Source organism: Salmo trutta, chromosome 37 (genome assembly GCF_901001165.1).
Source record: "Salmo trutta chromosome 37, fSalTru1.1, whole genome shotgun sequence".
NCBI classification, from domain to species: domain Eukaryota; kingdom Metazoa; phylum Chordata; class Actinopteri; order Salmoniformes; family Salmonidae; genus Salmo; species Salmo trutta.
The window spans coordinates 19978202-20122380 of record NC_042993.1 but is presented as its reverse complement, the minus strand read 5'-3'; the positions used below and the strand labels follow the sequence as shown (position 1 = coordinate 20122380).

Below are 144179 nucleotides of genomic sequence, written 5' to 3'. Positions count from 1 at the left end.
AAAAGGCATTTAGCTCGTTTGGTAGGCTCGTGTCACTGGGCAGCTCGTGTCTGGGTTTCCCTTTGTAGTCCAGAATAGTTTTCAAGCCCTGCCACATTCGACGAGCTTCAGAGCCGGTGTAGTAGGATTCAATCTTAATCCTGTATTGACTCTGTATTGACTCTGAGGACATAGCGGGATTTCTTATAGGCGTCCGGATTAGTGTCCCGCTCCTTGAAAGCGGCAGCTCTAGCCTTTAGCTCGATGAGGATGTTGCCTGTAATCCATGGCTTCTGGTTGGGATATGTACGTACGGTCACTGTGGGGACGACGTCGTCGATGCACTTACTGATGAAGCCGATGACTGAGGTGGTATACTCCTCAACGCCATTGGATGAATCCCGGAACATATTCCAGTCTGTGCTAGCAAAACAGTCCTGTAGCGTAGCATCCGCGTCATCTGACCACTTCTGTATTGAGCGAGTCACCGGTACTTCCTGCTTTAGTTTTTGCTTGTAAGCCGGAATCAGGAGGATAGAATTATTGTCAGATTTGCCAAATGGAGGGCGGGGGAGAGCTCTGTATGCATCTCTGTGTGTGGAGTTTTTTTCCCTCTGGTTGCACATGTGACATGCTGGTAAAAATTTGGTAAAACTGATTTAAGATGGCCTGCATTAAAGTCCCCGGCCACTATGAGTGCTGCTTCTGGGTGAGCATTTTCTTGTTTGCTTATGGTCTTATAGAGCTGGTTGAGTGCGGTCTTAGTGCCAGCATCGGTCTGTGGTGGTAAATAGACTGCTACGAATAATATAGATGAGAACTCTCTTGGTAGATAGTGTGGTCTACAGCTTATCAAAAGGTACTCTACCTTAGGCGAGCAATACCTCGAGACTTCTTTAATATTAGACGCGTACCAGCTGTTATTGACAAAAAGACACACACCCCCACCCCTCGTTTTACCAGACGTAGCTTCTCTGTTCTGCCGGTGCATTGAAAATCCCTCCAGCTCTATATTATCAGTGTCGTCGTTCAGCCACGACTCGGTGAAACATAAGATATTTCAGTTCTTAAATATCCAGTTGGTAGGATAATCGTAGATCATCAATTTTATTTTCCAATGATAGCATGTTGGCAAGTAGAATTGATGGCAGTGGGAGTTTAGTCGCTCGCCCTTAGGCACAGATCTAGGATCAGATCCCTCCCTCCAAACTCTGACAACCATTAGATGGGATAACTCAAAACTGTACTTCAATCAGTGTCTAGGGGCAACTTCCTCCATACACTCCCTCGCCGACCCTGGTCTCATAACTCCCACAAAGGTTGACATCCTTGTCACTTGTCACTGATATTTCCGCAACAATGGCACTCATTCCGTTAAAGGCCTGACCTTCGCCTTTGGCAATCAGCAGAGGATGGTGTTTGTCAGTGTGTATGTGAGAGAGTGTGATCAGAAAAGTATGGCTCCAGCCTCCTAACAGATTACCTACCATAAGGGTTTTATGAAGGCATAACTCTACTCCATACTGGACTGGCTGCGTCAGAGCTGGGTGGACGAGGGTCAGCAGGAGTCTGTGTTTGGGTGGGTGTGTGTGTGGGTGGGTGTGTGTGTGTGTGTGTGTGACGTCATTTCTGGTCACAACTTGTAGACTTGTTTATGTGCTGCTGTGCATTTTGTTGCTAACCTTACTCTGCTACCTGCCAACTTTACGGTTTTTACTTTTTAATTACAGTTTATATTTTTAGTTTTTCCCTCGCAATACTTTTTTTATTCAACAGTTTCACTCCGGACACTTTATCTGGACGTGGTTCGTCAGGACCTCCACCAGCCGAAGCTAAGTAGTAACATTAACATGATGCCTTCTAATTGCAGTCGCTGTACTTATAATATACAGGAGAACGATCGCCTTACGGCGAGGATAGCTGTGCTGCAAGCCCAGCTTCAGACGCAATCGTTAGGCAAGGGTAATTTAAGTGTAGGAAAGGATGAAACAGCGTCTGTGCCACCAGTAAGTACAGATAGTAGTATAAATCCCCTCGCACAGTCCCCGCAGCCGGACAATTTTCTCATGGCTTCTGGAAGGAAATGCTGTAGGAATGCTCAACCGGTGTCGCTCATTCAGCCGACTGAAACTTTCAACCGGTACTCCCCATTAAGCAGTGAGTCGGAGTCAGAGGCCGAGCCTTCTCTGGTCTCTACTCCTCCCATTACGGTGTCTCAGATGCCTAAGCCTCCCACCATTAGCTTTGACAAATTGAAAACCCTAGTCATTGACGACTCCATTATCCGCAGTATTAGACTTAAAACGAATCATCCAGCGATCATACACTGTTTACCGGGGGCAGGGCTACCGATGTTAAGGCTAATCTGAAGATGGTGCTGGCTAAAGCTAAAACTGGCGAGTGTAGAGAGTATAGGGATATTGTTATCCACGCCGGCACCAACAATGTTAGGATGAAACAGTCAGAGGTTACCAAGCGCAACATAGCTTCAGCGTGTAAATCAGCTAGAAAGATGTGTCGGCATCGAGTAATTGTCTCTGGTCCCCTCCCAGTTAGGGGGTTTGATGAGCTCTACAGCAGAGTCTCACAACTCAATCGCTGGTTGAAAACTGTTTTCTGCCCCTCCCAAAAGATAGAATTTGTAGATAATTGGCCCTCTTTCTGGGACTCACCCACAAACAGGACCAAGCCTGGCCTGTTGAGGAGTGACGGACTCCATCCTAGCTGGAGGGGTGCTCTCATCTTATCTATGAACATAGACAGGGCTCTAACTCCCCTAGCTCCACAATGAGATAGGGTGCTGGCCAGGCAGCAGGCTGTTAGCCAGCCTGCCAGCTTAGTGGAGTCTGCAACTAGCACAGTCAGTGTAGTCAGCTCAGCTATCCCCATTGAGACCGTGTTTGTGCCTCGACCTAGGTTGGGCAAAACTAAACATGGCGGTGTTCGCCTCAGCAATCTCACTGGAATAAAGACCTCCTCCATTCCTGCCATTATTGAAAGAGATCGTGATACCTCACATCTCAAAATAGGGCTACTTAAGACTGCGAGGGGATTTATACTACTATCTGTACTTACTGGTGGCACAGACGCTGTTTCATCCTTTCCTACACTTAAATTACCCTTGCCTAACGATTGGGTCTGAAGCTGGGCTTGCAGCACAGCTATCCTCGCCGTAAGGCGATCGTTCTCCTGTATGTTAGATCCCTCACTTCCAAGGCAGTTATAGTAGATGAACTAATCACTGATCATAATCTTGATGTGATTGGCCTGACTGAAACATGGCTTAAGCCTGATGAATTTACTGTTTTAAATGAGGCCTCACCTCCTGGTTACACTAGTGACCATATCCCCCGCGCATCCCGCAAAGGTGGAGGTGTTGCTAACATTTACGATAGCCTATATCAATTTACAAAAAAAACTTTTTGTCTTTTGAGCTTCTAGTCATGAAATCTATGCAGCCTACTCAATCACTTTTATAGCTACTGTTTACAGGCCTCCTGGGCCATATACAGCGTTCCTCACTGAGTTCCCTGAATTCCTATCGGACCTTGTAGTCATGGCAGATAATATTCGAATTCTTGGTGACTTTAATATTCACATGGAAAAGTCCACAGACCCACTCCAAAAGGCTTTCGGAGCCATCATCGACTCAGTGGGTTTTGTCCAACATGTCTCCGGACCTACTCACTGCCATAGTCATACTCTTGACCTAGTTTTGTCCCGTGGAATAAATGTTGTGGATCTGAATGTTTTTCCTCATAATCCTGGACTATCGGACCACCATTTTATTACGTTTGCAATCGCAACAAATAATCTGCTCAGACCCCAACCAAGTATCATCAAAAGTCATGCTATAAATTCTCAGACAACCCAAAGATTCCTAGATGCCCTTCCAGACTTCCTCCGCCTACCCAAGGACGTCAGAGTACACAAATCCGTTAACCACCTAACTGAGGCACTAAATTTAACTTCACTAGGGTAGGGGGCACTATTTTCACCTCCAGATGAAAAGCATTCCCAAAGTAAACTGCCTGCTACTCAGGCCCAGAAGCTAGGATAAGCATATAATTGGTAGATTTGGATACAAAACACGCTAAAGTTTCCAAAACTGTTAAAATAATGTCTGTGAGTATAACAGAACTGATATGGCAGGCGAAAACCTGAGAGAAATCCATCCAGAAGTGGGATTCTTTTTATTTTGTAGTTTTCTATTGAATGCCATTACAGTATCCATTGACTTAGGACTCAAATTATTGTTTCAGGCTTGTATTCTGAAAAATGAGGGAGTAAGACCACTTTGAATGAGTGGACCATTCAGTGTCCCAGAGGTTTTTTCATGCTCACGACCGAGAGCACGCCTTTCTTGTTTTCCTTTTATATTGATGAAGCTTTTGTCCAGTTGAAATGTTATTGATTATTATGACTAAAAACAACCTGAGGATTGATTATAAACATCGTTTGACATGTTTCTACGAACTTTACTGATACTTTTCGGATTTTTCGTCTGTCTGTTGTGACTGCCTTTGAGCCTGTGGATTACTGAACAAAACGCGCAAACAAAACGGAGGTTTTTGGATATAAAGAGGGACTTTATCGAACAAAACAAACATTTATTGAGTAAATGGGAGTCTTGTGAGTGTAAACATATGAAGATCATCAAAGGTAAGTGATTCGTTTTATCACTATTTCTGACTTGTGTAACTTGGCTGGTAACTGTTTGTAATGATTTGTCTGCTGGGCGCTGTTCTCAGATAATTGCATGGGATGCTTTCGCCATAAAGCCTTTTTGAAATCTGACACCGTGGTTGGATTAACAAGAAGTTAATCTTTAAACCGATGTATAACACTTGTATGTTTTATGAATTTTTATGAGTATTTCTGTTTTTGAATTTGGCGCTCTGCAATTTCACTGGATGTTGGCCAGGTGGGACGGTAGCGTCCCAACACCCCCTTGAGAGGTTAACCTTGCTCAATACCCTAGATGCAGTCCTACCCCTAAAAACAAAAAACATTTGTCATAAGAAACTAGCTCCCTGGTATACAGAAAATACCCGAGCTCTGAAGCAAGCTTCCAGAAAATTGGAACGGAAATGGCGACTAGCTTGGAAAGACAGTACCGTGCAGTATCGAAGAGCCCTCACTGCTGCTCGATCATCCTATTTTTCCAACTTAATTGAGGAAAATAAGAACAATCCAAAATGACCTTTTGATACTGTTGCAAAGCTAACTAAAAAGCAGCATTCCCCAAGAGAGGATGGCTTTCACTTCAGCCGTGATAAATTCATGAACTTCTTTGAGGAAAAGATCATGATCATTAGAAAGCAAATTACGGACTCCTCTTTAAATCTGCGTATTCCTCCAAAACTCAGTTGTCCTGAGTCTGCACAACTCTGCCAGGACCTAGGATCAAGGGAGACACTCAAGTTTTTTAGTACTATATCTCTTGACACATTAATGAAAAGAATCATGGCCTCTAAACCTTCAAGCTGCATACTGGACCCTATTCCAACTAAACTACTGAAAGAGCTGCTTCCTGTGCTTGGCCCTCCTATGTTGAACATAATAAACAGCTCTCTATCCACCGGATGTGTACCAAACTCACTAAAAGTGGTAGTAATAAAGCCTCTCTTGAAAAAGCCAAACCTTGACCTAGAAAATGTAAAGAACTAACGGCCTCTACCGAATCTCCCATTCCTCTCAAAAAAATGTAAAAAGCTGTTGCACAGCAACTCACTGCCTTCCTGAAGACAAACAATGTATACGAAATACTTCAGTCTGGTTTTAGACCCCATCATAGCACTGAGACTGCACTTGTGTAGGTGGTAAATTACTTTTTAATGGCGTCGGACCGAGGCTCTGCATCTGTCCTCGTGCTCCTAGACCTTAGTGCTGCTTTTGATACCTGTAATGGTTGTCTTCATAAATGGACCAAGGCGCAGCAGGTATGTGAATACTCATGGTTTTTTATTACCAAAAAAGAGTAAAGCATCCACTTGAAAAAACAATAAAGGGGACACCAGTAACAGTTTTACAGGCTATAAACGTAGTGCAAAAACAACCACCCACAAACCCCAGTGACAAACATACTCCTACATATATGACTCCCAATCAGGAACAACGATCCCCAGCTGTTCCTGATCAGGAGTCACAAGACACACAGAACGTTCAAACACACCCACAAGACTGCCACGTCCTGACCCCCAAACTACTACAACAGCTCCATCTGCTGGTCAGGACGTGACAATACCATCGATCACCACATTCTTTTTTTCAGAGATTGGAAACCCAAATTGGTCTACATGGACAAGTTCTGGCCTGGTTTAGATCTTATCTGTCGGAAATATATCAGTTTGTCTCTGTGGATGGTTTGTCCTCTGACAAATCAACTGTAAATTTCGGTGTTCCTCAAGGCTCCGTTTTAGGACCACTATTGTTTTCACCATATATTTTACCTCTTGGTGATGTCATTCGGAAACATAATGTTAACATTCACTGCTATGCGGATGACACACAGCTGTACATTTCGATGAAACATGGTGAAGCCCAAAAATGTCCCTCCCTGGAAGCCTGTGTTTCAGACATAAGGAAGTAGATGGCGGCAAACTTTCTACTTTTAAACTTGGACAAAACAGAGATGCTTGTTCTAGGTCCCAAGGAGCAAAAACTTTGTCAAAAAATGATGCAGAAAATGTATCCATGCTTTTGTCACTTCTAGGTTAGACTACTGCAATGCTCTACTTTCCGGCTACCCGGATAAAGCACTAAATAAACTTCAGTTAGTGCTAAACACGGCTGATAGAATCTTGACTAGAACCCCAAAATTTGATCATATTACTCCAGTGCTAGCCTCTCTACACTGGCTGCCTGTTAAGGCAAGGGCTGATTTCAAGGTTTTACTGCTAACCTACAAAGCATTACATGGGCTTGCTCCTACCTATCTTTCCGATTTGGTCCTGCCATACATATCTACACATACACTACAGTCACAAGACGTAGGCCTCCTTACAGTCCCTAGAATATCGAAGCAAACAGCTGGAGGCAGGGCTTTCTCCTATAGAGCTCCATTTTTATGGAATGGTCTGCCTACCCATGTGAGAGAAGCAGACTCGTTCTCAACCTTTAAGTCTTTATTGAAGACTCATCTCTTCAGTAGGTAATATTATTGAGTGTAGTCTGGCCCAGGAGTGTGAAGGTGAACGGAAAGGCACTGGAGCAACGAACCGCCCTTGCTGTCTCTGCCTGGCCAGCTCCCTCTCTCCACTGGGATTCTCTGCCTCTAACCCTATTGCAGGGGCTGAGTCACTGGCTTACTGGTGCTATTCCATGCCGTCCCAAGGAGGGGTGCGTCACTTGAGTGGGTTGAGTCACTGACGTGATCTTCCTGTCCAGGTTGCCCCCCCCCCGGGTTGTGCCGTGGTGGAGATCTTCGTGGGCTATTCTCGGCCTTGTCTCAGGGTGGTAAGTTGGTGGTTGAAGATATCCCTCTAGTGGTGTGGGGGCTGTGCTTTGGTAAAGTGGGTGGGGTTATATCCTGCCTGTTTGGCCCTGTCCGTGGGTATTGTAGATTGTGTCGGGGGGCTAGGGTCAGTCTGTTATATCTGGAGTATTTCTCCTGTCTTATCTGATGTCCTATGTGAATTTAAGTATGCTCTCTCTAATTCTCTCTCTTTTTCTCTCTCTCTTTCTTTCTTTCTTTCTTTCTTTCCTTCTTTCTTTCTTTCTTTCTTTCTCTCTCTTTCTCTCTCTCTTTCTCTCTCTCTTTCACTCTCTCTTTCTCTCTTTCTCTCTCTCTATCTTTCTCTTTCTCTCTCTTTCTCTCTTTCTCTTTCTCTCTTTCTCTCTCTCTCTCTCTCTCTCTCTCTCTCAGAGGACCTGAGCCCTAGGACCATGCCTCAGGACTACCTGGCCTGATGACTCCTTGCTGATGACTTCCAGTCCACCTGGCCTTGCTGCTGCTCCAGTTTCAACTGTTCTGCCTGCGGCTATGGAACCCTGACCTATTCACCGGACGTGCTACCTGTCCCAGACCTGCTGTTTTCAACTCTCTAGAGTCAGCAGGAGCGGTAGAGATACTCTGAATGATCGGCTATGAAAAGCCAACTGACATTTACTCCTGAGGTGCTGACCTGTTGCATCCTTGACAACCACTGTGATTATTATTATTTGACCCTGCTGGTCATCTATGAACATTTGAACATCTTGGCCATGTTCTGTTATAATCTCCACCCGGCACAGCCAGAAGAGGACTGGCCACCCCTCATAGCCTGGTTCCTCTCTAGGTTTCTTTCTAGGTTCTGGCCTTTCTAGGGAGTTTTTCCTAGCCACCGTGCTTCTACACATGCATTGCTTGCTGTTTGGGGTTTTAGGCTGGGTTTCTGTACAGCACTTTGTGACATCAGCTGATGTAGGAAGGGCTTTCTAAATAAATTTGATTGATTGATTGATTGTTCCACATCTGTGTCTTGAGAGTTTGTCTTTTCATTGATGTATGGAAGTCTGCTTTTACAAATGATGTGGTATGGGGGTATAGAAGTATGAATGTTCTGATATGAAGGTATATCACCAGACTGATTTCCCCATGTAGTCTCCCATCCAGGTTCTGACCATGCCCAGATGGAAGCCAGCAGAGGGATATATATAGGGTGCTATGGATGCTGACTGTGACTGATGCTGGCCATAACTGATGTGGGCTATAACTTACGCAGTCTGCCTACTCAAGCATGTTCCCCAACAGATACAGAACTTGTCATACCAGTACACACTAATGTTTTTAACTGAAAAAGGAAAGAGAGAATGCATGTATGGAGAAGGGAGGAAAGAGTGAGAGAGAAACATCGAACAGAGAGAGAACTAATGGGGTGAGGAAAGGATAGAGCAGGACGAAAAGGAGGGAGGCTACTCTTGATGGGCTGGCCCCTCAGGCTTTACCTGCAGGCACAGAGACTACCCCTAGAGACACAGAGGTGTAGAGAGAGGGGGAGAAAGAGACATAGTTGGGAGAGTGAGCGAGAGAAAGGTAGACAAATTAAGGGGGGAGAGATTGAATGAAAGAAAATGGCAAGGAAGAGAGAAGGTGAGAGAAACTGTATGCGCGCATGTGTGTAGGTGTAAATTCTCCAGAGAGACCTTAATGGGTTTGGAGAAGCCCTACAACAGGGAGGTCATAAGAGATTGCTCCCGGCTTCTGTGCCAATGTTTTTGGTTTCTACCTCATTTCTGGTGTGTGTGTAGTGGAACACCTTGGGGTGACCGTGGCCTATAGAAGCATGAGAGCTGACAAAACCTCCCCAGTAGAATTTTATTCCAGGGGGTTGCCTGTCATTGTACAGTGGAGCCAGTGTGGCACACATTAGGAGGATAATTTGAGCTCTAAAGAAAAATATAGACTGAGAGACCGAGACAGACACAAAGAAAGACAAAGAGAGAAGAAAATAGATGATAGAGAGGGAGAGACAGCAAATGTGTGGTAGAGAGAGGGGTGAGAGGTACAAGGGATCATATCTGTGCTCACTGACTTCCTCCTGGGTCTTCCCATGCAAACAGAACAGATATGGATGGTTGCCGTGTGACACATTGAGGGAAACAAAGGGGAAAGCAGGCAGAATTTGTCACATGAAGCGTAAAGCAACATGACCCTCTGTCATACAAATCCTCATGATTCATCAGCCGGCACGCCCAATTGTGTTGTGTTCGCTTTCCCAACCTATCAGTATCATACGCCAGGGCGATCAATTCTTACACACTCGAGCGGCGCGACCCTGTTAAAGCGCTCTCTGAAGATGATGATGTGATTCTAAACGGAGATTCCCCAGAAAATCCTGATTCCTGTGTTATTTTGCTGGGTGGTGTGGATTAAAAATACAACCGGCCAGTACATTATGCACAAACTGTGAATATAGTAGATATATGAAGAAGAAAAAAAGAGAGGAGAACACTTCCACTATTGTTCTCCAAAGTAAGAAAGAGACTATTACTGAAGCATTTTTACAAAGGGTCTATAAAGACTCAGCACATACACATTGTTACTGGACCCCTAGTTTCTCTCATTCTGAAGGGGAAAAATAAATAACCCTTTGCAAACTATTCAGTCTTAAAACAGATACACTGCTACATAACACAGCAGTCCATAGAGCTTTGAGTACCTGATGGTGTGTGTGTGTGTGTGTGTGTGTGTGTGTGTGTGTGTGTGTGTGTGTGTGTGTGTGTGTGTGTGTGTGTGTGTGTGTGTGTGTGTGTGTGTGTGTGTGTGTGTGTGTGTGTGTGTGAAGAGAGGTCATCTGACGTGAGACGGATGTCATGGATGCTACTGGTTATTTATGTAGTTAATATTTAGACGAGGCTGCCTCCAGCTAAGCAGACGATCAGGGACACACCCGTAAACCACAGCAGACACATTACAAGGCCTCCGCTCAAACACACTCATTCACTCAGACAAACACACACAGTCACACACACGGACAAGCGCACAAACAATAGAGCACGAGACAGACCCTCTAACATAAACCAACACATAGGCACACACCACACCAGCAGTGACATAAAGACCTGGGGGTAAACTGAAACACACCACACCAGCAGTGACATAAAGACCTGGGGGTAAACTGAAACACACCACACCAGCAGTGACATAAAGACCTGGGGGTAAACTGAAACACACCACACCAGCAGTGACATAAAGACCTGGGGGTAAACTGAAACACACCACACCAGCAGTGACATAAAGACCTGGGGGTAAACTCAAACACACCACACCAGCAGTGACATAAAGACCTGGGGGTAAACTCAAACACACCACACCAGCAGTGACATAAAGACCTGGGGGTAAACTGAAACACACCACACCAGCAGTGACATAAAGACCTGGGGGTAAACTCAAACACACCACACCAGCAGTGACATAAAGACCTGGGGGTAAACTCAAACACACCACACCAGCAGTGACATAAAGACCTGGGGGTAAACTCAAACACACCACACCAGCAGTGACATAAAGACCTGGGGGTAAACTCAAACACACCACACCAGCAGTGACATAAAGACCTGGGGGTAAACTGAAACACACCACACCAGCAGTGACATAAAGACCTGGGGGTAAACTCAAACACACCACACCAGCAGTGACATAAAGACCTGGGGGTAAACTGAAACACACCACACCAGCAGTGACATAAAGACCTGGGGGTAAACTGAAACACACCACACCAGCAGTGACATAAAGACCTGGGGGTAAACTCAAACACACCACACCAGCAGTGACATAAAGGCCTGGGGGTAAACTCAAACACACCACACCAGCAGTGACATAAAGACCTGGGGGTAAACTCAAACACACCACACCAGCAGTGACATAAAGACCTGGGGGTAAACTCAAACACACCACACCAGCAGTGACATAAAGACCTGGGGGTAAACTCAAACACACCACACCAGCAGTGACATATTTGTTCTTAATTTAACTGACTTGCCTAGTTAAATAAAGGTTAAATAGAGGTAGATATGTATAGTGTCTGTGTGTAGAGAGAGTATAAATGTGTGTGTGTGAGCACATTAATTGAGTGTGTAGAGTCCTGTGAGTGTGCATAAAGTGATAGTCTGTGCAGCCATTTTGTTAGCTACAGTTGAAGTCGGAAGTTTACATACACCTTAGCCAAATACATTTAAACTCAGTTTTTCACAATTCCTCACATTTAATCCTAGTAAAAGTTCCCTGTCTTAGGTCAGTTAGGATCACCACTTTATTTTAAGAATGTGAAATGTCAGAATAATAGTAGAGAGAATGATTTACTTTAGCCTTTATTTCTTTCATCACATTCCCAGTGGGTCAGAAGTTTACATACACTCAATTAGTATTTGTTAGCATTGCCTTTACATTTTTTAACTTGGGTCAAACGTTTTTCGGGTAGCCTTCCATAAGCTTCCCACAATAAGTTGGGTGAATTTTGACCCATTCCTCCTGAGAGCTGGTGTAACTAAGTCAGGTTTGTAGGCCTCCTTGCTCGCACATGCTTTTTAGGTTATGCCCACAAATTGTCTATAGGATTGAGATCAGGGCTTTGTGATGGCCACTCCAATACCTTGACTTTGTTGTCCTTAAGCCATTTTGCCACAACTTTGGAAGTATGCTTGTCATTGTGCATTTGGAAGACCCATTTGCGACCAAGCTTTAACTTCCTGACTGATGTCTTAAAATGTTGCTTGAATATATCCACATAATTTTCCTTCTCATGATGCCATGTAATTTGTGAAGTGCACCAGCCCTCCTGCAGCAAAGCACCCCCACAACATGATGCTGCCACCCCCATGCTTCACGGTTGGGATGGTGTTCTTTGGCTTGCAAGCCTACCCCTTTTTCCATTATTTCCAAACAGTTCTATTTTTGTTTCATCAGACCAGAGGACATTTCTCCAAAAAGTACGATCTTTGTCCTGATGTGCAGATGCAAACTGTAGTCTGGCTGTTTTATGGTGGTTTTGGAGCAGTGGCTTCTTCCTTGCTGAGCGGCACTTCAGGTTATGTCGACATAGGACTCGTTTTACTGTGGATATAGATACTTTTGTACCTGTTTTCTCCAGAATCTTAACAAGGTCCTTTGCTGTTGTTCTGGGATTGATTTGCACTTTCGCACCAAGGTACTTTCATCTCTAGGAGACATAACGCGTCTCCTTCTTGAGCGGTATGACGGCTGCGTGGTCCCATGGTGTTTGTACTTGCGTACTATTGTTTGTACAGATGAACGTGGTATCTTCAGGCATGTGGAAATTGCTCCCAAGGACGAATCAGACTTGTGGAGGTCTACAATTTATTTTCTGAGGTCTTGGCTGCTTTCTTTTGATTTTCCCATGATGTCAAGCAAAGAGGCACCGAGTTTGAAGGTAGGCCTTGAAATACATCCACAGGTACACCTCCAATTGACTCAAATTATGTCAATTAGCCTACCAGAAGCTTCTAAAGTGATAATATAATTTTCTGGAATTTTCCAAGCTGTTGAAAGGCACAGTCAACTTAGTGTATGTAAACTTCTGACCCACTGGAATTGTGATACAGTGAATTATAAGTGAAATAATCTGTCTGTAAACAATTGTTGGAAAAATGACTTTTGTCATGCACAAAGTAGATGTCCTAACATTTTTGGAGTGGTTGAAAAACGAGTTTTAATGATTCCAACATAAGTGTTTGTAAACTTCCGACTTCAACTGTATTTAGCAGTCTTATGGCTTGGGAATAGAAGTTGTTCAGGAGTTTATTAGTGTCAGACTTGATGCACCGGTACTGCTTGCCATGCGGAAGCAGAGAGAACAGTCTATGGCTTGGGTGGCTGGAATCTTTAACATTCATCCACTCACACACAACAAGTGAGCTAGACTCAATCATGGACACTCTTACTGACAGTTACTGCTTTGTGTGATGCGTTGTTGTCTCTACCTTCTTGTCCTTTGTGCTGTTGACTGTGCCCCAATAATGTTTGTACCATGTTTTGTGCTGCTACCATGTTGTGTTGCTACCATGTTGTTGTTATGTTGTGTTGCTACCATGCTGTGTGTCATGTGTTACTGCCTTGCTATGTTGTTGTCTTAGGTCTCTCTTTATGTAGTGTTGTACTGTCTCTCTTGTTGTGATGTGTGTTTTGATCTATATTTATATTGTATTTATTTTAATTTTCTTTTTTATCCCAGGCCCCCGTCCCCGCAGGAGGCCTTTTGCTTTTGGTAGGCCGGCATTGTAAATAAGAATTTGTTCTTAACTGACTTGCCTAGTTAAATAAAGTTTAAATAAAACTAAATAAAAAAGGTAGAGAGCCATGGCGTGCTGAACAACACATACTATCCATACTCTCTCCCACTAAGAGGAGCTTGCTGAACAACACATACTATCCATACTCTCTCCCACTAAGAGGAGCTTGCTGAACAACACATACTATCCATACTCTCTCCCACTAAGAGGAGCTTGCTGAACAACACATACTATCCATACTCTCTCCCACTAAGAGGAGCTTGCTGAACAACACATACTATCCATACTCTCTCCCACTAAGAGGAGGTTGCTGAACAACACATACTATCCATACTCTCTCCCACTAAGAGGAGGTTGCTGAACAACACATACTATCCATACTCTCTCCCACTAAGAGGAGCTTGCTGAACAACACATACTATCCATACTCTCTCCCACTAAGAGGAGCTTGCTGAACAACACATACTATCCATACTCTCTCCCACTAAGAGGAGCTTGCTGAACAACACATACTATCCATACTCTCTCCCACTAAGAGGAGGTTGCTGAACAACACATACTATCCATACTCTCTCCCACTAAGAGGGGGGATCTGGGACCAGTGTCCCACACTGCTACTGTGTTATATAATAAGTCATGGCCCTAACCCAACCCTCTCCTGCCTGGGGTCATAGGTGTGATTCTAGGAAAACCACAGTAGCAAATACTTCACACAGAACATGGGTGGAGATCACAGGGGGCTGCTAAGGGGAGGATAGCTCATAATAATGGCTGGAACAGAGCGAATGGACGGCATCAAACAACTGGAGATCATGTGTTTGATGTATTTGATACCATTACACGGATTCTGCTCCAGCCACTACCACGAGCCCGTCCTTCCCAATTAAGGCGCCACCAACCTCCTGTGGTAGAGATGGGGCCTACACGTGGACATTCCCAGAGTCTGTATTGATGACCCAACATTCCTGCACGGGCCATACAGAATGCTGAATGGCTGAATATGTTCATCACAACATCACCCGGTCAATATGTTTATCAGTCTGTTAATATGTTTGTCTGGCTGTGATAACTGATAACACTGCTGTTGTCAATAACTGTTCACACAGGTGAAAGACGATTATTCACAAAGGACTGTTATGTTTGCAATTCAAATTCTAATCAGATCCATGGAAATGTTGACACATTATTAAAGAGATGGGATTAGTGAGAAGACATTTTATCTTATGAAAATAGCAGGTGAATCAATATCTCAAGATACACATGCACTACTACAACTGTGTTGAGTCCATTCAATAAATAGGCACTGCCCTCCAGTGGTTCAAAACAGGTGTCAGTTATGTTCATTTCTTGTAGATGTACTATGGTACCATAACTATTGATATTGCGATGACTCATTATATTTGCATTGAGGCACATTATGACAGTAATAATGTTAGACACATTATGACTGAATGACGGGTTATACAGAAAATTATATAATTTCAGTGTTGATTTCATTGACTGAGATCCACAAATAGTTTCTGATGCAAGACTTGTGCAAGCAGAAAGTATATCGAATCTGACCTTTACGTTTGACCCTTGTGGTATGCGAGAGAAAATGTTATTGTGTGTGTCTTTCTGTTGGTGTGACATACCCTGACAGTATATTACCAGTCTGGTCAGCTTTCAACACAACTGGGTTGAATTGAAGTGATCTTATGTCACTTCACACACATAGACACATGTGCGCGGACACACACACACACACACACAAACAGCTGTGACTTGCAGTTCAGAGAAAAGGGTTGGTGTTCTCCTAAAGGTTTGGTATGACCACAGCACATGCAGCATGCACCCATAGACAATGATAGAGGACTCTAGTGGGCAAAAGGCTATTTTAGCATGGGGTGCACCATTGATTGCTTCCACCATGCTTCCTCCATTTTAAAGTGGTCAACTGGGTGGGGATTCCTATGGATTGTAGCCTCAATTGCACTGCCCATGCTGTCACAGACGCTTCAACGCCACAGATATAAAGATGAGTCCTCTATCTATCTCTATGTGTGAAGACATCTCTATGAGTGTACCCTGCAGTTGTTGAGAGAGCAACTAAAATCTAAACCAACTAAATCACAGGTAAGAAAACTAGCCAATCACAAGGAAACAGTATCTCTTCGGGTAGATTTCCTTATGGTGAGGGTGGAGCCAAAAAACGTGTCAATATTTACTACAACTCTTCAGAGATTTCTCTCTGTGTGTGCCTACACAAATCCATCAGTGAACCTGATACCCTCCGGACAATCGCTATGAAAAACAATGGAGACCGGGAAGAGCAGGGAAGGGGAGGAGGAGGTTGTTTGTTGTAGCTTTCCTCTTCTAACCGCTGGTCTCAAGATATATTCATCTGATTACCGGTGGTGCCTTTTGGCAGTGTGTAAACATAGTATCATACGAGCAAAACATAGACTGGGTCTATGATTACAGAGATAGATTACACATATTATTGACTATAGGGTGGGGTGGGTCAGATTGGTAGATTTAGGATACCATGTGTAACATGTCAACATGTTCACTTTAATATATGATTGTTTTTTGTTTTCTGTTCCCCACGTCACATAATAGCAGATGATTAGATATGAATATGTTGTGTAACACTTTATTATTGGGGCCACTGCATAGGGGCTGTGTACAGTTCTGTCCATTACATTTTTTTTATCTTGAATGTTCTACTGTTGTTAAGGAGACCAGCAGAGTGTCATGTGGCAACAAGCAGAGAGAAAAAGAAGGGGGAGGTGTAAGTGGGAGAGTTTCTAGAAAAACAGAAAATATCTGCCATCGTCCCGACACGTCCTACACAATAAAGCTTTCGCTGTTTGTGCTCTGTTTCAGAGTCTGTTTGGACTCAGTTCCATAACCTTTAGTCAGACAACATGGTGGACATCATTCACCAGGCACTTTACAATCTGTGCTAAAGGTGCTCTTCAGCAGAATACAGTGGCCATGATAGATGTATGTACCAACAAGCTCTGTCATAACTCACAGCCTTGTGGGTCTAAAACTGGGTGACGCTTGATCATCCCACCGGCCGCAAGGCCATATTGTTGAAAATGTCTCACTCGAGCCAGCTGTGTACCAATGGCTATACTTAGAAAAAAAGAGCCCAGACGGTCAAACGACTGAAATAGCATCGAACCAGGGTCCCCTATTTCAAAACAGATGGCTCTATTCACTCTGAAGTTCAATGCCACTTCTCTCCTTGTTGGGCCTGTTTGTTTGTTTGGGTGATGGGTCATGTTTGCCTGATGTGTTTTCCTACAGAGACAACATGGAGGTTTGGACCAGTGTATTCCAGGAACAAACTGTTTCCTCTGGCAATGGTGAGCATGATATTACTGAGTGTGGGCCCCAATCCAACTTCAATGCTAGGTGTAGACAGAAGGCTCATCGATAACAACAGCCATTCCTAAGGTAGCATTCTCCTCTCACTGCTACGGTCACTGCTGCCCTTTGTACTGGGGTGAGGCCAGAGAGAGAGAGAGAAACTGTGACAGTTAGATAATATGATATGGTGATGAAGCAGGACAGAGTGAAAGCAGGAGCAGGACTGGAGGGCAGAGACTCTCCGCAGAGTAAACAGCCAATTGGCAGTGGGCTAGCATCAGAGGGTAATCAGTGCATTCACTGGAACACGTGCTCCTGTCGACCAACAACACAAACCTGGCCTTCACTACGACACGGGGGCCTGGGAAAGGGTGGGAGGGGAGGGGGCAAAGGGGGGATTCTTAGAAATAGTAAATGAGTGTGACATGTGTGGCCCGCCAAAAACAAATGTGCAAAACAAAGCAATGGCCATAGCAGGAATTTGCATCAGTCCCATATCAGAGATGGCGCCGAAGAAGGATGACGTTTTACGTGTTCCTATCCAATTGTGTTTTTTTATTTGTTTATTTGCGTTGTTTGTAACTTATTTTTTTACTTATTTTGTGCATTATGTTGCTGCTACCGTCTCTTATGACCTAAAATAACTTCTGGACATCAGAACTGCGATTACTCACCACGAACTGGCAGAATCCTTTTTTTCCTTTAACGAGTCGGACGAGATCGACGTGAATGACATACTGCTTTCCCGGGAACAGGCCCAGATCCCCATCATTTGCGTGAAGAGAAGGTGGATAAAAAGGGGCTGGAGGGCAGGCTGTCTTCTGAGAATTCGTAGGCGATCGAATAAATCCCCCGCAAACGTGCGATCATTGGAAAATAAAATCGATGACCTACGCGGAAGACTAAACTACCAACGGGACATTCAAAACTGTAATATCTTATGCTTCATGGAGTCATGGCTGAACGACGACATTATCAATATACAGCTGGCTGGTTATACGCTGTATCGGCAGGATAGAACAGCGGCGTCTGGTAAGACAACAGCTGTTGCACGATATCTAAGGAAGTCTAGAGATTTTGCACGCTCGAGGTAGAGTATCTCATGATAAGCTGTAGACCACACTATCTGCCTAGAGAGTTTTCATCTGTATTTTTCATAGCTGTCTACATACCACCACAGACTAGCTGTCTGCATACCACCTATATCCATCCTGCCCTTCCTTTCTAAAATCTTTGAAAGCCAAGTTAATAAACAGATCACCGACCATTTCAAATCCCACCGTACCTTCTCCACTATGTAATCTGTTTTTTCAGATGGTCATGGGTGCACCTCAGCCAAGCTCAAGGTCCTAAACGATATCATAACTGCCATCGATAAAAGACAGTACTGTACAGCCGTCTTCATCAACCTGGCCAAGGCTTTCGACTCTGCCAATCACTGCATTCTTATCGGCAGACTCAATAGCCTTGGCTTCTCAAATGACTGCCTCGCCTGGTTCACCAACTACTTCCCAGACAGAGTTCAGTGTGTCAAATTGGAGGGCCTGTTGTCCGGACCTCTGGCAGTCTCTATGGAGGTGCCACATGGTTCAATTCTTGGGCCGACTCTTTTCTCTGTATACATCAATGATGTCGCTCTTGCTGCTGGTGATTCTCTGATCCACCTCTACGCAGATGACACCATTCTGTATACATCTGGCCCTTCTTTGGACACTGTGCTAACAAACCTCCAAACTTCAACGCCATAGAACACTCCTTCCAGTGCCTCCAACTGCTTTTAAATGCTAGTATAACTAAGTGCATGTTCTTCAATCGATTGCTGCCCGCACCCTCCCGCCCGACTAGCATCACTACTCTGGACGGTTATGACCTAGAATATGTGAACAACTACAAATACCTAGGTGTCTGGTTAGACTGTAAACTCTCCTTCCAGACTAACATTAAGCATCTCCAAACCAAAATTAAATCTAGAATTGGCTTCCTATTTCGCAACAAAGCCTCCTTCACTCATGCCGCCAAACATACCCTCGTAAAACTGACTATCCTACCAATCCCTGACTTCAGTGATGTCATTTACAAAATAGCCCCCAACACTCTACTCAGCAAACTGGATGTAGTCTATCACAGTGCCATCCGTTTTATCACCAAAGCCCCATATACTACCCACCACTGAGACCTCTATGCTCTCGTTGGCTGGCCCTCACTACATATCCGTCGCCAAACCCACTGGCTCCAGGTCATCTATAAGTCTTTGATGGGTAAAGCCCCGCCTTATCTCAGCTCACTGGTCACCATAGCAACACCCACCCGTAGCGCTCGCTCCAACAGGTATATTGCACTGGTCATCCCCAAAGCCAACACTCCCTTTGGCCACCTTTCCTTCAAGTTCTCTGCTGCCAATGACTGGAACGAATTGCAAAAATCTCTGAAGCTGGAGTCTTATATCCCCTCTCTAACTTTAAGCATCAGCTGTCAGAGCAGCTTACCGATCACTGTACCTGTACACAGACAATCTGTAAATAGCACACCCGACTACCTCATCCCCTCTCCTTTGTTATTTGCCTCGAAGCGAGCATAGAAGTTATTTAGCTCGTCTGGTAGGCTCGTGTCACTGGGCAGCTCTCGGCTGTGCTTCCCTTTGTAGTCTGTAATAGTTTGCAAGCCCTGCCACATCCGATGAGCGTCGGAGCCGGTGTAGTACGATTCGATCTTAGTCCTGTATTGAAGCTTTGCTTGTTTGATGGTTCGTCAGAGGGCATAGCGGGATTTCTTATAAGCTTCCGGGTTAAAGTCCCGCTCCTTGAAAGCGGCAGCTCTACCCTTTAGCTCAGTGTGAATGTTGCCTGTAATCCGTGGCTTCTGGTTGGGGTATGTACACTACCGTTCAAAAGTTTGGGGTCACTTAGAAATGTCCTTGTTTTCCATGAAAACATACATGAAATTAGTTGCAAAATGAATAGGAAATATAGTCAAGACGTTGACAAGGTTATAAATAATGATTTTTAATTGACATAATAATTGTGTCCTTCAAACTTTGCTTTTATCAAAGAATCCTCCATTTGCAGCAGTTACAGCCTTGCAGACAATTGGCATTCTAGTTGCCAATTTGTTGAGGTAATCTGAAGAGATTTCACCCCATGCTTCCTGAAGAACCTCCCACAAGTTGGATTGGCTTGATGGACAATTCTTACGTACCATTCGGTCAAGCTGCTCCCACAACAGCTCAATAGGGTTGAGATCCGGTGACTGTGCTGGCCACTCCATTATAGACAGAATACCAACCTGCTGCTTCTTCCCTAAAGAAATCTTGCATAGTTTGGAGCTGTGCTTTGGGTCATTGTCCTGTTGATGAAGGAAATTGGCTCCAATTAAGGGCCATCCACAGGGTATGTAATAGCGTTGCAAAATTGATGATAGCCTTGCTTCTTCAAGATCCCTTTTATCCTGTCCAAATCACTCACTTTACCACCACCAAAGCACCCCCAGGCCATCACATTGCCTCCACCATGCTTGACAGATGGCGTCAAGCAATCCTCCAGCATCTTTTCATTTTTTCTGCGTCTCACAAATGTTCTTCTTTGTGATCCGAACACCTCAAACTTAGATCCGTCTGTACATAACACTTTTTTCCCAATCTTCCTCTGTCCAGTGTCTGTGTTCTTTTGCTCATCTTAATCTTTTATTTTTATTGGCCAGTCTGAGATATAGCTTTTTCTTTGCAACTCTGCCTAGAAGGCCAGCATCCCGGAGTGGTGTTTTGCGGGTACTATTTAATGAAGCTGCCAGTTGAGGACTTGTGAGGCGTCTGTTTCTCAAACTAGACAATCTAATGTACTTGTCCTCTTGCTCAGTTGTGCACTGGGGCCTCCCACTCCTCTTTCTATTCTGGTTAGGGACAGTTTGCGTTGTTCTGTGAAGCATTGTACGAGATCTTCAGTTTCTTGGCAATTTCTCGCATGGAATAGTCTACATTTCTCAGAACAAGAATAGACTGACGAGTTTCAGGAGAAAGGTCTTTGTTTTTGGCCATTTTGAGCCTGTAATCGAACCCACAAATGCTGATGCTCCAGATACTCAACTAGTCTAAAGAAGGCCAGTTTTATTGCTTCTTTAATTAACACAACAGTTTTCAGCTGTGCTAACATAATTGCAAAAGGGTTTTCTAATGATCAGTTAGCCTTTTAAAATGATAAACTTGGATTAGCTAACACAACGTGCCTTTGGAACACAGGAGTGATGATTGCTGATAATGGGCCTCTGTATGCCTATGTAGATATTTCATAAAAAATCTGCCGTTTCCAGCTACAATAGACATTTACAACATTGGGGCGGCAGGCAGCCTAGTAGTTAGAGCTTTGGACTAGTAACCGGAAGGTTGCAAGATCAAATCCCTGAGCTGACATGGTAAAATTCTGTCGTTCTTCCCCTGAACAAGGCAGTTTATCCACTGTTCCTAGGCCGTCATTGAAAATAAGAATTTGTTCTTAACTGACTTGCCTTGTTAAATATATAAAAAAATTAACAATGTCTAGACAGTATTTCTGATCAATTTGATGTTATTTTAATGGTCCAAAAAATTTGCTTTTCTTTCAAAAACAAGGAAATTTCTAAGTGATCCCAAACATTTGAATGGTAGTGTACGTACAGTCACTATGGAGACGACGTCCTCGATGCACTTATTGATAAAGCCAGTGACTGATGTGGTGTACCAGTGACTGATGTGGTGTGCCATCGGAAGAATCCCGGAACATATTCCACTCTGTGCTAGCAAAACAGTCCTGCATCTGCTTCATCTGACCACTTTTTTATAGACCTAGTCACTGGTGCTTCCTGCTTTAATTTTTGCTTGTAAGCAGGAATCAGGAGGATAGAATTATGCTCAGATTTGCCAAATGGATGGTGAATGAGAGCTTTGTATGCGTCTCTGTGTGTGGAGTAAAGGTGGTCTAGAATTTTTTTCTCTCTGGTTACACATTTAACATGCTGATAGAAATGAGGTAAAGCTAACTTAAGTTTCCCTGCATTAAAGTCCCCGGCCACTAGGAGCGCCGCCTCTGGATGAGCATTTTCCTGTTTGCTTATAGCGGTATACAGCTCATTGAGTGCGGTTTTAGTGCCAGCATCAGTCTGTGGTGGTAGACAGTTATGAAAAATACAGATGAAAACCCTCTAGGTAGATAGTGTGGTCTACAGCTTATCATGAGATACTCTACCTCAGGTGAGCAAAACCCTGAGACTTCCTTAGGTATCGTGCACCAGCTGTTGTTTACATATATGCATAGGCCCCCGCCCTGTGTCTTACCAGAGGCTGTTATTCTATAATGCCGATAGTGTATAACCCGCCAGCTGTATGTTTTTAATGTCGTTGTTCAGCCACGACTCGGTGAAACATAAGAAATTACAGTTATTCATGTCTCGTTGGTAGGATATACATGTTTTCAGTTCGTCCCATTTATTTTTCCAGCGATTTAACGTTAGCTAGCAGAATGGAAGGCAAAGTCAGATTAGCCACTCGTCGCTTGATCCTCACAAGGCATCCTGATCTTTTTCCGTAAGATCTCTGTTTCCTTCTCTAGTGAATGACGGGGATCTGGGCCTGGTCGGGTGTCTGTAGTATATCCCTTCCGTCTGACTCATTGAAGAAAACTCTTCATCTAATCTGAGGTGAGTAATCCCAGTTCTGATGTCCAGAAGCTCTTTCGGTCATAAGAGACGGTAGCGGCAACATTATGTACAAAACAAGTTATGAACAATGCAAAAAAATAATAATTTGCATGGCTGGTTAAGAGTCGATAAGACGGCAGCCATCCCCTCCGGCGCCATCATACTTTTCAATCACTTTTTGACAGCATCGCTTTTGATTTCAACAAAACTTTCAATACATGCTTGCCCATGGAAGAAGGGACTTTTTGGACATGAATCCCAAAACATTCAGGAGATAAAGGTGCTCAAACTTAATATACTTTAAAATGACTAAAACCAAATCGAAATTGTGTAGAAATGATAATGTCCTACATTCATACAGTTTATTGACCGTGTTCAGCTCACACATTTACTGAAGTGAAAGCTAGACAGTCAGGAAGCACAGAAAATAAAAAATAACATGGATAGAGGACTATTTTTATCATATTTTGACAGCGAGGAAATAACACATTTTCAGTGCAGCCCTCCGGATTGGGCTTCAGTGCAGCCCTCCTCATTGAAGACCGAATTGCTGCTCCAGGGAAAAATAGTTTGACACCCCTGACTTAAATGGTCAAGGCTATTATCTATATTTCTATGATTTCAATAGGTTTTCTCTGGAGGATTAACAGTATAATTTAAAACAGATATTCCCATTCAAGTCAACATTATCTGATTATATGATATGTGGACCTCCAACCATTTTTGTGGTACCATTTGAAAGTTGGCATTGCTATTTTCTTCACATTTTAGTACATGTATTAGCCAAAACATGATACCCGCCCTGTATTCAAGAGCATGTTGTGTCTCAACTGATGGCGGGCACAACACAAACACCTCAGATTATTTTTTTCAATAAATTATAAAACAGTTTGACAACCCTGTTTGTAAGCTTTTAAATGATATAAATCTCAACCATTTATATTTTCCAGTGATTAAGACATGGATGTCTCATGATATGATGGGGTAGGCAAAAGGGGTCAACTTCGAGCACTTTTATCTCTTGAATGTTTTGGTATTCAGGTCCAAAAAGTAACTTCCTGAGCAAATATGTATGGAAGATTTCATTCAAATTAAAAGGGGTGATGTCAAAAACAGATTGAATTCAAATGGATTTACCCTATGACACACAAACAGCCGCTCTCACAAACAGCCCTGGAATCGATACTAAATTAATCTCCTAATGTGTTGTTGTTTCATAGCCACTAGAAACCCCTCCTGTGACCCTGATCCACTGATCTGAGAGCATGATTAAACACACTGTAACGTGGGTCGTCTAAAGGGGACCAAGGCGCAGCGTGTAGAGTGCTCATATTTACTTTTAATGAAGACTTTTGAACAAAACAACAAAACGACCGACAACAGTTCCGTCAGGTGAACATACACTAAACAGAAAACAACTACCCACAAAACCCAGGAAGAAAAACCCCTACTTAATTATGATCTCCAATCAGAGGCAATGAGGATCAGCTGCCTCCAATTGGAGATCAACCCCAACATAGAAATAGAAAACATAGAACAACCCAAAACACCCCCTGACCTACTCTACTATAGAAAATGACATCTTACTAGGGTCAGGACGTGACACACACAAACATACAAACACCCCCACCCCCCCACACACGCACTGTTGATGCACAAACACCCTGCATAAAAACAAAATGAACACAAATACACAGGGATTCTGCTTGCTCAATGTGAAGCATTGGGAGGTAAATAAAACAGTAAACGCTATGCAGGCATTTAAATAGCAAACCCATGTGGTTGGTTCACTATCTACATATCCCCCATGTTGGCCAGAGTAGGCAGAGTTACATCCTTGAATAGGCTTGTTCTAACAAGATGTCTTCTTGATCGCTGTGCTCAAGGTTTTCCAACCCCCTGGCTGCATCTAAATTGGCTTAAAGAGCATCGTTTCCTTATCTGCTTTCCTTCATGATGACCACTTCTCTAAAGCAGCAGGAGGCAATAGGTGAAAACAATAATGGAAACATATCCAACTAATCCATCAATCAATGGGACAAAAGGAAAGGAGAGAAATAGATTAATTCAATCACAGTATTAGAGCACAGCCCCTGTTATCCAAGCAGGTCTGTTGACCTTGGGAGTTGGGAAGAGCAGATTGGGCCATTTTTTTAGATAATCTTTTGAGGAAGAGTTTTTAGAATCAGTTTAAGTTTTCAATTCTCTACTTTCAAATCCTTAATCCATATACATATACATTCTATGGAATACCCCTATGTGCAGTTCCTGTAAAATTGAAATAATTACATACGCAGAATTAAGTAGAGGTCACAAAATGAAGCTTTGTTAAAGTTGTTTGAACAACTCAAGGCTCTTTCATGCCTTTATCACTTTGTTCAGTGTTTGGTTGTGCACCAAGGACACGCCACACTAGCATTAGCAGGAAGTGGGAAAATGTCTAGCTAATCTCAGCTAGCCCACCGCAAAGAGGATAGGACTACGAATCTACACTCACAGGAACTCTCACACACTCTCCCTATGTTTAGAAGTTTACTGTGAAGCACAAGGATTATCGCCTAGGTTACTTGGCAGTAGCATGCTTTGTGCTTTGACAACAATGAAAGAAAAAGAGGTATTGATAAAGTATTATAAATGAAAGGGAAAGGGGGATACCTAGTCAGTTGTACAACTGAATGCCTTCAACTGAAATGTATGGTAATGGTGGCTCTTAACCTTTATACAATAACACTTCTCAAATCCTTATCTCACACTTATCTCACACGTTCTGGAATATGACCCTCAAGTCCTTTATTTCTATGTTTAGTCTATGTATTTTATATATGTTCTATAAATACAGCATGTTCTAGTATGTTCTAATCTAATTAATGTTCTAATCTACCATTCTCCTCTTTCTCTGTTTATAGAATGCTTGAGTGGCATGTATGAACTTTGTTTTATACTTCAGTTTTACTTCTGCTATTATTACTAACATTAGTAGTTGTAGTAGTAGCAGTAGTAGTAATAGTATTAGTGCTATAGTGCTTGTGTTGACCTCTTGCTCCTTTGTAGCATTTCAAAATAAACCTGTCCATGCCCATTATTGTCCTCATTGCAGAGGACAGCATTTCAGAGCAGGCACCTCCCAAATGTCTCTTACTGTACTTTCACCTTACATGACTTTGAGAGGCAGAAATCCAAAGGCAGATGGGTTACACAACTCAGTGGTACAGGATGTACAGTACAAACCTGTATGGGATCATTTGGTGGTGCTGTGTATTGAATATTACGCAAAGGGAAGAAATGCTAAGGTCCAACAATGCTCTCTGTTTACTTTAATACAGATCTTTACACCAATAGCAGTAGAGCAAGGTCTGACATAAAACAAAAACATATGTATTAGATGTCATACCCACAGTATATCATTAGAATTGTTTAATGCAAAATAATGAAAGAAGCAGGAGCTCTGTAAGAATGCTTCAAATAGTATGCCTAAATTAAATCAAAGTAACTTCAAACCAAGTTTTATGGCAACACAATATTGTGCTAATTACCCATAATATTAGGTAGCCTACATTTGTCAGTTGGTTGAACTATCCTTTTAAAGGTAGGCCCATATGGTCGCTTAAATGTCAATGTTCTTAAATAGTTTTCTGACATTGAAAGTTGGCTGTAGTTCCGTTCCTACAATAGCTAACTTTAGTCTAAATTACTAAGAGTACATGAACCTGGAATTAGCTACTACTATTAGCATGCTATTTCAGTGTCAGCCATTTAAGATCCACATAGTTTTCCCCAATCATTCTGTGGACATCTTTCAGGTTAAGAAACTGTTTAAAGTATTTTAAAATATTGTTAATTACAACACTTTGTAATTAAGTAGTGACTCATTGTTAATCCCTTCCTTCAATCACATCTCATTTCAATCACCACCTATCTAGTACAAGCATCATCCATCCCAATTACTGCCACACATCTATATGCATTACTGAGTCATCAACTGATGAAGTTATGTTAGCACACAGGATCTCAGATTTTGTCCAACACTCTGTCTGTTTCTCCATGGAGCGGGTTCCTAGAACTGACTCTCTACGGGGACCCAGTTGATGGTTGCACCATGGAGCAACAGCACGCCAAGCAAACTATCCACCGCCTCTGAGCAGGATCCTTAATCACTGACACAGCGCATGCATTCTCCCTAACCAAATTAGATATGACATTTTCAGGACCTAAATTAAGGGTGGAAAACAAGCTACGCTTTTTATAGGCAAAAGTGGGACTTAGTGTTTGGCTGTCTTTTGGGCAAACTGGGAGTTCAGGTTGAGGTGATGGTACTCACAGCACTGACAAATTAATGTGAAATTGACTCTGACACTCCCTCCTTCTCATCAGAGTTAGAATACCCACTGATAGCCGTTTGAGATAAAACATGAATAGTACTTCAGAACTTGGGTGTGTATTATGATACATTTTTGAATGGCCTTCAATATTAAGGGCGTGTCATTATTTCTAATCAGACAAAAGGGTGTGGTAAATTAAAGGTACCTGGACTACAACTGTGAACAGAAGTTGTGCAGCACTGAAATTTACAGCCAGGAATCTATTTCCACAACCCCTTAGTATTATAAGGCTGTTATGTGACTCTTGACACTGATGTAACTCTTGACAGATTAATAGCCTGTATATTACAGGAACATCAGGTGAATTAAGGTCACTATGCTCCTGAAAAGTGTATGGGCTAACAGCATGTAATCTTTGTTGATCAATCTCCTATGGTGAGAGAGCTTTATGATTGGCTGGCAGTTGCAGAGCGTTGCTTTCTCTCAAGTAACAGCATGCACTGCAGCTCTGCCAAGTGAGTCCAACAGCCAATGTCATTCACTGCATCACGTTCACCATGCAAACATTGCCATGTGATAGGGAGCTGGATAGCGAATTGCACTTTAGATGAAGTCGTAGATGAAGTTCAGTTCATGGTAAACACACCCGAGGGCCAAATTATTCCTTGGAAAAGTGATATATTAGTTAACAGTAGAGGATGCCCTCTTCTCTTTTACTGAATCAAAGATATATATGATAAAGGTCAATTATTCCAATACAAGATCTCTGGGAGCATCACATTACATATCCATCAAGTTCAACTCTACCAAATATTTTGTGAAGTCAACTACATATTTTTGCTGAGTTTCAGCCCAAATGAGACACACTACAAAGGGCTCTGTCTGTCATGTAATCTCTGAACTGTATGTCCCATAGGACAGGATCTCATTGTCAAACTCGGATGAGTAACTTGACTGTTAGCTCAGGGTTTATTTATGTTGAACAATGTCATAATTCTTCTATTGTTTTTCAGTGGATGCAACACTAGGAAGAGCCTTATATGGTGTCAGCACATACTCAATGGAAGGAAGAAACCCAATGACCCCCAGTTTTGGCAGAGCTCCAAGTCCTATCAAAGTCAAATGAATAGACACGGTACACTCAATACACTGTTTCCCCAGTTCCCCTCCCCTCTCCGACAAGGACAGAGTCATACTAGTAAAATGGGAACATCCCTGCAACAGGAATACAACCAGCTGCTAGTGCAGACCACATACAAACAGGAATTGTTGTTGATCAGCCAGCTGTTTACTGTATGTCTCAGTCATAGCGGAAGAGAATGAGTAAATCGGTATTGTACTCTGAACCTAGTAAACATCTTTCACATATAAATGAAATCCATTCCCCATAACGACTTTATTTTAAGCCTTGCGAAGTGTGAAGGAAATACACCACATACCCGAATGACTTGCAATTGCAACGCAGCAGCAGGTCTAGGGACAGGCTGTAGTACAGACATGCACCACGTGAACACGATAGTCGTCCCTTATATGGTCATGAGTGCGCTCTTTGACTGGAGCGTTTGAGTTCAGTACGATTTAGAGAAATCAGAAATGTACTCCGTGTTCTAACCTGTTTTGCGCATAATAGATCGTGCATTCTGATGCATTGACATGTACATCTGCACATATAATGCTTAAAACAAACATCATCGTTTATTACCATAATGTAATAATTGTTATTTATATAATCCGAACATTAATCAATTATGGTTATTTTAAATATCTAGCAAATCGTCGTCAAACAATTGAAATAAGCAGCATTTTAGAGTGGAGGGATGATATTGAAAATAATATTGCACGAAAACAATTGAATGATAGCTAATTGAGATAAAATACTTCGCAGTCAAAGGTTTTTGATTTCATGGGTTGTGGAATATAGCAATTTGCAACAAGAAATAAGTCAGAGGTGTATGACAATTTGGTGTTATTGTAAAAACATACGTTTATTTGACCCACATAACATAGCTAGACAGTTACGAGTTATGTATTATGGCCAGTTGGCTAGATGTGCCAAGACTGAATAAAATCAGGGGAATCGTGCAGGTTTGTCTTTAAATAAGATATGAATAGTCAGAGTTGTGTTCAGAAAATATGTCATACATAATAAGGAATTCTATAATTAAATAAATAAATTAATACTTTGTACGGAAAATAATAGAAATTATGATTCCCACTATTTGAAATCATTTCAATGATGATCGCACCCACATTGGAAATGGTACATTCCGGATCATACGTCATCCATTGTTTACAAAATATCGAGGGTCGCTTGCTTACTTGCTTTTCTGCCGAGCAACGTGGTGAGAGGAAGGAACTGAGCTACACTCCCATTCATTTCGAAACTACAGCCAAGAAACACACAAAATACAACAAAATGCCTTGTCGAAAGGAGAACTACATCCTCTTGGAGCAGTCTGTTACCGTCGATTCAAAAGAAGTGGACGCGTTGGTCACGAAAATCGGCGAGGCGCTGCAGCTTCACAACAATAGTGCTAATCAAAAGACGATGTGTCTCCACGGTCTCACCAGCAACTGCAGCAGTAGCAACATCACCAAACAAGCCAACAACAACAACAATGGCGTGGCCCTGCAAAAACGTACCGGGTGCTGCATACGGCTTCGAAACCGGAGGCAACGTAGTAACAGAACTAGTCCATACAGCTTCCCTGGCTCAAGTAACCAGGAGTGGGACAATTTCAAACGTTGGGACCGAAAGGGGATCAACGCAGCTGTCGAGAAGGACGACCCACATCAGTTACTTCAGGAATTAATATTGTCTGGGAATCTAATCAAAGAAGCAGTCAGGCGGCTGCAGTTCTCTACGACGGAGTGTGTGGATATTTCGGACAATCTGCAATGCTGATGATGCGGACAATGTATTAATGATATTTTACGGACAAAACTTAAAAATGTTGCTGACATAGCTAGGTATAACGTTAGACTATACATGTTGAGAACGATTAAATATGTCATGGTGGTAACGTCGTTAGCATGTCTAATTTGTGACCGCTAATTTAGGTTTTTCATTTAGCCAATGAGTTAGCTAGCTAGTTAACGTTAACCATGTTTGCAACTCACTTCATCTCGATGGTTCGTTAGATTTTTGTTTATGGGTGGGAACTGTCCTTTTCACACTTCGTTGGCTTAGTTAGTAACTAGTTATGTAAACCAAGTGAATGCTATGTCAACCAAGTGAACGCTTTGCGTTGACATTGTTTACAAATCTAATCTCAGGCCGCCATCATTGCCTGTTTTGGTCCGTTTGAATCGGGTCGTTTCAAATCTAAGGTTTTACGTTACTAGTTAGCATGCTAGGCTAGCGCCACACTCATACCAGGGTGGATTCCAAACGTCTCCAGCAACGCAACACTGACGGCAGCTTTGTATCTCCTTTACGCAGAAGGAACGGGATCAACAACCAGCTACCAATTCGTGTAAGAGACGGAGGCAGGCGACATTTCAAATGGTTTTGACTAAATGTCTCTTCGAACTGGCTGGGGGCGGTGTATTATTTTTTTGCTTTCATAATGGGATGCGGATGTGTTTCATTTTCCCATTGTCTGTGTCAAGTGATTTACCATGACTACTTCGCAACGAAGTATTTTATAATGTTCCTGAGTATTCAGGCCTTTGTCTTAAAATAAACACGGTGTTTTTTTTTCAATTTTGTGTATGTGTATGCTTTTCGCCATCAGATAAAGGTTCCAATAAAATATAGCTAGTAACTACAGTATTTGGGAAGCCTGTCGACATACTATACAAAACGCTGCCGTATGTACAATGAATAAAAAAATATAGACATGCAACAACTTCACATATTTTACTGAGTTCATGAGGTAATCAGTACATTTGAAAAGTCATTAGTGCCCCAATCTATGGTTTTCACATATGCGTTTGTTAGTCACATATACCTTAAAATAATTAGGGAAGTGGATCAGAATAACAGTATCTGGTGTGATCATTTGACTCATGGAACGCGACATCTCCTCTCGCATTGAGTTGATTGTGGCCTGTGGAATTGTTGTCCCGCTCCTCTTCAATGGCTGTGCGAAGTTGGTGGATATTGGCGGGAACTGGAACCCGCGGTTGTACACGTCAAATCAGAGCATCCCAAATTATCAATGGGTGACATGTCTGGTGAGTATGCAGGCCATGAAAGAACTGGGACATTTTCAGCTTCCAGGAAACACGTACAGATCCTTGCGACAAGGAACCACGCATTGTCATGCTGAAACATGAGGCGATGGCGGCGGATGAATGGCATGACAATGTGCCTCTGGATTTCGTCACCGTATCTCAGTGCATTCAAATTGTCATCGATAAAATGCAATTGTGTTCGTTGTCGATAGTTTATGCCTGCCCATACCATAACCCCACTGCCACCATGGGGCACTCTGTTCACAACGTTGACATCAGCAAACCGATCGCATACACTACGCCATCCATACACGCTGATATCTGCTCCGTGCAGTTGAAACCGGGATTCATCCGTGAAGAGCACACTTCTCCAGCGTGTCAGTGGCCATCGAAGGTGAGCATTTGCCCACTGAAGTCGGTTACGACTCGAAACTATACCCAGGTGAAAACCCTTGTGAGGACAAAGAGCACACAGGAGAGCTTCCCTGAGATGGTTTCCGACAGTTTGCAGAAATTATTCGGTTGCGCAAACCCACAGCTTCGTCAGGGTGGCTGGTCTCAGACAATCCTGGATGTGAAGGTCCTGGGCTGGCATGGTTATACATGGTCTGCAGTTGTGAGGCTGGTTGGATGTACTGCCAAATTCTCTAAACAACGTTGGAGGTGGCTTACAGTACATAAATTAACATTACATTCGCTGGCAACAGCTCTGGTGGACATTCCTGCAGTCAGCATGCCAATTGCCCGTTCCCTCAAAACTTGAGACATCTGTGACATTGTGTTGTGTAACAAAAATGCACATTTTAGTGGCCTTTTATTGTCCCCAGCATATGTAATGATCATGCTGTTTAATCAGCTTCTTTATATGCCTCACCTGTCAGGTGGATGGATTATCTTGGCAAAAGGAGAAATTCTCACTAACAGGGATGTAAACATGTGTGCAATATGTTGGGGAGAAATAAACTTTTCATGAGTGTGGAATATTTCCTCAATCTTTTATTTCAGCTCAAACAACATGGGACCAACACTTTACATGTTGTGTTTATATTTTTGTTCAGTGTAGTTTCATAGCTGATTACACTTTCCCCATTTTAAATGAACTGCTTTATTTATTCCATCAATTAATGCTCAAATACATTTAACTGTTCAATATGTTTTTCGGGGAAAATGTTGGGCCTTGCCTGTGTGTGTGGTCACTGTTGGAAAGGACAGATGTCCATTTTCTACAGTGTTATGTTCCTGGGTTTGCCCCCAGTGGCCTACACTACACTGGTTGACGATAGTTTGTCAAACTTGTTCTGCTCTTCCCTTTACTATATAGCCAGTGTGAGGGTCAAAAAATTGTTGAAGCATCTCCTCCCCCATTAATTTTATACTGGATGTTCAGCTACACCTCATTATCATTTATGGTCACAAATACAGATGTTCTAGCAAATAAAGAATAGATGGTATCATGTTTTGGTTGTATTTTACTGTCATATATGACTGGGGAACATTCTCATAACTGATTATCCAGAAATCACACCCTGTTAAGTCAAAGTATACCCAAGTGAATTTCCATAGAGGTCTAGGGATCAAAAGATGCCAACATATGAAATGAAGAAGAGAACCACCACTGTTGACCCAAATCCTTATTACTTTCTATATGACACAATATAATTTGTTCTGCAGTAGGCTACATTATGAAAATGTTGCAATATTCCCTCTTTCTAGACTATGGTGTGACACAAAATCAGATCCATGTCCACACCTACAGTTGAAGTCGGAAGTTTACATACACTTATGTTGGAGTCATTAAAACTCGTTTTTCAACCATTTCACAAATTTCTTGTTAAAACTATAGTTTTGGCAAGTCTGCTAGGATGTCTACTTTGTGCATGACACAAGTAATTTTTCCAACAATTGTTTACAGACAGATTATTTCACTTATAATTCACTATCAATTCCAGTAGGTCAGAAGTTTACATACACTAAGTTGACTGTGCCTTTAAACAGCTTGGAAAATTCCAGAAAATGATGTCATGGCTTTAGAAGCTTCTGATAGGCTAATTGACATAATTTGAGTCAATTGGAGGTGTACCTGTGGATGTTTTTCAAGGCCTACCTTCAAACTCAGTGCCTCTTTGCTTGACATCATGGGAAAATCAAAAGAAATCAGTTAAGACCTCAGAAAAATATTGTAGACCTCCACAAGTCTGGTTCATCCTTGGGAGCAATTTCCAAAAGCCTGAAGGTATCACGTTCATCTGTACAAACAATAGTACGCAAGTATAAACACTATGGGACCACGCAGCCATCCTACCGCTCAGGAAGGAGACGCGTTCTGTCTCCTAGAGATGAACGTACTTTGGTGCGAAAAGTGCAAATCAATCCCTGAACAACAGCAAAGGACCTTGTGAATGTAACCGATGTGAAATGGCTAGTTAGTTAGCGGTGGTGCGTGCTAATAGTGTTTCAATCAGTGACGTCACTCGCTCTGAGACTTGAAGTAGGGTTTCCCCTTGCGTTGCAAGGGCCGCGGCTTTTGTGGCGCGATGGGTAACGATGCTTCGGTGGGGTGTCAGTTGTTGATGTGTGCAAGGGTCCCTGGTTCGAGCCCAGCTTGGGGCGAAGAGAGGGACGGAACCTACACTGTTACATGAACCATCAGATCCTCCTCTCCACCCTCTCCGAGCTGGGCATCTCCGGCACGGCCCACGCTTGGATTGCGTCCTACCTGACAGGTCGCTCCTACCAGGTGGCGTGGCGAGAATCTGTCTCCGCACCACGTGCTCTCACCACGTGCTCTCACCACACGTGCTCTCACCACTGTGCTTCCTCAGAGGTAGGGAGGCGAGCAGGCCAGAGGTGGATGAACGCAGTGCCCTTGTTTGGGTGTAGGGCCTGATCAGAGCCTGAAGGTACGGAGGTGCCGTTCCCCTCAGGCCTACAAGACTGAGGTCTTGTAGGCCTGTTGTAAGGCAGGTCCTCTGAAAAAGCGTGTGTGCGCAAGGAGGCCTACAAGCCTGAATCAGTTACACCAGCTCTGTCAGGAGGAATGAGCCAAAATTCACCCAACTTATTGTGGGAAGCTTGTGGAAGGCTACCCAAAATATTTGACCCAAATTAAACAATTTAGAGGCAATGCTGCCAAATACAAATTGAGTGTATGTAAACTTCTGACCCACTGGGAATGTGATGAAAGAAATAAAAGCTAAAATAAATCATTCTCTCTACTATTATTCTGGCATTTCATATTCTTAAAATAAAGTGGTGAACCTAACTGACCTAAGACAGGGAATGTTTTACTGGGATTAAATGTCAGAAATTGTGAAAAACTGAGTTTAAATGTATTTGGCTAAGGTGTATGTAAACATCCGACTTCAACTGTACTTGTGTTTATTCTACAAAAAATGCTCCTCCATATAAACCTGTTTGGTGAGCACATGTTGAGAAGTAGGCATAGCCATATAAACTCAGCAAAAAAAGAAACGTCCCTTTTTCAGGACCGTCTTTCAAAGATAATTAGTAAAAATCCAAATAACTTCACAGATCTTCATTGTAAAGGGTTTAAACACTGTTTCCCATGCTTCTTCAATGAATCATAAACAATAAATGAACATGCACCTGTGGAACGTTCGTTAAGACATTAACAGCTTACAGACGGTAGGCAATTAAGGTCACAGTTATGAAAACTTAGGACACTAAAGAGGCCTTTCTACTGACTCTGAAAAACCCCAAAAGAAAGATGCCCAGGGTCCCTGCTCATCTGTGTGAACGTGCCTTAGGAATGCTGCAAGGAGGCATGAGGACTGCAGATGTGGCCAGGGCAATAAATTGCAATGTACGTACTGTGAGACGCCTAAGACTGCGCTACAGGGAGACAGGACGGACAGCTGATAGTCCTTGCAGTGGCAGACCACATGTAACAACACCTGCACAGGATCGGTACATCCGAACATCACAGGTACAGGATGGCAACAACAACTGCCTGAGTACACCAGGAACGCACAATCCCTCCGTCAGTGCTCAGATTGTCCGCAATAGGCTGAGAGAGGCTGGACTGAGGGCTTGTAAGCCTGGTGTAAGGCAGGTCCAACGTTGCCTATGTGCACAAACCCACCGTCGCTGGACCAGACAAGACTGGCAAAAAGTGCTCTTCACTGACGAGTCGTGGTTTTGTCTCACCAGGGGTGATGGTCGGATTCGCGTTTATTGTCGAAGGAATGAGCGTTACACCGAGGCCTGTACTCTGGAGTGGGATCGATTTGGAGGTGGAGGGTCTGTCATGGTCTTGGGCGGTGTGTTACAGCATCACAGACATCTTCCTCCCTCATGTGGTACCCTTCCTGCAAGCTCATCCTGTCATGACCCTCCAGCATGACAATGCCACCAGTCATACTGCTTGTTCTGTGTGTGATTTCCTGCAAGACAGGAATGTCAGTGTTCTGCCATGGCCAGCGAAGAGCCCGGATCTCAATCCCATTGAGCACGTCTGGGACCTGTTGGATCGGAGGATGAGGGCTAGGACCATTCCCCCCACAAATGTCCGGGAATTTGCAAGTGCTTTGGTGGAAGAGTGGGGTAACATCTCACAGCAAGAACTGGTAAATCTGGTGCAGTCCATGAAGAGGAGATGCACTGCAGTACTTAATGCAGCTGATGGCCACACCAGATACTGACTTTTGTTCAGGGACAAATTATTTCATTTCTGTTAGTCACATGTCTGTGGAACTTGTTCAGTTTATGTCTCAGTTGTTGAACCTTGTTATGTTCATAAAAATATTTACACATGTTAAGTTTGCTGAAAATAAACGCAGTTGACAGTGAGAGGACATTTCTTTTTTTGCTGAGTTTACTAACTTCATGTTGAAACAGAAATCGACCTTGTGTTCATTCTGTTGGTTTGAATCCGTTGATGACCACATGTGGATAAAACTATGATAGCAACCACTTTAATTTTCAGTACACAAAGTGTGCTACTGAGGAAAACACACCAGATGGCAGTATACGACAAGGACGTGGAAAACATCAAATTACTTTTTTTTGCCTGTGAATATTTGAGTCCTTTGGCTTCCAAATAAATCAACAACCTCAAAGAATAAGATTATGTAAACTAATGGACTTCCGTATATACATATGGGAATTCACAGCTAGTGTAAACGGCTATGAAGTTGAAATCTCCACCAATTTCAACCACAAACAATACTATAAATAATTTGTCTTATAGAAAAGTTTAATTTCAAACCTTCGTAGAGCCTTAACATTTCAAAAGATGTGTATAAAGAGAAAACCAAGTGTGCCAGTGCCACTCCCTCAGGATATGCCAGATACTGGAAACCTTGCTGCTGCTTTTGCTTTCAATGTCACAAACATTGAATCCTAGATAATTTTATACATGAGGACAAGCTCTTTGTCCTAAATTATTCCCTACAATTACCAAATAAAATCAGAGAGGGTTAGAAGAGTGGGGCTGAAGTCATTTAAATGGCATCCAATCTCTTTTAAGACAATCGTAGGTTACACTTTTACCTATTTAACCTTAACCCTTATTTGGAAGGTGCTTTCAGGACAGAAATACCCACACCTAATCAGGTGCCATTGTGATGTGCCACCCATCTCTCCTCTCGCCTTGATCAGATACCAGCTTGGCACATGGAAGGAAAAAGTTAGAACACACCTGCATGTGTTACTGGAACAAGCAGCAACAAAACGTTGGTTTAACGTACTGATAACAGACAGGGTTCATTAACCTCATTACCATGTCTCACCTGGAGAAGTGCCCCAGCAAAACAAGGGGGGTAGTCTACCAAATTCCACTTCATAGCAGCTGGGAGAGAAAAGGCTTCATAGGAAGTCTATTAATATTTGATTGGTATGATTGTTGTATACTGACATTGTTCTAGACACAGACAGGTGCCAAACCAATGGCACATCAGCCATTGGTTTGTTATGCAGCCCTGTCTGAGCCTTACTGTATGACACGTGTCAAACTCATTCCATGGAGGGCCGCGTGTCTGAGGGTTTTTGTTCTGCCCTTGTACTTGATTGATGAATTAAGGTCACTAATTAGTAAGGAACTCCCTTCATCTGGTTGTCTAGGTCTTAATTGAAAGGAAAAACCAAAAACCTGCAGACACTTGTCTCTCTCTCTCTTTCTCTCTCTTTCTCTCTCTTTCTCTCTCTCTCTCTCTACCTTTCTTTCTTTCTCCCTTTCTCTCCATCTCCACTCACTCAGAATGAAGAGTGGAGTGACGTCTGTGTATCTTTGTCTAGCCTCGCACGACCATCCTGATTTGAGAGCTTAGAACAGAATGTACGCTGGCTAGATATGGATGGTCGTACAAGGCTAGTCCTTACCAGTCAATGATGAAATTTGACCAGAAAACCAGTTAGATCCATAGGCGTACAAAGTTAACAAAAGCTGACTTGTAGCCCCTAGAAATCTTTTTGGTGTCGGATGAAATATATATTTAGCATTTAAGCTAGCTATTTGGCTTTCAATATCCTTGCAACATCGCTTAAGCATGGAAAGATATTCATGCCATCTCTTTGACGTGCGTATGTTTAGCCCTTGAGCTAACTCTGGCACTGGATAAATATGAACATTTAGCTTCTGTACAAGACTGAGTTGGCAATTCATATGATGTTGGATTAAAATCAGAGTGTGAGTCATTCCTTCAGACTACAATGTGTCGTAGTAATTTTGCTATACTCTCTTTCTCTCTCTCTCTCCCTCTCTCTCTCTCTCTCTCTCTCTCTCTCTCTCTCTTTAGTCTTTTTAGCATGGGACTGCTTCACCAAGTGTGCAAATCCCTTCCCAAAATGTGTGGGCCCTAGAGGCTCACAGCAAAATATTTTGGATGATATTTAAAATCCAGTTGTCACTTTGAAGAAAATGTTTCACACGATAACTAATTAGTGTTACTTACGTTATAAGTTGGTTTTTGAAAGACAGAAAAATCCTCCTCACTTAATTCACACTTTAAAAAAGCTGTTCCAATTAAAGCAGAGTGCATTCAGAAGTTTTCAGACCCCTTGACCTTGTTACACCGTCATTCTAAAATGTATCAAATAGTTTCTACACACAATACCCCATAATTACAAAGGAAAAATACGCTTTTAGAAATGATCGCAAATTTAAACAAAATAAAAATCAGATATATCACATTTACGTAAGTATTCAGACACTTTACTCAGTATTTTGTTGAAGCACTTTTGGCAGCGATTACAGCCTCTAATCTTTTTGGGTATGACGCTACAAGCTTGGCACATCTGTATTTGGAGAGTTTCTCTCATTCTTCTCTGCAGATCCTCTCAAACTCTGTCAGGTTGGATGGAGAGTGTCGCTGCACAGCTATTTTCAGGTCTCTTCAGAGATGTTCGATCGGGTTCAAGTCTGGGCTCTGGCTGGGCCACTCAAGGACATTCAGAGACTTTGTCTTGGCTGTGTGCTTAGGGTCATTGTCCTGTTGGAAGGTGAACCTTCGCCCCAGTCTGAGGTCCTGAGTGATCTGAAGCAGATACTTTGCTACGTTCCTCTTTCCCTCAATCCTGACTAGTCTCCCAGTCCCTGCCGCTGAAAAACATCCCCACAGCATGATGCTGCCACCACCATGCTTCACCGTAGGGATGGTGCCAGGTTTCCTCCAGATGTGACGCTTGGCATTCAGGTCAAAGAGTTCAATCTTACTTTCATCAGACCAGAGAATCTTGTTTCTCATGGTCTGAGAGTCCTTTTGGTGCCTTTTGGCAAACTAGAAGCAGGCTGTCATGTGCCTTTTACTGAGGAGTGGCTTCCATCTGGCCACTACCATAAAGGCCTGATTGGTGGTGTGCTGCAGAGATGGTTGTCCTTCTGGAAGGTTCTCCCATTTCCACAGAGTAACTCTGGAGCTCTGTCAGAGTGACCATCGGGTTCTTTGTCACCTCCCTGACCAAGGCCCTTCTCCCCCGATTTCTCAGTTTGGCCGGGTGGCCAGCTCTAGGAAGTGTGTTGGTGGTTCCAAACTTCTTCAATTTAAGAATGATGGAGGCCACTGTGTTCTTGGGGACCTTCAATGCTGCAGACATCTTTTTGTAACATTCTCCAGATCTGTGCCTTGTCGCAATCCTGTCTCAGAGCTCTATGGACAATTCCTTCAACCTCATGGCTTGGTTTTGCTCTGACATGCACTGTGAACTGTGGGACCTTATATAGACAGATATGTGCCTTTCCAAATCATGTCCAATCAATTGAATTTACCACAGGTGGACTCCAATCAAGTTGTATAAACATCTCAACGATGATCAATGGAAACAGGATGCACCTGAGCTCAATTTCGAGTCTCATAGCAAAGGGTCTGAATAATATATATATATATTTTTTTTGGAATAAGTTTGCAAAAATTTATAAAAGCGTGTTTTTTCTTTGTCATTATGGTGTATTGTGTGTAGATTGATGACAAACCTTTTTTTTTAAATCCATTTTAGAATAAGGCTGTAACAAAATGTGGAAAAGGTGAAAGGGTCTGAATACTTTCCGAATGCACTGTATATCAATATCAAAAGGCAACCTAATCCAAAGCGCTCTATCAAATAAACAGTGTTTTTAATCTCCTCTCATTTTAAATATCAACTGGCAGTCTATCCAGCCCACTTGTGTTTTAGAGATTTCCACTGACATGATCATAGATGGATTACATATTCCACCCACTGACACAGAAAGGAGAAATTGTATGCTGAGCGCTCAATCAAGCTCCAAGTGGCACTCTCATGCCTTTTCCTCCACCACACTTTAGTTCAACGGAAAGTGCTGCTCTAGTTTTGAGCCATAAAGTAACATAAGAGCCCTTAATATGTGTGTTTTAATCGCTCACATCTTGACTTGTTTTAGTTTTTAGTCCTCCCAACTGGACTGAATACATCGCCTCCGCGCTTGTAAATGAAAGCATTAAAAGTAGTCTTACTCAACCCAATGTATTCTGAACAAAAATATAAACGCAATAAGTAAAGTGTTGGTCCCATGTTTCATGAGGTGAAATAAAAGATCCCAGAATTTTTATATATGCACAAAAAGCTTATTTCTCTCCAATTTTGTGCATCCATTTGTTTACATCCCTGTTAGTGAGCATTTCTCCTTTGCCAAGATAATCCATCCACCTGATTTGTGTGGCATATCAAGAAGCTGATTAAACAGCATGATCCTTACACAGGTGCACCTTGTGCTGGGGACAATAAAAGGCCACTCTAAAATATGCAGTTTTGTCACACAACACAATGCCCAAAAAGTTTTGAGGGAGCGTGCAGTTGGTATGCTGACTACAGGCATGTCCACCAGAGCTGTTGCTTGAGAATTGAATATTAATTTCTCTACCATAAGCCACCTCCAATGTCGTTTTAGAGAATTGAGAGAAAACCAACCAGCCTCACAACCACAGACCACGTGTAACCATGTCAGCCCAGGACCCCCACATCCGGCTTCTTCACCTGCGGGATCATCTGAGACCAGTCACCTGGAAAGTTGATGAAACTGAGGATTATTTCTATCTGTAATAAATCCCTTTTGTGGGGAAAGACTAATTCTGATTGGCTGGGCCTGGCTCTGCAGTGGGTGGGCCTGGCTCCCAATCGTTGAAATTGTTGCATGTGGCGTTTAGATTTTTGTTCCGTATAATTACGTATTTTGTCTTTCTGTGTACAGTTGAAGTCGGAGGTTTACATAAATCTTAGCCAAATACATTTAAACTCAGTTTTTCACAATTTCTGACATTTAATCCTAGTAAAAATTCCCTGTCTTAGGTCAGTTAGGATCACCACTATATTTTATGAATGTGAAATGTCAGAATAATAGCAGAGAGAATGATTTATTTCAGATTACATTTTTTTCATCACATTCCCAGTGGGTCAGAAGTTTACATACACTCAATTAGTATTTGGTAGCATTGCCTTTAAATTGTTTAACTTGGGTCAAATGTTTCGGGTTGCCTTCCACAAGCTTCCCACAATAAGTTGGGTGAATTTTGGCCCATTCCTCCTGACAGAGCTGCTGTAACTGAGTCAGGTTTGTAAGCCTCCTTGCTCGCACACACTTTTTCAGTTCTGCCCACAAATTTTATATTGGATTGAGGTCAGGGCTTTGTGATGGCCACTCCAATACCTTTACTTTGTTGTCCTTAAGCCATTTTGCCACAACTTTGGAAGTATGCTTGGGGTCATTGTCCATTTGGAAGACTCATTTGCGACCAAGCTTTAACTTCCTGACTGATGTCTTGAGATGTTGCTTCAATATATCCACATAATTTTCCTACCTCATGGTGCCATCTATTTTGTGAAGTGCACCAGTCTCTCCTGCAGCAAAGCACCCCCACAACATGATACTGCCACCCCCGTGCTTCACGGTTGGGATGGTGTTCTTCGGCTTGCAAGCCTGCTCCTTTTTCTTCCAAATATAACAATGGTCATTATGGCCGAACAGTTCTATTTTTGTTTCATCAGACCAGAAGACATTTCTCCAAAAAGTACAATCTTTGTCCCTATGTGCAGCTTTTTTTATGGCGGTTTTGGAGCAGTGGCTTCTTCCTTGCTGAGCAGCCTTTCAGGTTATGTCGATATAGGACTCGTTTTACTGTGGATATAGATCCTTTCATACCTGTTTCCTCCAACATCTTCACAAGGTCCTTTGCTGTTGTTCAGGGATTGATCTGCACTTTTCGCACCAAAGTACGTTCATCTCTAGGAGACAGAACGCGTCTCCTTCCTGAGCGGTATGACGGCTGCGTGGTCCCATGGTGTTTGTACTTGCGTACTATTTTTTGTACAGATGAACGTAGTACCTTCAGGCGTTTGGAAATTGCTCCCAAGGATGAAGCAGACTTGTGGAGGTCTACATATTTTTCTGAGGTCTTGGCTGATTTCTTTTGATTTTCCCATGATGTCAAGCAAAGAGGCAATGACTTTATTTTACCTTCATTTATACAGGTTTTTCTCATTGAGATAACATCTCTTTTCCAAGAGAGACCTTGTCCAATAACAGCAGGGGGAACAACGTTTTAGACAAAACAACTTACATACACTAACACAACATTAAACAAAACTATAAACACACATACAGTACAACAAAAACATTTTACGTACAAAAACACGAAAGTCTTGACTAAAAACATCTGTCCTAAGGACAATTACACTCTTCTGTGATATATACATCGATTAAGTGTTTAAACTCCACCACCGAAACTAGATCATCAAATTTTTAAATGTTCAGGAGAGAATTCCAGAACCACGGAGCTAAGTAATTTAAACTATTTCTACCATGACCTGTTCTAATTTCTGGTACTGTTAGAAGCAAATGAGAATGGGACCGTAATTGATATTTATTTACCGACCTGACTAAAAAAGAACAGAGATAAAATGGCATTTTACCCAATATGGCCTTATAATTCAGTGTATACCAGTGTTTAAGCCTACGGAAGGTCAATGACGACCAGCCAACAGAGCTGTAGAGATCACAATGATGTGTTAGATGTTTCTGATTTGTAATGAACCTGAGGGCTGCATGATACACTGAATCAAGTGCTCTCAGGGTAGTGGCTGAGGCCTGCATATATATATATATATATAACATCACTAAACAGCCAGTTATGTACATCGTACCAGCTCCTTCCTGGCCTCAAAAGAAAAACAAGCCTTATGCCGGTAATAAAAACCAAACCAATCAAGTTCTCTACATCAACCCACACACCCAAATATTTTTACACTTTACCTTGCTCTATAGTGTGTCCAGCCAATGTAGCAATGACATGATTAGTAACATGCCTGGCATTTGAAAATACCATGCATTTTGTTTTACACGAATTTAAACCCAGCTTTAATTCATACAGATTCTGTTGTATGAAGTTAAATGCTCTTTGGGCATTTTCAAAAGCTAAAGATAAACTACTACCACTTGAATAAAGAACAGTATCATCTGCATAAAAATGAACATCCGCTGTTTCAATAAGATCCCCACTGTTGTTGATATATAAAATGAACAACAGTGGGCCCAAAATAGAACCTTGTGGAACACCTGAGCACACCTCTATCGACTCAGATTTACAACCATCCACCATTATACATTGTATACGATTTGATAGGTAATTTATAAACCAATCTAGAGCATGACCAGTAATTCCACAACATTTTAACCTTTGCACTAACACAGCATGGTCCACAGTGTCAAAAGCCTTCGACAAATCAATAAAGACACACACACAATGTAACTTCTTATCAAGAGCACAGTGGATGTCATTTAAAACCTTCAATGTTGATGAAACAGTGCTGTGTCCAGACCTAAAACCTGATTGTATTCCATTTAAGATGTTGTTTTCTTGGAAGTAGGCCGTTAGCTGCCTACTAACTAAGGACTGCAGTATATTAGACTGTACAGATAATTTTGCTATGGGTCGATAGATGTCAAGTAGCGAAGGATCTCCACCTTTCAGGAGAGGCAGTATAAAAGCAGATTTCCATAACTTGGGGATTTCCTTAACATCAAGCGTGAGGTTAAAAATACATGTCAAGGGGATATACATCCACAGGTCACCTCCAATTGACTTATGTCAATTAGCCTATCAGAAGCTTCTAAAGCCATGACATAATTTTCTGGAATTTTCCAAGCTGTTTAAAGGCACAGTCAACTTAGTGTATGTAAACTTCTGACCCACTGGAATTGTGATACAGTGAATTAATAGTGAAATAATCTGTCTGTAAACAATTGTTGGAAAAATGACTTGTGTCACGCACAAAGTAGATGTCCTAACCGACTTGCCAAAACTATAGTTTATTAACAAAACATTTGTGGAGTGGTTGAAAAACGAGTTTTAATGACTCCAACCTAAGTGTATGTAAACTTCCGACTTCAACTGTAGGTGGTCACTACATCTACATTGGAACCAGGAAATATGAAAGAAGTGAACCAAACAGAAACATTGCAAATGAACAATAACAACGCCATGAATAATAGACCAGAGGTCTAAAGCAAACACTGCACTAGTGATATCACACCAATTTAGTCTAATTTGAGAGTTATTGTAGGCTTTGTTAGGGGAAATGGGGGATGTAAATAATTCCAGGTGCTAGTGTTCCCAGCTCATTAATCCAGTTGCATTAGACAGGAAGGGTGTTTTCTTCCAAGGACGAAGCGAAGGATATTCCCTGTTGGGTTCAGAGGTCAGACAGGTGGGTGAAGCTGGAGGAGAATACACTAATGCTGCATGCCTTTCTCTCCGTGCACCACGTCAATGTAGACCACTACTTATAACCTCAGTACTGAATAGCAGCTAACTCATTCTAAGAATACTTATAATTGACTGTTGTAATAGCACCCCTCCCCCCAAAAAAATTACATGCAGCTTTAGTTAGACAACTTCCAAATGGTTAAACACTGATTAGAACAGTCAGAGGCCATCATCTTAACAAGCCTTTTGCTGATCATTTATAGAGCATGGCACTGGAACTTTACTACTAAAGATTTACCATGAGAGTTAACTGCCGATCCTAATGAACTATGGGACCCTGGAAAGCAAGGGAGATCGATTCTCTAATCTGCTTCCAAAATGGGCACTGTGCTTCCTTACGGACTGTGTGACGTAAGGGTTTAATGAGACTACGTTTGAAGTTTGGGATGAAAGGCTTGTGCTCAGGGCCTCAGCGATGGGGGAGGACCAGATATCTACACACACGAGACACTTGAAATACCCCCAGCAACAAGCAACATGCTTGGTATTGGGGCGGCAGGTAGCCTAGTGGTTAGAGTGTTGGACTAGTAACTGAAAGGTTGCGAGATTGAATCCCCGTGCTGACAAAGTAAACATCTGTCGTTCTGCCCCTGAACAAGGCATTTAACCCACTGTTCCTAGGCCATCATTGAAAATAAGAATTTGTTGTTAACTGACTTGCCTAGTTAAATAAAGGTTAAAATAAAGAGCTGGGTTCTACAAGTCCATTATTTTATAACCATACTATTAGAACGTGAGGATAGTTTTGAAGCTATATCAGGACGTTTCTCCATAACTTTCAGTGATCTTGGCCCGGTGTTCTCTCCCTGAGTGTCCCAGCAGTGTTTTTGCCTCATGGCGTGTTTTGTTCTCTCTCTGCCCTGGGAATGCCTGGCCCTCATTTTAACTTCTGCACCATCCTGCTTCAGATTGAGGCTCTGTACTAGCCATGAAGTTGCAATCCCGATTCGCTTCAAATGACATTGATGAAACAGTTGGTTGCCAATGTCAACAATGTTCATAAACCACAACACAGGTCATAAACAATGGTGTAACAAAGCCCTTTTGCTTTAACATTGTTACTTTACTCACCTACAGTAGATTGGGTGTCCTATTTCCGACAGGGCTTTAGTACAGCAAAATGAGAGATGAATGGGAGGGAGGAAATGGGGGAACATGTGGTAAAACATAAATATCCTATTGAGCTCACACACACTGAATACTCACATATGTCCTCTGCTACTCTGACCTATTTGTGAAATACTACCAGAAATTACAGGTCAATCTCTTCTCATGTCTCTTTCACCCTATACCCCTAAAAGAAGATGTACTGCATAGCCCAGCCCATGTTCTTCTGCCAGTCCAAGCAACAATATCCCTCCTTGAACCACTCTACGGTCATCTTAAAATAGTAAGAACGAGTGAGAGAGAAGATGCCAGAGATATACAGGGAAAGTAAAAGCAGAGAAGGCAGGGTTGTTTATCAAATGGAATCTTTTTTTAATAGAAACTAAAACATCTTGACATACATCTCACATACATTTTAACAAGAAAGTATGATATTGTGATCAGTAATGTAAACTATATTCACTATCAGTGTTTCCTGACTAAACCTGCTGTATGTTAAACAGCTGCAAGGCTGCAGATGTCTAACCGTTTCTCTCAGGCAGATAGATTTACCCCAGGGAAAGAACTGTTAGCAAAGTGAATCTGCTTCCAGAGCCATGAAATAGGAATTGAGTTTGGGGTCCAAGTACTTAGACACAACTAGCATTCAAACTAAAACAGTTTATATTCTCCTCTCTATTACCATCTTGTATGAGAAACAAAACAGTGGCTATTGGCTATGTTCGATAGTTACTCTTTTAAAAGGTAACATCAGTTGAGTGTTGTATGTCCGTTTAGTGTAAGTAACTTGTACTGGGCCTCTTGTAAAACCCAAGAGATTTGTCCTCTAAAAATTATCCAGGAAAAGGATGCAGTAAAGCACCTGAAGGAAAAACTGTTATGACACACCTGGTCTGGATGGTGTCTGATCACTGTCAGCACACACTCTCTCTTTCTCACACACACGCGCACGCGCACACAAGCACACACACACACACCCACAGTTTTGTTTTGCTATCCTTGTGGGGACCAAATAATTGACTCTAATCCCAAATCTTATTTTCCCTAAACTTAACCCTTAACCTAACCATAACACTAACCTTAAACCTAAGACTAACCTTAACCCCAAACCCCTAACCATAAACTAACCTTAATTCTGACCCTAACCCTAATTGTAACACTATCTCTAAACCTAACTCCTAGGCCTAAAATAGCATTTTTCTTCATGGGGCCCACAAGGACAGTTCAACAAAAACACACACACACACACACACACACACACACACACACACACACACACACACACACACACACACACACACACACACACACACACACACACACACACACACACACACACACACACACACACACACACACACACACACACACACACACACACTACTAATTAGCTTGTCTGACTGTGTGTGTGTGTGTTTTTTTCCAGAGGTTTGGAAGTACTTGTCCAGCTGGGACATGGATAGTGCTCTCATCCCTGTAGATCAAACACATGCAAATTAATTATATTCCAATAGCCTCACCAGAGAGCATGCTGATTGGTGCGCTTTGTCTGATTGACTCCCTTATTATTTGAGTTTCATGTGTGTTTTATAAAAACTCACAGGGCCTGTTCAAACGGGACTCATCTGATGCAGCATCAAAAGGACTATTATCTCTCTCATGTTGATTACTGTCCTGCCAACACAAAACGTTTTCCTGGGGTTGATGCCAGTTCTATTTGTCATTTATTCGCCAAATACAAATACAGAGGATAGAACATCGTATAAATGATACAATCCTTCCAATAATATTGAATGAGTGTACTTGAGATACACTCCGGAGATGGATGTGGATTATTGTCCTTGATTCTCTTGTCTAGACAGGTGGTTCTCAACCGGTGTACCACGGCACACTGGTGTGCCTCCAGGAACTCTCAGATGTGCCTTGAAACTTTTCCTAATATTGAAAAAAATGTAACAGTCAATTATAGGCTAAACATGACATGTGGAATGCACATGGAATTTAGACTTAGGAGCACTAGTGCCAGTCAGATAATACATTAAATGGGATCTGTATCCTAACTTGTTTCTCAGGCTGTTTGAGGGGTGCGCATCACGAGCAAAGTCATTTGTATAATTTTGCTTCATCTGGGAAAAACATTAGCACAGGCAAGTCTGATATTTATTATGGCTCTGTGCTTAGCTATACCATAGCCTCTGCCATGAAAATAAACAGAGCATGGCTTTATGTTCGTGGTTGCACATTTGCCATGCAGAAAACCGCTCGTCTGTAGCCCAAACCATTCTAAACTAAATTAACCAACATAAGCAAGGAACTATCAAAACTACAAAAATATTTAAAATAAACCTTATTTAACCTATATATATATATATTTTTTTTTTTAAATGTCACAGAAAATAGATGATTTGCAGTATGGCTCAGATGAGATGCAGGTCATTACCACTAAATAAATTAATAGGGAAATTTTAGGTGTGCCAAATGATTTTTTACATCCCATCAATGTGTGCTAAGGTTGGGAACCACTGGTCTAGACAAATAAGTAGGTCAGAGGTCCCTTGTGGTAAAACAAGGTGTCATGAAAATATTAAACATGTGTTCTGCCAAGTGAGAACTACTGCTGTGAATTACTACTATTTTGTTTGTTTGGCCAGAAATGGTAGGGAAAGGGTTCACTGTACATCAATTTTCTTCTGCATCTTATCTCAAAATGGCTGCCATACCATGTAGATTTACAATATGCATGCAATCCACTCTGTTCCATTTAATGAAATCATTCATCACTACTTCAGTGCTGTATGCCCAATGTCTCAGACTGCTAATTAATATTTAGAATGTCCTCATATGTTGACCGGCCCATAATGCATTGACATCTGTGCAGGTTGGCCATAATATCAGGCACTCCTACGTGTCCAAGAGATAAGGGGCTGGCCCTGTGGCCCAATAGCCATGCAAGGAAATCTAAGTGGCCAAATGATTTTCTGTGACTGTCAGGAGTAAAAACAATACGTTCTTGAGAATGTTTGGGAAAAACATTGAAGGTGAGGTTTGGAATAGGCTAAAAAGCCTATGGTCTGGAAATATTTTCCCTACATGCTTAAATACAGTATAATCCCTATGTATCTACAGTATATCATTTACAGTATTTATAGGTGACAGCAGGGGATAAATGTGAGAAAAACATTTTGTTTTAGTGCTACATAGAGAAAATATTCTACTCTGAAGGCAGGTTGTATTGTGTTATGGAGATGGAACAGTCTCTTCCCACTGGGCACGGTCTCTTCCCACTGGACACGGTCTCTTCCCACTGGGCCCGGTCTCTTCCCACTGGGCACGGTCTCTTCCCACAGGGCACGGTCTCTTCCCACTGGGCACGGTCTCTTCCCACTGGGCACGGTCTCTTCCCACTGGGCACGGTCTCTTCCCACTGGGCACGGTCTCTTCCCACTGGGCACACCACTTCATTTCAAAGTGGAGAATTGCGTAATATTTGGTTGATACGTTGATCAATGAGAGGGTAGGGTAGATATTTTATTAATTTATACAACAACTTAATGTGTTATCACTGTGCTTCATTTACTAGCACAACCAAATGACCTGGATTGCAATTGAGATTATTTAAGTGCAAGTGGTCAGAGCTGTTTGAGATTCTGAACAGATTATTATAGCAATTGTGAAGATCTCCACAGACCTGAATCCAATATATATTATTATTATCAAAATTCCATTTGAAATCAACCACGGCTTGAAACACTAGGCCTGTATGTATTGTCTATTTTTAGTTTAAACAATAGCGGTTGATGACTTCCCAAATGCTATACAGGCCTCAATAGTTTCACTGATGTTATATGATTGATAAAGTATAGTCAAATTTAATTTCCTCTGTTAAACCTACCCTTTGGAATGACTTTGACAGCAACAGTGAATCTTTTAAGTGGAGATTTCTCAAGGTACAAATTCAACATCTTTTTTTACAAGGTTTGTCTATGTTGAAAATTGGTTACCATGATAACATAATCCTGTTGTGGAAATTTCGCAAACCTTTTACCCTCAAAACAACTTATTTTTGATTACTTTTTTCAAATCCAATGTATTTTCCACATAGATTCTACGTCACAATACGTTGACAAATTATGTTGAAACAGCGTTGATTTAACCAGTTTGTGCCCTGTGGATTGTCAGTCACGACCTCTCTTCTTACCAACAAAATCAATTACACTGGCACACCATTTTCCTGACATCACACTTTAAGTGCCATTTGGGAGTACATCGGCTGTGTCAAAGCACAACTCCACATCTCAAGTGAAATTATCATGACTGTAAATGAGCTGGATGATCTCTCCGCATTTGACACAAATAGAAAGGCTAAAGGGAGGGAAGGAGATAGAGCGAGTACTTGGACTCTTGTGGTGATCGAAGCAGAAGTACCTGACTGTTCTCTCCACAGGTGGGCTAGACTTGGAAAAGTCTCTCCACTGAACTTGGAGCTCTGCTGGGAGTTTACATCATATTTGGCTTTTGAATTCTGTTTTGCCACTAAAATCATAAAACACTGACAACAAAAATCTTGTTTTATTGTTATGCTGATTAATAATAATAATGGGTGGTAAGCCTAAAAGGTTATTTGAGGAACCATTAAAATGGGTTTCTTTGAAGAAGCCTTTTAAAGGGTTATTTTAAGAACTAATAGGTTCCCCCAGAGTTTCAATTTGAAGAACACCTAAAAGATCTTCCAGGAACCTTTTCTTTTTAGAGCGTGATTATATTTTCTAGAACTGCCAAGGTTAGGGTCTGCTGCAGCAGTGCATGCCATTGCTAATCTACCACTGCTGGGGTTGTTGGGTGGAAATAATGTTTTAACCAGTTCAGGATATTCATGTGTGTGTGCTCTTGCATACAGGCTGTCATGACTTGACTCGGAGACTCCTCCTCCCAGTGCCCTTTTGGTATTTTATTTTCATCTTTATTTAAACAGGTAGGCAGGTTGAGAAAAAGTTCTCATTTCCAATTGCGACCTGGCCAAGATAAAGCAAGCAGTTTGACACATACAACAACACAGAGTTACACATGGAGTAAAACAAACATACAGTCAATAATATAGTAGAAAAATAAGTCTATATACAAAGTGAGCAAATGAGGTGAGATAAGGGAGGTAAAGGGAAAAAAGGCCATGGTGGCAGAGTAAATACAATATAGCAAGTAAAACACTGGAATGGTAGATTTGTAGTGGAAGAAAGTGCAAAGTAGAAATAGAAATAATGAGGTGCAAAGGAGCTAAATAAATAAATAAATACAGTAGGGGAAGAGGTAGTTGTTTGGGCTAAATTATAGATGGGCTATGTACAGGCGCAGTAATCTGTGAGCTGCTCTGACAGCTGGTGCTTAAAGATAGTGAGGGAGATAAGTGTTTCCAGTTTTAGAGATTTTTGTAGTTCGTTCCAATCATTGGCGGCAGAGAACTGGAAGGAGAGGCGGCCGAAGGAGGAATTGGCTTTGGGGGTGACCAGAGAGATATACCTGCTGGAGCGCGTGCTACAGGTGGGTGCTGCTATGGTGACCAGCGAGCTGAGATAAGGGGGAACTTTACCTAGCAGGGTCTTGTAGATGACCTGGAGCCAGTGGGTTTGGCGCCGAGTATGAAGCGAGGACCAGCCAATGAGAGCGTACAGGTCGCAGTGGTGGGTAGTATATGGAGCTTTGGTGACAAAACGGATGGCACTGTGATAGACTGCATCCAATTTATTGAGTAGGGTATTGGAGGCTATTTTGTAAATGACATCGCCGAAGTCGAGGATCGGTAGGATGGTCAGTTTTACGAGGGTATGTTTGGCAGCATGAGTGAAAGATGCTTTGTTGAGAAATAGGAAGCCAATTCTAGATTTAACTTTGGATTGGAGATGTTTGATGTGAGTCTGGAAGGAGAGTTTACAGTCTAACCAGACACCTAGGTATTTGTAGTTGTCCACATATTCTAAGTCAGAACCGTCCAGAGTAGTGATGCTGGACGGGCGGGCAGGTGCAGGCAGCGATCGATTGAAGAGCATGCATTTAGTTTTACTTGTATTTAAGAGCAGTTGGAGGCCACGGAAGGAGAGTTGTATGGCATTGAAGCGGTAGGTAGTTAACACAGTTTCCAAAGAAGGGCCAGAAGTATACAGAATGGTGTCATATGCGTAGAGGTGGATCAGAGACTCACCAGCAGCAAGAGCGACATCATTGATGGATACAGAGAAAAGAGTCGGCCCAAGAATTGAGGCCCTCCGATTTGACACACTGAACTCTATCGGAGAAGTAGTTGGTGAACCAGGCGAGGCAATCATTTGAGAAACCAAGGCTGTTGAGTCTGCCGATGAGGATGTGGTGATTGACAGAGTCGAAAGCCTTGGCCAGGTCAATGAATACGGCAGCACAGTATTGTTTCTTATCGATGGCGGTTGAGATTAGGACCTTGAGCGTGGCTGAGGTGCACCCATGACCAGCTCTGAAACCAGATTGCATAGCGGAGAAGGTGCGGTGGGATTCGAAATGGTCAGTAATGTTTGTTGACTTGGCTTTGAAAGACTTTAGAAAGGCAGGGTAGGATAGATATAGGTCTGTAGCAGTTTGGGTCAAGAGTGTCCCCCCCTTTGAAGAGGGGGATGACCGCAGCTGCTTTCCAATCTTTGGGAATCTCAGAGGACACGAAAGAGAGGTTGAACAGGCTTGTAATAGGGGTTGCAACAATTTCGGCAGATAATTTTAGAAAGGGTCCAGATTGTCTAGCCCGGCTGATTTGTAAGGGTCCAAATTTTGCAGCTCTTTCAGAACATCAGCTGACTGGATTTGGGAGAAGGAGAAATGGGGAAGGCTTGGGCGAGTTGCTGTGGGGGGTGCAGTGCTGTTGACCGGAGTAGGGGTAGCCAGGTGGAAAGCATGGCCAGCTGTAGAAAAATGCTTATTGAAATTCTCAATTATAGTGGATTTATCGGTGGTGACAGAGTTTCCTATCCTCAGTGCAGTGGGCAGCTGGGAGGAGGTGCTCTTATTCTCCAAGGACTTTAGTGTCCCATAACTTTTTTGAGTTTGTGTTGCAGGAAGCAAATTTCTGCTTGAAAAAGCTAGCCTTGGCTTTTCTAACTGCCTGTGTATATTGGTTTCTAACTTCCCCAAAAAGCTGCATTTCACGGGGGCTGTTCGATGCTAATGCAGAACGCCACAGGATGTTTTTGTGTTGGTTAAGGGCAGTCAGGTCTGGAGAGAACCAAGGGCTATATCTGTTCCTGGTTCTACATTTCTTGAATGGGGCATGCTTATTTAAGATGCTGAGGAAGGAATTTAAAAAAAAAATAACCAGGCATCCTCTACTGAAGGGATGAGGTCAATATCCTTCCAGGATACCAGGGCCAGGTCGATTAGAAAGGCCTGCTCGCTGAAGTGTTTCAGGGAGCGTTTGACAGTGATGAGTGGAGGTCGTTTGACCGCTGACCCATTACGGATGCAGGCAATGAGGCAGTGATCGCTGAGATCTTGGTTGAAAACAGCAGAGGTGTATTTAGAGGGCAAGTTGGTTAGGATGATATCTATGAGGGTGCCCGTGTTTACGGCTTTGGGGTGGTACCTGGTAGGTTCATTGATAATTTGTGTGAGATTGAGGGCATCAAGCTTAGATTGTAGGATGGCTGGGGTGTTAAGCATGTCCCAGTTTAGGTCACCTAGCAGCACGAGCTCTGAAGATAGATGGGGGGCAATCAGTTCACATATGGTGTCCAGAGCACAGCTGGGGGCAGAGGGTGGTCTATAGCAGGCGGCAACAGTGAGAGACTTGTTTTTAGAGAGGTGAATTTCACTGTGACCGTGCAGGAAACAGAGACAGGGGTGAAGGCAAATCTGTTTATTGCTCTCCAATGAAATCATGTTGTGCTGTTCTATACACCACAACATACTGCATCTTTCAATAAGTTTTAAAATATCAAACACAATGTAACATAATTCAGTCAATACTGTACATCTTGTCTATGTGACACATACAGAGGAGACAGAACATGCAACAGTTGTCAGAGAACACAACACTGAAAAAGGTTAGCCATGAAAGTTGTGGCTAATCTTTCAGGTGACATAAAAGTAATTGTCCCCTCTTCATCCTTTAGATATGTCCTATACATTGTACACATTGTTGTCATATTCTGATGGTGTTCTTAAAGCTGGAATCCTTAATGGTGAAACAACCATGTCAGTTTGCACTGTTTTTCCCCCTCTGACATCATTGCACGTGTGATAAGAGCACAGTATGAACAGATTTACATTTTTACCATGCTTCGTGACGCTCCTCAGCTCGGAAACAAAAACAATAACCGTGGTGGGGCAGCCAGTGGTGTTTCCCCCTACTGCGGATTCCATCTTTAACCCAATTAACTTTACTTTTCCATAGCTTTTTCGCCACAGCCGCTCTTGTGCTCCATCTTCCACACTACCACCAGAGCTCACCCCCTCCACTACTCCGTGTGCTGGCCCTCTCCCTCCCTTGCAGCCTCAGCATCTCCATCACACTCCTGGCGTAAACATCCCTCAGGTTCACCCCTCCTCCCCTTGCTGCCCCACCCACCTCCGAGTCACCCAGCGAACCCCGCGCCAGCCTCTTGAGCGCCTCCCCGTGCCGCAGCGCCACCTCCTTCATCTTGAGAGTGAAGTAGCAGGCAGAGAAGCGGTCGTTGATGATAGCGATGGGCAGTGCCAAGATGAGGATGCCAGACAAGATGCAGAGAAAGGCCAGCATCTTGCCCAGGGTGGTGTCGGGGCGGATGTCTCCGTAGCCCACCGTGGTCATGGAGGTGGTGGCCCACCACCAGGCACAGGGCACGCTGCTGAAGGTGGTGCCGGGGATGTCATGCTCCAGGGCGAACTCCACCGTGGCGAAGATGGAGATGCCCACGGAGAGGAAGAGGAGCAAGAGACCCACCTCCTCATAGCACTGGGTGATGGTCAGGCCCAGGGACTTGAGGCCTGGGAGACACAGGGATACAGAGGGCTGCGGTCAATTATACATCAGTTCAGGAGATTAAATGACAGATTACTTATTCAGGTCGTACACCTGAAAGTGCCTTGTCTAACGTCAGAGTCTTACGGCTGTCTGCACTGATGCGTTCAAATGATGCCATCTGTTGGAAGACCATGCTGAAAGTGTACACTCTTTGATGGTACGCAAATCTTACAGAGTGTGGCAGGTGCACACTTTCAACTGTAGAATAATTACCTGAATAATAAACTCTTAAAATCAGTCTTAATACCTTTTCACTTGCCTAACATGAAGGTACTATAGTGCATCTATTCAAATTATACACTGTATTCCACAAACAGCTAATATAAAAAAAATGTGAGAAACTCATGACTGAGAATTTAGTGGGGAAAATTGAAAGCTGGTAGTTAAAATAAGTGCAAAACTCGAAACACACACAACTGAGCAGGTGGTAGGACTATTCACACACTGAAATTGCTTGTAAGCTCTCCAAACTCTTCAAGTAGGAAATAAATATTTGGTTAAGTTTGCCAAGTAAGTATACTTTTTATGTACTGAAACACTATATGGGATCAAAATGAGACCTAGCTAGTACATTTGGTTCTTTGGAAGTTGTCTATAAACCAAACAGTAAAGCAAACGCATTTTTGTTTACAAAATGATACAGTTATCGGGATGCACCTTTCTTCAGGATATTGTCAGACAGACATATTGTCACACACATGGCAAGAACACTCCTGCCTTTATATTATCAAGTCATTTTAGTCAGACCATGGGACTTAAACTGAGCAAATGTCATAGACTCCTCAGGGATATCAAGATATACCAGCATGTAGACAAAGTGGAGAACATGCCCTGTAAATCCACACTTTTCCCCTAAAATAATCTGTTTTATTAACAGCTATCACCCAGCTATCACCTATTTTTCTCTCTTTCTTTTCCTGACGCAACATGCCATACTTACCAATTTGTTGAAGTAGCATACTAGAGGGAATATGGTACAATTGCAGTCATGGATGCCAACAAAGATTTGTAATACATCCCATAATTCTATAAAAGTGTAATGATGGCCTAGTATGTCATTTCATCCTAGATCAAAGACCAAGCCGACCTCTCCTCGCCTTTTCTTTTTTCTTTCCTCGTCATTGAAAGGACAAGATGTGACGTGCTGGCTCTGTATCTGTCACAGTCTCTGGTCTACTTCCTCCCCTCTTATCTTCTCTTTTGGTGTGGTAACATCATCTCCCTTCATTATGCATGGCCTCACAGCCTACATCCCAAACCAGGGCTCTCATCCCTCGCCAAAATCAGCAACATCCAAGCCATTCACGTGCATGAAATACCACATAAGGAATCATGTAGTAACCAAAACAACTGTTAAACAAATCTAAATATATTTTAGATTTTAAATTCTTCAAAGTAGCCACCCTTTGCATTCTCTAAACCAGCTTCACTTGGAATGCTTTTCCAAAGTCTTGAAGGAGTTCCCACATGCTGAGCACTTGTTGGCTGCTTTTCCTTCACTCTGTGGTCCAACTCATCCCAAACCATCTCAACTGAGTTGAGGTTAAGTGATTGTGGAGGCCAGGTCATCTGATGTAGCACTCCATCACTCTCCTTCTTGGTCAAATAGGCCTTACACAGCATGGAGGTGTGTTGGGTCATTGTCATGTTGAAAAACAAATGATAGTGGGACTAAGCCCAAATCAGATGGGATGGCGTATCGCTGGAGAATGCTGTGGTAGCCATGCTGGTTAAGTGTGCCTTGAATTCTAAATAAATCACAGACAGTGTCACTAGCAAAGCACCCCCACAGCATCACACCTCCTCCTCCATGCTTCACGATGGGAAACACACATGCAGAGATCATCCGTTCACCTACTCTGCATCTCACAAAGACACGGTGGTTGGAACCAAAAATCTCCAATTTGGAACAGATTTCCACTGGTCTAATGCCCATTGTTCATGTTTCTTGGCCCTAGCAAGTCTCTTCTTATTATTGGTGTCCTTTAGTAATGGTTTCTTTGCAGAAATTCGACCATGAAGGCCCTATTCACGCAGTCTCCTCTGAACAGTTGATGCTGAGATGTGTCTGTTACTTGTACTCTGTGAAGCATTTATTTGGGCAGCAATTTCTGAGGCTGGTAACTATAACTAACTTATCCTCTGCAACAGAGGTAACTCTGCGTCTTCCTTTCCTGTGGCAGTACTCCGTCATAGCGCTTGATGGTTTTTGCAACTGCACTTGAAGTTCTTGAACTTTTCCGGATTGACTGACCTTCATGTCTTAAAGTAATGATGGACTGTAATTTTTCTTTGCTTATTTGAGCTGTTCCTGCCATAATATGGACTTGGTCTTTTACCCAATAGTGATATCTTCTGTATACCACCCATACCTTGTTACAACACAACTGATTGGCTCAAACGCGTTAAAATATATTTTCCTTCTTTATTATTTTCCCCTTACCACCCCTCTCCTAATTGGAGTAAACTAATGGACAACAACGCGTAGGCTTCCACTTCCAGCTTAGACACACTACTTACATTTCACGGACAGTATATTTTACATTAGATATCTTTTGTTTGTTTTTTGTCCCAGCCTTCAGCTACCCTCAACCCCTCCCATCTATCTCTGAAGACCATCCAATTCTGAATTCTAGCTGCCATGTATTTTTTTCCACTGTGCTGTGATGTTTCACAAAAGTTGACTCTCTATTCTATTAGTTTCAACAGATTCTTCAGAATTTTTGGCCTACAATGACACACTGTTGTACAAGTAACATCAGCCATCTTGTCTGTCTACCCTGCTGTACTTTTTACACACATCTACAATCACCTAATGAGTTGCTGGAAGAAAGAAATAAGGTGTGATACAACATTATTTTCAAAGGATATATCTCAACTGGACTGCTACCTTCAAAATCAACTTTGAGATCCTGGACAATCTGACATCCTGGACTACTGCAGCTTGGCGTGACAAATGATAGGTAGCGGCATCAGGTTTAGGAATCATGACAGGATTAAAATGGCTGCGTATCTGTATGTTTGGATAGACGACTACATTACCTGTGGAGTGGCGTCCTAGTTTGAGCATGCGGAGGGACCTCATGAGCCTGAGCACCTGCACCACGCGGCCCATGTTCTCCAGCTCTGTAGAGCCACCGTGCAGACTCTCAACTGCCAGAGTCACATAGAAGGGCAGGATGGCTAGCAGGTCAATCACATTGGGAACACTACGGGTGAAGCGGCACTTGTTGCGCACGGAGACAAATCGCAACACCAGCTCGCCGGTGAACCACACCACGCACACATATTCCAGTGCGTCCACGAAGAAAGGTGTACCCCCATCACTGCCCCCGCTCTCGTCACCGATCCCGTTCCCACCCACATCCCCCAGGTCCAGCGAGATGAGCACAATGTTGACAATGGACACCGCCACGAAGATGATGGACAGCGTGCCGAAGGCGCGTGCCGCTCTTGAAGACTCTGGCTTCTCCAGCAGGTTCCACAGGCGCCGCCGGAGATCTGGGCACGCAGCGCCGTTGAAGTCTTCATCCTGGCTTTCGTCAGCCTCAGCCTCGTTCCTCATGTCCAGGCTCTCCTTGAGCTCCTTGCGGCGGTAGTAGCGTTCCCGGCAGCAGGCATCGATGCAGAGCTCGTCGATGCCCCAGTACTCAATCTCCTGGAGGAAGGAGAGCACGCAAAGCTCCTCCCTGACATGCAGGTGGCCTGTGCGGTAGAAGTTTATCACATACTGGAAGGTCTGTGAGCTGCGGTCGAAGAAGAACTCATTCTCCAGGAAGTCAGCGTCGTCGCAGAGCTCCAGGGCAGAGTCCCGTGTGGACAGGGCCAGCTTTCCCAGACGGGTTTCTGGGTGGGATGCCAGCAGCTCCTGGGAGAGAACGTAGCGGCTGCCTCCCACGTTGATGGTGAAGAAGTCCAGTGGGTCGTCACAGACAGGAGGGGGCTCGCTGTAGAAGACGCTAGAGTCTATGGACAGGAGGGAGGTCCTGTCCCTGTAGAACTCAGCTGGGCTGGATGAGCTGCTCATCATGGCGGGCACAGGCCTGCCTGGGGTGGAGGGGAAAACCTGAAGGGGGACTAGGAGTGCAGTTGGATATAAAGGAAAAGGTAAAACACTGAGGTCAACATTTGTTCAGGTTCAAAATAGTGACTGGCACCAAATCCAATTGAGACCACATAGAGAACAGTTAACATGTAAGGTAGAATCTTCATACTAATTCCAAGAGGAATTCTCTACTCTGTCCCTGCTTGTTCCATCCCCTGTGTAGCCTATTAGCCATATGGCAAGGGAATACATTGTACAGCTTGGCTAGAAGCAGCCATTAGTTATCCCTAATCCTCAGTTAAACTCCCTCTGCTCCATGAATGAAGGAATACACATTTCCTTGGCTGCTCCTACCAAAAGCATCATGTCTGACATCAGATGAGTGAGAGGGGGAGAGAGAGAGAGAGAGCGAGAGAGAAAGAGGGGAAGACAGGGAAAGAGCCTCTGGCTGTGTCCTGCTTCTTCAAAGCTCTTTGTGGAGATGTAAATATTTTAGCTGGCCTACCTAATTAATAGAATTAATGTTCCTATTCCTGTAATCATTAATTCCCTTTGTTAAGTCTATCTGCTATCTAACAACGTCATGGTGGTAATTTTAAGTCACACATATTCAAAAGATAAATCCTGAAAAATGGATATCAGAGCAGTTGATCTGTTGGCAAGAACACAGACACTGTAAAATGTGCTCATCTGTCATGATTGAAAGGAACTACCATATACTGAAAACATGCCCTGTGTGTAAAAGTGGTGAAAGATTTTCCTCCATTTTAAGTGAGAGGAGGAAGATAATGCCTAAGCTACACCAATTGATATAATAACAAATCCAAAAGGGGCAACATGTAAATTGCTATTTAAACCAAAAGCTTAAAATGGTCCTACCAAACAAGTTTCTGGGTATGTTTACTCTACATGTTTCTAATGTATCTAAATGGCTGTGTGAAGTCGGAAGTTTACATACACTTAGGTTGGAATCATTAAAACTCGTTTTTCAACCACTCCACAAATTTCTTGTTAACAAACTATAGTTTTGGCAAGTCTGCTAGGACATCTGCTTTGTGCATGACACAAGTAATTTTTCCAACAATTGTTTACAGACAGATTATTTCACTGTATCACAAATCCACTGGGTCAGAAGTTTACATACACTAAGTTGACTGTGCCTTTAAACAGCTTGGAAAATTCCAGAAAATTATGTCATGGCTTTAGAAGCTTCTGATAAGCTAATTGACATAATTTGAGTCAATTGGAGGTGTACCTGTGGATGTATATCAAGGCCTAACTTCACACTCGGTGCCTCTTTGCTTGACATCATAGAAAAATCAAAAGAAATCAGCCAAGACCTCAGAAAAAAAATTGTAGACCTCCACAAGTCTGGTTCATCCTTAGGAGCAATTTACAAACGCCTGAAGGTACCACGTTCATCTGTACAAACAATAATACGCAAGTATAAACACCATGGGACCACACAGCTGTCATACCGCTCAGGTAGGAAGGCCACTCAGCAAGGAAGAAGCCACTGCTCCAAAACCGTCATAAAAAAGCCAGACTACGGTTTGCAACTGCACATGGGGACAAAGATCGTACTTTTTGGAGAAATGTCCTCTGGTCTGATGAAACAAAAATAGAACTGTTTGACCATATTGACCTTCGTTATGTTTGGAGGAAAAAGGGGGAGGCTTGCAAGCTGAAGAACACCATCCCAACCGTGAAGCACAGGGGTGGCAGCATCATGTCGTGGGGGTGCTTTGCTGCAGGAGGGACTGGTGCACTTCACAAAATAGATAGCATCATGAGGTAGGAAAAGTATGTGGATATATTGAAGCAACATCTCAAGACATCAGTCAGGGAGTTAAAGCTTGGTCACAAATGGGTCTTCCAAATGGACAATGACCCCAAGCATATTTCCAAAGTTGTGGCAAAATCGCTTATGGACAACAAAGTCAAGGTATTGGAGTGGCCATCACAAAGCATTGACCTCAATCCTATAGAAAATGTGTGGGCAGAACTGAAAAAGCGTGTGCGAGCAAGGAGGCCTACAAACCTGACTAAGTTACACCAGCTCTGTCAGGAGGAATGGGCCAAAATGTCCGCAATAGGCTGAGAGAGGCTGGACTGAGGGCTTGTAGGCCTGTTGTAAGGCAGGTCCCCTGAAAAAGCGTGTGCGAGCAAGGAGGCATACAAACCTGACTCAGTTACACCAGCTCTGTCAGGAGGAATGAGCCAAAATTCACCCAACTTATTGTGGGAAGCTTGTGGAAGGCTACCTGAAACGTTTGATGCAAGTTAAACAATTTAAAGGCAATGGTACCAAATACTAATTGAGTGTTTTTAAACTTCTGACCCACTGGGAATGTGATGAAAGAAATAAAAGCTGAAATAAATCACTCTCTACTATTATTCTGACATTTCACATTCTTAAAATAAAGTGGTGATCCTAACTGACCTAAGACAGGGAATCTTTACAAGGATTAAATGTGAGGAATTGTGAAAAACTGAGTTTAAATGTATTTGGCTAAGGTGTATGTAAACTTCCGACTTCAACTGTATAATGAGAAAATAAAAATAAGACTGTAGAATTATGAGTAAATTGTATTTTCATGCCGGCAATCACATTAATTAATTAATGGTCATTGCAGAAGATATGTGATGAGCATACATGACAGAAAAGGCAGGATAAATGGGGGCGTCTACACGTAAACTGGCTTCCTATTACACAATAACTACATAACAATATTATATTACTGGCACAACATAATTAAAACCATGAATACTTGTCGTTTTCATTTCACTCGCAAATAATATAACTACCTACATTTTGTAAGCCTGGGAGCGGAGCAGTTTGGATTATGTAATAACAGAGCAACACATGTGTTTCGAATGAAAAATAGCTGTAAATATTCTGGTTATTATATGAATCATGAATAAATATACAAGTTGCTGTCAAATATTTATTAGATTGAAATAAAGTATTAATATGTTTTGCATTAAATTGTTTTGTTGTCAGAGATAGTAGGTTACTGGAATGAACCATCTCTGAAAGATTAGCCTGTACTGTACCAAGTGGACCACAAAACTACAGTAGTAGCCACGAAACTAGCCCAACTAATATATCTTAGCCAATTTAACATAACAAGGGGGAAAATATTGGTCTTACCTGGCTATATATTGAGAGTTTCCATCTTGATAAAAGGGATAGTTGAGTTTTCCATCCTCTCCATTAGCCAAGTTCCTTTTTATACTCTGCGTAAAACAGCCAGTTATGTGTTTTGACACTAGTGTTGGTCATGATTATTATCTTCTTGCGAGCATAAGTGAAAAAGAGATCCAGTTATTCGAAGAAAACGTGACAAAACTCCGTGCGTTGCAAACAGCTCTAAGACCTCAGATGTGCACCGTGCGCTAGACACTCTTGACTCTGTCCTTGCTATCCTAGGATCCTTTGGACGTCCCTACCCCTTTAAAGTTGAAATAAAAAAAATTGTTTGGGTTAATGGTAGGGGATAATGTTATGGTATGGACGTCCCAAGGATTCCGGTTTGTACTAACCCTCTTGGCTCGCGGTGCCGTTTAAAAATGTTGGGTAGCAACGAGCACACGCAAGGAGAGGCGGTTTTCTGAATATAGCGCATGCAAATGTCTTATGGGTTTTTAAAAATCCAATTTACCTTATTCATATTAGAAACCATGAAAATAAATATTTCATATGAAAGTTTTGAACGCTGGCTTATCAATGATATTACGTTATGCAGATTGATATTTCCAGAGAGATGGCATTTTAGACAATTTCACAAAATTATTCCATCAAAAAATGTGGCCCATCTCAAAAGGTTCTCTAACTGCAACGCATTTTTGTCCATTCAAACATGTCTCTGAAAAAGCGCTCATCTACATGCACCGTTGTATGTTCTCATCTAATTTGTATTCGCAAAAGTCCCCCAACCATATGCTTTGAATCAGACATAGCCAAGGGTCCTCAATTGAATTTTTTCCTGACATTTCAGTTCTGTAATGAGATTTATTTTCCTTCCTTGTTCAATGAGAGGAAGACAAGGCAGGGGAGAAACGTCAAAGTACTTTTTTTGCAGGATTTTGGTACTTAAAATATCCACATCTATTTGTACAGATCCAGGACACTATTTTTAAAAGGTATGTTCCTGAATTCCCATTTAGTTTCTACTTGTCACAGTTCACCTTCCGTTGACCCCAGAGAGCCCTCTGATCTTTTCTTCACTTCCTATGGCAATTATGGAAGCCTTGAGACAGGCTTGGTCTGCTGTGACTGCACCTCCACAGCTCTCCAGACATGCAATTACTGTCCATCTATACGTGGCATTTCTCACATTGTTCACCCATGTGCATGGAAAGAATATGAATAAAATAGGATACAATGGGTCCTATGTGACATGCAGGACATCAGGATCCAGGTTTATCTGTAAAGTGTCTACAAAAAATGATAGTTTCAAGTTCATATGGCTACAGAGTTAATATATCAATAGTATACCATTGTTCGATTGAGACTTAATTTATCTGCAGTCCCACTTACATGTATCTAAGCAATTTGGTGTCAGTTTCCAGAGGCACTGTAATATCTGTACCATTTCTCCCATTGATAAGTTACTTGGCACCATCTTCTGTTCATGAGAGGTATCACCAAGATCAATATTGTGATGGGTCCGTTTTATTTTATACACAACCATCTGCTGTTCATGAGAGTTCTCAACAATATTCAAATTGTGATGGGTCCATTTTATTTTATGCATAACAATCATTTTGTATTATTCATTCATAAAAAAAAATATCAGTCCCAAAAGGTGGTATCATTTACAAAAAAATAAGAGATTTTTACAGTAATAACTAACTCACACCTCCAGAGAGTATGGACCAGACAGTGATCAGAATTTTGAGCTCCTCAATTCAGTTGGTTTCTCCTCATCGAGTCCGTTTTCAATAGTCACGCTCTCCGATGTTCTAACATCAACAAGTAAAAATCCATAAGTATGGTGCTTGATTCAATTCACATACTCCACAATTCAAATATAGACAGCTAAAATGTCTAAAACAGAGGGGTTACCCACATTGGCTTCTCCACGAGTGGGTCTATGTAGTCTTGGAGCTCAGTGTTGAGGGTCTCTGGCAGTAGAAAGCACAGCCCCCTGCTGATGATGGGCAGGAGGCCACAGAGGAGCATGGACAGGGCCTGGTGGTACACATCTAGCAGATGCATCAGAGGGGCCAGGATGCCCGCCCCACGGGCACACATGGAGTTCAGACCCACACCATTCTGTCTGCAAGGACGACATAGCAATAAATGTATCCAAAAGTGGATGAGGAGAAAATTTGACATACACAGTATGAAGAATGAGGATATTATTCTGCTGTAATAAATGGTATACATTGGGAATTTAACTAACCTTACAACGGTGGGGTAGAGTTCAGCAGTATATAATCATTGACAATAGTGAAAGAAGCTGCTATAGCAAACTTTCCAGTCACTGCAATGACTGTCACCAATACTGGAAGGTCTAAGGGTCAAAATAAGACAGAAATAAGTACCATCAACAGGTATGTTTCAGAATATAACGCCAACTACACCAAGTTCAGGAAAATTGGGGGGTTCTTGGGGGTGGGGAATGGAATTAATTTTATTTTTTTGTTTTATTTTTCTTGGGGGGGCTGTGGGAGGGGTCTCAAATGGTTGTGGGACAGGTATTGGGGAACTGGGAACTGTTGGGGGGGGGGGGGGGGGATCTTGGAGGGTTCGGGGTTCACGTTTTTTGCCTGGTGGGAGATCTGTCAACGTGCCCTTGAGCAGGGCATTGGCTCTGGATGCTTCTGTGTGTTGCTCTGAATGGAAGTCTGTTGGATGACTGGTATGATGTAGTTGTTGAGTGGCTTCACTGCAAGTATATTGTACGTTTCGGATGTTTAATATTTTTTTTTTTAAAGTTCAGGGAAATTCGACAAAGATAAAACATTTGAATGCTACACAGTATAAACCAAGATAGGGTAGGTGTTTGAGCATTTGCATAACTGGAAACAGCCTTCGGAAGTGTACTGGTCCATTCAGCCCCTTCAAAATAGTAAAATAACAATCACACACTACAAAGGTTTGGGGCTGTCAGCTCGCTCAATAGTCAAACACTGTTTGATGTTTGTAGACAGTACAAGGTGTTATATTTTGGCTAATTGAGATTAGAGATTGGAGTTTATGTGGTAAGAGACAACCTGGGAGTATTGCCCCACCTAGCACAAATGTGTTCATGGCATTGCCTGATTTTGTCATGCTGACCACGAACCGAAGGCCAATAGACAGATGTTGGGGGTGAAGGCAGCGGCCACTCCAAACAGCAACTGGATAGGCAGGGAAACGAGGATGGCGAAGCGACAACCAAACCTGCGGGGGTATTTCACATTTTTTGGGGTGACCTCTTCACTAAACTCGTGACAATTTATAAGTGGATTGTGTGTTTTACCTGTCTGCCATAGATCATGTAGATGGACTGTGATGCCTCACTCACACCTTTGTTGTCACACACCAGGTTAAACTGATGAGGAGGAAAGGAAAGAGGAGAGAATTTAGTTGCCTTTGATAATCAGGAAATGGATTGCTTCTTTTCATAATAAAAGCACCATACATGCCTAATCTCACAATATTTCAGAGACAGTGCATTCAGAAAGTATTCAGACCCTTTCTTTTCCACATTTTGTTACGTTACAGCCTTATTCTAAAATGCATTGAATTGTTTTTCCCCTCAATCTACACACAATACCCCATAATGACGAAGCAAAAAGTGTTTCGATTTCACCGTAGGCAGCGATTACAGCCTCAAGTCTTCTTGGGTATGATGCTACAAGCTTGGCGCACCTGTATTTTCTCCCATTATTCTCTGCAGATCCTCTCAAGCTCTGTCAGGTTGGAAGGGGAGACTTGTCCCAAAGCCACTCCTGCGTTGCCTTGGCTGTGTGCTTAGGGTCATTGTCCGGTTGGAAGGTGAACCTTCAACCTGCTCAGGACCTCAAACTGGGGTTTCATCAAGGATCTCTCTCCGTTCTTTGCTCTGTTCATCTTTCCCTCGATCCTGACTAGTCTCCCAGTCCCTGCCACTGAAAAACATCCCCAAAACAGGATGCAAACACCACCACGCTTCACCATAGGTATGGTGCCAGGTTTCCTCCAGACGTGACGCTTGGCATTCAGGCCAAAGAGTTCAATCTTGGTTTCATCAGACCAGAGAATCTTGTTTCTCATCATCTGAGAGTCTTTAGGTGCTTTTGGCAAACTCCAAGAAGGTTCTCATGTGCCTTTTACTGAGGAGTGGCTTCCATCTGGCCACTCTACCATAAAGGCATGATTGGTGGAGTGCTGCAGAGATGGTTGTCCTTCTGCAAGGTTTCCCATCTTCACAGAGGAACTCTGGTCACTCTGACAGAGCTCTATCGGGTTCTTGGTCACCTCCCTGACCAAGGCCCTTCTCCCCCGATTTCTCAGTTTGGCCGTGTGGCCAGCTCTAGGAAGAGTCCTGGTGGTTCCAAACTTCTTCCATTTAAGAATGATGGAGGCCACTGTGTTTTTGGGGATCTTCAATGCTGCAGACATTTTTTTGGTAACATTCCCCAGATCTGTGCCTCAACAATCCTGTCTCGGCGCTCAACGGACAATTCCTTTCGACCTCGTGACTTGGTTTTTGCTCTGACATGCACTGTCAACTGTGGGACCTTATATAGACAGGTGTGTGCCTTTACAAATCATGTCCAATCAATTGAATTTACCACAGGTGGTCCAATCAAGTTGTAGAAACATCTCAAGGATGATAAATGGAAACAGGATGCATCTGAGCTCAATTTCAAGTCTCATAGCAAAGGGTCTGAATACTTACCTAAATAAGGTATTTCTGTTTTAATTTTTTAAATAAAATTAAGGTGCAGTTTGTGATTGGATCAGGTAGATCTGCCACTGACATGGCCTTTCTTCTGAGGCAGCTATTTGTTGTAATCCTGGGATTTTGCAAGCTTCTGGGGAAAGGATCTGCAGAGATGGGTGCGACCGGACTCCAAGGCCTGCAAGCCCAGGTCATTGCATGCAGAAGGTGTAGGTGGTGCACATGATGATTTTGGTTGAATGTCGTTGGATCTTCTCAAGTTGGTTGTGTTGGTGGGCTGTGAGACCTGGGTGCCATACTGGAGTGGCGTACTCTAGCACTAGATGGACAGAACAGGTGTAGAATGTCAGAAGGTCTTCGAGGGGGGGGGGGGGTTGAAGTGGCGAAGATGGTTCATGAAGAACCTTTGGTGGTGATGTGTGTGTCCCCTTTTAATTTGGCTTGGAGTGCCACACCGAGCTCTTTGGCGCTGGACACCACCTCAAGTGTGTGGTCGGAGACGGATAATGGCAGAGGCTGGATCAGGATTGTGACAAACAGGTGTACATGACATTGCACTTTATTGGTTGAGATTCATCTTGTTTTGTTCTGACCAGTCGGTTAGTTGGTAGAGGCCCTGATGTATTTTGGAAGTGTCACGTGTCTTGATTCTATGAGGTTCAGGTCATCCACAAAGGCCCAGGAGTTGGATAGGGTACCCTCTGATATTTATTTTATTTAACTAGGCAAGTCAGTTAAGAACAAATTCTTAATTACAATGGCGGCCTACCAAAAGCAAAAGGCCTTCTGCGGGGACGGGGGCTGGGATTAAAAATAAAAACAAAAATAGAACACACACATCACGACAAGAGAGACAACACAACACTACATAAAGAGAGACCTAAGACAACATAGCAAGGCAGCAACACAACATGACAACAACATGGTAGCAACACAACATTGTAGCAGCACAAAACATGGTACAAACATTGGGCACAGACAACAGCACAAAGGGCAAGAAGGTAGAGACAACAATACATCATGCAAAGCAGCCACAACTGTCAGTAAGAGTGTCCATGATTTAGTCTTTGAATGAAGAGATTGAGATAAAACTGTCCAGTTTGAGTGTTTGTTGCAGCTCGTTCCAGTCGCTAGCTGCAGCGAACTGAAAAGAGGAGCGACCCAGGGATGTGTGTGCTTTGGAGACAGGTGTTGTATGTGGAGGATGAGGCCTGCAGTAGATATCTCAGATAGGGGGGGAGTGAGGCCTAAGAGGGTTTTATAAATAAGCATCAACCAGTGGGTTTTGCGACAGGTATACAGAGATGATCAGTGTACAGAAGAGTATATAGTCCAGTGATATGTCCTATAAGGAGCATTGGTGGAAAATCTGATGGCCGAATGGTAAAGAACATCTAGCCGCTCGAGAGCACCCTTACCTGCGCCATTGATGTGAGCAACATACATTTGGACCAAGCCGTGTGCCCTGGGGGAGGCCACAGGAAAGTTCTTGAGGCCTGGGATAGAGATCTTGTAACCTGGCTACGGCCGGAATGGAAGTTTAAAATTCATGGCATGGTCTCTGGTCGGACAGATAATTGCAAAAGGTGTTTCATTGCAATGGTGTGAGCCACAAGATCAAAGGCCGTGCTGTAGTCCGTCAGGACCAATGTGCTGGAGGTGCCTCTGGTGTTTGCTGTTCTGTACAGGCAGTGGGTGGTTGAGTGTCCCTTGGGGCAGCCAAACTGTTGTTTGGAGATGTTCTTTTGGATATCCTGTGTTGTCCATTCAACAACAAAACCTTCACACGCCTTTGCCAGAAGGGGCGTGAGCAAGACTGGCCGTAGCTGGTCAATGCTCAGAGGATTACTCTTCAGCAGTGAATCTGCCACTGATGAAGGGGCTTTTCTGGTTGGGACGGAGAGTAGTCTCCAGTGCATTTCCCATGGTTCAACAGTAGGGAGTTGCATAGCTGGCAAAAATCTAGGTAGGTCTGACAGGTGTAGTGTAGGTAATGATGTGGTGACAGATAAACTTGGCATTTATAGCATTGGCAATGGCAGAATGGTTGTCTGAGTGGAGCCTGTCAACTTTGATGGAGATTGTCTTTTTACTCCTGGTCAGAGATGTATTTTGATGGTACCATGTGGTTATGGCACATGTAGCATACAAATCATAAAGAGTGTACCGTGCATCAAAGATGCAGATTTTTTTTACAAGGTTAAATATTTTATTTCCAGTCACATAAATAAACCTATATTTTAAACCCAGAAAGCAACCCGGCCTTTCCATAATACATTCAGTCTAGTGTGAGATAGAATGAAAAAAATCCCATTCTGAAAAAGCACTAATATTGTGAAATAGCCCAAATGCAACAGTCGCCTCATTAGTTTTAGGCCTACCTTTACCAGGCGAGTCCCTTGCCCCCGCTGTTTTCCTGCACAACAAGGTATAAAGGTGGTAGCAGCAGAAAGTACTGTACAGCGTGTCCCGTTGATCGATTTCTACTGATTAATTGACATGCCAAAATGTTAACTCTTGAGGGAGTTATATTAACCTGAGTCGCGTTGCACCGGTCAATGGCCCGTGACGCGAACGGGCAAAAACCGCGAAGGAGGAGCCCCAATCTCAACTCGAACAGTAATCTGCGCCACTAGGTTATGTTCTTAACAAGGCAGCATGATGCATCATCCAGAAACATAAACATATCTATTTTCCATAAAATATTGTAACGACATATTCGAATTTTCAAACTAGTTCAGTGGGAAGGCAGATTACGCGTTTTTATCAAAAGCAATCACTTTTGCGTGTAAAAACACAATATACTCGTTACTCTGTGTTTATGCCCGGTTCAAAGCAACTGGGAACTCGGAAAAATACAAGGTCGAATCATGACGTCAGTGATATTCAGGTCGGAAAGCCGGAGCTCTAGAAAGACGTCCGAGTTCCAGAGTTGGAATTCCGAGTTGGCGGACCATTAAAATCGATTTCCTCCAGTTGGAGCACGTTTTTCTCTCTCCGAGTAACCAGGTGTTTTGAACGCACATTTTGAGCCTGCATTAAACTCTTCGCACTGGGGTAACTCGGGCCAGATAATCGAATCCCCTCATTGAGTGTATTATTCAATCGACCAATAAAACCAGGGATATACGACGTTGGATGTTAGATTAGTCCTAATTGGCTAATTTCTAATATTGTGTGGTTTAGTTAGTCATGATTGACTCATGTCTAATGTTGTGTTGTACGTCATCTAAATGATTGCCCATTGACGCCCACACCTCAACAACCCCGCCATTTGGAACCTAATCCAATTCTGTTTTGGTGACAAGGTAAAGTATTGAATATATTGGCATACTGTAATTGCTGGCTATAGATTTCGAATGAGCCAGAATGGTCATATTAAGTAAAATTATAGCGATTAAACAAATAAATATTCAGCTTTTAGATGCATTCAGTAGCTAAAAAGAGCTGCCTGACTGGCTGCTACGTTGACAAGAAGACTGAGCTAACCGCGGTAACGTTAACTAGCCAAGTCAGGCAGCATCAGCGGGAATGTATTGACTTTACTAGTTAGCTATCCCGTTGATCGGTTTCTACTTAAACACCATCGTTGTCAATTCAACAGGTTAGCAAATATCGAGATAGCTATTTTCAGTCTGTTGGTGAACATTGAGACATGGCGTAACGTTAGTTGGCTAGCTGGCTAACGTTAGCTCTCTGTTGTGTTCAAAACAAACCTGCGCGCCAAATCATGTCTCCGGGCGCCACACTGCAAAAATTAAACTCTACAAGATTTGAATGTACTGTTGTAGCTGGCTAGCTATGTATACTAATAATGACAACTATCTGGTGGTGGGTAAATTGTTAGATTGTAATTTTAACTAACTAGGCAACGTTAGATTAATTTCAGATTATAAGTGGTTAGCAAGCACAAACGATGCAATTGAACAAAAACTATCTAGCTAACAATGTTCTCAGACATGACATTAAGTTCGATGGAAAGTTGTTGACTAGCTAACGTCAGCTTAATGTTGTAGTTAATATAATTCACATAAAAAGGAGGGACTATAGCCAGGTGCTTCTCCAGGGATATCTTGACTAAACTGATGGGGGAAACTTCTTTCTTCCCAAAACAGGGCATGTCAGCAGATGTTACAAAGTGCACTGACATGACTGAAGCAATGGATGAAAAGATGGAGGTTTGTCCCCTGTCGGATGTTGTAGAGAAAGAACCAAAGGTTGAAGACCTGGCCGACTCACCATATAATGCCCGAAAACCACGGAATGAAATGAGTAGAGACATAAGTATGATAAGTCAATGATGTTTATGAACCCGTTTTGCTCAATATAGGCCTACACTGTAACTTATAGTTCAGTACAGGTATCTAGCTAGATATCATCCCTCCTTTACCTTCCTCAGCTTTGCATGGGTCCAGCTTGTTAGTTATTGCATGCAGAGGCCTGGTTTGCTACAGTTGATGAAGCCAGCAGCACTGAATTCTGTTTGACCTGTTATGTTCTTCTTGCAGCTCTATCTCAAATAGTTGAAGGGAAGAGGGAGAAAAAGACGGTGCAAAGACTTGATTTCCAGGTTGCGAAACCTGCGAAGGTGCTGAAAGTTGAAAATGGTAAGATGGAGCATCCTCGGACATGTCTATCACCAAAGGCTATAGATGAGCGCAGATAACTTTTCCAAAGTTTTGTTGACATGAGACAGAATGAAGCTTGTAAATAAGTTCTCATCATTCTCGTAGTCTATGTATTGGGATGCAACTGTATCATGTAGCAGCCCTGCTGGGATCCCATATCATGCTCCCACCACCATTTTGCCCTCTGTAGTTAGCTCATTATTTAACAGTACAAACCTCATTTCCACTCCCTCTCAGGTGGCGGAGATAAATTAGGAGACATTGTGCGAGTGAACCACCACCTTGGAAAGCTGAAGGTTCCAGATCTGAAACCGCTTCATACAATTCTCTTTGATATGCCAGGTAAGGTAAGTGTATCTTACACTTTTTAAAAGGTTGAGTAATGTCACAATGGACACTCCTGTGTGGGTAAAACAACTCTAGATTTGTTGTTCTTAGTCGGTTGTCATTGTTGATGGTTCCCCCCTCAGATTGCCACAATGAGGAAAAACATGCGGCTGTTCAATGGCTTCCCATTTGAGGTTGACAGTGATCCCTATATAAAGAAGAAGGAGAGGATGATGAAGTAAGAAGGAGAGAGGGTTGCTCAATTAGGACTTATGAAACAACAGTAGTTGTGTGTGTATGTATTTATGTATATATATGTGTGTGGTATGTATGTATGTGTGTGTGTGTGTGTGTGTGTGTGTGTGTGTATATATATATATATATATATATATATATATATATATATATATATATATATATATATATATATATATATATATATATATATATATATATATATATATATATATATATATATATATATATATATATATATATATATTACACACTACCTACATACATACAGTACCAGTCAAAAGTTTGGACACACCTACTCATTCAAGGGTTTTTCTTTATTTGTACTATTTCCTACATTGTAAAATGACACATGGAATCATGTAGTAACCAAAAAAGTGTTAAACAAATCAAAATATAAAGTAGCCACCCTTTGCCTTGATGAAAGCGTTGCACACTCTTGGCATTCTCTCAACCAGCTTCATGAGGTAGCCACCTGAAATGCATTTCACTTAACAGGTGTGCCTTGTTAAAAGGTAATTTGTGGAATTTCTTTCCTTCATGCATTTGAGCCATTGTGTTGTGACAAGGTAGGGGTGGTATACAGACGATAGCCCTATTTGGTAAAAGACCAAGTCCATATTATGGCAAGAACAGCAAATAAGCAAAGAGAAACGACACTCCATCATTACTTTAAGACTTTGAACATTTCTTCAAGTGCAGTCGCAAAAACCATCAAGCGCTATCATGAAACTGGCTCCCATGAGGACCGCCACAGGAAAGGAAGTTCCAGAGTTAGCTCTGTTGCAGAGGATAAGTTTGTTAGTTAAATACACCTCAGAAATTGCAGCCCAAATAAATGTTTCAGAATTCAAGTGACACACCTCAACATTGACTGTTCAGACTGTGTGAATCAGGCCTTCATGGTCCCAATTGCTGCAAAGAAACCACTACTAAAGGACACCAATAAGAAGAGACTTGCTTGGGCCAAGAAACACGAGCAATGGACATTAGACCAGTGGAAATCTGTCTTTTGGTCTGATGAGTCCACACCACCGTATCTTTGTGAGATGCAGAGTAGGTGAATGGATAATCTCTTTATGGTGTGGTTCCCACTGTGAAGCATGGAGAAGGTGGTGTGGGGGTGCTCTGCTGTTGACACTGTCTGTGATTTTATTTAGAATTCAAGGCACACTTAACCAGCATAGCTACCACAGCATTCTGCAGCGATACACCATCCAATCTGGTTTGGGCTTAGTCCCACTATTTGTTTTTCAACAGGACAATGGCCTCCAGGCTATGTAAGGGCTATTTGACCAAGAAGGAGAGTGATGGGGTGCTGCATCAATTGACCTAGCCTCCACAATCACTTGACCTCAACCCAATTTGGGTTGAGTTGGACCGCAGAGGGAAGGAAAAGCAGCCAACAAGTGCTCAGCATATGTCAGAACTCCTTCAGGACTGTTGGAAAAGCATTCCAGGTGAAGCTGGTTGAGAGAATACCAAGAGTGTGCAAAACTGTCAAGGCAAAGGGTGGCTACTTTGAAGAATCTCAAATTTAAAACATATTTTGATGTTTAACACTTATTTTTTGGTTACTACTTGATTCCATATGTGTTATTTCATAGTTTTGATGTCTTCACTATTATTCTACAATGTAGAAAATAGTACAAATAAAGAAAAACCCTTGAATGAGTAGGTGTGTCCGAACTTTTGACTGGTACTGTATATTTTTTACCTTTTTTATCAGGGAGTCGTACTGAGATCAAGGTCTCTTACAGATGAGTCCTGAATTACAGAAAATACACCCGTCAACATATAAATGCAACCAGAAAGAAAAACACAGTCATAAAAATGAACACATTCATCAGTAAAAAGGTCCCCAAATCAGCTTTCTGAATTTCCCTAGAGGCACCAACACGAACATTTTTAAGATTGTTCCACATAAGGTGCTTCTAACGGCTTTAATGAAGTAACATGTTTAAACATTATCTGAAACATTGTTGTGATTGTGGATCAAACTTACTCCATTATTATAAACAAGCAAACTAATGACTAGTAATTGTGTGCACTGATTCAGGATAACATGTGTAAGGTTGAGGACCATCTGTAAAGTGTTGGACCTGGAGAAGGGTGGAAACCAGTCAGTCCTCATCGACAGGATCATGACTTTCCTCGTGAGTCCCAGAATATCAGGAAAGGTGAGTTACAGGTCTTCTCTTTATTTTTCAAATAAACTGTCCTTAACAGTCGTTTTCATGTGAGTGATTGGTCTTTTGTTCTTAAGCTAGGTACACATTTCTTGAGTTTGTTGTCTTGTCAAATAGAATACAAAACTGAACTGTGTTCACCAATGAGGTCTTCAAAAACATATAGGCCCTACCTATAATTCTATCCTTCCCATCTGCAGCCTGTGATCTCAAAGAGAAAGAAGAAGTCTAAGAAGAATATCTCAACCAAAGACTCTAAGAGCAAGACCAAGGCTAAGGACAGGAGTGCATCCAGCAGCCCCCGGAAGGTCAAAGCAGAGAGCAAGTCCAAAGCTATCGTCACTGATTCTAGCAGTGATGACGATGAGGACGACGAGCAAGGAGTCACAGTAGAACAAGACGAGTCGGACGCTGAAAAGAGCGGGAAATCGGGAAAGAGGGAAAGGGTGACGACCGATGAAGATACCGATGATTCTGAAGACTACGAAGATGAGGTGAGGAACTGAAATGTTTTAATGTAAACTGATAGGTATTGTCCATTGGAAATTGATATTTCCCTTATTTGATCTTGGACGATACTAGTGCCACTATATAAATATTCTAGAACTGTAAAAGGGAACGGTCAGCCTGTTCTGTCACTCAAAGATTAACCACAGAAGTCCCTTCTCTCCTACCAATCAGGATCCCAAGTCAAATCCAGCAGCCAAGGGCAAGAGAACACCTTCCAAGAAGCGTGCGCAACCAGCAAAGAAGGCAGCTCCTGCCAAAAAGAAAACAAAAGTGGAAGACTCCGACCTGTCTGAGTCTGATTCAGATGAGGATGAGAAAGATGGTGAGAGTGAAGTTGAGAAGGTGAGACTCTTCTGTCAATCTGTCCCAGATTCTGGATTTGCTAAACTCACAGCAAGTCTTGTGAGTACAAAAGTCAACCGTTTGGGTTTGTGTCCATATTTGTATGTAACAGATAATGTCTATAATATCTGGATAGGGTTTTTACCCATTTGTCTTTTTTTATCTTGAACTAATGGAATGAACTCATGGATTGATTTGTCCTCAGCCAAAAAAGAATCCGGCAGCTAAGAGGGCAGCACCGGCCAAGCCAGCAGCTAAGACCAAGAAAGCAGACAGCAGCAGTAACAAACAGAAAAAGACAGCCAACAAGGGCAATGGTAAGAATCTGTAGATTTACTTTTATAGCACGTTTCATACGTCATTGGCAACCTGTAGCCTAATGCTTATTGTTATGTTTTTCTCTGCTTGTTTTCCTAAATAGCAGCACTCGACAGCTCGGACGACGATGAGCCGTTGATCAAGATGATCAAGAAGCCTCCTACAGATGAGCAGCTAAAGGAGACTGTGAAGAGGCTGCTGAAAGACGCCAACCTGGAGGAGATGACCATGAAGAAGATCTGCCAGAAGGTATGTTTGCTTCTCAAACATCTCTGATTTGATATCACAATGATGGTTGGCTTACCTGTAAAAGTCTAACGCAACAACTTCTCTGTCCCAGGTGTACGACACATACCCAGACTATGACCTGACCAGCAGAAAGGACTATGTCAAGCAGACAGTAAAAACGGTGAGTTACCTGTCCTCCCTTGGTGTTCTGGAATAGCAGCACTGTGCTTGCCTCTTAGACTACTCAAGTCTGTCAGTCATTACCCACAAACAATTGTGTGTGTGTGAATGCTTTTCAATTGTTTTATCTGTTGGCAGACTGATTTCTTTGTATAACCGTCTGTTTTGTTTTGTTCGTTGCAGCTGATTTCCTAAAGGACATAAAAAAGGACTTTAAAACGGTCCTTGTGACAAATAACTGTGTGAACGTTCCAATTCGGGAAAAGGATAATCAAAAGAATGTGCCTACCTTAGAACTGCTCAAACCCCAGGTTTACTTCTTTATGTGTTTGTTTTTATTTGAATCAAAATGTTTTTGTTTCTGTATTGTCATTTCCAACTTGACTGCACACTTCTCTTAGGTCATATTTAACATGCTACTTAAGGCTTATGCATCTGAGTCATTGCTTGTTAATAATCTGCTTTGTTAATACACTTTACAGTTTTCTACTGATCCCAAGCAAAGGGTATTTAGGCTAAATGAACAGTGTTTAGAGATTCAAGGTTGGTCACTGTAAATGGAAACATGTCCTCAGGCAATGCATGAATTCACACATTGTTGATTTTAAATGTATTTCTTGACTTGACCAGTCAAAATAGAATAAGGCCCCTCTCACTATAGCTATCCACTGCCTTTGTCTTCTGTGGAGGATTTCAAATCTTTCCCTCTGGGGTTTTGATGCACATATAACAGCTTTATAGCAACAAGGCAGTGGTATGTATGTATGCTGGGGTGTATTCACTAGAATCAAACGAGGAGGGACCTACAGGAATTTGACCAATAAACTTTCGGTTTTTAGTAAACTGTTTCTGTTGCAAAACATTTTGGACTAATGATTCCACCCCTCTTCCCTTCCCCCTAGGCATTTTGTGTAAAATGGTTTTGCATGGCAAGCTGTTCAATTGAGTTTTGAAAAGTATTTATTGTCACGGCCAAGTGTTTCAAACATATTCCTTGATTGCATTTATAACACTTCATGTTTTTATATGTAAATGTGTACATTTTTGAATCATTTACTTTTGATGAGATCCTGTTTTAGTCCTTATTTTGTCTCTGTATACAGTACAGGATGATCTGATTTATGTAGTTGTTACCTTGCTCAATGAAGAGTTGGATTTTTTTAGTCAATATACCTTTGACAAAGTAAGTGTCATTGAATGAAATTGTCTTCCAATGTTATGCATATACATTAAATCAGATTTTTGAACGAACACTTGTCTATCTAGTGTTTTGCTAAAGCAAAGCACTCGTTACTAAGGCGTTAAACAGTTAAGATATTGGCCCTGTTACGGCGCATCAAAACCTTGATGTCATGTAAATTGTAACTGTCTGAATAAGCTACAAACAATATTGGTCAGTACGATCTGGAATCCTTGGAATGTTCCTACCTTAACCATTTTACATTAAACTTCAATGGGGGTTAGGGATGTCCCAAGGATCCCAGATAGCAGAGACTAGATCATTTTGGCTGCATTCAAGAGTATCAAAACTGAATTCTAAACTTGGTGGTTCGAGCGCAGAATGCTGATTGGCTGACAGCTGTGGTATATCAGACTGAATACCACGGGTATGACTTTTTTTTTTACTAGTCTGATTATGTTGGTAATCAGTTTATTATAGCAATAAGGCACCTCAGGGTTTGTGGTATATTGCCAATATACTACAGCTAAGGACTGTGTCCAGGCACTCCACCTTGTGTCGTGCTTAAGAACAGCTCTAAGTTGGGGTATATTGGTCATTTACCACACTGGCCTTATTGCTTAATTATAAAGGGGTGGTTCGGGCCCAGAATCCTGATTGGCTGACATATTTAACAAATAAGGTCTAGGAGGTGTGGTTTCGGTCAAAATACCACAGCTAAGGGCCGTTCTCATGAGCAGTGCCTGGACACAGCCCTTGGCCATAGTATATTGGCCATATCACGAACCCCTGAGAAGCCTTATTGCTATTATAAACTGGTTATTTACATAATTAGTGCAGTAAAAATAAATGTTTTGTCATACCCGTGGTATACGGTCATACAGCCAATCAGAATTCAGGGCTCAAATCACCCAGTTTATAAAAGACTGTATACCACGGCTATGACAAAACATGCATTTTTACTGCTATAATTACGTTGGTAACCAGTTTATAATAGCAATAAGGCTCCTCGGGGGTTTGTGATAGGGCCAATATACCAAGGCTAATGGCTGTATCCAGTCGCTCTGCTGTTGCATCATGCATAAGAACAGCCCTTAGCCGTGGTATATTGATCAGGCCTTATTGCTTACATGTATCATTGGTAAATTGTGGCTGTCTGATTATTACAACGAGTCATTATTTATGATGCAAGGTGATTTGTAGATCATTAGTCGTCAGTCTGTTGAAATGTCGAACAAGCCCATTGAGCAGTTGATGCAATGTGATTTATAGATTAGTCAGCTTCGCCTTTAAAGTCGTCTTGAGACTGAAAGGACTGAACTTTGACAGATTTAAGACTTTACTAATGATGCAATGTACACATGCCTACATTTCAGGGAAGCTGGTTATAGTTTGCGGGCTCTTATTGGACGCAAGATAAGTTATCCAAGCGCGTGGATTGGCCAGCTAAACATCAATGGCGATGGGAAAGACAGACGATGTAACGTTGTAACAAACTATTTATCAATACATTCGCTTATTTCATAACTGTAACCAGCCTAGTATCTTAGTTACTGTCTTTGCATGGTAACGTATTGTAGCACTTGCAGTCAATACGAAGAATACATGTACCTACACATTTTGCTGCTTTCGATAATGACATTTGTGTTATAATGTATCTATTTTGAGCGAAGGAGCACACGAATTATGGTTTCACTTACTCAGTAATGTATTGTGTGTGTGCATGATCACGTGTTTACATCGATCGCCTTAAAGAAGGGTTCAAACTCGTATCTATCCACGGACGACAACCTTATTGAAATTCCCAGTCACTGCAGCAGTTTTTCTTTGACTGACAGAGCGAGACAGCATTCTACTTGAAACCTCTTGTGGATAAAGCTATTCTCCTGCTATGGGTAGTTTCTGTCTCCTAAGAAGTCGGTGTCTCCTCCGCCAGTTCGGCCTACCATTTGTCATGCATCGGCAATACAGCCTCGACATTTCCGCTCAGCTTCTCCGAACGCAGGGCTATGTGAACGGGCAATGGATCGATGCTCCCTCTACCTTCCCAGTGCTGGACCTAGCGACGGGTGAAGAGATTGCGAACGTCGCAGACTGCGGTCCAGCAGAAGCTAAACTAGCTATCGACGCAGCCCACAAGGCATTCTACTCCTGGAAACAACACACAGCGAAAGTATGCCTCTACTTTAATTATGCTGAAAGACAGTTGACTTGACAGTTCACGATCCACAATTCTGTGAATAGCATATTGATATTGTTTTCCTTCTTCATCAGCACCACCGCTTTCCCCACATTTCCTAGTTGCATGAAATCAACAGTGTGACAGCTGCTTTCCTTAACTATTGTGACTGGCATGCATGTTAGGCAGAATATAATAACCGAATAGAGACAGTCAAAGTGCACAATGACATCTATTACAAGCATCATAGCCTATATCCCAGGGTTCATTGTTTTGGGGCATGTACTGTAGTGTATGCTCTATAATAGCCTGGCCCGCAAAGTAGCCACTCCAGGTTGCATGGGTGTTTTTTTACTGTCCATCATAGAGGTCGACCGATTATGCATTTTCAACCCTGATACCGATTATTGGGTCACGAAAAAAGCCGATAGATTAATCGGCCGATTTTTATATATATTTGTAATAATGATAATTACAACAATACTGAATGAACACTTATTTTAACTTAATATAATACATAAATAAAATCAATTTGGTCTCAAATAAATAATGAAACATGTTCAGTTTGGTTCAATTTGGTTTCCTGACTGATGTCTTGATATGTTGCTTCAATATATCCACATAATTTTCCTTCCTCATGATGCTATCTACTTTGAAGTGTACCAGTCCCTCCTGCAGCAATGCACCGACTTTCCAAAACTATAGTTTGTTAACAAGAAATTTGTGGAGTGGTTGAAAAACTAGTTTTAATGACTCCATCCTAAGTGTATGTAAACTTCCAACTTCAACTGTACCTTTTGACTATCGGATGTTTTTATAGGCACTATAGTATTGCCAGCCTAGTCTCGGGAGTTGATAGGCTTGAAGTCATTAACAGAGCTGTGCCTCAAGCATTGTGAAGAGCTGCTGGCAAACGCAGGAAAGTGCTGTTTGAATCAATGCTTACGAGCCTGCTGCTGCCTACCACCGCTCAGTCAGACTGCTCTATCAAATCATAGACTTAATTATAATATAATAAATACAGAAATACGAGACTTTGGTCATTAATATGGTCAAATCCGGAAACTATCATTTTGAAAACAAAACGTATATTCTTTCAGCGAAATACTGTTCCGTATTTTATCAAACGTGTGGCAACCCTAAGTCTAAATATTGCACAACCTTTAATGTTATGTCATAATTATGTAAAATTCTGGCAAATTAACTATGGTCTTTGTTAGGAAGAAATGGTCTTCACACAGTTCGCAATGAGCCAGGCAGCCCAAACTGCTGCAGGTGGCCCTGACTCTGCTTACACTGAACGCAAGAGAAGTGACACATTTTCCCTAGTTAATATTGTCTGCTAACGTGAATTTCTTTTAACTAAATATGCAGGTTTAAAAAATATATACTTGTGTATTGATTTTAAGAAAGGCATTGATGTTTATGGTTAGGTACATTTGTGCTACGATTGTGCTTTTTTCGCGAATGCGCTTTTGTTAAATCATCACCCGTTTGGTGAAGTAGGCTATGATTCGATGATAAATGAACAAGCACCGCATTGATTATATGCAACGCAGGACAAGCTAGTTAAACTAGTAATATCATCAACCATGTGTAGTTAACTAGTGACTATGTTGAGATTGATTGTTTTTTATAAGATATGTTTAATGCTAGCTAGCAACTTACCTTGGCTCCTTGCTGCACTCGCGTAGCAGGTCGTCAGACTGCCGCGCAGTCTCCGCGTGGATTGCAATGTAATCGGCCATAATCGGTGTCCAAAAATGCCGATTACAGATTGTTATGAAAACTTAAAATCGGCCCTAATTAATTGGCCAATTAATAGTCCATGAGTGATTATGCAATTATTAAGCGCAACTCACTCACTGCATATTAATACATCACTAAGTGAGAGAATATCAAAGTCTGACTCCAACATCTTATACTGTAGTTTGGGGAGAATCCTGTTCACTCCAGTTTTGTCTTTGATCTGGTAAAGATGGCTTCATTGTACTGGTTTTCTTCTGTCCATGCAGCCAACAAACACCCCCCCCCCCTGTCTTTTTATCCATCCCCCCTTTTCCGACTCTCTGTCCCATTTTCATCATGCAAATAAATGCTCTGCTGCCATGCATGTGAAGCAATGCTTCGGAGCGACAGGGACTGAGTGAGTGGAAAGGCTACAGCCGGAGTCACCACTCACCATCAAAACCTCATACACTCTCAATACACAGCAAACATTGTTGCATCAAGTTCCATCTCTGTTATCAGGAGCTGCTAGTTTCAGGGAGCGCTAGTAAGACCAGATGGATTCTTCCAGATTCTTGTGGATCATGCAACTTATTGATTCCATGATCTGATTTAATGTTTTCTTCCTTAGGAAAGAAGTGTCCTTCTACGGAAATGGTACGATCTGTTGACGTTGAACAAGAAGGACCTTGCTAAGCTGATCACCTTTGAGTGTGTGAGTATTGTCTTGCTGGATGCAACAGGGGTACTGTCCTTGTAATGATTTGTATTTCGTTCTGAGTTGTAAACCACTTGTGTGTTCTGCACCTCTTAGGGCAAACCCATGAAGGAGTCCCTGGGGGAGATTGCTTATGCTGCTGGCTTTCTGGAATGGTTCTCTGAGGAGGCGCGCCGTGTCTACGGGGATGTTGTGCCATCGGCTGCCAAGGACCGTAAGATCCTTCTGCTCAAACAGCCTGTGGGCGTGGCCTCCATCATCACTCCGGTGAGCCGTAATGCTTCATCCATCTACTATATGCCAGGGATGTCCAACTTAGGTCCTGGAGAGCTACCTTCGTAATGCTTTTCACTTCCTGCGTAACAGCTAGCCTATCCTCCTTCCCCCCTCCCCCCACACACACAGTGGAACTTCCCCAGTGCTATGATCACCAGGAAAGTGGGTGCTGCCCTGGCCGCGGGCTGCACCGTCGTGGTGAAACCTGCCGAGGACACACCCCTCTGCCCTGGCGCTCGCTGAGGTCAGTGCTTCCGTTCCCACAACAACACTCACTGTGCACTGTGGCTGGGTCCCCAATAGTAAGACACTTAATTTGTCTAATTAATATGTTTACTTTTTGTGTGTGTAAAGCTGGCGAGTCAGGCCGGGATCCCTGCGGGGGTGTTTAACGTGGTGCCCTGCTCCAGAGAGAAGACCCCCTCCATTGGGACTGTCCTCTGCACAGACCCCCTGGTGGGGAAGGTCTCCTTCACTGGATCCACTGCCACTGGCAAGGTATGGACACTGATCTAAAATGGCTTCAGAGTTAGCTTAATCAATCCTGAAAATGCAATATACATTTCATGTTAGTCTTAAATCTTGTAGGTGGATAATTTTTCCATGAAAAGGCCTGTGATCTTCCTGATAACTCCTCCCTCATCCTCAGATTCTCTTGAAGCATGCCGCTGACACCGTCAAGAGGGTTTCAATGGAGCTGGGTGGCCATGCCCCCTTCATTGTGTTTGACAGTGCAGATGTGGACAAGGCTGTGGCGGGAGCCATGAACTCCAAGTACAGGAACTCAGGACAGGTACTGGAATAGGAGTTATCTCAAAACAAATCATTTTGTGTCTACTGTGCTGTTCAAACTGTGAAATACACCATATCGAAATGTTGCGTGTCATTCTAAAATGGCGTGTCTTAAGTCGTGGCCTAACCTCCATGTCCCTCAATGTGCCCTTTGACCCCCGTAGACATGTGTCTGCTCCAACCGCTTCCTGGTCCAGAGTAGGATCCACGATCGCTTCATAGAGAAGTTAGGGAAAGCCATGGACGCAGAGCTCCGTCTGGGCCACGGCTCTGACCCAAACACCACCCAGGGACCTCTCATCAATGTCCGTGCCTCTGAGAAGGTAACCTGGTTCCTTATGTCAAGAGGGTGTTTGTCTTATAACTATACTATAACTGTATTATCTGCATGATGTTGTTTATATTCTATGTTACATAACCTTATGATATCCTATGTCTCTCACAGGTGGAGCACCAGGTAATGGATGCAGTGTCGCGGGGGGCCAAGGTGCTAAGGGGGGGGGAAGCGTCTGGATGGCTCATTCCATCAGCCCACTCTGCTGGCTGACGTCACCACAGACATGCTGTGTACCAGAGAGGAAACCTTCGGTCCTCTCCTGCCAGTCATCAGGTCAGTGGAGCTAGGAGAGATCAGACAACTGAAGACTGGATGGATGCTGAAATGGGAGCTAACTCAAGGTGTTTATTCTCTTTTCCTTATGACAGGTTTAACACAGAGGAGGAAGCACTTTCCATTGCCAATGCATCTCATGTGGGTTTAGCAGGTGAGCTAAACATTATTGTATGCACCTTGCTGTCATGTCTGAAAATCCCTCAAACCTATAATAGAATAATTATTTGACAGAGCCAGTCTGATTTACTAATTTTATTATTTAATGTCAATAGAAAGTCTATCTCGGAATCTGAGTTGATGAGTTTCATTCAACTACGCTCTTCTCCACCCCCTCCCAGGGTACTTCTTTTCCCAGGACGTCAGTCAGATCTGGCGGGTGGCGGAGAATCTGGAGGTAGGCATGGTGGGGGTCAACGAGGGTCTCCTCCCCAGAGGCCTCCTTCGGTGGGGTCAAACAATCGGGCCTAGGCCGTGAGGGCTCCAAGTACGGCATCGAGGAGTACCTGGACGTCAAGTACATGTGCTTTGGAGGGCTAACCCCCTGAGGGTCCACTGCCCCCCCCCCCATGTAGGAAGCGGTGATGTTGAGAAAGGGGAGGATTCTTAGGCTCTAGTAACAGTTACTTAATCATATTTCACTTTTTTTTTTAAATACAATGGATTACAATCCTCAAATATGATTCCTTCACAAATGATTCTGATCCTCTGCATATGTTGTCATTGAGAGCCTTCATCGCTCAGATACAGGGAAAGAAATATTAACAAACATATGTTAATGCACTAGTCTTCCCACATACAATACCACATACAATATATTATACAGTAGAGCTGCCTTACGATATTCAGACAGGTGGTACAAACTGTGTGCTGTATCTGAGCCTGCAATGTAAATGTTGTGTTCTCTGAAACTGAAGTAATGTCTCTTGCCAAACATTGTCTCCTAAGTGCCGTTTGAATGATTTGACAAATTCTGTTTTCTAGTTGTGACATTCTTATTGTAAAAATTAAAAAAAAATATATTTCTAACTATTGTAAATATTAATGGAGTATTTCAGAAAATATAAAATAAATGACTGTGAGTTACTTTGTTGTTTGTCGAACAATATCATTTGGTTTATCTTAGATTAGTGTTTCCCAACCCTGGTCCTCCAGTACTCCCAACAGTACACACTCATTGTAGCCCTTGACAAGCACACCTCATTCAACTCATTGAGGGCTTGATGATTAGTTGCCAAGTTCAATCAGGTGTGCTTGTCCAGGGTTACAATAAAAATGTGTGCTGTCGAGGGAATTGGAGGACCAGGGTTGGGAAACACTGTGCTGTCGAGGGAATTGGAAGACCAGGGTTGGGAAACACTGTGCTGTGGAGGGAACTGGAGGACCAGGGTTGGGAAACACTGTGCTGTCGAGGGAATTGGAAGACCAGGGTTGGGAAACACTGTGCTGTCGAGGGAACTGGAGGACCAGGGTTGGGAAACACTGTGCTGTGGAGGGAACTGGAGGACCAGGGTTGGGAAACACTGCTGTCGAGGGAATTGGAAGACCAGGGTTGGGAAACACTGTGCTGTCGAGGGAACTGGAGGACCAGGGTTGGGAAACACTGTGCTGTGGAGGGAACTGGAGGACCAGGGTTGGGAAACACTGTGCTGTGGAGGGAACTGGAGGACCAGGGTTGGGAAACACTGTGCTGTCGAGGGAATTGGAGGACCAGGGTTGGGAAACACTGTGCTGTCGAGGGAACTGGAGGACCAGGGTTGGGAAACACTGTGCTGTCGAGGGAACTGGAGGACCAGGGTTGGGAAACACTGTGCTGTCGAGGGAACTGGAGGACCAGGGTTGGGAAACACTGTGCTGTCGAGGGAACTGGAGGACCAGGGTTGGGAAACACTGTGCTGTGGAGGGAACTGGAGGACCAGGGTTGGGAAACACTGTGCTGTGGAGGGAACTGGAGGACCAGGGTTGGGAAACACTGTGCTGTGGAGGGAACTGGAGGACCAGGGTTGGGAAACACTGTGCTGTAGAGGGAATTGGAGGACCAGGGTTGGGAAACACTGTGCTGTCGAGGGAACTGGAGGACCAGGGTTGGGAAACACTGTGCTGTCGAGGGAACTGGAGGACCAGGGTTGGGAAACACTGCTGTGGAGGGAACTGGAGGACCAGGGTTGGGAAACACTGTGCTGTCGAGGGAATTGGAGGACCAGGGTTGGGAAACACTGTGCTGTGGAGGGAACTGGAGGACCAGGGTTGGGAAACACTGTGCTGTCGAGGGAACTGGAGGACCAGGGTTGGGAAACACTGTGCTGTCGAGGGAACTGGAGGACCAGGGTTGGGCAACACTGTGCTGTCGAGGGAACTGGAGGACCAGGGTTGGGAAACACTGTGCTGTGGAGGGAATTGGAGGACCAGGGTTGGGAAACACTGTGCTGTAGAGGGAACTGGAGGAGCAGGGTTGGGAAACACTGTGCTGTGGAGGGAACTGGAGGACCAGGGTTGGGAAACTCTGTGCTGTGGAGGGAATTGGAGGACCAGGGTTGGGAAATACTGTGCTGTGGAGGGAACTGGAGGACCAGGGTTGGGAAACACTGTGCTGTGGAGGGAACTGGAGGACCAGGGTTGGGAAACACTGTGCTGTCGAGGGAACTGGAGGACCAGGGTTGGGAAACACTGTGCTGTGGAGGGAATTGGAGGACCAGGGTTGGGAAACACTGTGCTGTCGAGGGAACTGGAGGACCAGGGTTGGGAAACACTGTGCTGTCGAGGGAACCGGAGGACCAGGGTTGGGAAACACTGTGCTGTGGAGGGAACCGGAGGACCAGGGTTGGGAAACTGTGCTGTCGAGGGAACCGGAGGACCAGGGTTGGGAAACACTGTGCTGTGGAGGGAATTGGAGGACCAGGGTTGGGAAACACTGTGCTGTGGAGGGAATTGGAGGACCAGGGTTGGGAAACACTGTGCTGTGGAGGGAATTGGAGGACCAGGGTTGGGAAACACTGTGCTGTGGAGGGAACTGGAGGACCAGGGTTGGGAAACACTGTGCTGTCGAGGGAACTGGAGGACCAGGGTTGGGAAACACTGTGCTGTCGAGGGAACTGGAGGACCAGGGTTGGGAAACACTGTGCTGTCGAGGGAACTGGAGGACCAGGGTTGGGAAACACTGTGCTGTCGAGGGAACTGGAGGACCAGGGTTGGGAAACACTGTGCTGTCGAGAGAACTGGAGGACCAGGGTTGGGAAACACTGTGCTGTGGAGGGAACTGGAGGACCAGGGTTGGGAAACACTGTGCTGTCGAGGGAATTGGAGGACCAGGGTTGGGAAACACTGTGCTGTGGAGGGAACTGGAGGACCAGGGTTGGGAAACACTGTGCTGTCGAGGGAACTGGAGGAGCAGGGTTGGGAAACACTGTGCTGTGGAGGGAACTGGAGGACCAGGGTTGGGAAACACTGCCTTTCATCTTACTATTCATTATGGACAGGAAAGAAAACTACACATAATTCAGTACTGTTCATTGATTTGATGCATTTGTTTTATTTCTGGCAATATATTATCTGTAAAAACATTTGTAGCTGTAATTAGTTAAGTAAACAAATTATATACCAAAAATTTGGTGGTGTAATGGGAAAAATCCATGACTATTAGTGTTTCCGTCCATATTGGGGAAATATCTCTCCAGTCGCTGACGAGAACAAAAAATGTAAAGCAACCATTGGACATGCTTATGTTACTTTAATGTCTAAAGTATTCTATCCATTCCATCAATGGTTACCTGTCCTGCAAATTAGCGTTACTTATCAAATACAACAGTCCTCTTCTTAACCCTTAAACTGTGTGTCCTGACTGTCCTGTCAATCATTATTTTGCACTATACTCATGTAATCAGACATTCTCTGACACTGAATTCAGGAGGCAAAAAATCCATCATTACACAAAGGAATTACTGATTGAAAGCATGTCACCCACCATGTTCAAGTTAGATAATAGATCTTACCAAGGGAAGGAAGAAAGGATGCTTTGCCAAGTACTTGGATAGAACAAGCTTATGGTGCATAGTGCAGCTTGGCACCTTTATGGCTTGTCCCATGAAATGCCTGGTTCTGTTTCTTCAGGCCCATTTATAAGACCTATTATGCTTATTTAGCATAAAGAAGCTTTAAAATGAGAAACATACCAAAACTATACAACTAGTTTGGAGGACAAGGGTGCAAACTCAATACAGTAGTTCAGATACAGTAAAATGCTGTGTTGTATTGTGTAAAAGTCCAAGACACACATAGAGAGAGATCCCAGATAAATTGAGTTAGATTCTGATTAAATCATTCACGAGTAGCATCACAAGATGGATTCTGGGTAGTAAATGTAAGAATTATGAGACTTTTCCCCAAATGTGCACTCAAGCCATTTTGACAAATCCAATTTGTCAAATAATTTACAGGAGAGGCGTCAGACGCTCACAACCAGGGTTGGGCTTGTCTCCATTTCCTATAAAATAATGACAGTAAAAAAAACATTATTGGATAACAAGGCAAAGATAAAGGTCAGTAGTAGTCAGTAGACTAGTATGCATAATGGATAGTTGTATGTACATTCACCAATCTGGTTATCTGTAGAAGTATGTGAGGCCACAGAACCTCACTGTGCTCCTCACAAAGAGCATATTCATCCTTAGTGTCGAATCATTCAAACAGTCTGTATGTATGTAAACTCAATGCTACTGTTAGTCCCCAGAATCCAGGGATGCCCAACTTTAGTATTCTACGGCCCTTGGATTTTCACATCTCCCTGGTGCTAAGTCGTCCAATGAATGTCATAGAAAGTACACATCTGGTCGAAACCAGTATTTGAATAGAAGAAGAGACCAAAAACAACCAGACACTATGGCACTCGAGGACTCGAGCTGTGCACCCCTGCCATAATCGCAAAAGTGGGTTTCACTCATGTTGTCCGATAACCACCCCAGTTTCGTGTGTTCCTGCTCATCCGAAGGTGTTCCCGTTGCGGGCAGCCTGAGCATTGGTCCGGTTTCTGCTCCGGACCGGTCGGTCTCGGCTGAAGATGGTGTCCTGGTCACTGTCCAGCTCTGACTCGGACATCATGAGGCTGGAGTTGTGCTCTGTGCTCCTGTGTTTGATGTCTGAGATGGGGACAGACCGGGTAGATCATGGCAGGGTCACCAAACACTTGAAATGTTGATTGAAAAATCAGACACTTACTGTATTTGGGCCTTAGCTCCATTTTCTCCTGTTCGTCCATGTTGTCCAGTATAGTGTACTTGGTTTTCTTCCTGACCTTAGTGCGACTCCTCCTAAACATAAAAAAACACATTTCTATTAAAGTTCGAATGCAGCCGTAAAAAAAATCTCAATATCAAATCATTTCCAGGTAACAATTAAGTACCTTACTGTGATTGTTTTCAATTAAAATAGTCTAAAAGATACAAAAAATTACTTGTTAGCTAATAGCCATTTCTCAAGCAACAATTTTGCTAGGACTGTCTGGGGGTGGTCTGAGTGGGGAGGGGGAAACTGAAAACGTGCTGTTATTGGCAGAGAGGTTTGGAACTCTCTTTCTTATTGGTCTATTAACTAATTTACCACCAGGCGATGTAACCAGGCAGGCCAAAACCCCATCCAACCAAAACAGGCAGAAATTTCAGGCAGTCTTTTCAAACAGTTCTTACACTAAAATGGCAATATCATAATTTTCACAATTTTACAGTATTATTCCAACCTCAGTGTGGAAATACTGTAAATATACACAGTACCAGTTGGGACACACCAACGCATTCCAGGGTTTTTCTTTATTTTTACTACTTTCTACATTATAGAATAATAGTGAAGACATCAAAACTATGAAATAACACATGGAATCATGTAGTAACCAAAAAAGTGTTAAACAAATCAAAATATATTTTATATTTGAGATTCTTCAAAGTAGCCACCTTTTGCCTTTGACAGCTTTGCACACTCTTGGCATTCTCTCAACCAGCTTCACCTGGAATGCTTTTCCAACAGTCTTGAAGGAGGTTCCACATATGCTGAGCACTTGTTGGCTGCTTTTCCGTGAAGAGGCGACTCTGGGATGCTGGCCTTCTTGGCAAAGTACCTCTGTCCCGTGTCTGTGTTCTTTTGCCCATCTTAATATTTTATTTTTATTGGCCAGTCTGAGATATGGCTTTTTCTTTTCAACTCTGCCTAGAAGGCCAGCATCCCGGAGTTGTCTTTTCACTGTTGATGTTGAGACTGGTGTTTTTGTGGGGACTATTTTAACGAAGCTGCCAGTTGAGGACTTGTGAGGCGACTGTTTCTCAAACTAGACAATCTAATGTACTTGTCCGCTTGCTCAGTTGTGCACCGGGGCCTCCCACTCCTCTTTCTATTCTGGTTAGAGCCAGTTTGCGCTGTTCTGTGAAATAAGTAGTACGCAGCATTGTACGAGATCTTCAGTTTCTTGGCAATTTCTCGCATGGAATAGCCTTCATTTCTCAGAACAAGAATAGACTGACGAGTTTCAGAAGAAAGTTCTTTGTTTCTGGACATTTTGAGCCTGTAATCGAACCCACAAATGCTGATGCTCCAGATACTCAACTAGTCTAAAGGCCAGTTTTTTTGCTTCTTTAATCAGAACAACAGTTTTCAGCTGTGCTAACATAATTGCGAAAAGGGGTTTTCTAATGATCAATTAGCCTTTTAAAATGATAAATTGGATTAGCTAACACAACGTGCCATTGGAACACAGGAGTAATGGTTGCTGATAACAGGCCTCTGTACGCCTATGAAGATATTCCATAAAAAAATCTGCCGTTTCCAGCTACAATAGTCATTTACAACATTAACAATGTCTACACTGTATTTCTGATCAATTTGATGTTATTTTAATGGCCATAAAATGTCCTTTTCTTTCAAAAACAAGGACATTTGTAAGTGACCCCAAACCTTTGAACGGTACTATATATATAAAACACAGGAAATCACATGTTTTACTGCACTGGGCCTTTAACAAACAGCTAATCATAAAATCTATATATGACATTGCTGTGTGTCTGTTCAAGAAAAGAAAAGTGACCTTTTGCAGCAGTACACACACGCCCAGGTGACTGTCATGATGAAGACAATGACCATGAAGAAGGACAGGATGAAGTAGAGAACCCGCCACTCTGCCAAACAGAAGAGAGAAAGGACTGGCACTGTGAATGTAGCATCTCACAGCCGACGGGGCAAAAAGTATATCATCCTCTCAGGACCCATGAACGAACATAGCTCACCACAGTTGCTCTCTCCGTCGCCAAAGAACCTGCGAATGAGGTTCTCCGTCCAAAAGGGGTCACAGACACACTCCTTGGTGATTGGGTCACATGTCCCACGGCCCGAGCAGCGGAGCAAGCACACTGTGTGGGGGGTGGGATGAACACCAATACACAAACAGGATCAGCATACACCAAGGCAGAGGACAAAGACAGGCAGCTTTCTTAGTCACCAAGTGATGAGATGTCATCTAGTCTAATTTAATATAATCAGAGATGGTCTATAATGTTGTTATAACATTGTAACAGGCTTTGATATAATATGGTATGATAAGGTAAGATGTGGTGTTCTGTGTTGTGGTACTCACTGACTGTATCCACTCGAAGGACTCTGAAGAGCAGGTAGTCAGTCTTCTCTCTCAGCAGCTGACCACGCAGAACACTGGCCAGTTTAGGACCAGGGACTGGCCCCTCAGGACCCTGCACTGAGAACCTCAGCACTGTGCTACACACACACACACACACACACACACACACACACACACACACACACACGCACACACGCACACACAATGCAGTAATACAATGTGTAAAAACACAACCATGTGTGTTTTGTATGTGTTTGCTGCGTTGGGCAGTACCTGAGATCTGAGTGTCCCCATAGGCCCCTGAGATGGATGTCATTGTCCAGGACGTGGAGCAGTGCGGCCAACTGTCTGAGCACTGTGTCCCTCTGTGACACACTCACCTGGGCCAGCGCCACCAACACCTCCACCTCCACCTCCTCACGACCACCAGGGTCTGTGGACACACACACTGTCTGAGAACATACACACTCTGACAGAACACACATATGCTGTACGTGCCGTTCAGCTCTTCCTCCTAATGCTCGTCATGGTCCGTGGGGAAACACAGTCTGAGAACACACATCTACCTGGCCGCACTTCCACGGTGGCTGTGGCAGTGCTGCTGCGTCCCTGGGTGTCTGTGACACGCAGCTGGAACAGATAGGTCCCCTCCACCAAGTTGGCCAGGCACAGGAAGGCCTGCTGCTCTGAACCATACAGCACGTCCTGGGGAAACAACAGGACAGAGTAGTTCCTACCTTAAAATAGTTCCTACTTCCAACCTTCCTACCAGTTTAGCTAACAGCATATTACAAGTTCAAACTATATTTACCGTATACCTAAGTATCAAGACTCCTCTCACTCACCCCAGCAGCAGGGCTCTGACTGTCCCGGACCCAGAGGAAGTGCACCTCGGCTGGGTCACCATCCGTCACTGAGCCTCTGAGCACCAGGGAGTTGTTGGGCAGGGTGAGGGTGTGGCTGCCGCTGGCATGTGCTACAGGGGGAAGGCTTCTGGCTGAGGGAGGATGGACAACGGGCTGTAGATGAGTACCATCATGCTCAACCAGCCTGGGTGATGATGTCTCATCTTGTTTTGAACACTTTTGCTGTGATTGAAGCATTGTGTGTTTTCTTAGCAGGTTGACGTTTATTGTCATGAATTATTGTTAGGGTTAGCAGTGTGGTTAAGGTTAGGTTTAAAATCAAATTGTATTGCTTTGTGGCTGTGCCAGCTAGTGACCTCTCTGCAGAGCTGCCTCCAGAACATGAGTCATCCCAATAAATGCCAACCTGTGTTTTCTTACCCTCTTGAACACTGACTGTGAGAAAGGCACTGTCTGTCAGCCCTTCTTGGTCACTCACAGTCAGACTAAATGTGTAGCGGCCCGCTCTGAGGCCCGTTACTATGGCTACGGGCTTGTCCACACCCTCTGTCCTTGACCCTGGAGGACCTCTACAAAACAACACAGAAAAACATCATGAGAAAGCTCTTCAGCTTGTTCTTCATATCTTTATAGACTCTTCTGGACACAACCTTTGACATATATGAACAGCGTTGGTACCTGATGGTGTCCCAGTGGTAGCTGGTGACGGCGTGGTCATCAGTGCTGCTGCTTCCGTCCAGGGTGACGCTGGTCACTGGGAGGGTCAGCTGCCTGTTAGGACCCACTACAGCCACAGGGGCTCCGTTTGACTCCTTGACCTCAGCTATGGGGGTGCTTTTGTTCTCTATGGGACAGAGCAATCAGATCATTTGTTGAAACATGTCCTATGCATGTTTTGATACCCCTAGGTTTACTACTAGGTGGACTAAGGTAAAGGACTGCCTGAGAACAATCCAATGTTGTAGAACATATCTGAAACTCTGTTATAATCGTAATACTGTCCTTATGTCATTTACCTGTCATCTGAGTGGCAGCGGTACTGACAGAGGAAGTGGCTGCAGTAGGGTCACCCTGCCTGTGGGCCAGGGTAGCAGCAAGGCCAGGGCTGGAAGTGGGAGCGAGGGTGACATGGCTGGGGTAGGGCAGTCGGTCATTCTCCACTGGCTGAATGACCTTCACTGCAGCCGTGGTGGAGTCCGACAACCCGGCAGAATCTGTAATGGTCAACCTGGGAAAAAATCAAGATGAGTCCAGCTACTCTTGTACGCTTGTATTGTAGTGGTGGGGGAAACATTGATGGTAATGGCTTACACAGTATCTATGTCACGTTTCCATGAGGCTTCATTCATAGATATAACTATCTAAAGGCAGAAAAGCTTTGGTCCTGTATTCCTGTTGGTTAAACACCAACTATGATTAATAGTGCAGTCTGACCTGTGTTCCATGGTAGAGCAGCAAACACAAACTATTTTTTCTATGATTAATAGTGCAGTCTGACCTGTGTTCCATGGTAGAGCAGCATACACAAACTATTTTTTCTTCCATTCATTATTTGAATTTCAAGCCTTGAATTGACTGAGATTAAATTTAATTGGACCCCAAGTCTAGGCCACAGAGGTCCTACCCATACCTGAACGTGTACTCTCCAGGGGCAAGGTTGGATAGGTTGAGAATCTGTGTGTCTGAGAAAGCTCCAAGCTCTATGGATGGACCTCCAACCTGCTCCCAGTGATGGCTGATCATCACTCCATCATCAGTACTCTCTGTGAGGGACCATCAAACACAAGATAGTCATAATATAGGCCAAATCTATTCTGTAAACGGACAACATAGGTGGGTGCTTGATAGAATTCATATTCAAATAATTGGATAGGACTTGCAGACTCAAATTCTTCAACAGATTGAAATACTGGCTAACGGTATTTAAATACAGCAGTAAGAGAATGTTACGACCCAAAACAGATCTTCATCCTCGATTGAAACATTGTTTTTGTTTCACATCAATAAATGTTGGAGCATTTGAGTGTGCATGCCCTAATGGCTCTTAGTCCAGTATTTGATATTAGACTGAACTCCTTGAGCTGTAATGTTCATTCATCTTGTCTGATACTACTGCTCTGGTGACAAGAGGAAGACTGCCCTCTATTGATTCATCAATACCATGTCCAGCAGCATCTTGACACCCACAGGGGAACATTTCTCCTTACCATTTCTCATTTTGGGCCACTGTCATGATGATGAATACTTAGATAATGCATGAAACCAACAGCTAAAACAAATTATTTATTGAGGTTGTTACAAACTTGGAAAAGAAAGAACACACTGATGCGAAAACCATTTTTCGATTGAATGAATATGGTCTTACATTTACATTTTAGTAATTTAGCAGACACTCTTATCCAGAGCGAAATACAGGAACAATTAGGGTTAAGTGCCTTGCTCAAGGGCACATCGACAGATTTTTCAGGTAGTCGGCTCTGGGATTTGGTTACTGGCCCAACGCTCTTAACCACTAATCTACCTGCCACCCCAGCTATATAGTATTATATACAAACTATTCAATTACACAATATCTGAAACAGATAGCTTATTTTGTTTACAATAAGATAGTAATTGTTAGTTTATAAGGCGATTAGAAGTAGAATATAGACGCCACGGTGGAAATGGCCACTTCTTTGTTGCCCTCTTTTATTGGGATGTTTTGTTCTAGTATCTCTGACATTGTTTATTTTAAAATGCAACCCTAATGTTATGTTAAAGTAGGCTAGCTTGGCCTGAAAGCCATTCTGTACAATATGCTCTAATGTTCATTAGGAATTGTAACGCACTGGCCATAGAGAGGGGTTTTTGTTCTTTATTTTGGTTAGACCAGGGTGTTACATTGGGTGGGCGTTCTATGTTCTTTTTCTATGTTTTTGTATTTCTTTGTTTTGGGCCGTGTGTGGCTCCCAATCAGGCACAGCTGAAGTTCGTTGTTGTTGATTTGGAGTCACACATAAGGAGCATGTGTTTCCTTTGGGTTTTGTGGGGGATTGTTTCTGTTTAGTGTTTTGCACCTGACAGGACTGTTTGGCTGTCGGTTCCCTTGTTTTGTTTTTGTATAGTGTTCTTGCCGTAATTAAATACAAAGATGAACACTAACTCCGCTGCGTATTGGTCCACTTTCTCAGACGATGACTTCTCTGTTTCGTCTGAGGACGAAGACAGCCGTTACAGAATCCCCCACCAACAACAGACCAAGCAGCGGAGGAAGGAGCAGCGCCAGGAGGAGCAAGGATCCTGGACCAGGGAGAGAAAGGACTGGACATGGGAGGACATCCTGGACGGCAAGGGATCCTACACTTGGGAAGAGATCCTGGTCGGAAGGGATCGCCTCCCATGGGAACAGGTAGAGGCACTCAGAAGAGTGGAGGCAGCAGGAAAGAAGGACCAACGGTATGAGGGAACACGGCTGGCAAGGAAGCCCGAGAGGCAGCCCCCAAGAAAATGTTTTGGGGGGGCACACGGGGAGTGTGGCAGAGTCAGGTTGGAGACCTGAGCCAGCTCCCCGTGCTTACAGGAGGCAGCGCAGTACTGGTCAGACACCGTGTTTTATGCGGTAAAGCGCACGGTGTCCCCAGTACGCGTGGAGAGCCCGGTGCGCTACATCCCAGCTCCTAACATCTGCCGGGGGAGGTTGGGCATTGAGCCAGGACAGGTTGTGCAGGCCGTGCGCTCTAAACCTCCAGTGCGTCTTCAGGACCCGGTCTGTCCTGTGCCTGCTCCACAGACCAGGCCTCCAGTGGGTCTCCCCATCCTGGTTAAGCCTGTGCCTCCTCCTCGGACCAGGCCTCCAGTGGGTCTCCCCATCCTGGTCAGTCCTGTGCCTCCTCCTAGGACCAGGCCACCAGTGGGTCTCCCCATCCTGGTCCGTCCTGTGCCACCTCCCAGGACTAGGCCTCCAGTGGGTCTCGCCAGTCCGGAGCCGCCAGAGCCGCCCGCCAGTCCGGAGCTGCCAGAGCCGCCCGCCAGTCAGGAGCCGCCCGCCAGTCAGGAGCCGCCAGAGCCGCCCGCCAGTCAGGAGCAGGCGGGCCAGAGCCAGAGCCGCCCGCCAGTCAGGAGCCGCCAGAGTTGCCAGCCAGTCAGGACCCGCCAGAGCCGCCCGCCAGTCAGGAGCCGCCAGAGCCGCCCGCCAGTCCGGAGCCGCCAGAGCCGCCCGCCAGTCAGGAGCCGCCCGCCAGTCAGGAGCCGCCAGAGCCGCCCGCCAGTCAGGAGCCGCCAGAGCCGCCCGCCAGTCAGGGGCCGCCAGAGCCGCCCGCCAGTCAGGAGCCGCCAGAGCCGCCCGCCAGTCAGGAGCCGCCAGAGCCGCCCGCCAGTCAGGAGCCGCAAGAGCGGCCCGCCTGTCCGGAGCCGCCAGAGCGGCCCGCCTGTCCGGATCCGCCAGAGCGGCCCGCCTGTCCGGATCCGCCAGAATGGCCCGCCAGTCCGGATCTGCCATCGCCGCCCGCCAGCCGGGCGCAGCCATCGCCGCCGGCCAGCCGGGCGCAGCCAGGGTCGTCCGCCAGCCGGGCGCAGCCAGGGTCGTCCGCCAGCCGGGCGCAACAAGGGTCGCCCGCTAGCCGGGCGAAGTCAGGGTCACCCACCAGAACTTCGGCGCGGCCAGGTGCGACGCCAAGGGTGGAACAGAGGCCACGTCCCGCACCTGAGCCGCCGCCGTAAGAAGGCCCACACGGACCCTCCCTTTCATTGTCAGGTTTTGCAGCCGGAGTCCGCACCTTGGGGGGGGGGGGGGGGGGGGGGGGGGGGGGGGTACTGTAACGCCCTGGCCATAGAGAGGGGTTTTTGTTCTTTATTTTGGTTAGGCCAGGGTGTTACATTGGGTGGGCGTTCTATGTTCTTTTTCTATGTTTTTGTATTTCTTTGTTTTGGGCCATGTGTGGCTCCCAATCAGGCACAGCTGAAGTTCGTTGTTGTTGATTGGGAGTCACACATAAGGAGTGTGTGTTTCCTTTGGGTTTTGTGGGGGATTGTTTCTGTTTAGTGTTTTGCACCTGACAGGACTGTTTGGCTGTCGGTTTCCTTGTTTTGTTTTTGTATAGTGTTCTTGCCGTAATTAAATACAAAGATGCGTATTGGTCCACTTTCTCAGACGATGACTTCTCTGTTTCGTCTGAGGACGAAGACAGCCGTTACAGGAATAGCCCATAAGTCCTCACAGAGTCTTTCTATGTCAAGCAAACAGTATGTATTGTAGCTATAAGAAATAATGTAAATTCAGCTTGTAAACTCAATCATTTTCCCCACATTTCATATATCTAAGTCAGAGGAGAATCACTGGATCCAAAGTGACAGTGGCCTACATGTCAAATCTCTGGTCTCCAAGGGGAAAAGTCACAGCTCCATCTCTTGGCTCAAAGGGCGAAGCCGCTCACAGTGCTACTGGTGACCTGCACCACCCGTCAAAGCCCCAAAAGGCTAAAGTCCTATATGAGTCCCTCCTGCTTGTTGACCCCAGAAACCCCAATGAAATCAGGATGATCCTGAGGAAGGTTGGTTGTCTAAGCTCATCTCAGACAGCTGTGTCATGTCCTAAGCCGTCCCAGCGGGTCTCACAGTGTCCTGTGCAGCATGTAGAGGGCAGTGCCAGTCCGGTGCCTGGCCACGTTTCCAGCCCACTGACAGAGAAGCAGCTGAACAACTTAACAAAGAAAGAAATGAAAAGATTGGAAGTAAAAAAATACATAAATAAAAAGAAAGGAACTGGAAAAGAAATAGAGCCAGCTGCAGAGGCCTAAAGTAATCCTCAAGCTGCAACGGGGTGAAACCCAGACTAGATGGAAGGGGGCTCTGCCAGTACGACAGATAAATCTTCTATCAGCAAGGGACAAAAGAGAACACCCAGCCAGATGGAATGAGGAAGCTCAACCTGTACCTCAGGGGAGTCTGGCAGGGGACAGAAGAGAGCAGCCAGCCAGATGGAACGAGTAGGACTCAACTCCAAATCCAAACGCTTCTTCAATATCCCTCCCAGCCAGAAGAAGTCGAAAATCATTGATATTTACTCATATGAATTTCTACCCAGCCACATAGCCAATCACACATACACACACACAAGCACTAACAACATTTGCTTTTAAGTTTAAGTTTGCAGCATCTATTAATTTGAAAATACACTTTTACATTAACCACACACAGTAAGTATTTAGTATTTGTATTCATATTAGTGTGTTTAATGGTACATCGGAGCTGTGACTCCGATCATTCATCTGATATATATTTATCTTTAGTAGGCCTACTCTAAAAGTAAAGAGTAAAATTATGGTAAGGTTAGTCATCATCCAAAGCCAACTATTTCATACATACGGCTGCCATTGATGATGGTTGAGCTGGCAGGAAGTGACACGACCTCGGTTACTGGGAGGGTGACGGCTTTGGGGGTCTGGTTCCTTCTCGCCGCTGTAAGGTAAGATATATTCCATCCATCAGGACTGTCAGCAATGTGTGACTGCTGTGTGCCCTTTCTAATTAATCCAGGAAATAAACTTCCGATCATGCTTGTAAAAACCCTTGTGTTTGTGACTATACCAGTTTGGGGCTCTGGGCCGACAGAGGCTACCAGCTCCACTGTGTCCCTGGGCAATGTTAGCTCTACAGGATTGTCAGATTATACAAAGACAAGAGATTGAGAATTAAACAAGAAAATATTAGATAGAAACAGGTTATGTAACAGGGGGAACAAAGAATATGAAAGACTACCTACAATCACCAATAAAGATTTTAAAAATCCAAAGAACAAAAACCTATTGCAGTACCTGTCTGTGTGGATGTGGTCAGGGGTACAGTACTGGACAGATGAGCTGGGGCTTTATTGGGATGGGAAGTCCTTACTTGGCTCGGTTGGGAGGAGTGAACACTGTCATTCTGTGGTTTGGGTATGAATTTTGGCCCTGAGCTGGCCATGGATGTGTTCTGTAGTTCACTATCCTACAACGAAAACACAACGGAAAAAACATTACTATTCGTATAAGTAAATGAAGACTCTCTAATATAGAATCTGTATTGCTCATTCCCAAATGAACACTCTCCAAATCCCCCTCCTGGGAATGGCTGACAAGCCTACATTAGCAAGAGAAGCTATGTGGATTACAGTATGTCCTATCCTCAAAGGATACGTGAAGGTCAGGCACGCTGAGTGAATGTGACTACAGAGCAACTGAGTCAGCAAAATGCCACTGTAATAACACACACACACACACACACACATATATATGCAGACTGTCAGCTGGGTGACCGTTTATCATACCTCAGGGAAGTAACCCTATTTAAACTGTTCCAGCTGTCTTTACAGGAGATATTTCCAACTGTCTGCCTTAATTTAGACAGACTGCTTTTTCATGGCCTGTTTGTTCACTAATAGTGAGCTATCTAAATCGTAATCACTGTACTGGATCAATGGAACGTAGAACATCTATGGAACTCAGTATCATTTCCACCACGTCCTGACAAACATGTATGTGGTCCTCACACTGCCTGCAACCCTATCCATGCCATCATTTCTTGTTGCGTCATGATTCCTGCCCATTGTTCCATCTGACACTTACTTTCTTGTTTTCAGGTGTATCGCCAGACGTGGGGTCACTGGGGGGTGCCCCCTGGTTGACTGTCGCCCCAGTGGAAGGACTGGGCAGGCTGCTCTCTGCCCCTTCTGTTGCAAATCCCAGCCCCTCTAACCTGCCTTCACTTTCCGATAGGTTGAAACCATCCCTCCCTTCCAATGCTGCAGGCCAATCTGGAAGATCCCCACCGTTATCCTCAGGGCCAAGTTCACTCTCAGGGTATTCCAAATCCGTCCCACCTGGGTCACCAAAATCTGTCTGGGGCCCATCTAACAGGGCTAGGTCCTTCAGGGCCTCCACGTCCCCAGAGGGGCGTGGCCTCCAGCGACTGGGGTAGGGCTCCCCCCTGACCAGAGACTGGAGCAGCAGGGTCTGGGGGGGTCCTCTCTGCAGGAAGGCCATATAGGAATCAGCTCCAGGTCTTTGTCTGGGCTGACAGTTCTCCCTCTGCTGGCAGCTGAGGATGTAGCAGCGACGCTCAAACAGCCAGGCCAGGTTACAACCGGGCAGATCACAACAGGCCCCAGCACACTGCGCCAGAGATGACACGTCTGGCACCCGCAAGATATTGCTGTTCCTCAGGGCCGGGGAGACCACAGCCTCTGAGTAGGTCGCACCCTGCCAGCACTGTGACGCCTCTGCAGCTATGGTACAGAGCACAGAGATATATGGTAAAACAGCTTTTGCTTAAACTTTGCTTATATTTAGTAAAGGTCAGCAATAAAATCAGAAAGAGTCAGATGGAACCATTAAACGGAGGGAAACTAGCATGAATTATTCAGCGATCACTTCACTAATACTGTGAGCCTAGGTATACTCACATCTTAGCTCTCAACAATATCGTCTGATAACTGAGGGAAAAGGCATCATCTGCTTTCTTTGTGTGACAGTGGAGAGTTTACGATAATGAATAAATGGACTCAATAACAGCAAACATAATTCTTCTGCTGCTCTCACAAGGGGATATTGAGTGCACAAGCAGATCCTGGTAAACATCACCAAAATATACTGCCATTCTTAGAATGAATCAATAAGCTTTTTGGAGGTACTTAAAGGACACATTTGGGTTCATTATCCTGTTATTAATTGTTCATTTTAACCCCCGAAAAGCATCTCTTGTGAAACCATTGTCTTCTTGACAACATGGGAATCAGAAACTCAATACAAACATGACTGCTGTTTGTTAACTGTATGCTACAATACAAATATACAACATAGAACACACAGCAAAAATATTTATTTAACATGAGGTACATTTACAAGAATGTCATTTTAAAGATGTCCCCTAACCTTCCACATAGTACAGGAGGAGACAGAGAAGCAGGTGAGCTCCTGTCTGCATGATGCACCGGACAGACTGATCTAAACCTGGAACACAGAAGAAATCACAGACACATTACACATTGTCCCAGATATTAATAATAATAATCACACATCACCTACTGTATCTACCAATGACCACTTTGATACTCACTCACAAAAGCAACATGGATTCTCCTACCCACAGAGAATGGCCGTCAGTATCCTCCTGCCTCATGTTGAGTGGATGGTGTGTGACTCAGTGTAAAGCCACATGCCACCTTGGCAAGGATGACACAGCACCGCTCTCTGCCCATACCTCCCATGGTGGACTCTACTGGTGGGAACCTGTTACTACTGTCACCATACTGTGCGCTTACTGGTCTGTTGCTTCCGCTTACTGTGTAGGTAAACAATGATCATATATTTAAGTTGTTTCAGCTAATTGTTAAGGGTAGTGGTTAGGATAAAGTGTGATTCTAATATAGGGCTACAGATCAAGGGTCACTGTTGGTCACTGTATTTGAACTCAGGACAAAGCATTGAATTTGACCTCAGGATTGATCCCCATTGTCTGTCCTTTTGCATACCATGCTGAGGAAGTCACTGAATAAGCTGACACCATAGAAGGCTCTCTAAATAACTAATTAATTCATCAATTACTTAATCATGAGTAAACCTAACATATTGGTAATGTGTGGTCGCACTAAAACACAACATCCAATAAAGTCAACAAGCTGATTTCCTTTACTTTGTCCATCCACATCCCTTGTATTATAAAACGCTGTTCCAGCACCAAGGACAGCAACTGAGAGGAGGTGGAGAAAAAAGGTTTTATGAGGCATTTGATGATGACGCAACCAACTGTTTTCTAGACTGGGGTCTGCAACACAGTATTCTACAAGATAACGTCAATAGCCTACTAACCTCACGGTTGTTGAGGGTTATAACATGGTTCGAATGTGTAGTCTACAACAAGATATCGAATTGAAATAGATACTACCGAGCAAGCCAGAGCAGTTCAACTATTCAAAGCAGCCCTCCATTACTCACTGCTCATACACCACTTGCGAAAGATGTAGCTAGCTACACGTGAGACACTCACCAAGGATGAAGGGTGCAACAATGTATCCAAATAGCGGTAGAAGTGAAAGTCGTTGTTCCAGTCGATAAGACAAATTATGCTGGCATTTTGTAAATTCCCGGCGCTCACACAATGTGCAGTCGAAATACACCTAGCTCGGCTGGGTTGCTACAGTCTTATTCACGCCAGCTACTGCACCATCCTTCTCCACTGTTCCCCTGCTGCTGTTACCGGTAGACATCCTTTGTAGCTCTTTTGGGCGCAGCCGAATGGGTGGTGGTAGGTCTCGAGAGGCAATTTGCTCTGCAGCTGAGCAAAATTAGTGCGCACTGATATTCGGGGAAAAGCTGCTCATGTCATGCTGCTCACCATCCTTGACTGGCCTCGGTGGCTTGCCTTCCATGCAAGGGGAGGAAGTGTCGCCAGCGGGATATATCAGGGGAGGGGGACGATATATCTTCAATATACAGTACCAGTCAAAAGTTTGGACACACCTACTCATTCAAGGGTTTTTCTTTATTTGTATTATTTCAACATTGTAGATTTATAGGGAAGACATCAAAACTATGAAATAACACATGGAATCATGTAGTAACCAAAAAAGTGTTAAACAAATCAAAATATATTTTAGATTTTAGATTCTTCAAAGTAGCCAACATTTGCCTTGATGACAACTTTGCACACTCTTGGCACATTCTCTCAACCAGCTTCACCTGGAATGATTTTCCAACAGTCTTGAAGGAGCTCCCACATATGCAGAGCACTTGTTGGCTGCTTTTCCTTCACTCTTCGGTCCAACTCACCCCAAACCATCGCAATTGGTTTAAGGTCGGGTGATTGTGGAGGCCAGGTCATCAGATGCAGCACTCCATCACTCTTCTTATTGGTCAAATAGCCCTTACACAGCCTGGAGGTGTGTTTTTAGTCATTGTCCTGTTGAAAAACAAATGATTGTCCCACTAGGCCCAAACAAGATAGGATGGCATATCGCTGCAGAATGCTGTGGTAGCCATGCTGGTTGTTTGTGCCTTGAATTCTAAATACATCACAGACAGTTAGACAGTGTCCCCAGCAAAGCACCCCCACACCATCACACCTCCTCCTCCATGCTTCACGGTTTCACGGAGATAATCCGTACACCTACTCTGCATCTCACAAAGACACAGCGGTTGGAACCAAAAATCTCAAATTTGGACTCATCAAACCAAAGGACAGATTTCCACCGGTCTAATGTCCATTGTTCGTGTTTCTTGGCTCAAGCAAGTCTCTTCTTATTTGTGTCCTTTAGTAGTGGTTTCTTTGCATCAATTCGACCATGAAGGCCTGATTCGCGCAATCTCCTCTGAACAGTTGATGTTGAGATGTGTCTGTTACTTGAACTCTGTAAAGCATTTATTTGGGCTGCAATTTCTGAGGCTGGTAACTCTAATGAACTTATCCTCTGCAGCAGAGGTAACTCTGGGTCTTCCTTTCCTGTGGCAGTCCTTATGAGAGCCAGTTTCATCATAGCGCTTCATGGTTTTTGCGACTGCACTTGAAGAAACTTTCGAAGTTCTTGACATTTTCTGGATTGACTGATCTTCATGTCTTAAAGTAATGATGGACTGTCATTTCTATTTGCTTATTTCAACTGTTCTTGCCATAATATTGACTTGGTCTTTTATCAAATATGGCTATCGTCTGTATACCACCCCTACCTTGTCACAACACAACTGTTTGACTCAAATGCATTAAGAAGGAAAGAAATTCCAAAAATTAACTTTTAACAAGGCACACCTGTTAATTGAAATGCATTCCAGGTTGACTACCTCATGAAGCTGGTTGAGAGAATGCCAAGAGTGTGCAAAGCTGTCATCTTGGCAAAGGGTGGCTACTTTGAAGAATCTCAAGTATAAAATATATTTTGATTTGTTTAACCTTTTTTGTTACTACATGATTCCATATGTGTTATTTCATAGTTTTGTTGTCTTCACTATTATTCTACAATGTAGGAAATAGTACAAATAAAGAAAAACCCTTGAATGAGTAGGTGTGTCCAAACTTTTGACTGGTACTGTATACAGAATAATTTCATGTTCAAAGATAATAATGAGCCTTATGGGTATAGGCATATAATATATTTAAGCCATCATCACCATTATACCTATTCTAATAATTTACTACTTTTTATCCATATATTTATTGGATTTTCAAACAGGACTAACAACAGGTACATCCCCCCCCCCCCCCCCCCCCCCAAACAACAACAAAAAATTAGAACACCTATAATTATTATTATTATTGTCTGGCCCTTGTCGGTTCACTTTCAGTTTCACCCAATGACTGCGTGGTTTCTCTCGAGAGGGGGCGTATTTACGAAGAATCGAAACTAACGTCTCCAGACTGAACCTCCACTGCAATCCACGGTCCGTCATGAAAATAGTTGTATTTATTTTTATAGTCTGAATTTGAAAATCTGCATTACTATGTAGCATGTAGGCTTAAGTAAGCAGCCTAACTTACATGTCACTTTATTTGGAAAGGACTGGTAGGCCTACTCTGTCAGTTGGGAGTAAGTGGAGCTGGATGCAGTTTGTATTTGTACCTATGGGGGAAACGGCTGTGTAAAAGTGAAAAGGTGAACAGAGATGGGGGACAAGCAACAAGACTCAGTGGAAAGGTAAGTGACAAGCCAGATATGTTTACGATAGGTTATACTAGGCTCGGTGGGGGTGTTGTGCTGAAAAACTCCCCCTGCCAGAATCCCCCCCATCGCGTGAACGCGCGCGCACTCAAATCTTCATTGCTGTGACTTGCTTGAACGCGCACGCACTCAACTCTTCATCGCTGTGACTTGCTTGAACGCGCACGCACTCAATTCTTCATTGCTACGACTTGCTTGCTAGTTGAGATCTCTTATCACGTTCGGCTGCGTTTCATTTAATTTTTTTTATGTCGGTTTGATAGCGGGGAGGCACTAGTAATGTCTGCAGTTTTCGGTTTGGGAAATATCTTTGCCAAAATTCGTAATCTCTCCCATGTCTTATTCGACTTGTAGTTGGTCTGAAATGTTTATTGCTTGCCTACATTTTACTCCCTCCTCAATGTTTAATATAACACATATACATTAATTATTAATTTCGGTGTCCTATCCTTACGTGAAGTTTGTTCTATAGAAAGTATTTGACTCTGATGTGTGCCACAGAAAGTATTTGACTCCAGCCACAAAATTAAGGTAATTAGAAGGGGGAGGGGGTTCGGCAAGTCTTTTTTTCTTGCCTGACGAAATTCTGCCCCCCCCCCCCTTCTATCTTGGGACTGTTAGGCCTGGCTTCAGAATAATTTTGGTAGCTCCTGTTGACCAGTAGTGTGTGCTACAGAAAGCAAAACTAGTCTATAAAGAAACATGCATATTTATTTTAGAAACATTTTGTAATGTTTAAGAAAATAATGATAATACACAAATATTATCACACAATAACACAAAAACATCACAGAAAGTAAAGTTTGTTAACAAACATTAAATAAGAAATACACATTTTGATTATTGGAGGACCAAAACGAGTCGATACCGATTAATCAGCCGATGTTTATACAATTACAACAATACTGAATGAACAATGAACACTTATTTTAACTTAATATAATACATCAATAAAATCTATTTAATCTCAAATAAATAATGAATTTGGTTTAAATAATGCAAAAACACAGTGTTGGAGAAGAAAGTAAAAGTGCAATATGTGCCATGTAAAAAAGCTAACATTTAAGTCCTTTACTCAGAACATGAGAACATATGAAAGTTGGTGGTTCAATATTCCCAGTTCTTCAAAATTCCCAGTTAAGAAGTTGTAGTTATTATGACGCAATCGTAATCGGTCGACTATTTCTCTCTATACCATTTATATTTCATATACCTTTGACTATTGGATGTTCTAATAGGCACTTTAGTATTGCCAGCCTAATCTCAGGAGTTGACAGGATTGAAGTTATAAACAGCGCAGTGATCAAGCATTGCTAAGAGCTGCTGGCAAACTCAATAAAGTGCTGTTTGAATGAATGCTTACGAGCCTGTTGCCGCCTACAACCGCTGTCAGACTGCTCTATCAAATCATAGACTTAATTATAATATAATAAACACAGTAAGACGAGCTGTTGGTCATTAATATGGTCAAATCCGGAAACTATCATTTTGAAAACAAAACGTTTATTTTTTCAGTGAAATACGGAACCGTTCCATATTTTATCGAACGTGCTGCAACCCTAAGTCTAAATATTGCTGTTACATTGCACAACCTTCAATGTTATGTTATAATTATGTAAAATTCTGGGAAATTAGTTTGCAACGAGCCAGGTGGTCCAAACTGTTGCATATACCCTGACTCTGCGTGCAATGAACGCAAGAGAACTGACACAAGTTCTCTACTTAATATTGCCTGCTAACATGAATTTATTTTAACTAAATATGCAGGTTTAAAAAAATATACTTCTGTGTATTGATTTTAAGAAAGGCATTGATGTTTATGGTTAGGTACATTCGTACAACGATTCTGCTTTTTTCGCAAATGCGCTTTTGTTAAATCATCCCCCGTTTGGCGAAGTAGGGTGTGATTAGATGATAAATTAACAGGGACTGCATTGATTATGTGCAACGCAGGACAAGCTAGTTAAACTAGTAATATCATCATCCATGTGTAGTGAACTAGTGATTATGTGAAGATTGATTGTTTTTTACAAGATAAGTTTAATACTAGCTAGCAACTTACCTTGGCTCTTTGCTGCACTCGCAGAACAGGTGGTCAGCCTGCCGTGCAGTCTCCTCGTGGAGTGCAATGTAATCGGCCATAATCGGCGCCCAAAAAATGCCGATTACCGATTGTTATGAAAACTGGAAATCGACCCTAATTAATCGGCCATGCCGATTAATCGGTCGACCTCTAATTTTGATATTTCCATAATAAGATATAAAATGACAGTAAATCAAATATAAAAATACAATAAATAACATAAAGAAATATTGGAAAGCTGCAACAGCTCGACTGAACATTTAGTCCACTTTTTATGGAAAGTTTTCCAGGTGATACCGTCACTGTCACACCCTGACCATGGAGAGCCCTTGGTTCTCTATGGTGTTGAGGTCAGAGCGTGACTAGGGGGGTGTTCTAGTTTTCTTATTTCTATGTTGGTGTGCTTGGTATGGTTCCCAATTAGAGGCAGCTGGTAAGCGTTGACTAGGTATTTAGGTAGCCTTTTTCCCACCTGTGTTTGTGGTATATTATTTTGTTTTTGTGCATGTGCACCACGTAGTCACGTTTCGTTGTTCGTTTATTGTTTTGTTTTGGTGAAGTTTCACATGATAATAAATATGTGGAACTCTTCGTACGCTGCGCCTTGGTCCGTCTCTCCACACGAACGTGACAGAATATCCCACCAACAAAGGACCAAGCAGCGTGAGAATGAGGGAACGAAGTTTTGGACGTGGGAGGACATGAGAGGACACGAGACCCTTCCTTGGCGGGAGTCGCCAAGGAGCATAGGGGGACAGCGACGACGCCGAGGACCACGGCCACAGAAACCCCAAGATTTTTTTTGGAGGGGGCACATGGAGCTGGCGGTCGAGCAACGGAGAGTGCCAGTCCAGAGCTTCCGGCGACGGTTCCCAGTCCAGAGCTTCCGGCGACGGTTCCCAGTCCAGAGCTTCCGGCGACGGTTCCCAGTCCAGAGCTTCCCAGCGACGGTTCACAGTCCAGAGCCTCCGACGATGGTTCACAATCCAGAGCCTCCGGCGACGGTTCACAGTCCAGAGCTTCCGGCGACGGTTCACAGTCCGGAACCTCCTGCAACGGTCCACAGTCCGGAACCTCTTGCGACGGTCCACAGTCCGGAACCTCCTGCGACGGTCCACAGTCCGGAACCTCCTGCGACGGTCCACAGTCCGGAACCTCCTGCGACGGTCCACAGTCCGGAACCTCCTGCGACGGTCCACAGTCCGGAACCTCCTGCGACGGTCCACAGTCCAGAACCTCCAGCTACGGTCAACGGTCCGGAACCTCCAGCGAGGGTCAACGGTCCGGAGCTTCCAGGCAAGGCGTCCAGTCCAGCTCCAGGGCAGGAGCCTTCCTCTGCGCCGGGGGCCAGTCCAGGCTCGGTGTCCAGTCCAGCTCCATGGCAGGAGCTTTCCTCTGCGTGGGTGCCCTCTCCGGGCGCAGCGTTCAAACCAGCTCCATGGCCGGAGCCTTCCTCTGCGCCGATGTCCAGGCACGGCGTCCAACCCAGCTCCATGGCCGGAGCCCTCCTTTGCGCCGGTGCCCAGTCTAGGCACGGCGTCCAACCCAGCTCCATGGCCGGAGTCCTCCTCTGCGCCGGTGCCCAGTCCAGGCATGGCATCCAGTACCGCTCCAAGGCCGGAGCCTTCCTCTGCGCCGATGCTCAGTCCAGGCACGGCGTTCAGTCCGACGCCATGGCCGGATCCAGGGTCTGGGCGGGGGCTACGACCCGCACCGGAGCCGACACTAGTCACCCCCCCTACCCTCCCCATCTGGTTTCAGGTTTTGCGGTCGGAGTCCGCACCTTTGGGTGGGGGGGGTACTGTCACGCCCTGACCATGGAGAGCCCTTGGTTCTCTATGGTGTTGAGGTCAGAGCGTGACTAGGGGGGTGTTCTAGTTTTCTTATTTCTATGTTGGTGTGCTTGGTATGGTTCCCAATTAGAGGCAGCTGGTAAGCGTTGACTCTAATTGGGGATCATATTTAGGTAGCCTTTCTCCCGCCTGTGTTTGTGGGATATTATTTTGTGCATGTGCACCACATAGTCACGTTTCATTGTTCGTTTATTGTTTTGTTTTGCTGAAGTTTCACTTGATAATAAAAATGTGGAACTCTTCGTACGCTGCGCCTTGGTCCGTCTCTCCACACGAACGTGACAGTCACCTGGAACTCAACCCTAACCTAGTCCTGACAAGCAGCGCAGACATAATCCTCCAATGATGGGATGGTTTTCATACAGGACTGGTGGAACCATCGTGGGCAGCAGTCACAACCAATCTGAAATTTATGATGAAAAATGTTAATATATTTAAAACATTAAAAACATTTTCTTGAATTACAATAATTTCATTATCAGAGAAAGTGGATGATACTATCTCCAGAAATATTACTGCTTATACAAATTCGTACTCATAAAAATGTGCCTTTAGAAGTGAACAAGCAATTACCCAGTTAGTGTCTTCCTCATTATTGTCCACCTCCCCACAGAAGTGGCACAGTTGGCACAGGTCATCTAGCAAAACATAATGTCAAGTAGTCTATACATCTTTACATGTATTTTTCTGAGCAAACAGGGAACAAGGGAATAGTATAGGTTTCTTGTAACATCATTATTTAAATACATGTGTTTTAGTGGTCATCTAGGCAGAAGTTGGATCAAAGACAACCTTGAAAAATCCATTATGTACAATTATATTAAATTAGAAATTGAACATACCAGTGTTTTGGAGGAGAGTGACTGCTATTTCTTCTCTCATGATGTTAAAATCTTTGTCCGTATTTGAAAAATCTATCGACTCTTCTTTCAGAACACATTCAGCAAACTGGGGAAAAAGTTTGATGGGCATTTCAGTTTTCCACAACAGAATTATGTTACACCTAAGATTCTAATTCGCAAGTATTCAACGACACAGCTATAATATAATTTGACAGTTCTGTTTTGCCTTTTAGTCAGTATACTTTCAGTAGGTTAATTGTACATGACTTATACTCTAATACTTACTGTCAAGGCAAATACCCCACAAGAAGTAACATCTTGTTGGCATGGGTAAGGACGGGTACCACATGCCCATCTGGAGATATTACACCCCTTCTCTCACAGGAATGATCTGAACATTTATGTTACTACAAGTACAGCATTTTGAAACACTTTATTGATTACAATATAGAGAGGAATAACAGAGGGGAATCTGAGAATGCAGGGATTCCAGCAGGGTGTGAGTTGAAGGAGCTGACAAGGGCTGGAATGTAAATGACGTGATCATCTGGGATGATCTAACATCTGAGAATGGGCAGGCAATCCCTCGGATGAAGAGCATCTCCGTCTTGCTGATGATGTGCTGTCATCCAGGTGGAAATGTCACCTGCATATCTGATGTAGGAAAAAGAGAAGAGATAAGTTGAGTGTCCTGTGAATATGTTTATGTATATGTACTGTACATGTATGTGTATGTGTATATCTTTTTGTATTTTAATTTCTATTATTATTGTCATTATTGTGTTTTGTGGCTGAGGGGTGGGGGGAGGTTGATGTGGAGGTGCTGGGGGTGTCCTATTGAGGGCGAAGGGACTTATTGGGGAGGGGATTCTTCATGGAGGCACATTCAGTCATAGTTTTGTTTATTATACTATTATACATTTTTTTTTTTTAAGTCGTATTTTTTTTCTATTATAACAGTTTACTGTGATTATGGATATGCACTCATGTTGACTTATATATTTCAACTTTATTTTTCGCCCAGAGTACACATTTTTGTTGTTATTATTTTAATATTACTACTGTACTTACATTCTAAAAACTAAAACAGAAAAAAAGTGTAAAGAAATGTAGGAAAAGCCATAAGAGAGAAAAGCACGATGGGATGGGGGATTGAGAGATGGCTAGAGAGAACAGTTAGAGGTCTCTGAAAACTATTATTGCTGAAATAACCACTTCCCTTTTTGACTAGAGTCTAATACTTCCTGTGCCACACATCAGAGGGCATGATAGGTCACCAAAAATGATTCTAAAGTATGCCAGGCCTTGCACTTCCAAGATAGAAGGGGGGGGGGAATTTCGTCAGGCAAGAAAATAGGCTTGCCGAAATCCCCCCCCCCCCTTCTAATTTCCTTAATTTTGTGGCTAGAGTCAAATACTTTCTGTGGCACACATCAGAGTCAAATACTTTCTATAGAACAAACGTCACGTCAGGATAGGCAACCAAAATTAATAATTAATGTATGTGTGTTATATTAAACATTGAGGAGGGAGTAAAATGTAGGCAAGCAATGAACATTACTACAACACTACTAGTCGAATACGACATGGGAGAGATGACGAATTTTGGCAAAGATATTTCTTTATAGACTAATACACTTGAAACAAATAGCCAAACCTAAAACTGCAGACATTACTAGTGCCTCCCCCGCGATCAAAGTGACATAAAAAATGTAATGAAACGCAGTCTAACGTGATCAGAAATCTCAACTAGCAAGCAAGTCGCAGTAATGAAGAATTGAGTGCGTGCGCGTTCACGCGAAGGGAGGGGCGAATTCGGTCAGGGGGAGCTTTTCGGCACATCGGCGCACATTGTGACAACACCTGGTATGTGGTGGGTTTGATTCCTGCACGAGCCACATACCGCACTGAATAGTGTTAGCGATCACTTTGGATAAAAGAAAGCATCTACTAAATCAGTGGCCATATTATTATAGGTGTCTGGCATTTTGTAAAGTCAGTCTATTTTCCCATTCATAATTGATGAACTAATACCTCTCTTGTGATCATCTTATGACACCTACATAAACAGGCCAGCAGATGGCAATAAGAACCAGACGAGTGACTCCCTCCAACAGGTTACAGCCTCTGGAAATTCCAAGAGGAGAAAGAAGAAGAGAGGAAAGAAAAAGAGGAGTGCTGAGAAGATGGAGGACAAGGAGGGAGAGATGGGAAAATCTACCCCATTGCAGTCTGTCTTGGTTCAACCACAATCAGAGGAATCTAACCCAGCCCAATTCCTATCAGTGCAACCTGACCCACCCTTAGGGCAATCTAATCGCGAGAAAACTACACCAGAGCAACCTATCCCAGAGCAACCTATCCCAGAGCAACCTATCCCAGAGCAACCCAAACCAGAGCAACCTATCCCAGAGCAACCCAAACCAGAGACACCCAAACTAGCACAACGTAGCCCTGCCCAACCATCTACAGGGCATCAAAACCCAGCCACGCTCCCTTCAGCACTATCTCCACACCAGTCATCACCAGATCAGCCAGATCAGTCATCTCCACACCAATCACCAGATCAGCCAGATCAGTCATCTCCACACCAGTCATCACCAGATCATCCAGATCAGTCATCTCCACACCAGTCATCACAAGATCAGTCATCTCCACAACAGTCATCACCAGATCAGCCAGATCAGTCATCTCCACACCAGTCATCACCATATCAGTCATCTCCACAACAGTCATCACCAGATCAGCCAGATCAGTCATCTCCACAACAGTCATCTCCAGATGAGGAAAAACCTAAGAAAAAGGGAGATCCAAACAAACTCACCCTTCTGACCTGGAACATAGACGGCCTGGACCTGGACGATATCAAGGAACGTCTTTCAAAGCTACTGGACTACCTGATCGAGTGAGTCACATCAACACACAACACATTTCTTCATATAGTCTTTAGGATGAGATGTTTGTGTGTCATTCCCATAACCCACCCTCCCACTGCGTGGAGAGAAGCTGTGACTAATCGGAGGGAGACAGTCGTCACAGTTAATGAGATTTTGGCCCATTGCTTTTGAAGTCTGTCCTGTCCTAGATTCATCTTCGGCACAATTTTCTAATTCACTTTTGTCACAGAGTAAATTATTTTTACCCTCCCTGTTAAAACTGCACATATGAACCTTTATTATCCATCAAAAACAATGGGTTTTTTTTTCATTAACTGTCTGGTCAAGTCACAGAACAAAATGATATGTTTACAAGTCATTAAACAACATTTTAAGCAGTGAAATAGCGTTGTGTTGATTTCTCATGTTCTTTCCCCCTTGAAGGTACCATCCTGACATTGTGCTACTGCAAGAGGTTATTTCACCAATTTACCAGGTTTTACAGCAGGTTCTGAAGCCATATCATCTGTTGCCGGGTAAGCAATAGCATTATAAATACCTTTTCAGTCATTATAAGTCATTTGAGAGAATTTCTAGCTTTTCTTTGGCCAGATGTGGATTATATGACTGTAATTATGTACTTATATGACTGTGTTTATGGTTATCCTTCCTTATCCTTATGTTGATATGGTCCATCCCAGGTAGTGACAGAAGCTATTTCACTGCCATACTGCTGAGGAAGTCCAGAGTTCAACTTCTGGGGAGTAGCTTAGTGAATTACCCTACCACAGAGATGAGGAGAAACCTGCTTATGGCCCATGTAAGAACACTCTCTGTACCTTGCTTTATCTTTTCCTGTCGTCTCTCATTCCATCAAATTTCATTAAGTAATAGAAAATGTGCACAGATATTCAAGTTACACATGCAGATCTCAAGTTATAATTCTGCCCTTACTCAGTGTCTCTCTGCTCTCTCTGTCGTGGACCAGGTTTCTTTCCTTGGCCATCCGCTGTGTGTGATGACGTCCCACATGGAGAGCATGAAGCCCCAATCCCTGGAACGCCAGAACCAGCTGAGGACGGTGTGGAAGACAATGAGGGAGCAACCCCAGGACTGCAGCGTTATCTTTGGGGGAGACACCAACCTCAGGGACTGGGAGGTGAGACAGGGAGAGGGAGCGATGTGTTTGACATGTACATCATGTGTGTATGTCTGCAACATGTCTGTGTGTGTTTCCAGGTGAAGAACCAGGGCGGTCTACCCGAGAGCATCTGTGACGTATGGGAGTCCCTGGGCCAGCCGGAAGACTGCCGGTACACCTGGGACTGTGTCACCAATGACAACAAGGACCTCCCTTTCCCCGCACGCCTGCGCTTCGACCGCATCTTCTTGAGGCAGGCCGGCAAGGGGTCAAAGGTCAGCCCAGATGGCATGACCCTGGTGGGTCTGAAGAGGTTGGATGACTGTCAACGCTTTACCAGCGACCACTGGGGTCTCCTCTGCACCTTCGTCATAAAACCTCTCAGTCAAGCAACACCTGAATGATACAAAGGGAACAGTTAGCTGTCCATGTCATGTCATTCAAGGAACAGCATAGAAATCTTTGCCCATCTTTATGCACATTGGGAGATTTCGACCTAGGATTATGGATTATGGGCACAGCAATACTGATTAATGAATTCAATTTCTATGTTTGGCAACTGCTGCTGTTCCAAGGCACACTTTTAATTTATCCAGACACATATTTGTCTGTGCCAACAGGTTATGTACCCTATTCAAGGACACATTCATACTGTCTCTGGACTTGGAAGCAGAAACTTTATTGGCTACCCTCCAGGGTACAGTATCTGGTTATTTTCAATCACTGTTTTAAACATCAAAGCAGAATCAAGCCAATTTCACAATAAACTCATTTTGTTCCAGACAATTATTTGTATTGACCCACTTTGATATGACTTTCTATGTGATTTTAATTTGCAAGGTGTAAGCAAAATGCAAGATTATGTTATAATACTTTTATTGCATCAAATGGTTGTTTTAAGCAACAGAATAAGGGGTTGTTAGAATGCTCATTTGTGTGTGTTTTACTGAGGATGGGCCTCTGGAATATTTACGATGTCTTTGGGTGATACAGCATTCCAGAGCAAGAGTTAATGTTTCTGTACTGGGGTACCAGGGGGAGATGCCTCCAGTATGGAGTTAGGGGGCCAGACACTGGTCTCTACACAATGAGTTCTCATGTTTTTACAGAAGATACTGTCTATTGTGAATTATAAGTATCTTTCATACAAAATCTTAACCTTGTGACCCATTCCATACATCTGTTGTTTGTCATGTAGACTGAAGGAGGATGGACTTTGCTATAAAATGCTGTGGCTCCAACCAGCTGGTTGAGTTCTCAGTGATCACCTCCAGGGTTGATTACCGACCAGCTCCATTACTGCACTAATTAAATAATAAAGGTAGATTGTTTTGAAGAAATCTAAAAGTCTCTCCTTTTGATTACAATAATTCCACCACAAAGGCTGTATTGCTGTTACTGTAACAGATCTCTACCATTTTGCACTCACAAAGTGAACTTATTGTGTATTAACAGCCTTACCCAACCATTCAGTAAAAATAGCACAGAAGAACCCCATACCAAACAAGTTAGTTCTGATTTCTCTCCACTAGAGGTAGCTCTGGCCATATTCCAGATCCACTCACTGCGCCAGACACTGTGGAGGAAAATGACCTCCATAAATGACCTCCTTTATCGCATTAGGAATAAAGACAGCCCTATGAATAACACCTGTCTAGCCCTGATAGTACCAAACTCACTGTGAGATAGAGAAAGCGTGGTGCATTCATTCATGAAATGCGTGCTTTGTCAATGGTATCCATCGTGGCATTAAGCTGCCGAATCAGACACGGGAGAAAATACAGACACAAAACAGACTTCAAAATGTTTTTGTGACTACATGACCACATGTATGCCGTTTCCTGAGCCGCTGGTCTGGTTGAGACTGACGGTATCTGGTATCTAATGTTCTGTCTTGACTGTTTCTTTAAGGCTTTTCTCCTCTCTTGGTGTTCTCTATTACTGATAACCTCAAGAATGAATGCTCTCTCATTGAAATGCCTTGAACATTTTGCTATCAATAATGTGCATCAATGGGTATGCAAACAGAGCAGCTGACTCATGTATTTTTAGGGAGGGGTTGGTCGCAAGGCTAATGATTTGTTTTGACAACCATAGATCATGTTTATATTGCTGATAATATATTTATTGTGTGCGTTAGGGTGACTTACTTCACAAAGTGTGTGTCTGTGCTTTTGAGTAAGTGTGTGTATGCGTCTTTGTGTGCTATTATGTGTATGATTGTGTGTGTATGCACACGTGTGTGTGCTTGCGCACGGTTGTATCGGTTTACTGTGGCTTTCTGTTCCTGCTCAGGTTGTTTCCTGAGTTATCTCCCCTAGGACCAGTGCGCCCTCTTGTCTGTTTTAGATGGATGGCAGTATCTTCTGTAGGGAGAGAAATGGGTGAACAGGGCCCCAGTGTTTTCATTTGGAAAATTGATTGGGAGTTCATTTTCTCAGCTGTTTAATCCGAGCCGAATGGAAATATGTCGGCACAGTCTGCTGGAAATTAGGAGAGATGGCAACCTGTCAATGTGAGGAATTATTTGTTACTGGCGTGGCTTCAGCGAGCGGGTTAGCTTAGGTATATATAAATGCACTAGCACATTCTCCATTAACATCCTCAGTAAAGAGCCTGTCAGTCAATCAGCCAGGTGCATTCTGGGACAGTAGCCAAAAATAGGTTTATTGTTTTGGGGAGGTACGGAGGATGACCTGGAAAAGGTGAAAATCCTCTGTGTGTTATTAGACATCGCACTCATTCTCTCATGTGATGATACTGTCTCTAGGAACGAAGACTAAAGCTGGTTGAAACGATCATGTCTATTTGATTTATTTTCCAGGTTGTAACCTGACCAAAGTGACATACAGCCCTATTCAGGGATGCAAACTAGTCACCTTTCAGCGAAATTCTCTGTTTTGAATCCAAAATAGGTGACCTACGTGATTCGTGTAGATCCGATGATAAATGTTTGGGAGGGGAGGGGGTGTTGAATCAGTACTGGCTGTAAGCAAATGAGTGATGCACGTTTGGAGCAATACTAGTGGCTGTATCCAAGGCTCACACGGAACTCAAACCAGCTGCGCGCGTGCGCCATTGTGCACCATCATGTATAAATGTATTTTGTCCCCCCACACCAAACGGGATCATGACACGCAGGTTAAAATATCAAAACAAACTCTGAAACAATTATATTAATTTGGGGACAGGTCGAAGTCACCCACGTGGGTATAACCAATGAGGAGCTGGCACGTGGGTACCTGCTTCTATAAACCAATGAAGAGATGGGAGAGGCAGGACTTGCAGCGCGATCTGTGTCAGAAATAGAACTGACTTCTATTTTAGCCCTTGGCAATGCAGACACTGTTTGCAGTGGGTGCAATAATTGAATAACATAGATTTCTAAATGTATTTTGCAACGCTTGCGCACGCGACACGAGCAGTGTAGTCAGCCTGTTACTAGTTACAGCATCAGCGTGCGCGCTGGAAAGGCAGCTTGTCAGTAACAGCAGCGTGTCACTTGAACAATAACAAAGAGGATTTGGAGGTGGAGGGTCCATCAGGTCTGGGGCGGTGTGTCACAGCATCATCGGACTGAGCTTGTTGTCATTGCAGGCAATCTCAACGATGTGTGTTACAGGGAAGACATCCTCCTCCTTCATGTGGCATACTTTCTGCATACTTTCATCCTGACATGACCCTCCAGCATGACAATGCCCCCAGTCATACTGCTCGTTCTGTGTGTGATTTCCTGCGAGACAGGAATGTCAGTGTTCTGCCATGGCCAGTGAAGAGCCCGGATCTCAATCCCATTGAGCACGTCTGGGACCTGTTAGATCGGAGGGTGAGGGCTAGGGCCATTCCCCCCAAAAATGTCTGGGAACTTGCAGGTGCCTTGGTGGAAGAGTGGGGTAACATCTCACAGCAAGAACTGGCAAATCTGGTGCAGTCCATGAGGAGGAGATGTACTGCAGTACTTAATTCAGCTGGTGGCCACACCAGATACTTACTGTTACTTTTGATTTTGACCCCCCTTTGTTCAGGGACAAATTATTCAATTTCTGTTAGTCACATGTCTGTGGAACTTGTTCAGATTATGTCTCAGTTGTTGAATCTTGTTATGTTCATAAGAATATTTACACATGTTAAGTTTGCTGAAAATAAACGCAGTTGACAGTGAGAGGACGCTTCTTTTTTTTTGCTGCGTTTAGATCATATTCTTTGTTTAATTAGTTCAAACCTGCATTTCCCCCTAGCAGGGATTTTTTGCATGTTTCAGTGCAACAAAAAAGTGTCACCTTTTTGGGCCCTCACCAGGTTGCATCCCTGCCTATAGTAGAACATCCAATTATCATTTTTTACAGTGTCATTAATCATGCAGTTATCACATTTATCCATAACAATGTCTATGTCCACTTTCTATCTTCTTACAATTAAACATACTGTGGAATATGATTCACATACGAATTATCATGCATTCTTCTTGCTGAACATTAAAATAAGGGGTCAAACAACAAAGCAAATACATGTCAATTTGCTTTTGAACTGTATCAGAGATTAGGGCCTTATGTTATCATAAATTGATATTCGCTGTTACTTTAACATCATTCTCAAGGTCAGTCTCATGAGGCACTGGATTGTACCTTTCAGGACTCAGCAGTCCCTCCCTCCTTCATGTAGTGCTGTGAACAAATGTAGTTCTAATTCCTGTCCACTGCAGCAGTCTAAAGACAGGCCTCTAATGAAGAAACAAATGCCTGTAATATGTCTCTGTCACCACCTCTTTGTCCTTTCATTGTAGTCCACATCCTCTTCCTCCTCTCTCCCTTTTTCTCTTTTCTCCCCCCTCGCTCCAACTGATTTTCATAATCAATCGCCCCCAATCCCCACTCCACAGAAACAGCAAACCATAACCTCCCATCTGTCCCCTTTCACCGATTCTGTCAAATCTTTTTTTTTTTTTAAGTGCCTGTCTCAGCAGCTTGGTGCCCCATTGGTTAACCTCTCTGACCCAGCCAACTGATTTGGCCGGGGGTAGCTGATTCGCAGGAAGGGTACATAGGAAGGGGCTACATAAGCACTTCCTCTCCTACCACTGGCAGCCTCTCATTCGGTGGGTGCATGTAGAGCACATTTCTGTACCCTTAAAGCTAACAAGTGTCAATAAATATGTCTGATGTGTTTTTGGACTCGAGAAACGGATACAGTTGTGATGCATTCTGAGTTTTATTTGGAAACTTAGACATGAGAAGAGGTGACATACCTATCTCTGTTCTTACTGTACAGTACAATTGAGTCAATCCATCCAGTCTAGGCTGTAATCAGAAGGTAATGGCCCTAGGGCACACTGTAAGATAGTGTAACCTTCTGTGACCTGTTTTAATGCACAGTCAATCATACTAATATGACTGTAATATAGTTCTCAGGGGAATGCTGTGTAAAAGTATCTGATCGATAGTAATCACATTTTGGTTTCAGAAGAGATGATAGAAGACCCTAAGAGGTTATTAAGGGACTTTTCAACCTCCCTATTGGAGCTCAGTCTGTGTCAGCGAGCATATGTGTAAAATGAACTGGGGTCATGAAGGGGTCGTATTAGATTGCACCACTGGCTATGTCATGGGTGTAGTAGGGATTAGAACAAAATGCAGCGGGAATGTGTATACTCATCTTCTTTTATTCGGCAGAAAGAAGGAAGACCGAAACAAAACACATGTATACAAAAATAACGACGATAACAGTCTTGTCAGGCACACAGCTAAATAAGAAACAGCTACCCACAAAATCCCATAGAAAACACCCCTCTTAAATAGGACCTTCAATTAGAAGCAACGAGGAGTAGCTGCTTCCAATTGAAGGTCCACCCAATAAACATCACATAGAAATAGACTAACAAAGAACATAGCCCAACAAACCCCAAAACACTCTAAACAAACACCCCTCTTAAATATGAACATAGCCCAACAAACCCCGAAACACTCTAAACAAACACCCCCTGCCATGTCCTGACCAAACTACAATAACAAATAACCCCTTATACTGGTCAGGACGTGACAGGCTAGCAGCAGGAGGAATAGTGGCCTTGCTTTTCCCTCTGCCATAATGGTGTGGCAGTGGCAAAACACTGGCGGAATGGGCGAGGAAATGTTTTGGAACTGTAGGTGTGTGTGAGTGGTCAGAGCTAGAAGGATCAACAAAGGGCAAATTGTTGCCAGCAGCAGAAATGCTGAAATGACTTCACACACACATCTCATTTCAGAGAGGCCCCACTTCCTAGTTTAAAAAGGCTTTTTGTTGGGGTAGCTGGCCCCTTTGATGTTATCCTCAGTCTACCATACATATCTGTCCTATTGTCGTGGCTTGCTTGCCTACCCTTCTTTGTCATGCCTACCTTGACATGTTAAGACATACTCAGTAGATCCTTCCACATTTGCCCACCATCAGCTGTTGAAGACAGGTCTAATCTTCCAGCTGACATATTGTGGCCCGATAAGCAGGACCTGTCAATAAAGATAGTCGTTTAGAGGTGCCAAGATAACAACTTTGAAGAGAGGAGGTTTAGGATGGACTGAAAGATCAGAAAGTAGATAGAATTGCAACACACCCACCCTAAAGCTTAGGTAAGGATTTTATATGAAATGTGGGATTTGATTTAATCCTTCCACCAAAGATGCTTGTAGTTGGTATTTCATCTCTCTCTGTGCCAAAGGTGTAGCAGAGGTCAGCTAGTCGTAGACAGATAAGCAACTTTGGATTTTTTCAGTACAGGGCAGTGTCATTACTTTAGTTCTACTTCTCAGCTAGCTAAAACTTGGCTATAAGGCAGCACATTTTTTGGATTTGGTTTTATTTATTTGACAATTTAAAAACACAGTAGAAAGAGGAGGAATAGAAGTGCTACTAAGGTGCTCTTTGGTAAAAGGGGTGAGTTGGTCATCAAAAAGAAAGGAGGACCAAGGCACTCTTCATATAATTGATTAAAATGCCTTTATTAGTAAGGCATGTTCAATAGAAACAATGTTTTTAAAAATCCGACGCATTTCGGCTGCATGGCCTTGGTCAGGGAATACAAAGAAATAATACAATTTTCTCTTTTTAACAGCTTTTCCAATTAACCCTAATTTGAAGAGGGAGTGGTTAAAATTGATTGGACACACCTAGTAAGCAATACTATACACACTTTAAAGTGAAATACTGTAGCTATGTTATCATGAAAATTTAACTCCAAGCTAGAAGTATCAGAACACTTAGGAAGGTAGTTCTAACCTTAAATATGACTGGGAGAAGTGTCAAGAATAAGAAAGCAATATATTCCATAGTACACTAGAACACAGCAAAACATGAACAACAAGAGTCTAAACATAGCTGAGGGCAGTTGAGCAAAATGTCCACTAGGTGACAGCAAATGTACCCATCACAACCCTACAGGAAGGGTGAGAAATCCATATCTTCATTTAAACACGGGTATTTAGTGGCCTGTAGTTTGTAAATCAAAAAACTTTCCCTTTGGTTTAACTGTTTAAGACAGTCCCCTTTTCTTGTAGTGCCTTGCCATGGGGTAGTCTTCATTGCCTACCCGTATGGCGTACTTGTGTTCCGCTAGGCGATCTTGAAGGCGTCTCTTTGTCCGTCCAATGTAGAATACCTTGCACTGTGGACATTCCAATCTATAGATGACATGAGTGGTTTTGCAGTTAATGAAATGCTTGACGTAATACTCAATTTTGGAAGCTGTATCAACAAAATACTTTTTCTGTGCAATATTTCTGCAATGGTTGCACTGGTTACATTTAAAAGAGCCCTTGGGTTTGTGGCCAAGCCAAGTTTTTTGAGAGTCACCCGGAAGATAACTGTGGACTAATTTGACCTTTAGGGTAGGACATCTCTTAAAGCTTATGGTGGCTCTGGTGGCTCAGGAAAGACTTGGCGTAGTAGCGTGTCACTTTGGATGATTCCCCAATTATTTGTAATGATTCTTTTAATGTTCTCTGCTTCAGTGCTGTATTTTGTAACAAAATACACTCTCTCTGATGCATCACGAGGCACTCCCCTTCGCAACAAGTTCTCTCTGTCAAGTAATCCAGCCCTTATACCTGCATCTTTCAGGACCTGGACACTGTAGCCCCGATTCAAGAAGCGATTCTCCAATTCAGCAGATTTGACACTATAGTCTGTTTCCTGATCGCAAATTCTGAGGACTCTTTGGAATTGGCCATATGGAATATTCTCTTTTAGCCTTTTGGGGTGAAAGCTGTCTGCCCTCAGAATGGTATTCCCATCTGTAGGCTTCCTAAAGATTGATGTGTGCAAACAACCTTTGTCATTTTTACTGATGTCGAGGTCCAAAAAATGACTGTTATCCTTGCTGTACTCCATAGTTAGTTTGATGTTAGGGTTAATGCTGTTAAGGTATTGGTGGAAGGAAATAAGTTCATCTTCTGAGCCGGACCAAAAAAGGCAAACATCATCAATATAGCGTCCCCACCATATAATCCGGTCAAAGAAATGGTTATTAGAAGGATCCAAAATGAAGTCATTTTCCCATTTACCCAAGTACAAACCAGCGTAGGAAGGGCTATAGCAAGCTCCCATGGCACATCCTTTGACCTGTTTAAAAATACGGTCCTGAAAGATAAAGATGTTATGATTAAGAGTCCATTCAGTCAGTGAGACAATGAATTCTGTAGGAGGCATCTCAGTTTCAGGTCGGGTACTCAAGAAATGGTGCATAGCTGCCAAACCTTGTTCATGTTCAATGGTGGTGTAAAGAAACTCCACATCCATGGTGACTAAAAAGGAAGCTGTACCTATATTATTCAATTCCTTAATTTTGTTCAACACATCTGTGATATCTTGAAGATAGGCTGGGAGTGACGTCAGAAAAGGCTTAATAAAGTAATCAATGTACTTAGAGATGGGTTCTGTCAGACTTTCATTACCACTAATGACTGGCCTGCCTGGGGGATTTTCAAGATTTTTGTGGACCTTTGGAAGAAGGTAAAAAGAAGCCATACGTGGACTGCCATTGAAAATAAATTTGAACTCATTGTCTGAAATGTAGCCATTCTCCTTAGCTTCTGTGAGGATCCCTTTCAACTCAATTTTTAGGTCCTCTGTAGGGTTGAAGGTAAGAGATTGGTAGAATTCATCATTGTCTAATTGACGGTAGGCTTCTGTCACATATTTGTCTTTACTCCACACTACTGTAGCGCCACCTTTGTCTGCTTTTTTAACCACAACCCATTCATTTTTGGACAATGATTCAACTGCATCCCTCTCTATCTTAGAAAGGTTATGTCGTGATTGGTTGGAGTCAATTTTACCCTTAAACAGATTCTCCACATCAAAATTCACCTTCTTGGCAAATGTATTTAGTGTGGCATTCTGGACGATGGGACAAAAGGTGGACTTGGGCTTAAAAGGTGTTACAAGGCACTACAAGTCCTTACACCATGGCAACCCAGCCTCCCTACAAGCTATGGGTATTGATCATATCCCGGCCTAACAGAAAGGAGCTTTAGCACCAAACTGCAAGATCATCTAAACACCCGGGTTTAAATGAAGATATGGATTTCTCACCCTTCCTGTAGGGTTGTGATGGGTACATTTGCTGTCATCTAGTGGACATTTTGCTCAATTGCCCTCAGCTATGTTTAGACTCTTGTTCATGTTTTGCTATGTTCTAGTGTACTATGGAATACATTGCTTTCTTATTCTTGACACTTCTCCCAGTCATATTTAAGGTTAGAACTACCTTTCTAAGTGTTCTGATACTTCTAGCTTGGAGTTACATTTTCATGATAACATAGCTACAGTATTTCACTTTAAAGTGTGTATAGTATTGCTTACTAGGTGTGTCCAATCAATTTTAACCACTCCCTCTTCAAATTAGGGTTAATTGGAAAAGCTGTTAAAAAGAGAACATTGTATTATTTCTTTGTATTCCCTGACCAAGGCCATGCAGCCGAAACGCGTCGGATTTTTAAAAACATTGTTTCTATTGAACATGCCATACTAATAAAGGCATTTTAATCAATTATATGAAGAATTTAAAAACACAATTGAGCCGTGTAAGGGGATACACAACATTTAAGATCACCACAAACAAGTTTGCAACTTATTTCCATTGTGGTCCTTACATTAGCAAGTTGACATCGGACCCATGCTGGCAGCCAATGGCACCAGCAGCCAAATATACCGTAGACACATGGCTGCCCATATTTCCTTATTTTTGAAAATGGTAAATTACCATAAATGAAAATGATTTGTAATATGATGCCACTGAACCATCTGCCTATCACCAAGCCTGATGTCATTACCAAGGCTGTCATCATTAAATAAAACATTCAACTATCTTGAATAAATAGTGGTATTTGTTTGACATGGTGGGCTCATTTTAAAATGAGAAAGTTAGACTTCAATTTTGAACTAAATGCTCACTACACATTGGTTTGAACAGTGAAGACAGAGGTCAGGTGAGAAGTGATTTAGTCAATTTCTAGATAAGAATGATTAAATGGCCATGATTGCAAAGACAGTCACCTTTTTTCTTGCACAGGGTATTCCAGTATGTGGCCTGAGTTGGTAAACAGTCTGACCCTCTGGGGACATTTAAGGATACCTCTCTGGACATCATGTTGCATTTTGATTTGAGCTAATCCAGACGGCCCAGGTACAAGATCATTAGATTAGGGTGGACAGTATAATGGGTAGGATTATGTAATCCATCTTAAAATGACATTGCCCTAGTTTAGCGACACATTATGTAAATGTATTTGGGGTGTCAATGATAATGAGTTCCTGATGGTTTGTCAGGCGATGTTCACATTCCATAAATGCTGAGAACGGAGAAAATAGACACATCCCTTAGCTGAAGTAGACTGTATTTAACTTCCTGCTGTATTAAACAGTATTTGATTGGATTTATTTGATTCTTCATCCAGGAAGTCCCTTTAAAATGCAGAGTATATAGGAGTATATTCTTAAGTGAGACCTTGCTTACTGTACAACCATGCAACAATACAGAGCTATACATTTGAGCTGTGATAGCACAGTCTATGTCCCACCAAAATGTGTATGAAATGTTTTCCTAATCTGAACATTTAGCTAACAGGGTAAACTGTGTTCTTTCAATGGACTGTCATTATCATTAAGTTAATTGTGTTATTATCCCATGTTGTATATTATAGTAGCATAAGTATAGTCAAAAAGACATGGCCATTGACTTGTTTTTTCATCAGTACAGACACGAACAGAGGGTACACACACTTGCACACACGCACACGCTTAGGGAGCAGTGCGTTGAGATGGGTGGCAAGGTTGATTTCAGCACCATGGACAGTGTTAGCTGAACTGCCTGAGTGAGAATGGGAAGAGAGAGTCTAGAAGAGAGGGGAGAAAAGAGCAGAGAACATGAGAGCCATGAGGAGAGCAGAGGAAAGAAAGAGGATGAAGAGATGGGTAATAAAGGAGTGAAGAGCTGAGGGGAAAGAAGAGGTAGAGGAGAGCAGGATAACAGAAGAGAAACCTAGGATTTATATTTATATGGCCCTGTCCTTGGAGGGACCTCTGTTAATTCCTGAACTAATGATGACAGAGGCAACAGCTGTCATATTGTTCTGCCCTGAACATTTGATTAATGAGATTTTACTATTTGCCAAATGCACGGTATAACTAGCCGATTAAACTCAACTCCACGATTTATGATGGAATTGAGTGGCGACTACTGTGGGCGGACTGGAGCTCCTATGTCACACAACATTTTATCAAAAATGAACAATGATGTTGTAATTGTGGGCTATTCTTTGTGTGCTGACCAATCGTTTTTCATTTCATGTGACGTCGGAGCTCCAGTCCGCCCACACTAGTCGCCGCTCAACTCCATCGTAAATCGTGGAGTCAGCTTAACAGGCCTAATACTTACTGACTTATACTGGATTATTCAGGAATGAGGCCTGGTTTAGGACGTCATAAAATATAGTTTGAACGTGCCCTTCCTTCCTAACTTCTACCCCTTCTATACATTGGACCATTGGACCAATCGTTAGCTAGAGTAGTTAGACAAAGTAGTCAGACAAAGCAGTACACTGAAGTACCCTCACACCAGGCACAATCTTTATGTGGTTATTTTAATACGGCGAAACGGCACTGGAGTTCTGTCTCAAGGCTACAATTTAGTATGATTGTCTTCAGAAATCAATGTAACTGTGACTAAAATAACAGGTGTAAGGGGTTCACATGGAGCAGGGGTGTCTTATCAGATGAGTGATAAGTAGAAGTAATCATCATATAAACATTGGTGGACAGTTTCATTATTTTGACCTCCTCACAGTTCATTGGACGAAATGTATCTTGGCTGTGTAGAAAAAATGTTGCTGTCGTAAGGCATTTTCTGCAATTCTACACATATTTCCATGAGCTGAGAGAAAATGTACCGTTTTGAAACAAATTTCCAGCAATTTGGCATGAAGCTGAGCAGGGTTGGGATCAATTCAACTTTAATATGGAATTCCAATTCAATTCTTGAATTCACTCATGAAGTGGAGAATTGAAGTATATATATTTTTTAATTTAACTAGGCAAGTCAGCTAAGAACAAATTCTTATTTACAATGACGGTCTATATGGTGAAACTGCCTTGTTCAGGGGGAGAACGACAGATTTTTACCTTGTCAGCAACCTTTCACTTACTGGCCCAATGCTCTAACCACTAGCCTACCTGTTGCCCTGAATTAAATTAACATTTTAAAAAATCTTCAGGTTATGGAATTGAATTGGAATTAGACTGTTTGGACTTTTTGAGTTGGAATTATAGAAACATTTCATCTTTGGAATTGAATTGAATTGGAATTCTATATTTGTACATTTCCCAGTTAATGGATTTTATGCATATATTATCAATAATTTGTTTTTAGTAATTTCAACTTGTATTCCTATGTTCAGTATAGCTAGGCTGTCTGAACCGTGACATGATCAACCTGAAAGCCGTAGGGAATTCAATTTAAATGTGTGGAATTTTGGGGGATAATATTGAATTGGGAAGTGAATTCTTATAATTGACCTAACTTTGGAATTCAGATTAATTGAATTATTTCTGAATTAAAAGACTGACCTGGAATTTGAATTGAATTAAATGGACAGGGGGAGAGAATTTAATTACAATATCATTAATTACAATATCATTTTTGGAATTGACCCCAACCCTGGAGCTGAGAGCCAATTTTGCGGTCTTAAAGCTCATTTCCTGAAATTCTATGTATTTTTCCATGGCTAGTGCTGTCTTCCCATGCTCAAATATTATGACAAAATCAATAGGCATGTGCCCTGAATGCCCAGTTTTTGGAATTTTCAATTCTGGTGTTATTTAAAAAATATATCCAGTTCAATATATTTTCTGCATGCTTTCTATCTTTTGGTTGTTTAAGTTGAACTGGAATTGTTTTTACATCCCAAAATTGAATTTTCTATACAGAAAAAAACTGTAATTAGCTCCAATTACTGTAATTAAAGGGATAGTTCAAGATTTTGACAATGAAGCCATTTATCTACTTCTCCTGAGTCGGATGAACAGGAACAGCTAGCATGTTAACTGTTCCTGTAGACTTCAAGTCATTGTGCTAACGCTATTTAGCATTAGCTCATGAAACTACCTCTTCCTTTATACTGGACACAGAGACACAAAAATGATATCCACAATGGTATTCTATTGTAGCTAGCGGTATTCATAAAATATTTTTTTTACATAAAAAATCCCCACTAAAAAATCCTACAATAATAATCGTGGACCCTTGCAGTATCTCCGTGGATCCCAGTTTGAAAAACTCTGACTTCACAGGACGCTGCTGAGGGGAGGACGGCTCATAATAATGGTTGGAATTGTGCGAATGGAATGGCATCAACCACATGGAAACCGTATGTTTGATGTATTTAATACCATTCCACCTATTCCGCTCCAGCCATTACCACGAGCCCATACTCCACAAATAAGGTGCCACCAACCTCCTGTGTCTGACATAGAGGACAAGTCAGTACTCAAGGTTCTGTCATCTACATATTAGTATGTAGGCAATGAAAGTGAAAAGATAAGCTAAGCACTTACATGATACACATGAAATATGTTGCGCTATAACAAATAAAATTACTTTGCACATTTTATTTTTCTTTGTCTCCTACAAGTATGAATTAAATTAAGACGATTCCAAAATCAAAGAAAAAAAATAAATTAAAAAAGGACTAATGTTACACCCCAAGCTCAGGAGGTTGGTGGCACCTTAATTGGGGAGGACGGGCTCGTGGTAATGGCTGGAGCGGAATGACTGGAATTGTATCAAACACGTGTTTGATGCCATTCCATTTGCTCCGTTACAGCCATTATTATGAGCTGTCCTCCCCTCAGCAGCCTCCACTGACCCCAATGTATGCAATTGTATGCTTTTCCAAAGTACTCCTCTCTGGGCTACATCAGCCATGAACTAGTCCCACGCACTCGACACTTCCTCAGTAGTCTGGAGATGAGGTTAGCTAGGAGCAGGAAACCAGCCAGAGCATGTAGTGGGGCTGTGGTGCTTTGTATCTGCAGCATCAACATGAGACTGATTCTGTTTGTCTACTCAAGTGCAGAATCAACAGTACCAGCAACTATGTGACAACACAGCTCAGTCTGTATGTACAGTACTATACAGGACAGGGTTCGTCAGCAGTTAAGGCAGATTCCATTTGCATTATATTCACTTCAGAAGGAATAGGTTCTTTCTAAGAGCATAAAAAGACAACAGATTCTGTGTTAAAGAATTAATGAATTAATTTGATTTATATAGTGATTTATATAATGATATAGTATTTATTTTATTTCCATTTTTATTTTACTATTATTTTAATTGTTTTATATATATATTTATATATATATATATTTGTAATAATGACAATTACAACAGTACTGAATGAACACTTTTATTTTAACTTAATATAATACATAAATAAAATCAATTTAGTCTCAAATAAATAATGAAACATGTTCAATTTGGTTTAACTAATGCAAAAACAGTGTTGGAGAAGAAAGTAAAAGTGCAATATGTGCCATGTAAGAAAAGCTAACGTTTAAGTTCCTTGTTCAGAACATGAGAACATATGAAAGCTGGTGGTTCCTTTTAACATGAGTCTTCAATATTCCCAGGTAAGAAGTTTTAGGTTGTAGTTATAATAGGAATTTATAGGACTTTTTCTCTCTATACCATTTGTATTTAATTTACCTTTGACTATTGGATGTTCTTATAGGCACTATAGTATTGCCAGCCTAGTCTCGGGAGTTGATAGGCTTGAAGTAATAAACAGCGCTGTGCTTCAAGCATTGCGAAGTGCTGCTGGCAAACGCAGGAAAGTGCTGTTTGAATGAATGCTTAGGAGCCTGCTGCTGCCTACCACAGCTCAGTCAGACTGCTCAATCAAATATCAAATCATAGACTTAATTATAATATAATAGACACACAGAAATATGAGCCTTAGGTCATTAAAATGGTCAAATCCGGAAGCTATCATTTCGAAAACAAAACGTTTATTCTGTCAGTGAAATACGGAACCGTTCCATATTTTATCGAACGGGTGGCATCCCTAAGTCTAAATATTGCTGTTACATTGCACAACCTTCAATGTTATGTCATAATTATGTAAAAGTCTGGCAAATTAATTACGACCTTTGTTAGGAAGAAATGGTCTTCACACAGTTCGCTACGAGCCAGGCGGCCCAAACTGAAGTGACACAATTTCCCTAGTTAATATTGCCTGCAAACATGAATTTCTTTTAACTAAATATGCAGGTTTAAAAAATATACTTGTGTATTGATTTTAAGAAAGGCATTGATGTTTATGGTTAGGTACATTGGTGCAGTGACAGTGCTTTTTTTGCGAATGCGCTTGTTAAATCATCACCCGTTTGGTGAAGTAGGCTATGACTCGATGATAAATGAACAGGCACCTCATCGATTATATGCAACGCAGGACAAGCTAGTTAAACTAGTAATATCATCAACCATGTGTTGTTAACTAGTGATTATGTGAAGATTGATTGTTTTTTATAAGATAAGTTTAATGCTAGCTAGCAACTTACCTTGGCTCCTTGCTGCACTCGCGTAACAGGTGGTCAGCCTGCCACGCAGTCTCCTCGTGGAGAGCAATGTAATCGGACATAATCGGCATTCCAAAAACTGGAAATCGGCCCTAATTAATCGGCCATGCCGATTAATCGGTCGACCTCTAGAACGAACTCAACAAGGTTTTTAAAGCGTTCCAAAGGGATACTGGCCCATGTTGACTCCAATGCTTCCCACAGTTGTGTCAAGTTGGCTGGATGTCCTTTGGGTGGTGGGCCATTCTTGATACACACAGGGAACAGTTGAGCGTGACCAACCCAGCAGCATTGTAGTTATTGACACAAACCACTTAAATATTTTGTCTTGCCCATTCACCTTCTGAATGACACACATACACAATCCATGTCTCAATTGTTTCAAGGCTAACAAATACTTCTTTAACCTATCTCCTCCCCTTCATCTATACTGATTGAAGTGGATTTAACAAGTGATCATAGCTTTCACCTGGATACACCTTGTCAGTTTATGTCATGGAAAGAGAATGTGTCCTAAATGCTTTCTACGCTCAGTGTGTTATGCTTGTGTTTGTGTATTTGTATGCTGACGTCACAGAATAAATGTCCATGTAAATGGACAATAAAGTATATTGTTTCGTATCCACCACCAACGTGTAGCACCCACCTGGGTGATGCATGGCAACCATTTTGTGCCAGAACGCTCACCACACGTCAGGTGGAGAGGAGTGATATATGCCAATTAGGAATGAAGGGGATAATTAGGTGGCCATGATCTTACTATCAGCGCCATGGGATTTTTAATCACAGAGAGTCAGGACACCCATTTTAAAAGGCTGCACCCTTCCCAGGGCAATGTCTCATTCACTGCCCTGGGATCTCCTTAGACTAGAGGGAGGAGTACCCCCCTACTGGCCCTCCAACACCCCTTCCAGCAGCATCCAAGTCTCCCATTCAGGGACCAACCCTGCTTAGCTTCAGAAGAAAGCCAGCAGTGGGATGTAGGGTGGTATACTGCTGTTAAAGACGCACTCTCAAACGTTTATATAATTTCAGCCAAAATGGGTCCCCGTTTTTTGTGTACTACGACATCCAATTGTGCACCACGTCATCCATTTCGTGCGATGTGTCCCGAATTTTGCAATTCATATGATATCATGTACATTTAGCAATTTGTGTGATATGTTAAAAAATTGAATTCTTGTAATGTGTTACAACTTTGTTGTGCTTAAGTTCCCGGAGTGCGTCTTTAATATGATGTCACCTTGATACACAGAGATGCAAGGCTATCAAACATTCCATATAGCCTTCATCTACTTCCCTTTTTGCTCTCACATTTCTTTGCGAACTACATGACATTTCTTGACAACGTTTTACTATATTTATGAACTTTATTGCGCTCAAGTAACCCTAATGGCTCAATTTAGCCTCACTATCAAGGAGGGATCTGGTTGTGCTTTGATCATAACCTTTAATAGTCTCAAACTTAATCACACTAACCTCCCCACACAAAACAAACCATCATCTGCAAAAAAATGTACAAATGAGTCTGTTATTTATCTCCTTCCAGTCTCTGTTGATGCCCCATCTACCATAATGTTTTCCGCCAAAACATTCATTTCAGGAACATCTCCTGTCACTCAGTACATCCGTTTCTTTACTCTTAAATCACAGGCATCACCACACAGAGGATCTTATGATGTATAATCAGTAAGGTAACAGGCTTGTGATTGAATAGGTTTCTGATTGAGTTTGTCAGTTGGGTAATTTATCACGCCTGACAGGGCCAACCACAAATCTAAAACCTGATGGTTCAGTTGAGACTCCTGTGTCTCTTTCCTCTGATGCCTGATCATCGGTAATTACAGCTTTGCTGCATCTTTCATCCTGTCATTCCTCATGACTACACAGGCAAATACATGTCAATCAGATGTTGGAGATGGGAGATGTTGTTGGCTGTTTGATGGTAATTATTGAGGAAATGTATTGGAGCTTTTACTATTTGTGTCACACTGCAATGCTGTTTGGAAACCCTGATTAGGGGCACTATTTGTGTTGTTCTGCTATAGAGTCCAACAGTGAGCAGAGCCATATGAGACCCGGTTGAGACCCGTTCCCCTCCCTCTAATCCCTGTTGGTTGGTTCTGCCTCAGGCTTGTGTCGGGGGTTGCTGAACACCACCACCATGGGGTCGGCCCCTGACCAATGCCCGCCTGGCATTTCCAGCTGCCGACGGCGTGACTCGTGATGTTCACCAGATGCATGCGCCATGGTGACTGTCTGGCTGGTTGACACTGGTGGCACCTCCAACTCACTGTCTAGATTAATGTTGAAACACCATTTGAAAAGACATGCACAGCATACTGGCCTCGATATTATAAAACGCAAACAGGGAAAAAGTTACCATGTGTCTCTTCTTTGAGATGAGATTCTGCAGTCATTATATCAGTCATACTAATATCCCTCAGTTTTTATCGATCAAATGATCTAGTGAACTACACAAACGATACAGTTTGAGGAATTTGGACAGATTCTCCTGCTATAACCGCATCGCATTCCTCCTGTGAATATCCACATGCATCCATTCCTCCTGTGAATATCCACATGCATCCATTCCTCCAGTGAATATCCACATGCATCCATTCCTCCAGTGAATATCCACATGCATCCATTCCTCCTGTGAATATCCACATGCATCAAATCCTCCTGTGAATATCCACATGCATCCATTCCTCCAGTGAATATCCACATGCATCCATCCTCCAGTGAATATCCACATGCATCCATTCCTCCTGTGAATATCCCCATGCATCCATTCCTCCTGTGAATATCCACATGCATCCATTCCTCCAGTGAATATCCACATGCATCCATTCCTCCAGTGAATATCCACATGCATCCATTCCTCCAGTGGGGTGACTGGCAAGGCTAAACGCTCATTTCCTGGCCAGGAATTGTTTTCGTGATTTGTCACCCCGCCCTGCCTTTTCCCCTCTTTCCCAGTGTACCTGTATTATTTTTTGCCAGGAGGCAGGATTGCTCCTGGAAAGCGGCTGGCTAAAAGATGCATCTAGTTATTATCATCATCATTATCACAGGCTTTAATCTTCTCCCTTATTGAGGCACTGTGAAATGACATCCAGGCTCTGTGAGACAGTTATTAGAGCCACGGTGAGACACAACACTGATTTGATTATTTGGCTCTTGGAGGGACCTCCTATTGTTTACCGTTTCTGCAAAGCAAATTGCAGTTTGATTTCACATGTGCTGCAAAAATAAGATGATTATTGAACGTGCCCCTTGAACAGATAAATTCCCTTTAACATATTCTGTGAATGGGTCTTTCCTATTGGCAAACTCCCATTGCTGCCTATGCATTATCTCTTTTAAAACATTTCTCCCATTTGCTCCTTAGCTGAAAGGTTCTAGTACTCTTTAGCCCATTAATGGTTCTCACTGGTTTCATCTGGCTCTCACTGGTTCTCCTCTGGCTTTCCCCACCCGGTGTTCAGGATGAATGTTCAGTAGTGGTGAGCATTCATTCATCACCTCTGTATCAGAGCTGCTGATCAGATGGAGAATGGCTGTGCAGAATAAAGAATCAATGCGAACAGCCCTCTCTTGGATGAATCAATCTCCCCTTAGGACAGTAAATTAATTCCAGCCAGCCTTGTAGTTAAGATTTAAACAGCACTGCTAAACAGCACAGTGTGTGTGTGTGTGTGTGTGTGTGTGTGTGTGTGTGTGTGTGTGTGTGTGTGTGTGTGTGTGTGTGTGTGTGTATGTGTGTGTGTGCATGGGTTGGTACATATTATGAATTTATTTGGATGTACGTTAGTGGTGTTTTTTGTGTTAGTATATTTATGGTTGTGCAATCATGGAGATTCACTGTAGGATGCACAGTTTTTATCAGATTAAATGTGTGTTTGTATGCCTGCCTGCCAGTGTGTGTGTGTGAATATTCCCCACTCCAGATAGGGATTATAGCCCAATCTCTCCATTGATTCACCTATCAGTTAGTCCCCATCAACAGCTGTCACAGACCCCCTGAACAGATCCTATCGATAATGGACACCAGTGACTATATAAACCTGTCAGTGGTCAAGGCTCTCTCAGCCTTCTGACAGGCGGAGTTGGATCAATGCATAGTGACACCCGTTGAGGTGGGGGGAAGGGGACAGGGTGACACGAGGTGGGTGACACCACATGGAGTGCGTACGGACCAGTACATCACTGGGGCCGAGCTCCCTGCCATCCAAGACCTCTATAATAGGTGGTGTCAGAGGAAGGCCCTAAAAATGGTCAAAGACTCCAGCCACCCAAGTCACAGTAAACGGCTAACAGGACTTTCTGCTTTTCAGCCCCTACCTACATGTACATAGTACTTCAATCAATCACCTAACCAAACCTACATGTACATATTACCTAAATCACCCCAACTACCCCGTACCCCAATACATTAACTCGGAACCAGTACTCTTTGTATATAACCTGTATATAGTCTTGTTATTGTTATTTTATTGTGTTACTATTTTCTTTTGATGTATTTGTTAGTTTTCTTACTTTTTAACTGCATTGCTGGGAAAGGGCTCGTAAGTAAGCATTTCATGGTAAAGTCTATACTTGTTGTATTCGGCGCATGTGACGAATACAGTTTGATTTGATGGAGCGTTGCTGACATGCTCCAGTCCAAGGTATTGGAGAAAGAGTAATACACACTACATACACAGACAGATGCACATACACCACAAAGACAGAACACAAACACACACACATAATGCAGACTTGTGCACGCATGCACACAAATGCACACGCACGCAAATGCACACACACACACAAGTGCACACACATACAAATGCATGCATATACACAGGCACCAGCACGCAGGCAGGCGCAAACACAAACAAACACGTAAACTCTCTCACACATACACCAATTTAATTTATCTCTACCACTCCCCCAGCACACACACACACACACACACACACACACAATCGCCTTCGACCTTTTCATCAAACCCACTCCCATACCTCACCTATGACCTCTGACCTCACTTTTACATTACATTAGATTTTACATTACATTAGATTTTACATTACATTAGATTTGACATTACATTAGATTTTACATTACATTAGATTTTACATTACATTAGATTAAATAGTTACCTGAACATCTCAACCCTCTTTTTTTCCTTTTATATCTGGTGGGATTTCCTATTAGTCTCTATATGCGCCCCTTTCTATTTTATATCAGTCTCCATATGATCCCCTTTCTATTTCCTATCAGTCCCCATATGATCCCCTTTCTATTTCCTATCAGTCTCCATATGATCCCCTTTCTATTTCCTATCAGTCTCCATATGATCCCCTTTCTATTTTATATCAGTCTCCATATGATCCCCTTTCTATTTCCTATCAGTCTCCATATGATCCCCTTTCTATTTCCTATCAGTCTCCATATGATCCCCTTTCTATTTCCTATCAGTCTCCATATGCTCCCCTTTCTATTTCCTATCAGTCCCCATATGATCCCCTTTCTATTTCCTATCAGTCTCCATATGCTCCCCTTTCTATTTCCTATCAGTCCCCATATGATCCCCTTTCTATTTACTATCAGTCTCCATATGCTCCCCTTTCTATTTCCTATCAGTCTCCATATGCTCCCCTTTCTATTTCCTATCAGTCTCCATATGTTCCCCTTTCTATTTCCTAACAGTCTCCATATGATCCCCTTTCTATTTCCTATCCGTCTCCATATGCTCCCCTTTCTATTTCCTATCAGTCTCCATATGCTCCCCTTTCTATTTCCTATCAGTCTCCATATGCTCCCCTTTCTATTTCCTATCAGTCTCCATATGATCCCCTTTCTATTTCCTATCAGTCTCCATATGCTCCCCTTTCTATTTCCTATCAGTCTCCATATGATCCCCTTTCTATTTCCTATCAGTCTCCATATGCTCCCCTTTCTATTTCCTATCAGTCCCCATATGATCCCCTTTCTATTTCCTATCAGTCTCCATATGCTCCCCTTTCTATTTCCTATCAGTCCCCATATGATCCCCTTTCTATTTACTATCAGTCTCCATATGCTCCCCTTTCTATTTCCTATCAGTCTCCATATGCTCCCCTTTCTATTTCCTATCAGTCTCCATATGTTCCCCTTTCTATTTCCTAACAGTCTCCATATGATCCCCTTTCTATTTCCTATCCGTCTCCATATGCTCCCCTTTCTATTTCCTATCAGTCTCCATATGATCCCCTTTCTATTTCCTATCAGTCTCCATATGCTCCCCTTTCTATTTCCTATCAGTCTCCATATGATCCCCTTTCTATTTCCTATCAGTCTCCATATGCTCCCCTTTCTATTTCCTATCAGTCTCCATATGCTCCCCTTTCTATTTCCTATCAGTCTCCATTTGATCCCCTTTCTATTTCCTATCAGTCTCCATATGATTCCCTTTCCACACCCTATCAGTCTCCATATGCTCCCCTTTCTATTTCCTAACAGTCTCCATATGATCCCCTTTCTATTTTCTATCAGTCTCCATATTCTCCCCTTTCTATTTCCTATCAGTCTCCATATGCTCCCCTTTCTATTTCCTATCAGTCTCATTATGATCCCCTTTCTATACCCTATCAGTCTCCATATGCTCCCCTTTCTATTTCCTATCATTCTCCATATGATCCCCTTTCTATTTCCTATCAGTCTCCATATGATCCCCTTTCTATTTCCTATCATTCTCCATATGCTCCCCTTTCTATTTTCTATCAGTCTCCATATGCTCCCCTTTCTATTTCCTATCAGTCCCCATATGATCCCCTTTCTATACCCTATCATTGTCACGTCCTGGCCAGTATATAAGGTTAATTGTATTGTAGTTTGGTCAGGACGTGACAGAGGGTATTTGTTTTATGTGGTTCAGGGTGGTGTGTTTGTTCAAAGGGGGTGTTTGATTTAGTATTTCTGGGGTTTTGGTTTATAGTCTGTTTATGTATTTCTATGTCTAGTCTGGTGAGTGTGTTTCTATGTTGGTTAATTGGGGTTGGGACTCTCAGTTGAAGGCAGGTGTTGTCTATCTGCCTTTGATTGAGAGTCCCATATATAAGGGTGTGTTTGTGTTTGTGATTTGTGGGTGATTGTTCTGTGTTCAGCCCTAGGCTTTGCCAGACTGTTTTGTTGCTCGTTCGTTTTTTCGTGTTTTGTTGTTTTGGAGTGTTCGTTTGAAAGTTAATAAATCGAAAAATGAGCATACACGTACCTGCTGCATTTTGGTCCTCATTCACCGACGACAACCGTGACAGAATCACCCACCTACAAAGGACCAAGCAGCAGAGGAAGGAGCGGTGGAAATACGAGTTGGACTGGCGGGAGAAGTGGACTTGGGAGGAAGTTCTGGACGGGGCCGGACCTTGGCATCAGGCTGGGGAGTATCAGCGCCCGCAGTGGGAGATTGAGGCAGCCAAGGCAGAGAGGCGATGGTACGAGGCCAGAGACGCGCTGAGGGAGAAGCACGAGAGGCACCCCCAAGAATTTTTTTTGGGGGGGCACACGGGTAGTTTGGCTAGGCGAAGGAAGAGCCGGAAGCAAGCTACCCGTGGTTATATGGAGGATCGTATTGGGTGGGGAGCGCCATGTTTCGCTGAGAAGCGCACTACCTCACCCATACGCACGCACAGTCCGGTGCGAGTTATTCCAGCCCCTCGCAGGTGCCGTGCTAGAGCGGGCATCCAGCCTGGTAGGAGGATGCCTGCGCAGCGCATCTGGTCGCCGGTACGCCTCCGAGGACCAGGCTACCCAACTCCCGCTCTACGCACGGCTACCATCAGGCCCCTGCACAGCCCAGTCTGCCCTGTACGAGCACCCCGCTCGTACAGGGCTACTAGTTCCATCCAGCCAAGGCGGGTTGTGCAGGAGGTAAGATCAAGACCGGCTGTGCGCCTCCATAGCCCTGGGTTTCCAGCTCCTGTCTCTCGTGCGGACCCGGAAGTGCGTCCACCCAGTCCGACTCGTCCTGTTCCCGCTCCCCGCACTAAACTGCAAGTGCGTAAACCCAGCCTCGCCAGTCAACAGTCGTCGGAGCTGCCCGCCAGTCAACAGTCGTCGGAGCTGCCCGCCAGTCAACAGTCGTCGGAGCTGCCCGTCAGTCAGCAGTCGTCGGAGCTGCCCGTCAGTCAACAGTCGTCGGAGCTGCCCGTCAGTCAACAGTCGTCGGAGCTGCCCGTCAGTCAACAGTCGTCGGAGCTGCCCGTCAGTCAACAGTCGTCGGAGCTGCCCGTCAGTCAACAGTCGTCGGAGCTGCCCGTCAGTCAACAGTCGTCGGAGCTGCCCGTCAGTCAACAGTCGTCGGAGCTGCCCGTCAGTCAACAGTCGTCGGAGCTACCCGCCAGTCAACAGTCGCCGGAGTGGTCAGACTGCGCTGAACTGCCGGAGTGGCCAGACTGCGCTGAACTGCCGGAGTGGCCAGACTGCGCTGAACTGCCGGAGTGGCCAGACTGCGCTGAACTGCCGGCGTGGCCAGACTGCGCTGAACTGCCGGAGTGGCCAGACTGCGCTGAACTGCCGGAGTGGCCAGACTGCGCTGAACTGCCGGCGTGGCCAGACTGCGCTGAACTGCCGGAGTGGCCAGACTGCGCTGAACTGCCGGAGTGGCCAGACTGCGCTGAACTGCCGGAGTGGCCAGACTGCGCTGAACTGCCGGAGTGGCCAGACTGCGCTGAACTGCCGGAGTGGCCAGACTGCGCTGAACTGCCGGAGTGGCCAGACTGCGCTGAACTGCCGGAGTGGCCAGACTGCCCTGACCTGCCGGAGTGGCCAGACTGCCCTGACCTGCCGGAGTGGCCAGACTGCCCTGACCTGCCGGAGTGGCCAGACTGCCCTGACCTGCCGGAGTGGCCAGACTGCCCTGACCTGCCGGAGTGGCCAGACTGCCCTGACCTGCCGGAGTGGCCAGACTGCCCTGACCTGCCGGAGTGGCCAGACTGCCCTGACCTGCCGGAGTGGCCAGACTGCCCTGACCTGCCGGAGTGGCCAGACTGCCCTGACCTGCCGGAGTGGCCAGACTGCCCTGACCTGCCGGAGTGGCCAGACTGCCCTGACCTGCCGGAGTGGCCAGACTGCCCTGACCGTCCCGAGTGGCCAGACTGCCCTGACCGTCCCGAGTGGCCAGACTGCCCTGACCGTCCCGAGTGGCCAGACTGCCCTGACCGTCCCGAGTGGCCAGACTGCCCTGACCGTCCCGAGTGGCCAGACTGCCCTGACCGTCCCGAGTGGCCAGACTGCCCTGACCGTCCCGAGTGGCCAGACTGCCCTGACCGTCCCGAGTGGCCAGACTGCCCTGACCGTCCCGAGTGGCCAGACTGCCCTGACCGTCCCGAGTTGCCAGACTGCCCAGACCGTCCCGAGTGGCCAGACTGCCCAGACCGTCCCGAGTGGCCAGACTGCCCAGACCGTCCCGAGTGGCCAGACTGCCCAGACCGTCCCGAGTGGCCAGACTGCCCAGACCGTCCCGAGTGGCCAGACTGCCCAGACCGTCCCGAGTGGCCAGACTGCCCAGACCGTCCCGAGTGGCCAGACTGCCCAGACCGTCCCGAGTGGCCAGACTGCCCAGACCGTCCCGAGTGGCCAGACTGCCCAGACCGTCCCGAGTGGCCAGACTGCCCAGACCGTCCCGAGTGGCCAGACTGCCCAGACCGTCCCGAGTGGCCAGACTGCCCAGACCGTCCCGAGTGGCCAGACTGCCCAGACCGTCCCGAGGGGCCAGACTGCCCAGACCGCCCAGACCGCCCAGACCGCCCAGACCGCCCAGACCGCCCAGACCGCCCAGACCGCCCAGACCGCCCAGACTGCCCAGACTGCCCAGACTGCCCAGACTGCCTGGAACGGCCTGAGCCTGAGCCACCTCCAAAAATAGGTGTGTTGGGGAGGGGGGGTGTAGCACAGTGCCGTCGTTGACGGCAGCCACCCTCCCTTCCCTCCCTTTAGTAAGGGGGAATTTTTCTTTTGGGTATTGTTTGGGGGTATTTTTTTTTTGTTAAGGTGCTTCCGGGGTAGCACCTTTAAGGGGGGGGTACTGTCACGTCCTGGCCAGTATATAAGGTTAATTGTTTTGTAGTTTGGTCAGGGCGTGACAGAGGGTATTTGTTTTATGTGGTTCAGGGTGGTGTGTTTGTTCAAAGGGGGTGTTTGATTTAGTATTTCTGGGGTTTTGGTTTATAGTCTGTTTATGTATTTCTATGTCTAGTCTGGTGAGTGTGTTTCTATGTTGGTTAATTGGGGTTGGGACTCTCAGTTGAAGGCAGGTGTTGTCTATCTGCCTTTGATTGAGAGTCCCATATATAAGGGTGTGTTTGTGTTTGTGATTTGTGGGTGATTGTTCTGTGTTCAGCCCTAGGCTTTGCCAGACTGTTTTGTTGTTCGTTCGTTTTTTCGTGTTTTGTTGTTTTGGAGTGTTCGTTTGAAAGTTAATAAATCGAAAAATGAGCATACACGTACCTGCTGCATTTTGGTCCTCATTCACCGACGACAACCGTGACAATCATTCTCCATATGATTCCCTTTCTATTTCCTATCAGTCTCCATATGATCCCCTTTCTATTTCCTATCAGTCTCCATATGCTCCCCTTTCTATTTCCTATCAGTCTCCATATGATCCCCTTTCTATTTCCTATCAGTCTCCATATGCTCCCCTTTCTATTTCCTATCAGTCTCCATATGATCCCCTTTCTATTTCCTATCAGTCTCCATATGCTCCCCTTTCTATTTTCTATTTCTTCCCTATTTCTATTCTGCCCCACTCTATATGCAGCATGGCACACTCTCTTCATTTGTATATGTCACCATCTGTAACATTACTCTAATACACACACACACACACACACACACACACACACACTACCTCTGTGTTTCTACTTCCCAGTGCTAGTATCGACACACCATTGCGTCCTGCCCTTTGGCACTGATTCCTCACAGTAATTCAGTTTCTAAATAAAGACCTTGACTGTGTCAGAGGGGTATCGAGAGAAAGAGAGGGAGAACAATGGATTTCTCCTTGAGTTTGGCCTCAGTGACGTGTGGCCTGAGGGAGACGGCTTGCTGAACACAGTGCTGAAATGGATACAGAATAAAAACTAACAATGACTAGATCACAGGGTTTTAGTTAAACCCAAGAGCTATGTTTTAATCACTGATTGTTATGAGTTAAACCCAAGAGCTATGTTTTAATCACTGATTGTTAATGGAACAGCAACCATGATGGATGCATTCACATTTACACTAAAACAGCTGACTTAGGACATCTGAAATGTTATATTTATGCAAAATGACTGGATGACAAATAAAGGGTGCCCTCATGCATAATGTTACCATACAAAAATCCAAGGACTCAAGTTGGCAGTTCAAATGACATGCAAGGGTAGCGATACAGAGAGGTCAAATATAAAATTGCATTCAAGACATGCAAAACTGTGTACGCGACCAATAAACGTTGATTTGATTTGACATCAATTGATTATGAATTTTTTTAAGTGATGCTGCTCTTCAGGTGTACAAGCGAGTGTCTAATTGTCCTCTCTCGTGTAAATGCAAGTCAATTATTTCTCTCACTGATGAGCATTCAACCCTCGGCTCTATTCAGTGTTGTGTCTCCCTGTGGCTCTAAATCCTGTACTGCAGCATTTATATAGTAGTACTGTGTCATTTGAGTAATTCCGATGTGGAGAATTGGGTAATATTTGGTAGATACTTTGAACAATGGCAGGTAGCCTAGTGTTTAGAGCGTTGGGCCAGTAACCGAAAGGTTGCCGCATTGAATCACCGAGCTGACAAGGTAAAAATCTGTCGTTCTGCCCCTGAACAAAGCAGTTAACCCACTGTTCCCCAGTAGGCCGTCATTGTAAATAAGAATTTGTTTTTAACTGACTTGCCTAGTTAAATAAAGGTTAAATAATAATTAAAAACAAATGACATTCCAACCTATTTTCACCCATTCAAAAAGACAGCCAAAAGTTTGTTGAATTCCCAATGTGTTATAACTATGCTTTCAACTATTTAAAAGCACACCAAAGTTAAAATTGGAATATAATGTCAGATATTTTGTTTATTTATACAACAATGAATATGTTATCACTGTGCTTCATCTAATAGCACAACCAAATGACCTGGATTGCAGTTAGTTGAGATTACATTAAAGTACATGGTGCAAGTCTACAATGCCATTTGAGATTATGTTCAGATTATTATAGAAATTGTGAACACTTCCACAGACATGCGACCCTGCACATGCATACTTTCTATGATTACATAAGAAGACATTTATTGTTACAGTAACCTAAAATGTGGCCATGGATGTTACTCATTTTAAGGTTGAATAAATACTGTTACATTTGTTTGTGAAATAGCCTTAACTTTCGGCTATTTACAGTTTTACAAAAGTAATATTGAATTGTGTTTGGTTGACAACACAACAAAATATGAACATTTAAAGGCGATGTATCTACTCTTTGAATAATTGAGATGGAGATATGAATCGAACATATCATTTTTTAACTTGTCCACAAGTTGAAGATGCACTCCTGGATCTTGAGCAGAATTTTTTTTTACATATTGCACAAATTGGATTCGTAGCATATCATATGAATGGCAAAAATCGTATGATATCACACAAATTGCAAAATTCCTTACGTATCACAGAAAATGGATGACACAGTACACAATTGGATAACGTAGTACACAAAAAACGGGGACCATTTTTTGCTCGTGAGCACTATTTTCAAAACTACTGTCTGAAATTATACAAAAGTTCGAGAGTGGATCTTTAATAGGCTATTAACCATGTTGCAAAAGCCATATTGAATTGTTTTTGGTTGTCAACGCAACCAGATATAAACTTTAGAAGGAGATTATCTTCTGCTTGGATAGCTCCATCTACCTCTGACTGGCTTTAATTTCAGTTAGTCTACAAATGAATAACTGATATGTTGGATTCACATCTCCATTTCAACCAAAAATCTAAGTTAAAGTACAGGACTAAACCAAATCAAACTTTAAATGCACTTTAAATACAGTTTAATTTGATTTAATCATATTCTTTAACTTTCATTTTTGGTAGAGATGGAGACGTTAATCCAACATATTACTATTAACTTATAGATTCCATTTGGACGGTACAAATTCAACATAATTTAGACAAGCTTTGTCTATTATTGGTCACCATGATGACATAATCCTATGGTTGAAATTATACCATCAAAAAACAGTTTACGTTGATGACCCCGTCACAATACGATGACAAATTACGTTGAAATGAAGTTGATTCAACTAGTTTGTGCCCAGTGGGATACTAAATTCTTCCTGAAGTCAAACACAATATTAGATGGGTTTTGGGCATTGTAAACACAGCCAATAGACTCCCCTTGCGGATAAATGAGTTGTGTCAACAAAGATATCCCATACACAATGCTGAGTCAGCTTTGAATAAATTGGGCCCTATGTCTGTGATTGAGAATTTGGTAGTCTCTCACCCTGCTCGAGCTGACATGCCATCAATGAGACCGAGACGGGAAAGGTTGTAGCGATGGACAGACTTGCCTTGGAAGAGCGCTTTAATTCACAGATGACACTTTGAGTGTGTGAAGCACATGTTGACATAATGACTTTTCTATGTCTGTTTGTGTGTTACTGTGTTTTTGTGTGTGTGTCTGTGTCTACAGCATGGCTGCCAAATCTTTAAGTTTCTCAAAGTTAAAGTCGCTCAAAGTCCAAATCCCCTCAGAGAACCTCACAGTCAAGCCATTGTCTAAAGACGTTTTATTGTCTCATACACCAGATAGTTGCAGTAAAAAGTGTTGTTTTACAGGGTCAGCCATAGTAGTACAGCACCTCTGGAGCAAATTAGGCTTAAGTGCCTTGCTCAAGAGCACATCAATAGATTTGTTAGCTCAGGTGTTTGAACCAGTGACCTTTCATGAATATTCCACATTTTTGCTGTGATAAAAGTCAGGTATTCCAATCATTCATTTGGAGCCAAACGGTGAACCTACCTCATGCCCTTTGAAAAGGCCAACAATACTTTAATTGTCTGAAAAATCCTTGGCATAACAGCAAAATATGCAGCAGGAATCAAAATCACAATATTCTTCTTGATTAAAATGTTTCCGCTCTGGGGTCGGTTTGCTACCTTATTAACATCACGGAACAATAACAATTCAAACTGCAGACTCAGGCATCCACTCAGCCACCTGGAATTCTGCTAATAGCTCAAGACCCTTTGACTTCGAGAAAGATCCCAGTAAGTCATTTACGTGCAGACTCATGCTAATGCTAATGGGCTCGTTTGAGTGGTACGGCTGAAGCAACCGACTGCAGAAGCAACCGACTGCAGACGCAAGTCGAGGAGTGAAATCGAGTGAGGTGCATCGACAACTGCTGATAGTCGGACACTGATGTGGTTTACCAACAGAAAGGCTGAGTGGAACATGGCTCAGTGTAATGTCAAAATAAACATGTTTCCAACACCCATATCGCGCACTCACAAACTGTAATTATATTGTACTGTTTATATATATGTATGTATGTGTGTGTATATAATATATATATATATTACTATTAATTGGTTAGAGAGAGCCTCAAATATCACATTCATTTGTCGATTGTATACATGAGTCGCACAAAGTTGGTTCCTGTTTCAGTCACTTCTTTGGTCAAACAAAAACACCCTTGGTTGACAATTGAGCCTCCCACAATGCAGGCGATGGCTGCAGGATGAAGTTGGTGAAGAGCAACTGCAGAAACTTGCAGTCAAAACGTCATGACCTTTGATCACATGTTTTTTTTGTAAAGTTCATGCAGCTGTCATGTTGGACAATATTTATCTCCATAATGCACTACACTTTGGAAGTCGGTGACCAACGATGGCAAAAAGTGACAAAAGTGATCCACTTGAACGCACCCATTGAATGACAGGTCTAAACTCCTGCTGTTCTTGCAAAAACAACTGCAACCATCTGCAGCAATGATTTATATATACACTAGATGACTGATTGGGGATCTGGTTTTGAAGCTACTGCACTTCCATCTTGACACTTCCCCACCATTGTAAAAAATACACTGCTCAAAAAAATAAAGGGAACACTTAAACAACACAATGTAACTCCAAGTCAATCACACTTCTGTGAAATCAAACTGTCCACTTAGGAAGCAA

At 43.2% G+C, this 144179-nt stretch overlaps 5 protein-coding genes, 1 long non-coding RNA gene and 1 pseudogene across 15 annotated transcripts; 4 read left to right on the top strand and 3 right to left on the bottom strand.

The window, feature by feature from the left end:
• The first annotated feature begins 29357 nt into the window (after positions 1-29357).
• On the top strand, positions 29358-30759 carry LOC115176643 (GSK-3-binding protein). Its single transcript, XM_029736779.1, has one exon. The coding sequence runs from the start codon at positions 29470-29472 to the stop codon at positions 29956-29958; it is 489 nt and encodes a 162-aa protein (XP_029592639.1). The 5' UTR covers positions 29358-29469; the 3' UTR covers positions 29959-30759.
• A 22664-nt stretch (positions 30760-53423) lies between these two features.
• LOC115177158 (potassium voltage-gated channel subfamily V member 1-like) lies at positions 53424-62238 on the bottom strand. Its single transcript, XM_029737715.1, has 3 exons — positions 61784-62238; positions 57627-58661; positions 53424-54547 (listed from the first exon to the last, which is right to left on the bottom strand). Exons 2-3 carry the CDS (start codon positions 58612-58614, stop codon positions 54015-54017), a joined length of 1521 nt encoding a protein of 506 aa, XP_029593575.1. The 5' UTR covers positions 58615-58661; positions 61784-62238; the 3' UTR covers positions 53424-54014.
• A 1116-nt stretch (positions 62239-63354) lies between these two features.
• LOC115176629 (uncharacterized) lies at positions 63355-69675 on the bottom strand. 3 transcript variants are annotated; one of them, XR_003872253.1, is made up of 6 exons: positions 68891-69675; positions 65103-65174; positions 64873-65023; positions 64041-64151; positions 63705-63914; positions 63355-63597 (listed from the first exon to the last, which is right to left on the bottom strand). It is a non-coding gene; the product is annotated as an uncharacterized LOC115176629 (long non-coding RNA). The 3 variants fall into 3 exon arrangements; XR_003872254.1 differs by having other exon boundaries at positions 64919-65023; positions 68891-69673; XR_003872255.1 differs by having other exon boundaries at positions 64926-65023; positions 68891-69673.
• Positions 69676-69684: 9 nt separating this feature from the next.
• On the top strand, positions 69685-76737 carry dek (DEK proto-oncogene). 2 transcript variants are annotated; one of them, XM_029736745.1, is made up of 12 exons: positions 69685-69817; positions 70625-70793; positions 71018-71116; positions 71375-71484; positions 71608-71702; positions 73779-73899; positions 74109-74402; positions 74590-74760; positions 74966-75077; positions 75185-75327; positions 75419-75487; positions 75670-76737. In XM_029736745.1, exons 2-12 carry the CDS (start codon positions 70628-70630, stop codon positions 75679-75681), a joined length of 1392 nt encoding a protein of 463 aa, XP_029592605.1. In that variant the 5' UTR covers positions 69685-69817; positions 70625-70627; the 3' UTR covers positions 75682-76737. The 2 variants fall into 2 exon arrangements, with proteins under 2 accessions (XP_029592605.1, XP_029592604.1); XM_029736744.1 differs by having other exon boundaries at positions 75182-75327.
• Positions 76738-78111: 1374 nt separating this feature from the next.
• LOC115176946 (succinate-semialdehyde dehydrogenase, mitochondrial-like) lies at positions 78112-84055 on the top strand (annotated as a pseudogene).
• A 2423-nt stretch (positions 84056-86478) lies between these two features.
• LOC115176901 (dyslexia-associated protein KIAA0319) lies at positions 86479-101838 on the bottom strand. Of its 7 annotated transcripts, none has more exons than XM_029737271.1 (19): positions 101444-101838; positions 100514-101146; positions 100330-100407; positions 99025-99683; positions 98236-98407; positions 98009-98071; positions 97787-97879; positions 93075-93207; positions 92461-92672; positions 92123-92288; positions 91865-92013; positions 91424-91575; positions 91145-91283; positions 90852-91011; positions 90579-90715; positions 90232-90378; positions 90033-90123; positions 88181-88272; positions 86479-88101 (listed from the first exon to the last, which is right to left on the bottom strand). In XM_029737271.1, the coding sequence occupies exons 3-19, from the start codon at positions 100379-100381 to the stop codon at positions 87944-87946; spliced, it is 2775 nt and encodes a 924-aa protein (XP_029593131.1). In that variant the 5' UTR covers positions 100382-100407; positions 100514-101146; positions 101444-101838; the 3' UTR covers positions 86479-87943. The 7 variants fall into 7 exon arrangements, with proteins under 7 accessions (XP_029593131.1, XP_029593127.1, XP_029593129.1 ...); XM_029737267.1 differs by having other exon boundaries at positions 97787-98071; positions 100514-100738; positions 101090-101146; XM_029737269.1 differs by having other exon boundaries at positions 88181-88269; positions 97787-98071.
• Positions 101839-103756: 1918 nt separating this feature from the next.
• On the top strand, positions 103757-113686 carry LOC115176627 (tyrosyl-DNA phosphodiesterase 2). The gene is made up of 7 exons (XM_029736743.1): positions 103757-103827; positions 103945-104081; positions 110955-111788; positions 112204-112295; positions 112461-112579; positions 112748-112918; positions 112999-113686. The coding sequence occupies exons 2-7, from the start codon at positions 104050-104052 to the stop codon at positions 113302-113304; spliced, it is 1554 nt and encodes a 517-aa protein (XP_029592603.1). The 5' UTR covers positions 103757-103827; positions 103945-104049; the 3' UTR covers positions 113305-113686.
• The last annotated feature ends 30493 nt before the right edge of the window (positions 113687-144179 follow it).

What these genes read in the sequence shown, in the direction of transcription:
- LOC115176643 (XM_029736779.1), top strand. Translation starts at nt 29,470, where the DNA reads ATGCCTTGTCGAAAGGAGAACTACATCCTCTTGGAGCAGTCTGTTACC.
- LOC115177158 (XM_029737715.1), bottom strand. Translation starts at nt 58,614, where the DNA reads ATGATGAGCAGCTCATCCAGCCCAGCTGAGTTCTACAGGGACAGGACC. An exon ending in ACTAGGACGCCACTCCACAG is followed by an intron (nt 54,548 to 57,626) that starts GTAATGTAGTCG and finishes TGTGTCTCCCAG; the next exon opens with GCCTCAAGTCCCTGGGCCTG.
- dek (XM_029736744.1), top strand. Translation starts at nt 70,628, where the DNA reads ATGTCAGCAGATGTTACAAAGTGCACTGACATGACTGAAGCAATGGAT. An exon ending in TCTTTGATATGCCAGGTAAG is followed by an intron (nt 71,485 to 71,607) that starts GTAAGTGTATCT and finishes TTCCCCCCTCAG; the next exon opens with ATTGCCACAATGAGGAAAAA. An exon ending in GACAGCCAACAAGGGCAATG is followed by an intron (nt 75,078 to 75,181) that starts GTAAGAATCTGT and finishes TTTCCTAAATAG; the next exon opens with CAGCACTCGACAGCTCGGAC.
- LOC115176901 (XM_029737266.1), bottom strand. Translation starts at nt 100,381, where the DNA reads ATGCAGACAGGAGCTCACCTGCTTCTCTGTCTCCTCCTGTACTATGTG. An exon ending in CCTCCTGTACTATGTGGAAG is followed by an intron (nt 99,684 to 100,329) that starts GTTAGGGGACAT and finishes TCTGTACCATAG; the next exon opens with CTGCAGAGGCGTCACAGTGC. An exon ending in CACAGTCAGTGTTCAAGAGG is followed by an intron (nt 91,576 to 91,864) that starts GTAAGAAAACAC and finishes ATCCTCCCTCAG; the next exon opens with CCAGAAGCCTTCCCCCTGTA.
- LOC115176627 (XM_029736743.1), top strand. Translation starts at nt 104,050, where the DNA reads ATGGGGGACAAGCAACAAGACTCAGTGGAAAG. An exon ending in CAACAAGACTCAGTGGAAAG is followed by an intron (nt 104,082 to 110,954) that starts GTAAGTGACAAG and finishes CTACATAAACAG; the next exon opens with GCCAGCAGATGGCAATAAGA. An exon ending in CTACTGGACTACCTGATCGA is followed by an intron (nt 111,789 to 112,203) that starts GTGAGTCACATC and finishes TCCCCCTTGAAG; the next exon opens with GTACCATCCTGACATTGTGC.